Raw genomic sequence first — 144,179 nt, 5'->3', positions numbered from 1 at the left:
GGGTTGCCTAGGGCTGGGGTGATTGGAAGAATGGGAAGGGACCGCTGGTGGGTACAGGATTTCTTCTGGGGGGTGATGAAAATGTTCTAAAGTAAGATTATGGTGATAGCTGCCCAACTCTATAAACACACTAAGAGCCAGTGAACTATATATTTTAAATCGGTAACATTTCAAACGGATAAACACATCTCACGGGATGCTACATCTCACTAAGGCTATTTAAAACGTACATTCACACCATATACTGCATGACGTTTTCAGCACTAGCCAGACAGCACCTGCTATTCTTCTTCGTCTCCTTTCATAAGGACCTTTGCCCCAGTTCTTCCCTTTCTCGGGAATGCCTTGATTCTGTTCAGTACAAACTGGTTCCTCTCATCTTTCAGAAGAGCTTAAACGCTCCTGTCTCTCAAACGTGCCAGGCTTGTTCCCATCTCAGGCATCTGCAACAGTGCTTCTTCCTTCTACTCTGAAAACTTTTCTCCCAGACCTCTGCAATGACTGCCTTCTTTGCAACCTTTTGGTCAATGCAAAAGAGAAGCCTTCTGCTTCTGTAGCTCAAGCAGCCCACAGTCACTACTTACCACTCATTGTTTTGTTTCTGGAATGTGTTTCTATTAGGTTTATTTCCATATTCGCATTTGTATCAGCTTATGGCTTTACTGTGTTACACACTAGAGCATACATTCCCTGAGGGCCACAACGCCGCCACACCAGGCCTATAATTAAGAGCGGTTGGCCAACCACCTTTTAGGCTGAATGGAACACAAGGTAAGATTGCCTGCTTCAGCCCCTGTAATAGGGTGGGAAAACAAAGAGAGCCTTACCCCCTCTCCAAAACCACCCTCATTCACCCTCACCCCCACCAGAAAAAGAACAGCAAGAATTTCCTCAACAACATTTTACATGGAAAACCTCTCCATAAAAGACTAATTTCAGGAAACTAGACTCCTCTTCATTTGAAGGGCCAGCACCGGCTTGATGAAAATTATGTTTCAGGAAAGCTAGTCTCAAGCAAGACCAATGAGACGAAAGGGAGAAAGGGAGGCTTGCGTTACCTCCCCGATCCACAAGCCTCAGGGAGAAATGACAGAGACCAGCTTGCCCTTCTAATGAAAGGAAAAGCAAAGCCGAGCTCAAACAATAGGTGTCAGGAAGCCAGGCGGCGTTGTACTCAGTTTTTCCTTTCAGTGAGGCGTTCTCCAGTTAGCGACCCCCTTGACAAAAGGATGATCACTCAGGAAACAAAGAGGTGAATGAAGCAGGGCTTACTGTGGAGTTCTCAAATGTAGAGCTGCCTTTGTGTAGCTAGTTGCAAAGCATCAAGCTCTTCAATATTTAAAAAAGAAAGAAGGACAGAAAGGGAGGGAGGAAGGGAAGGAAAGGAGAGGGAAAGGGACAGAGAGTGAGAGAGAGCAGACCAGAAAAAAAAGGAAAAGAAATAAAAGCAAGAGTATACTCCCATCTAATACTTTCAGATAAGAAAATCAAAAGAAAGAAAATGGCATCTATTTAGAACTGAAGAAACTTTGTGTAAAAGCACCATTTTTTTCTTTCAGCTTTTTATGTATTTTTTCCATCTGAATCTTTAATCCATTAAGAATTAATTTGGTATATGTTGTATGGGGAGATGCTATTTTTTCCCAGCTTGTCAATTCTCCCAGCACTAGTTTTGAACAATGTATCCTTTTCTGGATAATTTCACCTTTATCACAGGTTACAATTTTATAAACATAACAAGAAGAATTTACTGTATAGCACAGGAAACTATATTCAATATCTTATAATAACCTATAATGGAAAAGAATCTGAAGCTGTACACCTGAAACTAACACAATATTGTAAATCAACTATCGTCAAATTTTTTCAAAGCGCCCTTTTTTCATCTCCTGAACTATTTATTTCTCTTCTGCAAAAAAAAAAAAGAAAAGAAACAGCTAAAGTTAAGAAAACAAAGCCATTCAAATGATGCTCGATTCCTTTTTAACCTAAGACTGTTAGTGAACAGCACAGTCAGTAAGAAAAACGTCAGAAGCCCTTCGCAATTTACCTGTTACACCAGGAGAGACGTCACATCCAAGTACCTCACTGATACACAAGCCTCAGGCCAGATGTGCAAGAGACAGGAAGAGGGAGTTTGGATACAGCAAAACTGTATCCATGTCTCGGGCATGAACGTTTGCAGACTAGTCTTCCATCTGAATGACCACTAAATATTTAAGACCAGCATTCAGGAAATGTTCTCATGCTCAAACAAGAGGAGACCAGAGATTACAAAAGGATCCTTGCACCTAAGCTCCCACTTCCCCCTCCTCCACCCTTCCCCCACACGTCCCAAGACAGTCTGCCAAGAACAAATTTAGTATCAGCTTATCACAGGCTCTAGACAGCCCTGCAATTACATCCTGCCCTGGCAGGAAACTGAACCTGGCAATCAAGACTCCCTTTTGTCTCTGATTTCTACATCTTGCCTGTTTGGGGACGCGGCAGAGCATGTGGAATGACCACATGCAGAAGTGACAGTTTCCAAGACCTAGTTTGAGCGTGCAAGCTTGGGCAGCTGGCTGTTAGTAAGGATACAAAGCATCTAACAGTCCCTGGCACCCGGTAACCACTCAGTAGGGGTTAGTTCCCTTTATATAAGGTTTCTGAGATTTTGCGCCAGTAGATGGGTTTATAATACCCTAGAGGACAAATGCAAATGGCCAGGTGCCCACAGCACAGCAGTGGTTAAGAGCACAGGATTAGAATTCAAGATCTGCATTTCTGGGACTCCTCTGGTCAAATTCCTCTTCATGACCTGAAAACGCCTTAATACTCAGGTTTCACATAATGACTCTCTTCCAGCCCCTTGACACAAAGGGGAAACTGAAAATTTGTTGTCACACTGCGTTCCATGCATCCCCGACCACCATTTCTACATATTACAACATAGGGATCGAATGCTAATGTTTGTAAAAATTTCTAAGGGAAAATTTGGGCAAACGTTTCCTTAAGAACATGGTGGAAGACCTGGCCATTTGGTTGGCTTCAAGTGAGGACAAAGAGTTAAGACTAGACATCACTGCAGGTGATCACTTGTGTCGTGATCACTCGTGTCCCAGGGGAGGTAATAAAAGGGTCAGAGCATCTCCTTCCAAGAAAGTCACACGTGTCATTACACTTGTTCCATCCTCTGGCCTGGAGAGCCACACCAGCTCTGGAGCCAGGACCGCTCAGACGTAGAAAAACAAATCCCCCCATTGCCAGGAGCTGTGAACAATGGAGACCATTCACATGTTGCTGGCATAACTAGGTTAGAGCAGTGACAAATCTTTGTTTTCTTATTGCTGATTACACGTCTTTGAGTTTAAAAGAATTCAAGACCTACTCTAGAGAATAAACCTATCTCTAATTTGGGCAAGACTTTAAAACAATAGGTTCAAATTCCAGCTCTATAATATCCTAGCTGGGTGGCCTTGAGGGAGTTTTTTGGTTGTCCTTTGCCTCAGTTTCTCTATCTATAAAATGGGGATAAGAGCAGTTCCCACCTAATAGTACAGGATCAAGTGATACTGTACACACTGTATAAATGATGAGACACTGCATGCAAAGTGCCTGGCCCAGAGTGATGGCACCTTATGATGGATGGTGGCTACAGCATCTTAGGCACTCTCCCAAAGAAGGACCAGACAGTGAAAATACACTTAAATTACCTGATGTCCCAATAGTAATTTGGCCTCAAGGAAACTTGCCCAGCCTGCTCTGAGATTGAGCCCTATTGATCAGATTGATTAAAAACAATAAGAGAGACATTATCAAAACAACTGTTTAACAAAATATGGAAGGACTTCTATCAAGTTCTATAGCTGAATTCCAACTAGACGACAACATCTGTTTTAAAAAGAAAGGTTTTATCTCTTGTTACATAAAGTTACCTTATATTATTTTTCTACTTTGTTCACAAAAGAGAAAAGGGAGAAATATGCTGAAGAGAGAAAACAATCTTTAAAGTCTTTGAGTCAGTCAAACGCTATTTGGCAGAAATCAAACGTACTACAAGATAGCGAGCAAGCCAAACCATTGTTTCTGAACCAGGGTAAATAAAGCAGCTTGCTCTGAGTTTTGAATTAAGAATCAAAGGTTATCCACGTGGGAAATCCCTGTTTTAAAGATTTCACGCCTTGAGTTTCATTTTGCCACGAGTTGGAACACACGTACAATTACTGTATCAACTCCAAACCTCTTTATTTCCTAAGAGAAATATGATTTTTCAAAAACTAATTTTTCTTATCTCTGAAAAATAATCTATACATTTTCCCACTATTTTAAACAAGTTCTGATAATACAGTTTTAGGACTTGGATCTACAGTTCTCTAAATAATCGAAATATCTCTGGATCAAGCCAGACCATCAGAAGGCTATGAACCTGGGTTATTCTTGACTTCACAGAATCATATTTTATCTTTACACCCCTGGCTTTTATCAAAGGCTGATACATGAAACACCATGATGACAAAGACAAATGTACAAGCGTACACACTGCAGCACTGTTCACAGTAGGAAAAGGTTAGAAATATTCTAAATCAATAGGGTACTGGTTAAACGGATTAAGATACATCCATACAATAGAATACCATGCGGATATTAGACGAAATGACACAGCTTTATAAGTACTGATATGGAATGACTTCTAATATACATTGAGTATAAAGATAATGTGCAGAACAACATATATAGTGTGCTCAAAATTGAAATACACACGCACACACTTACACACGTATGCGCTTACACACATACAAACATGATTGCACACCTTGAAATCAATGCTTGTCTCTCAAGAGAGAATCTCAGAGACAGTGATTAAAAGCAGACAGACAGACCTTTTCACTGAATACCTTTGCGTACTCTGAGTTTACCACATGTGTCTTTTACCTACAAAAAAAAGTAAACCAAAAAAGAATGGCTGTTATGAAGTTCATTCTGGCGGTGTGTGTCACACACACCAGCTCTTTAAAACGCTAATCGGTGTCCCACAAAAAAAGATTTATGCTCTACCCACCTTGGGGTTTCACAATGCATATTCCGATAGTAGAGTCTCTGAGAAGGTCCTCAATCTACAGTGTGTGTGACTTAATATAACCCAACATTTCCCAAATTTCTTAATCGTAGGAACTCTCCCTCCCCCGTTTTTTTGAAGGGCATTTTCTCTGAACACCACACCTTGGCGAGTATAACACTGCAGCATTTATTTTTTAAAGGCTTTGGTCACCAAGGTATGCACCATCTCTGATAGGTAAGAATTTAGCAGTAGGGTTACCTTTGTTTACTCTTAGGAATGACTGTATTTCCTACGCTGTAACCTGAAGAAGTCTGTATTGAATTGGAATTTTTTTACACCTCGTCTGCCAGGAGGCACAGAGCAATGATGTCTCAACTTTCTCATCCTTGGGATGGGCATATCAGCACCCACTTTGTGGGTAGTCACGAGATTGAAATTGGGTATCTTATATAAAAACATCTCTCATAAGAGACACATAAGAGAGATCCAGCACTTACGAGCCCCTGCCAGACTTCTTCTCATCTAGGCAACAGTCTCATAAATGCACGTTGTTATTCTCAAGAGGCAGTGAAGTAGATCAAGGCAAACCCATTAGCATCACTGATGACAACACCGGAGAGCCTCAGGGGGTGTGGTGGACGGTCTTTGTACGAAGAGCAGAGTATTTTAATCGGCTCTGTTGCTTGTGACCAGAAAGGTCAGTGGAGGAAGAATATCTGGGGGTGAGGGCAAGGGCAAAATCAGCTGTCCTAATCACCATGATTCAACGAATATTTTTCAGGCTTTGGAAAGATTAAACGCAGTGGTAAAGGAGGAAGCTCTCTTACCTGCAGAGACCATTCTATTTGTAAACATTATCCAGGATTCACAATGACAAAGGCTTAAGCTTGGTGTATATCCACCAGCTGCCTTCTCTGCAGGATCCTTACATATAATAAAAAGAAAAGGGTGAGTAGATTTTGCCGAAGAGGCCACCCCAAGAGTTTAACAGCTATGTTGGATTAAAAACCACAGCATGTAGAAAACAAACTTTCACGTACTTCCAAATTTTTTTTTTTTTTTTTGCGGTACGCGGGCCTCTCACTATTGCGGCCTCTCCCGTTGCGGAGCACAGGCTCCGGACGCGCAGGCTCAGCGGCCATGGCTCACGGGCCCAGCCGCTCCGCGGCATGTGGGATCCTCCCGGACCGGGGCACGAACCTGTGTCCCCTGCATCGGCAGGTGGACTCTCAACCACTGCGCCACCAGGGAAGCCCCCAAATTTTTAAAGAAGGGGGAAAGTCAGTTTAGCAATAACATATTTTAAATAAATAAGATTATGAGCCTAATGATACTTAGCTGCCTATGGGCTGTGAAACCTTGGGTCTAAATTCCACTGACACAAGACATTATTTTTCTGGTTGTCAACCACTTCTAGGAGGTTGGTAGGGGATACATACACTTAAAAGGACAAAGTGAGACAATTTAAAGAGACGATCTACCACTTACAAGTCTCTGCCTATTTTCCTTAATGCCAGACGACAGGGAGGTTTGTAGTTGAAAATGATAAAGACTGATACAAGTAAATACAATATGTTCCCTTTAGGAATATCACTGTCCATCAGAGCCTCTGACACCCAACACAGGATAGAATTCCCAAGAATGGTTCTCTAGACTATTAGAAATTGTAAATACCTCCAGGTGTCACAGGAATACAAAAGTTTTGTAGTTCATACGATGAGGAAGAAGGAAGTCATTAATGTGCTCAAATGAGAGAGAAAGTCTGGATTAGAAGTGCTTGATAGTCAAAAGTCTGGAAATTATATGACCCAGAATTTTCAAGTCTAGGAATGCATTCAAAGGAAATAGTTAAGATTAATCTATGAGATTATTCGTCATGGAAACGACTCAAATGTTCATCACTGATGAAAAGATGAATAAAACGTGATACATCCACACCATGGGATGTTTGGCAACAAAAAGGAATAATGACCTGCTACAATGTGGGTGAACCTCAAAAAACATTATGTACAGTAAAAGAAACCAGTCTTCAAATACAACATACTGTATGATCCCATTTGTAGGAAATGTCCAGAATAGACAAATCTACAGAGACAGAACGTAGATTAATGGTTGCCTAGCCTGGGAGGGTTGAGGATGGCGGTGACTACCATGGGTGCAGGGTTTTTTTCTTTTTCTTTATAAAACATTTGTTATTTATTTATTTATTTTGTCTGCGTTGGGTCTTTGTTGCTGTGTGCGGGCTTTCTCTAGCTGCGGTGAACAGGGGCTACCCTTCGTTGTGGTGCAAGGGCTTCTCATTGCGGTGGCCTCTCTTGTTGTAGAGCACGGGCTCCAGGAGCATGGGCTTCAGTAGTTGCAGCACGTGAGCTCAGTAGTTGTGGCTCGCGGGCTTAGCTGCTCCGCAGCATGTGGGATCTTCCCGGATCAGGGATCAAACCCATGTCCCCAAATTGGCAGGCGGATTTTTAACTACTAAGCCACCAGGGAAGTCCCAGGTGCTGATTTATTTGTGTAGCAACAATCATGTTCTAAAATTAGATTCTGGTGATGGTCACACAACTCTGAATGCACTAAAAATCACTGAATTGCATACTTTAAGCGTGTGATTTGATGGTACATAAACTACATCCCAATAAGCCTGTTAAAAAAGACTTTTCATCACAGTGTCTTTTAAAACAGAAAAACCAAGTGATCAACAATAAGGTTGGGTGAATAAATTAATCAGAGCCTGTGTTATACTCTACAGCCACTAAGAATGGGTCCACCAGAGAACACACAATATGATTCCAATTATGCAAAATATGTATGTGTGTATACAGAAGCTTTAGGAAAAGGTCTAAAAATATGCCAACAAGTTCCTTTACAGCAATAATATATGATCCTGTAGGATTATGGATGATCTTTTTTCTCTTTGCTGATTTAAAGACAATGACCGTTACTTTTGTGACAATAATCACATGTAACATTTTACTGAGTCCTGAGGGCACGCCAGGCAGGGCCTGGGTTAAGTGGATGTAGTGCATTTAATCCTCCAACAGCCCTATAATGCAGGCGCTATTAACTGCTGTCATCCCACAGAAGAGGATGCTGAGGCTGGAAAAAGCGAATTTACTCAAGGTAGCCAGTCTGCGTGGCAGCAAATACTAAGTCTTAACTGGTGGTCTCCAAAGTGGGGAGTGTACTCCCCCAAGAAGGTGTGCAAGATGGGGTATGGAAATATATATTCTTATACACTTAAAATATATATATAAACTTCTATTTATATATTTTGATCTCACCCTTAAAACACTTGTGTTTAGGGTACGTTTCATACCGCAATGTAACCCATATTCTGCTGACTTCATGTCAGGCATTGTACTAAGGGCTTTGCAGGTAATCGTTTCTCACAACAAACCTAGGAAGAAACTGAGGTACAGATCCACGCTCTTACCCACTATACCTCACGGTGCTCACCATGTCCATATGGTAATATGCATAGACGAGATGCAATTTATAAATAAATATACAAATATTGGTTTGCCTGAACATACACAACACTGGACTTCCCTGGTGGCGCAGTGATTAAGAATTCGCCCGCCAATGCAGCGGACACGGGTTCGAGCCCTTGTCCAGGAAGATCCCACAGGCCACAGAGCAATTAAGCCCGTGCACCACAGCTACTAAGCCGGCACTCTAGAGCCCGTGAGCCACGACTACTGAGCCCGAGTGCCTAGAGCCCGTGCTCTGCAACAAGAGAAGCCACAGCAATGAGAAACCCGCACACCACAACGAAGAGTAGGCCCCGCTCACCGCAACTAGAGAAAGCCCGCGCGCAGCAATGAATAACCTAATGCAGCCAAAAATAAATAAATAAATACGCTTAAAAAAAAAAAATACACAGCACTACCTCCCAAATCATAATAAAAAATACAGAGCTACACTTGGAAAGCTTCTGCTGCGATACCTTCTCCCGAGACGTTGGCCTCCAGCTCATCCAGGGCCCTCTTCCAGTTCTCGCTACTCTGAGTGAAATTAAAAGAGCATCACTGTCTCCCCTTCCCCCTTCCTTGACTGCCAAACCAAATATCTTTCCTGTAATTTTCTGCAATGCCTCTCCCTGAAAGGCGAGCTGCCGTTTTTAGGAAACTGGACCAGACACCAACTTGGGGGCTTTAAATCAAGCCACCTCAAACCCGTACCTTCCCGTGTAGGAACACGCGTCTTTGAAGCTCTGACTCCCAGCCTTAGTCTTCATGAAACATGTACTGTGACCCCCTTCTATCCCCAAAATGCCATTGTCTTTTGGGGTGAGAAGTTTCCTCATTCACTCTGAGCCCCTCTCCCGCTCTGCAAGTCAACCCCTAACCAGCAATAAGGGTCCAGGCCAGGACCCCATGCACACTCCCTACTTCCATCCCATGGTGCCCCTAGGGAATACCTGGATGCACCCAAGGTCCACATACCATAGCATTCACACTCCATCTCCCGTCCCTGCAGTGGTTTCTGGGTGTCGTGGGGTTTGAAGATTATTATAAATGAGTAAAAAGAGAGGAGGAGGTGGGGTGTGTATGTGTATGTGTTTAAAGACAATGCCGATGCTATGATTTGGAGCGAAGAACAACATCCCTCTTGGGTCTCTGGTCCTTCATTTGCCCTTCCGCATCCGTCTTCCTTCCTGTCCGCCCTCCCCTCTCCCCAGCAGATGATACGACAGGGCGGGTGGAGAACCTTCCTCGCTCCCTCCCGCTTCTGGGTGACCTCTCTGGTAGCAGATGCTTCCTCCGGGTCTCCAGCTGCTGCTAGTGGCTCCTCCTCTATGGCACCGGGTCTCACCTGGCTCAGGTAACTACAGTTCTGTCCTTTCTCTTCTTTGGCCCTTGGAGTGGTAACAGTTTGCCCTGCTCTTAGCCTCTTGGTGACTCCCCTGCCCTTTCAGTGTCCCCTCAGCCCCGCCCACACCTCTGCAAATAGTTCCTTCACTCAGTCTCTTCATTTGAACCATCAGAGGTGAATCCTGTTTCCTGCCAGGATCCTGACTGATGGATACTCTCTCCTGTATGCCCACTCAGGAGACTTTCAAAAAGTAAGGATAAGCCACTCACTGTCAGAATTCAGATTTCCATCTGCAGTAAGAATTGATCTTAGGGACCCTCCACGCATCTTCAACCAAGAAATGATCATTGCCAAGTACAGCTGAAGTTATAAAATCTATATTCATAAATCCTGACGTGAATGCTGCCAGGAACACATGTGTAATTTCAACCACATGCCTGACCTTAGTCTCTTGTCTGAAGCCAACTCCGGAGCAGCCGGGGGACAGCTTGCCCCACCCTGCTCTCTGTCCAAACCACAGGGGTGACCCAGCTCCACCACACCATGGAGTTCTGGAACCCGCTCTGCCTACAGAAAGCAGGGAGCCAAAGAGGCCAGGTTGTCATACTCGAGCCTCTGGGGACCATAAGATGCCCCTGACCATGGTCCAGATTCCCTCCTGCAACCCCATCTGTCATCCCATGCTGGGATGTAAACAGTCTTCTTGAGTAAGTCATGACACCAGGTCCAGGAAGTAGGCTGCAGACAAAGGGCAGCGCTAGGCAACAAGAAGACCAGTCAGGTCGACATGGTCAGCCTTTGTCTTCTTTTAGATTGAAGGAACTGGACACCGAGGCATACATCCTCACTGACAGAGCCAATGCGCCACAGCTATTACTAACCTAGTCAGAAAGCTTGCAGCAGACATCTGGGGCGGGCAATCTGAATTCTAATGCAACCTATAAATATCAATCTCTCTCCGTGCTTCCTGTAGACAGAATAATAAGGTGACACTTCAAAAGGAAAAATTCCACACTAGAACAGGCAATTAGACCCTTGCCTTTCAAAAGAGATTGCTGGAGTGTTAAGGAGATCTGGGTTGAATCTTCGGTATTATAGTGATTCATGATTTAATTGCTTTGGTCAAAACCATAGAAGTTGCCCTTGTTTCTGTTTTGTATTTTTTTTTCTTTATCTCCTATCACTAGTCCACCAGCAAACCCTGCCACCTGATATCCAAAGGTATCATAGATTCACCCACTTCTCTGTATCTCTGTTCCTACAACGATGGTCCAAACTACCAGCTTTCTCCTCAGCTGACTTTCTTCTCACATTCTGCTGTACCCACTTTGTCCATTCACCCAGGAGCTAGAACGATCTTCTTAAATCCTACTCAGATCATGTGACTTTAATGTTTAAAACCCTCTAATGACTTCCCACTGCCCTTAGATAAAATCCAAGCTCTCTACTGTAGCCCTAAAGAGTCTCTAATATCTTGGCCCCCAAATAAACTTTTCTTTCCTGGGTTCACCATATTCCCACCATGTGGCTTTCTCTTTCCTGTTGTCAAATCTGCTAAGTTGTTTCCTGCGTCAGGACCTTTGCACCTGCTGTCTCCCCACGTAGAATGTTTTTTGCCCCCAGAATTCCTTCTCATCAATCCCGTCTCAGCTCAGATATCTTCCCTTCACAAAGGACTGCTTTGACAAAGGTCCCTTTTTAATGCACTTAATTACATTCTACCCCTTGCTCTGTTTTATTCTTCATGGTATTATATGAAATTATACTATTTGGGTTTTTTTTTTTTTTTGCTTATTTATCTTTCCAAATAGAGCATGAGCTCTATGAGGACAGGCAATTTATTAGATTACATTGCTTACTTGGAAATAGTCCTAGCATACGGTACTCAATAAATATTTGTTGAAGGAATAAGTCCTGATATAAATATAAGCTTTGAACAATGAGTACCCGTGAGTCCAAAAGCAAGTTGGTTAATATTTGCAGGTCTCAGTCTTCGCATTTATACGTAACATTAATCAATGCCCACTGTGTCTCCTTTTTTTAAAAAATTTATTTATTTTTGGCTGCGTTGGGTCTTCATTGCTGTGCACGGGCTTTCTCTAGTTGCGGCGAGCAGGGGCTACTCTTCATTGCGGTGCGCGGGCTTCTCATTACAGTGGCTTCTCTTGTTGTGGAGCACGGGCTCTTGGCACGTGGGCTTCAGTAGTTGTGGCACATGGGCTCAGTAGTTGTGGCTCACGGGCTCTGGAGCGCAGGCTCAGTAGTTGTTGTCCACGGGCTTAGCTGCTCCGTGGCATGTGGGATCCTTCCGGACCAGGGCTCGAACCCGTGTCCCCTGCACTGGCAGGTGGATTTTTAACCACTGCACCACCAGGGAAATCCCCACTGTGTCTACTTTTATAACTCTTATGAGAGTTACATATTATATATTCTACAGCTATTAGTTATATAACTTATATTACTATAAGTGTATGCTTTTATAACTACACCATGCAAGAGCACAGTCTGAGAAATAATAAACACTGAGCACCGCTGAAGTCACGAAAGTTTCTCTTCGCTAAGCTGCAAAGCTAATTCCTTGAAGAGCATGCTGTTACGCAATATCCCTCAGGCTCTTCAAACAGCTCTGACAAGAGCATCAAGCACTTGGGGTGGGGGGAAGTTGGAGACGATTATAGGACCACACAACAGGTAGACTTCACCGTTTAGCCTGGGACTGGAATATTCCAACTGTGTCCTCGAGCAGTACATTATAGTCTGGGTACTTGTGTTGACTTTGGCTATGGACCACCAACAAATACATTATACTTTAAATCTTCTTTAAACACTGGGCCCTCAGGGAATTGAGCTCAAGGGTCAGTGATGGGACATTTTATCAAGTCCCAATTATCTGTGCCATAACTTTGTTTATACTGGGGCAAATATTTCACTTTATTTTTCATGGTGCATTTATGAGGTCCTAGAGAGAGAAGCTTAAAACCCCGAAGTCAGGGCTTCCCTGGTGGCGCAGTGGTTGAGAATCCGCCTGCCGATGCAGGGGACACGGGTTCGTGCCCCGGTCCGGGAAGATGCCACATGTCAGGGAGCGGCTGGGCCCGTGAGCCATGGCCGCTGAGCCTGAGCGTCCGGAGCCTGTGCTCCACAACGGGAGAAGCCACAACGGTGAGAGGCCTGCGTACCGCAAAAAAAAAAAAAAAAAAAAAAAAAAAAAAAAAAAAAAAAAACCAGAAGTCATTCTTGACATCACTCCCCTCTTCTCTCTCATCCAATTCTTCACCAAGTTCAATTGAGTTTACCTCCTAAAGATTTCTGAAATTGGTCCACTTCTGTCTCCATTATCACCTCCTTGTTCTAAGCCAGCCACATTTCTTCCTGGGATCCCCGCAGTAGCCTTCTAACTGATTCTTTGTACCCACTATTGAATCTTCATTTCAACAATGAAGGCAGAATAATCTTTTTGAAAGACAAATCTGACCATATTGTCTCCCTGACACTTCCAGACAAAGGACATATCCTTCTAGTAAATATCCTCCTGGTTCTTGTAACTTTCCTTCCTTGTACTTAACCACACTGTAACTTCATAGTTATTTATGTTATGATTTAATCACCCCTGTTCCTTCTTAGACTCTAGGTTCCATGAAGGTCACAGATGATACCTGATTGTACTCATTACTGTGTTCCCAGGTGCCTAGCACAGTGCCTGGCACATTGTAGGTGCTCGGTAAATATTTGCTGAATGAATGAGAGAATAAATTTCTATATCTTTAGTCCCTAACACAATACCTGAACACAATACCTGAGAGAGGAATCTTTATTCAAAAAAGGAAGACTGGAACTATCCCCAATTCCCAGGTAATATTTCTAAGCCTAATGTTTCCTTTCCCTCTACTAGTTCACATTCTGAACCTTTCCATGTCCCCCAAACATACATGTGTGCGCGCACACACACACACACACACACACACACACACACACACAGCTATCAGTCCATATCAATCAAAAGACTTACTCTTCATTATTCAGAGATATTTGTCTTAAGAAGTATTCCTGTCATAAAAACCTCCTTATCCCCTTTTCCAAGGTTATAAAATAATTAGTTAAACCAATATAACCTTTGCCCTCTAACAAAAGAAATTTTCCAAAAGGTCCTTGTAAATGAAGAATGTACAAGAACCGCCATGAGATGCTGGTGTCCTTCTCAGATCTGGTTTGAGGACCAACTCTGCAAGCACTGTTACCTTTTCATTTACCTTCAAGTACAAAGAAATTCAGAGAATAAATGGCTCTCCTACTTCTCAGTATATTCCCTCAACTCTCATCCAACTTTCTCGGCAGCATTCTCCCCAGTTACTGTTTCCTCAAATGATATAGATGCAATTTTAAAAGTAATGTCTTGGGAGCCTCCCCAGAATGCCATCCATTAGAGAGTGGTGCTTAATATTGGTTAGGCTTACCTTGAATTTCACCCAAGGGGGTTTGTTACTGGAAGCATCAAAAAGAGTTTATTAGGGCACTGTCTTCTGTAATGGTAAAAATTGTAGTTACTATCTACTGAGTGTTTTACTATGTGCCTTGCACTGTGTTTAACTCTGTATTCACAAAAATCCTAGGAGGAAAGTATTATTTATTTTTTTTTTGCAATACGCGGGCCTCTCACTGTTGTGGCCTCTCCCGTTGCGGAGCACACGCTCTGGACGCGCAGGCTCAGCGGCCATGGCTCACGGGCCCAGCCGCTCCGCGGCATGTGGGATCTTCCCAGACCAGGGCACGAACCCGTGTCCCCTGCATCGGCAGGCTGACTCTCAACCACTGTGCCACCAGGGAAGCCTAGTATTATTATTATAAGGAGGACATTGAGAATCTAAGAAGTTCGGTAGCTTACTAGTTATTAAACCACAGAGATAAAACCCATGTTCTCAGTCACAACTGCATATAACAGGGCTACAAACACCAAAAAAATAAGAAGCAACCAGTCATCCCAAATTCATATTTGGTAACTTGCAGGATATAATCAAAGATTATAGGTGCTCTAGGTTTATACTCAATTATAAATTTTGCAAGCATTCCAAAGACAGCAATTATATTAGTCAACTGTTGCTGGGTTATGCTTCATTAACAACACCACCAAAATATCAATAGTTTACAACAAAATACATTTATTTCTTGTCACGTTACTTGTCATCTATGGATCAACTGAGGCTCTGCACCAAATATCTTCTCCATTCTGGGATTCATGGCCACTTGGCAGATTAAAAGAGAGAGAGAGAAAATGGCAGAACCATGTGATTGCCCTTAAAGCTTCTGCATGGATATGCATATTCATTTCTTCCCACATCCTATTGACCAAAGCAAGTCACACGACCAGACTTGACATTATGGTTTAGAGAAGTATTCTCCTTCCACACGCTAGGTAATGCCAGTCACATGCAAATGGATGGACATGGAAGCTCACAGGAGAGGAGCAAATAATCAGTAATAATAACGTAATCTACCATAACAAATAAAGACACAATCAACGTATTTCACCATGTCAGGCATAATCAACATATCTCACTTATGTTATGTGAAAGTAGATATAAGTGACAGAAAACTCAAGCCAATTGGCTTAAGCAAAAAGCATGACTTTACTAACATGGGTCAATGAAAAGTCTGTGAAACTCTAGGTATGACTTGATAACTTGGCCCAGACATTCAAATGATAGCATTAGAACTCAATCTCTCTCTCTTTCTATCTCCATCTCCATCTTTCATCTATGTTCTTCTTTATGCTGGCTTCATTCTTAAGTAAATTGGCTGCCCACACCTCTTGGCTTATAGCCTTATAGCTCCAAACCAGCAAAAAATAAAGCATGTTTCTTCTGACAGATGCTAAACAAGTCCCAAGATTAACCCTAATCTAGCCCATCTCTAATTGTATCAATATAGCCAAAGAGTTCAATGTCTTAATTATCCAGCCCTGGGTGACTCTAGAGGAAGACGTGGGTCCTCCTAGACACCATGCACTGAAAGAATTGATTCATTTTCTCTAAAATTTTTCTCTAAAATTCCTGAAAAAACACAACCCCTACAGAGTTTCAATATTAATCCATTTCAAGGATTAACATAAATAGTCAAACAGATTTAAGAGTCTGGCATTTTTACAATATTTACTAAAGCTACCATCTGTAACAATTTTTCTTCTCTTACTTTACAAATCTAACCTATCTGCTTTTCTTTTTTTTTAACTTATCTTCTTTACAAACAGTAACTAATAAGATGATGTGAAAGATTAACTTTATATTTACTGAATAAAACAGATGAAATCCTAAATAAAACAAATTTTAACTTGAAACACAACCTAACCTACTTATTAAGGTCAGACTCCAATATTTTTCATCCAGCATACAAACCAAATACTCAAAATCCATTCCCATGCCATAAAATCACTGAATACTGATTTGGATGATTTTAATTAGGGAAATCTGTGCTGTGAATTACCGATCAATTTTAAGTAAAACAATGGCCCACAATTTAATATTGCAACCTAGGTAGAAGGCAGTAAGATATATTGCATGTCTATTTTGTAAGCTAACTAATCACAATTCCTTCAGCACATTTCTCTTCTTGTATTACTTAAGGCAATGCTAGCTGCTATCACAAAGAGACCCCAACTTTCAGTGATTTAACACATTAGTGGATTGTTTTCCATTCAGATGACTCTCCAAGGTAGGTGCTCCAGGTCGACAGGCAAGTTTCCTTGATGCAGTGATTCAGGCACCAGGCCTCTTCCATCTCTCAGTCTTGTGGCTCTCCATCCTCTGGGGCAGGGTTTATAACTCTTGACACAGTTCAGACCAGATAATTCTTTGCTGTGGGGGGATGTTTTGTGCATTGTAAGATGTTTAGCAACATCCCTGGCCTCTGCTTATTAGATTCCAATAACTCCTCCACCTAAGGGTGACAACCAAAGATATCCTCAGATTTTGCCAAATGCCCATTAGGGGGCAAAAATACCCCCTGGTTTAGAACCACAGGTCTAATACCAGGCCTGGCATCAGTTTTGTTAAGATAACCAAGTGATTCCAATGTGTAAGGAGCATTGAGATCAAGGTCCTCATCGCTAACTATAACCAGGAGAAAGTACGGAGAAAACAAGAGCACCTCTTAAAAGCCTTGGCTTGGAAGGGCTTCCCTGATGGCGCAGTGGTTGAGAGTCTGCCTACCGATGCAGGGGACACGGGTTCGTGCCCTGGTCCGGGAAGATCCCACATGCCACAGAGTGGCTGGGCCCGTGAGCCATGGCCGCTGAGCCTGCGCATCCGGAGCCTGTGCTCCACAACAGGAGAGGCCACAGCAGTGAGAGGCCCACGTACCGCAAAAAAAAAAAAAAAAAAAAAAAAAAAGCCTTGGCTTGGAAGGATCACACATCACTTCACTTCAACCCCATGACATGAGTAAGAACTAGTCACATGTATGCCCTCTAACTCCTCCATCTCCCATGCAGGGGAGGAAGAATGCTAGGAAATACAGACCCTAGCTGGGCAGCCACTTCCTACCAACAATTCTATATGGAAGGGGAATATAAAATGTGGTGGACAGAGGCATCTCTGCCTCATTGCTCAAGTCTCCCTTTTTTTGCAGTACGCCGGCCTCTCACTGTTGGGTTCTCCTGTTCTAAAAATTAAACATCCTAGGTTCATATTCACTTAGGACAAAGGACTGGAAGCTCTTCTCCCTATAGCCAAAGGTACTGGTGTTAGCCCTTCAGTTACTGGCACTAATGTGCTCTTAGTTGGGGTGGAATTTATTGGAGAACTCAACACCAAACAACACTAATGCTGGTGTGGGCCTGATCTGGGCTCCAGCAATCATTCTGTCTGGACGTTGAGGCCAAGTCTACACTTTGCGATCATTTCTGGAATTTTAGAATTCTAAACCCGTACTGGATGCCCAGATGGTTTCTTGGTGCCTTATCTCCCGTTGGGCCTTTCTCTTACCATTCCTCTTCTTCCCACATGTGTGAACTCAACATTCAGCTCCTGTGGATTTAGTTCTAGCATCAGCTGGCTTACCCAAGGCGGGCTGCATACCTTTATCTGGGAACAGTGACCCCTTCTGGATTTCCTGTTTTTATCCATCATCAGACGTCACTGATGCCAGCAACTTGCTCTGATTAGTAGTCATGCCTAATTAGTATCCATAAAGCTTGACATTTTCTGTCTTACCGAACTGCCTGGCAGAGCTGAGGCCAGTGCCCAAGTTTCTCCCCATTCTGCGGACCACATTTATTTCGAGACTTTGCCCTTCACCCAGTGTAAGCTAGTTCGATGTGGTTAACCATCTGCGGCGGACCAGCATCACCAACAACTGCATCCAACGAATACTTACTGCATCACCACAATTGCACTAAGCGCTGGGCGTGCCAGAATTAAAAAGATATGTCACATGTTGATAAGATGTATCGTACTCTTTGCTTCATCCCCTCAACAGTTTTTATGAGGACCAATTATGTATCTGACCCTGGGTAGTGTTGGTAATCACAGAGATGAGCAAGAAAAATGCAGTCACTGCCTTCATAAAGTTGAGAGAAAGAGATTATAAACAAGTAAACAAATTAAAAACGGAAGCTAATTATACAGACTGTGATAAGTGCTAGAAAGGGGAATAAAAGGAGGGACCTACTTGGATACAGTGGTCAAACTTATGAGACCTTAATATATTTCCCTATCCTGTACTAATCTGTTCCAGAAACTAGAAAACTTCAAACAGCAGCCAGTTCTGGTTTAGACGCAGCTCTCAGTATGTTTTGTTTGGGCAGCATAATACTTAAAAAAAAAACACAAAATTCAGCTGGGGCATGGTTCCCCAGTTTGCCCCAGGCCTCACCTTCCCTTATTGCTTTACTCAGCCTTAATTATGCACTTAGGTAATCTGTATCATTGGCCCGTTCCAGCATTTTGAGTTTGTAACTCTTGACTCCATCTTTAAAATTCTTGAGGCAATAGGTTAAATTTCCACGCACTCCTCATCTCCTATAATTTGATAAATTCCCAGGTTTATCTGGCCAACACTCCTCTTCTTCTACCTGTTAAACTGGAAATGAAGCTGAAAACCATGTGTGTGAATGTGAGTTTGTGCTTTTGAGTGTGTATAAAAGGAAGCATGTTGTTGGCTGCTTGCAAGATACAAGAATTAAGTTTGCCAACACTTGAAGTAATAGCTCTTGCCTCGATAATGACTTCAGCCAGTCACTTAAGAATCCTAATGGAGCATCTGAGACTGAAGATACAGAAGTGGTCACTCAGAAACACCTCTCTCCGTGGCCGCTGAGCCTGCGCATCCGGAGCCTGTGCTCCGCAACGGGAGAGGCCACAACAGTGAGAGGCCGGCGTACCGCAAAAAAAAAAAAAAAAAAAAACACCTCTCATCTTTGAAACATTCGTCCATAAAACAGAATTAATGTCACATGTAGAAGATCAAGAGTACTAAAATGTATCTGAGAATATTGACCAGCCATGAAGTGATGAAGCCCTACTCTGAAAGGTTGTAAGAAACTTAGCAGACACACAAGACATTCCAGACACGCTAGAAGATTAGGTAGCCAAACATTTATCAAAAATCATGACAGTCTAAATGGAGCACTTGGTGTAATTACATTTGAACCCTCACTTTATGAAACCCTGAAATTATAAGTCAAGTAAATTAGGAGAGTGGTTCCTTGATAAAATAGTTTCTTTCAAGGTCACAGAAGGGCAGACCACATATTTATTCATATAGGAAAGTTTCTGGGTCCCTTCAAATATGTATATTTGTATTAGATTTATCTCATGCCTTAATCCAGAAGGATTTACAAATACCTATAATAACCCATAAAATACTGTCAGACGATGTAAAATAAAGTACTTCTTCCTTCTCAAATCAGAGAGAAACTGCCCAGGTTAGAATGTCAGTTTTCTCTTTAGCTAATATTTGTACCTCCAAGGTCTTTGTTTCCTTTTACATAAAAAGAGAAGAATAATTTTGCCTCCATCAAGGGTCGTTGGGATTAAATTATACAATCTTCATAAAGCATTTAGTACATAGTAAACTGATTATAATAATAAATATTTTTGTTATTAGAATGGAATTCCTAAACAACCAGATAGATGATAATATCCTAACTTAAAACGATAGTGGCAGAATCCACAGCCTAATGAAGAAGTCAGTCCAGCACAGCAAAGGAAACCATAAACAAAACAAAAAGACAACCTACAGAATGGGAGAAACTATTTGCAAATGATGCGACCGACAAGGGCTTAATTTCGAAAATATACAAACAGCTCATACAACTCGACAACAAATAAACAAACAATCCAATCAAAAAATGGGCAGAAGACCTAAAGAGACATTTCTCCAAAGAAGAAATATAGATGGCCTATTGGCCATCACATAAAAAGATGCTCAACATTTCTAATTATTAGAGAAATGCAAATCAAAACTACAATGAGGCACCACCTCACACCAGTCAGAATGGCCATCATTAAAAAGTCTACAAGTAACAAATGCTGGAGAGAGTGTGGAGAAAAGGGAGACCTCCTAAACTGTTGGTGGGAATGCAAGTTGGTGCAGCCACTATGGAAAACAGTATGGAGGTTCCTCAAGAAACTAAAAATAGAACTGCAGTATGACCCAGCAATCCCACTTATGGGCATATATCCAGACAAGACTATAATTCAAAAAGATACATGTACCCCTGTGTTCATGGCAGCACTATTTACAATAGCCAAGACATAGGGAAACAACCTAAATGTCCATCGACAGATGATGGATAAAGAAGATGTAGAACATATATACAGTGGAATACTACTCAGCCATAAAAAAGAACAAAATAATGCCATTTGCAGCAACATGGATGCAACTAGAGATTATCACAATAAGTGAAGTAAGTCAGAAAGACAGATCCCTATTTGTGCTATTCCCTACTGTATAGCACAGGGAACGATATTCAATATCCTGGGATAAACCATAATCGAAAAGAATATGAAAAAGAATATATATATCTGTACAATTTTGCTATACAGCAGTAATTAACACAACGTTGTAATTCAACTATACTTCATTAAAAAATAAATTTAAAAAAGAAATTAATTCAGTCCAGAATTCTTTACACAAAATGTTGAGCAGTTTCTTTCATGGGACAAAATTACAGATGTTTTATTTTCCCCCTTGATATTGAATTGTTTTAATAATACTTTTATTATCAGATAAAACAATAAGGCAATGTCCATTTGGAGGGAGGAAACTTAAATGAATTCAAGGCATAGCTGAAAGTACAAATCAAGGGTAGAACTGGATTCTACTTCCAAACACCTGATTTCATGCAGCCTCAGAGGAAACAAATCCAGCACCATGAGCACTCTTTTAAATTACAGATCTAAATTTACACATGGAGGGCTACCAAAAGGCAACAGGAAAGCAAATGGTGTTGATGACGGCAGCAGGCAGGCTCACACTTAGTAATGCCACTTGGGATCCTAAACTCTCACACATTACACTATAAGCAAAGAACTTTCCAGACCACCCACATTTACACTAGCAAGTCGACAAACTGAGTAAGACAAGAATTCTCATACAATCCTGTCACAGTGCCCAGATTTCAGGCCTGCCTTTTTCTGACACTTCCTCCTTTTGCCTAACTTCAAAGCAGTGAGCATGGAAGAATCATCTACATTTTTATAGTTGACCAATAAATCTGACCATTTATCTGACCCCTGCAGACCAATAAAGCATTTTATTTACATGTGGGGTCATTAATAAATACTTTATTAAACTCATAAAGATATCCCAGAACAAACACTGTCTTTCTAAGCACAATGAATAGATAATTGGGTTTAAGATTTTCTTGGAATTAGGTATTTCCAGCATTTCACCTGATCAACTGCCACAAGGACATTAATTTCATTAAATTTCATCTAATAGAGATTTTCAGGTTAATGCTTTCAGTTGTTTACAACCATTATTGCAGATTCTATTTATTTTGAACCTCCCCCCAGGGCACATTTTTCTTTAAACCAAGTTGAAAAAAATTTCTTAAATGAATAAAAATCTTTTTAAAATTTAAAAGAATTTTAAATTGATTTTTGGAAAGTTCAGGTTGCCTTTGTTTTAAAATGTGCTAGACACTGTGCTAGGCCCTAGGGATATCATGCAAAACACACACAGTCCTTTCCCTCGTGGAGCAGAGTGGTACAAAGAGGGAAGAGCATACGAATATAATGCCTATACAGTCACACACTCGTATAATCAGACACGGGGCTTAGAGAGCAGATGAGGTGGTTATTAAAATGCACCACTCACATCTCTGACTACAGGCAGCACAGCTCACTGACAGCCCAGCTGATGCTCTTCTTGATTCTTTGGGCTCCTTCCAGCCAAGAGCCGGGCCCAGCAGGGACCCATCCTGTGAGAGGCAGGACTCCTTCAATGGGCTACTTGCGCTTGAGGACGCCCCATCAACCTCAGCGAAATGTTCTCAGAGGTGCCCAGAGTCTAAGACTCTTCCTACCCACTCCTCCTTCCTTCCCCTCCCCGCTCTCCCAGGGGCCATACCCGCATCATGGTCTGAAGGCTCTCCCTGTCTACTCCTGCTTCTTGCACTCCTAACTTTTAAACTGAAAAATCATTTTCCCTAAAAAAATTCTTTGCACATCGAATCCCTTTTTGGTGTCTGTCTCTCAGAAGCGGTGAACTAATACAGCACGTAAGAGAGGAACACAACATACTCTGAGGGGTCAGGGAAGACTTTTGGGGGAGATGATAACTGAGCTGAGCTATGAGTACAAGTAGAAGGCAATGAAGCCAGAAGGAAGAGAAGAACATTCCAGATACATGTTAGCGTGGGCAAGGAGCCTCCGGTCACGAGAGAGTATATCCACTTGGAGAAAAAAGAAAAGGGAAGTAAGCTTTATGTACTCTGCCTAGAATAGAAAGCAGAGAGAGAGAGAGAGAGAGAAAGGGAGACGGAGGAAGGGAGAGGGAGAGACAGGGAGAGAGCACAAGAAGTGTAAGGTACAGAGATACGCAAGGACCAAATAAAAAGGAAAATAATAAAAATATCATTCCTGCTCACCATAGTGAGATACTATGTTGTTCTGGAGTTAAAAGGAAAGACCCTGTATAGGTTGGAGACCCGCTTAATTTTTCATAAGAATTTATTTACTAATTTAGTTTTAATGTCTTTTTTTTTGAACCTCTAAAAGACATGTAGATAATACAAGGGGTGTCAACGGGATGGAATCTAGACTACGTACTGAAGCACATTTTTCCTCACATATATACACATTGTTTCATATATTAGCCATACACGCTCACCTAAATGCTCCCTTCCCCGTCAAACTTACTGAAATAATAGTCTGTTACCACAATTTCCTCCCTTCTTATTTATCCAACCCACGGTATGCTTGTTTCAAACACCTATACTGTTACATCTATTTACAGCCTGATCATATCCATCCTCTACTCTTTGTCATTTTCTTGAATATGGCAGACAAGGTGTACATGTCTTAAAAACTCAAGAAACGCCTGAAGAAAATCAGGTAATATAGATGAAAGTCTAATTTCTAAGCTGGCTGCAGCTATCTTGTACAATAAGTGAAGGCACAGGCTTATTTCTTTTATATACCTATATGTTAGCTTTAATCTTCCACAGCTACAGACATCACAGAACTCCTTTCTAAACACTTTTATGCAGCCCAAGAATAAAATCGGACAGACTGCAAGAAAGAAAAGCTAATTTCCACTTGGTGACAGAGCACCTAAAGCCTCAATTCTAGTTTTAATGTCTTAATAAGGAAGGCCAACAAAGAAGAAAGCCGATACTTGGATCAATGTACCACTGTGGTATGGTTAAAGCATTAATATGGTTCATGCTAAGTTGCTATCACAAAGAGACTCCAAAATATAAGGATTTTATTGAGACAAGCATGTATTTCTCTTTCACATAATAGTCCAAATAGAAGCAGGTAGTCTAGGGCAGGTAGAGCATTCTGATCTGTAGGATCACATAGGGATCCATGATCATGGATTGACTCTGCCATCTTTCAACATGGCCGCTCCAGGTATTGCCATTTTCCTAGTTCTCCACCAGTGAGAACGTTCCCACCCAACAGTGCATAAGGGTTCTCTTTTCTCCATATCCTTGCCAACACTTGTTTTCTTTCATACTTTTAATAGCCATTCTAACTGGTATGAGGTGATATCTCATTGTGGCATTTACTTGCATTTCTCTGATGATTTAGTGACCTAGAACATCTTTTCTATGTACCTGATGGCCATTTGGATGTCTTATTTGGGAAAAATGTCTCTTCAGGTTCCTTTGCCCACTTTTAAATCAGATTGTTTGTTTTTGGCTATTGAGTTGTATGAGTTCCTTAAATATTTTGGATATCAACCCCGTATCAGATATATGATCGGCAAATATTTTCTCCCATTTCATAGGTTGCCTTTTAATTTTGTTGATCAGCTCTTCTGCTGTGCAGAAAGATTTTCAGTTAGATGTAGTCCCACTTGATTTATTTTTGTTTTTGTTGCTTTTGCTTTTAGTGTCATATCCAAAAAATTGTTGCCAAGAGCAAGGTCATAAAGTTTTTTTGCTGACATTTTCTTCTAGGAATTTTATGGTTTCAGGTCTTACATGTAAATCTTTAATCCATTTCAAGTTAATTTTGGTGAGTGGAAGACAGACCTGTTAGTATGTGCTTAATATATTTAGGTGTTCAATGTTGAGTGCATGTATATTTACAATTGTTATATTCCCTTAATGAAATGACCCCTTTATCATTGTATAACGATCTTCTTTGTCTCTTGTTACTATTCTTTGCTTCGAGTCTATTTTGTCTGATAGAAGTATAGCTACCCCCACTTTTTTTGGTTTCCACTTGCATGGAACATCCTTTTCCATCTCTTCATTTGAGCCTATGTGTCCTTGAAGCTGAAGTGAGTCTCCTGTAGGCAGCAGATAGTTGGGTCTTGTTTTTTATCCCATCGGCCACACTATGACTTCTGATTGAAGAATTTAATCCTTTGACATTGAGTAATTATTGATAGGTAAGGACTTACTAGTGCCGTCGTATTATTTGTTTTCACGTCCCTTGAAGTCTCGCACTGCTGTCTTCGCATTTGTAGTGGCAGTCAACTCCTTCCACCTTTACTAACGGACTTTGGAAGAGAAATACCTGTGATCAGTTCTGTTAGGGATTCTGAGGCTTTTCAGATTGTCTATGGATATGCCTATTCCATGCTTCTTATTCCTTCTTGTGATGGAATTCTTGAGCTTGTATGCCTTCTCTTGATCCTGCCACCCTCTGAGCCAGGTGCTGACAGCCTCTCTTTTGCTTTCCTGAGGGCAGAGTCAAAGCTCAAGTTTGCGGTTTCTCTCTCTGGCCTGCAGACTTGGCCTGGCTTTCTGTCTGTGCTCCCTAGCCATCTGCCAAAGCTCACTCTCTCTTGCTGCCATTGGGAGTACGCAAACAGTGCCAGACACACGGTAGGGGTGTGTGGGGGGGAGGTGCACAGAGTAGTGGGGGTGCCTGTGGGTCATTGGGGGGGATCAGCCGGTGAGGAATTACCAATGGTTTGTGGACAGACTACTTGATAGAGTCTTTAATGCAGTTAGTAGGATGTGTGCCTTTTTTTTTTTTTTTTAACATCATAACCAAGTCGAGTTTATTCCAAGACTGTAAGATTGATTAAATATTAGGATATCTATTAATTTATTACATAATAATTTAAAGGAGAAATCATACAATTATGTCAATAGATGCAGAAAAATCATTTAATAAAATTCAATACTCATTCACGTTCAAACTAAGAAATAGAAGGATCTGTATCCCTTTAATGCCATCCTAAAGTCCTACCCACTGCTCTCCCAGCCTCTTCCAGCCCCAGTCATGCAGCTCACGACTCAGTGCTCTAGGTGGGGTGAGAGAGAAACGGGCCTCCCTGTCAATGTCCAGCAGACCTGAGAAGCCAGGTGCTCATGCACACGCTCTCACTTTCCCCTGGAGTAGAAATCACAGGCCCAGAAGATCTCGCTTGGCACTGCACTGTGTCACCTTGGAGGAGGGGTGGTGTGAGTAAAGTGAAACTGTTCTTCTCACCCTCTCCAATGTGACCAAACTTGTACTTTTTTGCTCCAACAGTGTGCTGGGAATTCTCTGCTGGAAATCTGGAGTTCATTAAAGGCTCTCTCATTCGTGAGTGATTGTCTAATACCGTGTTTTTCAGGGGCTCCCACACTGCAGCTGAGAAGGGCTGGAGCCAGTTCACGGGCCACTGCAGGGTCCACAGCCAGGAGCGAGGTCTGTATGTCTGTCACCCAACATGCGAGTAGGCGAGACTCCTCCTGGGTCCCTGGCACAGGTGCTGGATCCCACAGCTCCCTCAAAGGCAGGTTTGTCTGTGGACAAATGCTGAATTGTTGTTGCTAAGGGCATTTTATGACAAGGGACCTCTTACTGAGTCATGTCGGTGATGTCACCACCTCAGGGGTATTTTATACCTTGGGTTATATCCAGTGTTACTTATTTTGTTACACAAACTGTTGCAGCTTTGGCCACTGGGAGTTCTTTCAGCTGGCTCCTCTGTCCCTTTTACATAGTCCCATCACCATGGTCAAGTATAATTTTCAAAATATTAAAACTATCATTCCCTTACAATTATAAAGAGAACATAAGCAATCAAAATACTGAATTCATTAATGAGGGAACCAGAGGATGATAAAGCTTGTTCAAAGGAGAATGCAAAAACCTGATGCACATACACATGTACACATACACACACACACACACCTGACTCTGACCCTACTGCCTTCATGTGTAAAGTATATACAGTACATATATATACACATAGATACTACACACATACGTACATACATATGCAAACATAGCGTTATATGTTTAAAGTAGAAAAAATGATGCTGAAATGATGGTTATATTCAATACAGAACTGGTTAGTGTCATACAGTGCATTAAACCATAATTTCGGGGGTCAACTTCTCTTACGAACAAAATCATCAGTATCTTTGTAGTAAGCAGAATAATGGTCCCCTAAAGATGTGTATGTCCTTATCCCTAGAATCTGTGAATATATTACTTCACACAGCAAAAGGGGCTTTACAGATGTAATTAAGTTAAGAATCGTGACATGGAGAGATTATCCTGGATAATCCAGATGGGCCCAATGCAAATATAAAGATTCTTATAAGAGAAAGAAGGCAATGCAGTGAGAGTCAGAGAGAGACTGGAAGATGCTACACTGCTGAATTTGAAGATGCAGAAAGGGACCAAGAGCCAAGGAATTCAGGTAGCTTCTAGAAGCTTAAAAACACAAAGGAACAGATTCTCCCCTAGAACCTCCACCAGGAATACAGCCTTCCAATATCTTGATTTTAGCCCCAAGAAACCCATTTAGGACTTCTGACCTCTGTAATTATAGAGCAAATCATAATTCAAAAAGACATATGCACCCCAATGTTCACTGGAGCACTATGTACAATAGCCAGGACATGGAAGCTACCTAAATATCCATTGACAGATGAATGGATAAAGAAGATGTGGTACATATATACAATGGAATATTACTCAGCCATAAAAAAGAACAAAATAATCAACAAAAACCACATTCACAGAAAGACAGACAAGATGAAAAGGCAGAGGGCTATGTACCAGATAAAGGAACAAGACAAAACCCCAGAAAAACACCTAAATGAAGGGAGATAGGCAACCTTCCAGAAAAAGAATTCAGAATAATGATAGTGATGATGATCCAGGACCTCAGAAAAAGAATGGGGGCAAAGATCGAGAAGATGCAAGAAATGTTTAACAAAGACCTAAAGAATTAAAGAACAAACAAACAGAGAGGACCGACACAATAACTGAAATGAAAACTACACTAGAAGGAATCAATAAAATAACTGAGGCAGAAAAACAGATAAGTGACCTGGAATATAGAATGGTGGAATTCACTGCTGTGGAACAGAGTAAAGAATAAAGAATGAAAAGAAACAAAGACAGCCTAAGAGACCTCTGGGACAACATTAAACGCAACAATATTCACATTATAGGGGTCCCAGAAGGAGAAGAGAGAGAGAAAGGACCCGAGAAAATATTTGAAGAGATTATAGTTGAAAACTTCCCTAACATGGGAAAGGAAAGAGCCACCCAAGTCCAGAAAGCACAGACAGTCCCATACAGGATAAACCCAAGGAGAAGCATGCCGAGACACATAGTAACCAAATTGGCAAAAATTAAAGACAAAGAAACATTACTGAAAGCAGCAAGGGAAAAATGACAAATAACATACAAGGGAACTCCCATAAGGTTAACAGCTGATTTCTCAGCAGAAACTCTACAAGCCAGAAGGGAGTGGCATGATATACTTAAAGTAATGAAAGGGAAGAACGTACAACCAAGATTACTCTACCCGGCAAGGATCTCATTCAGATTCGATGGAGAAATCAAAAGCTTTACAGACAAGCAAAAGCTAAGAGAACTCAGCACCACCAAACCAGCTCTTCAACAAATGCTAAAGGAGCTTCTCTAAGTGGGAAACACAAGAGAAGAAAAGGACCTACAAAAACAAACCCAAAACAATTAAGAAAATGGTCATAGGAACATACTTACGATAATTACCTTAAACGTGAATGGATTAAATGCTCCAACCAAAAGGCACAGGCTTGCTGAATGGATACAAAAACAAGAGCCATATATATGCTGTCTACAAGAGACCCACTTCAGACCTAGGGACACAAACAGACTGAAAGTGAGGGGATGGAAAAAGATATTCCATGCAAATGGAAATCAACAGAAAGCTGAAGCAGCAATACTCATATCAGATAAAATAGACTTTAAAATAAAGAATGCTACAAGAGACAAGGAAGGACACTACATAATGATCAAGGGATTAATCCAAGAAGAAGATATAACAATTATAAACATACATGCAGCCAACATAGGAGCACCTCAATACATAAGGCAACTGCTAACAGCTATAAAAGAGGAAATCAACAGTAACGCAATAATAGTGGGGGACTTTAACACCTCACCTACACCAAAGGACAGATCATCCAAAATGACAATAAATAAGAAAACAGAAGTTTTAAATGATACAATAGACCAGATAGATTTAATTGATCTTTATAGGACATTCCATCCAAAAACAGCAGATTACACTTTCTTCACAAGCGCGCACGGAATATTCTCCAGGATAGATCACATCTTGGGTCACAAATCAAGCCTCAGTAAATTTAAGAAAATTGAAATCATATCAAGCATCTTTTCTGACCACAGTGCTATGAGATTATAAATGAATTACACAGAAAAAAAACGTAAAAAACACAAACACATGGGGCTAAACAATACGTTACTAAATAACCAAGAGATCACTGAAGAAATCAAAGAGGAAATCAAAAAATACCTAGAGACAAATGACAATGAAAACATGACTATCCAAAACCTATGGGATGCAGCAAAAGCAGTTCTAAGAGAGAAGTTTATAGCTATACAAGCCTACCTCAAGAAACAAGAAAAATCTCAAATAAACAATCTAACCTTACACCTAAAGAAACTAGAGAAAGAAGAACAAACAAAACCCAAAGTTAGCAGAAAGAAAGGAATCATAAAGATCAGAGCAGAAATAAATGAAACAGAAACAAAGAAAACAATAGCAAAGATCAATAAAACTAAAAGCTAGTTCTTTGAGAAAATAAACAAAATTGATAAACCATTGGCCAGACTCATCAAGAAAAAGAGGGAGAGAACTCAAATCAATAAAATTAGAAATGAAAAAGGAGAAGTTACAACAGACACCGCAGAAATACAAAGCATCCTAAGAGACTACTACAAGCAACTCTATGCCAATAAAATAGACAACCTGGAAGAAACGGACAAATTCTTAGAAAGGTATAACCTTCCAAGACTGAACCAGGAAGAACTACAATATATGAACAGATCAATCACAAGTAATGAAATTGGAACTGTGATTAAACGTCTTCCAACAAACAAAAGTCCAGGACCAGATGGCTTCACAGGTGAATTCTATCAAACATTTAGAGAAGAGCTAACACGCATCCTTCTCAAACTCTTCCAAAAAATTGCGGAGGAAGGAGCACTCCCAAACTCTATGAGGCCACAAAAGACCCCAAATAGCCAAAGCAGTCTTGAAGGAAAAAAACGGAGCTGGAAGAATCAGACTCCCTGACTTCAGACTATACTACAGAGTTACAGTAATCAAGACGATACGGTACTGGCACAAAAACAGAAACATAGATCAATGGAACAAGATAGAAAGCCCAAAGATAAACCCACACACTTATGGTCAACTAATCTATGACAAAGGAGGCAATGATATACTATGGAGAAAAGACAGTCTCTTCAATAAGTGGTGCTGGGAAAACTGGATAGCTACATGTAAAAGAATGAAATTAGAACACTCCCTAACACCATACACAAAAATAAACTCAAAATGGATTAGAGACCTAAATGTAAGACCGCACACTATAAAACTCTTAGGGGAAAACATAGGAAGAACACTCTTTGACATAAATCACAGCAAGATCTTTTTTGATCCACCTCCTAGAGTAATGGAAATAAAAACAAAAATAAAGAAATGGGACCTAATGAAACTTCAAAGCTTTCGCACAGCAAAGGAAACCATAAACAAAACGAAAAGACAGCCCTCAGAATGGGAGAAAATATTTGCAAATGAATCAACAGACAAAGGATTAATCTCCAAAATATATAAATAGCTCATGCAGCTCAATGTTAAAAAAAACAAACAACCCAATCCAAAAATGTGCAGAAGGCCTAAATAGACATTTCTCCAAAGAAGACATACAGATGGCCAAGAAGCACATGAAAAGCTGCTCAACATCAGTAATTATTAGAGAAATGGAAATCAAAACTACAATGAGGTATCACCTCACACCAGTTAGAATGGGCATCATCAGAAAATCTACAAACAACAAATGCTGGAGAGGGTGTGGAGAAAAGGGAACCCTCTTGCACTGTTGGTGGGGATGTAAATTGATACAGCCACTATGGAGGACAGTATGGAGGTTCCTTAAAAAACTAAAAACAAAAAAAAATTAAAAAAAATAAACTAAAAATATAATTACCATATGATCCAGCAATCCCACTACTGGGCATATACCCAGAGAAAACCATAATTCAAAAAGACACATGCACCCCCAATGTTCAGTGCAGCACTATTTACAATAGCCAGGTCATGGAAGCAACCTAAATGCCCATCAACAGCTGAATGCATAAAGAAGATGTGGTACATATATACAATGGAATATTACTCAGCGATAAAAAGAAAGGAAATTGGGTCATTTGTTGAGACGTGGATGGATCTAGAGACTGTCATACAGAGTGAAGTAAGTCAGAAAGAGAAAAACAAATACCATATATTAACGCATATATGTGGAACCTAAAAAATGGTACAGATGAACCAGTTTGCAGGGCAGAAGTTGAGACACAGATGTAGAGAACAAATGTATGGACACCAATAGGGGAAAGCAGCCGGGGGGTGGTGAGCATGGTGGGATGAATTGGGCGACTGGGATTGAACCTGCTGTATAAAAAAATTAATAAAATTAAATTTAAAATTTTTTTAAAAAATAATGCCATTTGCAGCAACATGGATGGACCTAGAGATTGTCATACTGAGTGAAATGTCAGACAGAAAATGACAAATATCTTATGATATTGCTTATACGTGGAATCTAAAAAAATGGTAAAAATGAACTTACAAAACAGAAATAGCGTCACAGATGTAGAGAACAAATTTATGGTTACCAAGGGGGAAACTGGAAGATTGGGATTAACATATATACAGACTACTATATATAAAAATAGATAACTAATAAGAACCTACTGTACAGCACAGGGAACTCTACTCAGTACTCCGTAATGATACAGGAAAAGAATTTTAAAAAGAGTGGATATATGTATATGTATAACTGTTTCACTTTGTTGTACAGCAGAAATTAATACATCATAAATCAACTATACGCCAATAAAAATTAATTTTAAAAAATAAGTTTGTGTTGTGTTAAGGCACTAAATTTGTGGTCATTTGCTGACAGCAGCAATCAGAAACTAATACAATGTCTACTAGACAGAACTCATTTGGATATTACCAGTTTTCAACAAGTTAACATTTAATTTTACATAATCTGGGCTCTAATCACTAGTTAATCATGAATTAAGGTTACCTTCATCTGGAGAGTTGGATGACCCCTGCTGAACAGTGCTCTGGTGTCGTGTTGAAAAGACATACAGTGATCTTTTTGCTACATTTCCAAGTTTCAAATAACCTTTTTTAGCATCCATTTGCTCTGCCCATATTTTTTTCCAAAGCAATCACATACTTCCTTTCCTCTTCTCCCTAAAAATCTATTGACCAACCAAGTCTGCACATCAGCTGACATTGTTCCTGAAGCTAGAATCTGTATTTCTTGTCTTTTCAAGTAGCATACAATCCGTACAATAAACTCCCTTTGTTCCATTTTCCTCTGTGATGACTTACCCAGCCAGTATACCCTGTAACAGGTTGATTTTTTTCAGCCTAGCAACCTTGTGGAAAAAAAGCAACAAATCACACACATAAATTTTTAAAATGGACATCATAAAGGCAGAGTTGAATAGAGGGAAAAAATTCTAATGAAAATAGCATCAGGATCAGACATATGACCTGAATCCTTTCAAAGGGGAGGAAAACTACCTAACCACCAAATCTCATCCTAAGATAATGTCGTTTCAAACGCCTCATTGCATGAAGACTCCAAAACTACCAAAGACCTCAAGTAATGGAGCAATGTGCTCCTATATATTTGCAGTGACAATGGGCCTTCCAGAGCCTGCTGTAAAAGGAACTGGTCCTCCTGACTCCAACGTTCTGCTTTCAAATCCATCCTGCAGGCCCCACCTAGCCTTTTCTTCAGAAAACACTTTATCAGCTTCCTTTTGATTCCAGGGCAGGCTCTCAAACATTTCCATGACCCATCTGGCTCCACTCCAGTTGCCCATTTTAAAGAAACCTCAGTTGATCTAGTGCAATGGTTTTCATACTTAAGCTTTCACCAACAACACATAGACTGTGGGGTCCCAACCCTAGAGTTTCAGATTCTGCAGGTCAGGGGTTGGGCCCAAAGATTTGCATTTCTAGCAAGTTTCCGGTAAAGGCTGGTGCTCCTACTTGAGAGAGCACACTTTGAGAACCATCTCCTGACTCTGAGCTTGGACTGCTCCTTTCTGAAGCAAATTGAGAAGAATTAAGAAGCGGACCCTTGCGAAAGGGGACTTTTGGGGTGATGAGAATGTTCCATATCTTGATTGACACATGGTTACACTGATGCATACACTTGTCAAACTCATCAAACTATCCACTTTCCACTTAAAATGGGTGTATTTCATTGTATGTAAATGATGCCTTAATAAAATTGATTTAAAACTTTTAAAAAATAGTGGAATCATGGGCTCCTGTACATTCGCAGCGACATCAAACTGTCCACTTAAAATGGGTGTATTTCATTGTATGTAAATGATGCCTTAATAAAATTGATTTAAAACTTTTAAAAAATAGTGGAATCATGGGCTCCTGTACATTCACAGCGACATCAAACTGTCCACTTAAAATGGGTACATTTTACTGTATGTAAATGATGCCTTAATAAAACTGATTTAAAACTTTTAAAATTAGTGGAATCATATGCTCCTGTACATTTGCACTGACATCATCCAGTAACTATTTATCGCGCCCCTTCTTGGTGATAAGATTCTGCTAAGTTTTACGGATATATGAGTCCTTAAGATGGGGATCTTGTCCTCAGATTTTTGTCAGTCTGATGGTGGATACTAGGAAGTATGCTGCCAATTACAAGATTAGACAGTAAATGCTATAATAGGAGGAAGTCAAAGCCCCATGGAATGTTGCACTAGAAATGACAATTTCTATTCTTTTACTTAAAAAACCGCCTGGTCTATAATCGTTGCAGAGAACGTACCATGAGGTGCCGTCTACCCTTCCATGCCCTGGGCCACAGGTGGCTGGAGCAAGGATGACCCCTGGTCCAAGCTGGATCAATCCACGACTGGGGATGGGGATTCTGACGATAAGCCAGTTGGCTGTTGGAAGAGTCGAGTTTAGGATTGAGGAAGCCATGTGTAAGCAAAGGAGGGCAACTAAGGAGACTGGTGGGGAAACAAGAAATCAAACTTCTACAGATATAGGAGGATGCTTGACAAGGCTCTGGTTCCTCTCAGACCTGGCTGTATGTACTCTTTGCAAAGAGCAATGGGAGACTCTCCTGGAGCAGTGGTTCTTGAAAATGGATGTGCACCAGAACCATCCAGGCAGCTTGTTTATGTGCCAAGTCCTCAGACTTCCGGTTGAGCAGGTATAAGCAGGGTGCAGGGGTGTGTGCTTAGAATCAGCACCCTAGGGATCCGGAGGTAAGTAGTCTGCGGATTACATGCTGAGAAACACTACCCTACATTCATTTGTTTGGTTGGTTGTTTTTAACTTGAACTCTTTGAGTGGGGGTCTGGTTCTTAAAATCAAAAAGCTCTATGACAGTGTATATTATTACCAGGTTTAGAAAGTTAAGGAAAGCCATCAAAGTGAGATCAGGGTCTTCAGGGATAAATGAGAATCAGTCAGGCAAAGTGTGTATGTGTGTATGGCTGGGACGGACAAAGGAAGGCGTTGTACAAAGGACGTAAGTCAAAAGAGTGGCATATTTGGGGATCCAAAAGTCCCTCCATATGGCTTGTACTGTGTACAAGTACAGTACATATATATACACATATGTATATATACACATATACTGTGTATATGTGTGTGTGTGTGTGTGTGTGACAGAGAGACAGACAGACAGACAGAGACAGAGAGGGAACACACTGCCCAACAACCAAAATTCTCTGTTGAGAAAGAGTTACCTCTTATTTCTTCCCACATGCAACCTTCTATTCCTTCCCATGCCTCAGGGCTCTTGTTGGCTTCTTGGCTGCCATCTTCTATATATTTTCCTTACCCAGACCCTTTTTCTCTCTGGTTAGCTTCTCTGACATTTGTAGAATCAAAACCCAACATTTTAAAAGAGCATTTAATGCTAAAGCCTACAGGGAAAGAGCTTGCGGCTTTCCACCCTGAGGCTTGGTGTGAGAGCCTGGCAGAAGCACTCAGTGTGAGGCCTGAGTGAACCTGGAAATATGAGGCAGCTTACACCCACGAAGCAACCTTGCTCAAGGAGGGCAAGACCCGATGGAAAAATACTCTTTTCCTCCCACCAGGTAGAAAATTCTAAAGCGCATTTTGTATGGCATCTCAGAGAGTATCCCCAAGTGGGACTGAGGTGCAGCTGCCCGCTGGTGACGATGTGCCTGATGTCCTGGTGTGGACGAAGAATGTCACGTGCCGTCTCAGCAGACAAAGGATGTTGCAGCCATCAAGCCACAAGCCACTGAAGCTGCCCCCGACTGTGCACCCTGAGCAGATTCAGGATGGAGAAAAACAGGATCCTAGCCCTAGATAGTCAAGGTGCATGTCAATAAGCCCAGCCTCTTGCATCTTCCCATACAAAGAAAAGTACCAAAGTCATTAACCTGAGATGTTTGTTTTTTTCTTTAATTAACAGTAATCTTTTGATGTTCTGACTACCTGGTTTTTCTTGCAAAAACTCCTATATATTCTGGTCCCTCTCTTAGCTCTTTGGAATAGTCCCTCAGTGCTGTCTCAGAGGCTGTCTCCCAGGCTTTAAGCCCTCAGCAAATCCACCAACTCTCAACTTGTAGGTTGTGTGTTTTTTTCAGTCGACACTTGTTTAGAAAACCCCTGCCCCTTCTCCCTGAGATCTCCTTCAGGCACCCAAGTACTCAGCTCCAGCTGTACTTAAGGGAGAATAAACTACAGGCACCCAAGTACTCATCTCCAGTTGTACTTTAGGGAGAATAAACTACAGGCACCCAAGTACTCATCTCCAGTTGTACTTTAGGGAGAAGCTCAATAATAATGATGAAAGAGAAAAATGAAAGGCAGAAAAATATAGAAAGGCTTATCAATCTCTCCTGGCCTTCCTTGGAATGTAAATGGTGCTTGTTTAGGCTTCCAGCTCTCTCCCGTTTTCACATTGTTCTAGGTACTCCCAGGAGAACACCCTTAGTTCTGTCTGGAGTGAGTGTCTATTTCATCCTGGGGAATCAGCACTTCCATGCTGTTGTGAATCAGATCACGTCACCTCTCTGCTTTAACACTCCATTGGCTTCCCATTGTACTCAGAATAAAATACAAACGCTCAACCAACGTGGTGTACGAGGCCCTCCATGATTTAATCTCGCCTCACCACTCTCTCCCCTGCTCACTCTGCTCCAGCCATTTTCTATTCCTAAAACCTACCAGGCACGTTCCTACTCCCGGGCCTTTGCACTAGCCACACCCTCTGCTAGGAATGCTCACCCCCCAGGTGTTCACATAACGGCTTCCTTCTCAGCCTTCTGGCTCAGATGAAACACAGAGACAGGCTTCCCTTCATTGCTAATTCAAAGGTACACTTCTTCCCCAAGTTGCACTCCCTCAGTTTTTAAGGTCCCTCACACAATCACTGTAGGCACTCACTCAGTAAGTGTTTCCTGAATGAATGAATGATGAACCCTTCAGCAAGCTGTGAAGTCTGAACATGCTTAGTGGTACTTTAATTAATTCACTTATTAGCACACTAAAGGTTGCTTTCTCATCGTGTCATGATCCAGTGCAGGACAGCTAGGGGGAAGAAAGGAATTCTGTTTCCCGAAGTTGTCTGGGCATCGCAGGCTCCTTCCTTCCAGTGAGTCTGTCAACCCCAAGGACCTTCAAGTTGGGCACCAGATCTTCTGCATCCAGAAAGCAAATGAGGGCAGGGGAGGTCAGGAAAGTAGTGGAGGCAGTTTTGGGGTTTTTTTGCGGTACGGGGGCCTCTCACTGTTGCGGCCTCTCCTGTTGCGGAGCACAGGCTCCGGACGCGCAGGCTCAGCGGCCATGGCTCACGGGCCCAGCCACTCCGCGGCATGTGGGATCTTCCCGGACCAGGGCATGAACCCATGTCCCCTGCATCGGCAAGCGGACTCTCAACCACTGCTCCACCAGGGAAGCCCCTGGAGGCAGTTTTTATGGACCAGACACAGTAACAGCATATAACACTTCTACCCTCATTGTACTGGTCAGAAATCAGCCTCCTCCTCTCCTCCACCCTGATACTCCAGCTGGAGAGGCCGAGCAGTGTAATTTCTCTGTGTGCCACCCAGGAGGTAAAAGAAATGGGGTTTGGTGAAAACTGTCCATCAGCCTTCAGATGACATTGTTTGTAAATATGGGACTGGGTCAGTCTTCCCACGCAAGTACACATTTCCCGGCTGAAGCACCATGATGTCTACAGCTGCTGTGAAGATGCCAACTTGAGATGAAAACAGAAATAATTCCCTTCTCCCATCCCCATCTGTGGTCAACAACTCCACTCACAGAGCCTAACCAGAAGCCAGCTAATAATGGGCTGTGGCAAAGGTACAGCTTGTAGACATCTACCCTGCATCACAGTTCAGAGGAGAGCAGGATACCCCACTGGATATTTTTCTAAGGCCTTTTCCAAGGATCCTTCCTCTGAGGGAACGATCATCGGGAACCCATCCATGTATTCAGAAAAGCAAATATAAGAAGTGTTACAGTATTTGGAAAAAAAACTTTCTGACCATCCCGAAAGGCCATTAAACAAGTGAAAACAAGCAGAGAGCAGTTAAGCACCCAAATGTTCAGCCCTAAGTGCAGAGGACAGAACGGTGGTATCATATGCTTATTTAGCTGGGAAGCTAGACTCTAGGCGTTTGCAAGAAGGATAAAGAAATTAATCCAGTCCCACAGGAAGATAAGAGAAGTAGCTATGCAGTTCTTTAGCATGGGGCTTTTAGTCTTGAAGGCTTTTGAAGTACGTAATGTAAAATGAGACCAAGGCTCATTCATACACATAAAGCCAGAATGGTGGGAAGGAGCTTCGGGTGGCACTCAGATATTCGGGTAGGGGAGCCATTTCTGGCGGAAAGCAGTGCCCTCTATCTTCGACTGCCTTCCTGAACCAATGGCTTCTGCCTTCAAAGTCACAAAACAGTTGCTGATCCTCCAGCCATCATTTCTATGTTCTAGGCAGCAGGAGGGGGAGGAGGATGGAAAGGCAAAAGAGCAAGTCTCCCACCTGAGTCAGTTCCCACCTGGAGCTGAACATCCCACAGAACACTACTTAAACCTCACCGGCCAGCACTTGGTAACCCGGCCATATTTAATAGTGTGGGAGGCAGGGAAATGTAGTCTAATTTTATACCAAAGCACGCTACCACCTCAAATAAGACTGGGGTTCTTTACCCCAAGTGGAGGAAGTGGGTATCAGGTAGGCCACCAGCAGTTGGCGGGCACTAAAGATGTGGCTTCCCAGGTTAGTCAGGGGAAAGATTCAGTTCTCTCCTGACCAGCTTGCTTCCCCACCCTTACCTCCTCCCTCACCCTTTGTGAGAGATCAGAAGGCACCACCCCAGGAAGCCTGTCCACTTCATCATAAGACATATCCTTTATCCAAGTTAAGTAAATGCCACCCACAAGGGCTTGACGGAACATATGGTTTCTGCTGACCTGCTCATTTGCCATGGTCACCCAGCCCCTTCAGAAATTGGCAAAACTAAGTCCAGACCTGAGAGCCAGCAGGTATAAAGTTACCAGTACTGCTTGAGTTGGTCAGCAACCACTCAGCATTGTGAATAATTAACAGTGATATGAATAACATCAAGAACCATCTTTCATTGATTGTTGACTATGTGCCAAGCACTGGGCCAGGATTTTTACCCCGAGAGGCTCTCTGCCGAGAATTAAATCTGGTAATGCATGCCACAGTCGCAGAGGAGCTGTAGGCTAGTCTCTTACTCAACACCATCCCATTAGTACGTAGCAGAGCTAAGATTAAACCCAGGTCTTCTGGCTCCAACCCTCATGATCTCTCCAGTAACTCTCAGTTGGCGGAGGCTAAGTCAGGTGTCAAGACTTTAATATTAGTCACAACATAGGTTCTTGGTTAGAGCAGAGACCAAGCAAGAGTGGTATCAATTTGTTCTCTTTTGAGTCCAAGTCCAAGGAGAGAGTGGTCTGGCAGAGGGCAGGGGCTGGCAGCAGAGCTCTGCCCCACAAAGAAGTAGAAGGACCCAGACCCCTTCCACCTTGATGTTCTACCCTGTCCTGGCATTGGAGCAGGTCATCGAGAGGGCATGCTTGCTGGGTGACCCATGAGCTGGGCCCAGACAATCGGAGGCTCCTCAACACCCCTTCCATCCTTGGAATGAATACTCTACCCACCATTCCTGCACTCAGCCATTTCAAGGATGCAGGCTTGAAAGAATAATGTAAAAAAGGAAAGTAAGCAAAGATATCTTCACTCAAAGTCTTCAATCAAGAGTTAATAATAATTGGGGCTTCCCCGGTGGCTCAGTGGTTAAGAATCCGCCTGCCAATGCAGGGGACACAGGTTCGAGCCCTGGTCCGGGAAAATCCCACAGGCCGCAGAGCGACTAAGCCCATGCACCACAACTACGGAGCCTGTGCTCGAGAGCCCGCGAGCCACAACCACAGAGCCTGTGAGCCGCAACTACTGAAGCCCGCAGGTCTAGAGCCCGTGCTCCCCAACAAGAGAAGCCACCTCAGTGAGAAGCCTACATGCTGGGACAAAGAGCAGCCCCCACTTGATGCTACTAGAGGAAGCCCGCACGCAGCAACAAAGACTCAACACAGCCAAAAATAAATAAATTTACAAAAAAAAGAGTTAATAATTTTTTTGAGTCTGACAATGACCCATCAAGAAGTGAACTTTAAGAATGAAGTCTGTCACTATCTTAACCCATTGTTTTACACACACTGAAGAGCTGGGAATGACCTCCCTCTCACCCTCCCTCAGAGCCCAAGTATGACTCTCTTTCCAGACCTTTTTCCAGGGATGGGACAGCAGAGATCAGAAAGGAGGGCAGAGGCTATGTAGCCAGGGGCAAGGATGGTTGGAAGGGAAAAGGAGCAAGGATAAAATGGGGATGTGCATATGCAGGGAGAGAGTGGGTGGAGGAAAAAAATAATATTTATTTGCTATATAAACAAAGTCCCATTGCTGGTTTGGGATACATACAGATACATAGATATACAGATACATAGATATAGATATAGATATAGATACATGTGTGTAAAGATATATAGGTAGTATCACAAAATCTCCTGCACAAGATCACAAAGCAAAATTGGCCACATCCTTGTCGTATCTTCATTTACAAAAATCTGACGCGTCTTCCTGGGTTTTTCTTTTTAAAAGATAAAGAAAGAGAAGGAGGACCATGGAAACTATTAGAACTGCCACCTACCAGTCTGGAGTCATCTGCCTCTTTCTTCCGTCTCTCCTTGCCCTCCGCGTACAAAGGCCAGTTTCGGGTTTCACCTGGGGACCCCCCGAGGTTGTAAATAAACACCTGGAATACTGCCCTCACCCCCATTATTGACAAGGGCTCACCACTGCCTCCTTGTTCCAGCTCAAGGGAAGGAGGCAAGAACAAGAAGGTGTTTCCTTCCATCGGGAAAAACTCATAAGCTCGCGTAAATCACTTCCTCTCCCATTCATTTAGGCGGAGCTTGGTCACGTGGCCACACCAGACACAAGAGAAGCTGGGAAATGTAGTCCCTATCTTGGCAGCCATGTGCCCAGAGAAAACCCAAAAGATGGGGGTTATTACTTGAAAGAGAAAGGGAAATGGGCTTGGGGGATGAAAAGCAGTCTCTGCCACATTTCATGACTGCATCACATGAAGAGAGGAACAATCTGGTTTCTTTGGTTCAGATGGAAAGGTGGGCACTGCCCCACCAAGACCACACAAAATGGGGAACTTCCATAATGGGTGGGGAGGAAGGAAGAGAGACACTGGAAACTGTAACTGCTCTAGTACTCAATAGTTATATCCTGGAAGAAAAAGTGACCGTAAGATGTGGCAGGAAAACGAGCTATTATCTTATTTAGAAAAACAAAAAAGTTCTTGCTAATCATGTCAGCCCAGCTACATTTATCCCTCCTTGCTCTTAGCTCACAATCCCTTTTTGAACTCCCTTCCCCTGAGCACAAAGGGTGGGTAAACTTTGGGTTCTGGACACAGAGAGGAGGTTTCTCGGTCTTTGTGCCAAATCACCCAGTCTGGCTCCTCCCTCTGCACCCAGACTCCAAGGTGGCAAGTGTTTCGATGGACCTCAGGTGGAGGGACCCACTTCTGAAAGAGTCCGAAGTGGAGGGCTGGGCAGGCGTGGAATTTATTAGAAGTTCATGATTCATACACGCAGGCTGACCCCATGCAGGTCTTAATATGGGTTCCTGGGAACAATTCTAGGTCAAGCAATGATTCACAAGACTCATGCGAAGCCTTCAAAAATCCCTTTACTGTCAATTTACGTAATCATAGTAAACCCTCCATAAATGGTGGCCCTAAGCCTGCCGCTGTGCATACTGTCTCCATTTCTAATAACCACTGTAGTAGGTGCTGTACGTCCTGCTTCCACACCCCCTTCTCTTTACCATTTCAAGACACACTGGCCTTTTCCAACTGCCAGACCTGCATTTCTTTGCCAAGAGCTTTCCTGGACTCACAGTCCTCCTTTGCCAAGCACAGGATACCAGGGAAACACCTAGGAATAAATACATCACCTCCCAGAAGGAGCCCTCAATTAATGACTCTTGGGAGCTGGAGTATAAATACCCCAGCTACCTCACCCCTCAGATGGGATCATTCTAAGGCACATGCACTATGCTGGTTCCTGAGTTTCTCCAGTGGGATGGCGCACTACTGGCCCACTGTGGTAGTTAAACTGCTAACACACTTGTTTTTGGCGGCCTTCCACTCCTTATCTCATTTCCTGATTTCTCTACTGGTGTTTCCTGCACTTCCCAAATAAACTACTTGCAGTCTATCTTCGGATATGCTTCTGGATGAACCCAAATAAGACCACCAGCATGAGGAGTAAGTTATAATCCCCATGGGGGGAACAGGCTGGCACAGGCTCAGGAGGCAGCCTGAACCAGATGTGAATTTTGGCTTCATCCCTGAGCAGCTGAGTAATGCTGGGGAATTTATTTGACTGTTTGGTGCCTCAATTTCCTCATCTGTAAAACGGGGCAACCTTGCAGGACCGTAAACTCTCAAATGAAACAATTCCTCTAATGCCTACAATGACCCTAAAACATAGCAAACACTCAACAAAAGTAAGCTTTCCTTCCTTCTTATCTCCATTTTATAAGTGAGAAAACGGAGGCTCAGTAAGGTTTCCTGACCTGCACAAGGTAATCATGCAGTTAGGTGACAGATCCTGGATTCAAACACGTATCTCTCTGCCTCCAGATCTACTTAGAACTTTCCCACTAACCCTCACATATCAACTTCACCGTCAAAGTTACCTCATTTGATACATAAAATCATTTTAACCTTCAAATTCCCAGGTCTTCCTTTCACTTTGTGCTGTGCAGACAACACATCTGGATTCTGATTTACAGAGATTCCCAGATCTTGGTGCATTCACATTCTCTGCTGTTTATGTCCTCAGACTGGGGCATGACTCTGCCTCTCTCTCATTCAGCTGTGACACACTCGTCTAATTTGGGTGCAAAGATCTTCACAAGTTCATCTCTGATTAAAACACAATGTTACTAGGGGCTTCCCTGGTGGCGCAGTGGTTGAGAGTCCGCCTGCCTATGCAGGGGACACGGGTTCGTGCCCTGGTCCGGGAAGATCCCACATGCCGCGGAGCGGCTGGGACCGTGAGCCATGGCCGCTGAGCCTGCGCGTCCGGAGCCTGTGCTCCACAACAGGAGAGGCCACGACAGTGAGAGGCCCACGTACTGCAAAAAAAAAAAAAAAAGCACAGAATGTTACTAAAAATAGATGAACACCCAGGAGAGGAAAGATGAGAGAGAACCCAGGGCAGAGCAAATGCACATGTAAGTGGTTTCCCCTTGGACACAGGTGAGGTGACTTTTCCTGGTGCCCTTTCACACCCGAAGAGAGAACCCAGAGCTTCAAATGTGGGGAGCACGCCTGCTGAGCCCCTGCTTGACTGAGTAGAGGCTGTGAAAAGGAAGAGGTACAGAATGTTTCCAAATCCATTCCCTTAACTAACAGTGTTCTGTGACCCCACAGCCAGCCAAGTCCAAACGGCAAGCAGAGGTACAGACAAAAAGCAAAACCAAAGTCACGCTCTTAAACTCCAATTTTTAGTTAGAAATCTAGACACAGCTGTTTTATTTTAGCATACATTTAAGTTTGGGGTCATTTTTAAAATATAATTTTCTTTTGAAATATATATGTATTGGAGGGACATCATCTTTCAGAGGTTAGACTTTGAAAGGTCCTGTGTGTGACCTGCGTCTAAAATAGGGTGACCAACTCATCTCGGTTTGCCCAGGACCTTCCCAGTTTTAGTACAAAGAGTCCCTCATCCCAGGAAATTTCGCAGCCCTGGGCAAACGGGGATGGTTGGTCACCCAATTAGAAAACAAATTTGACTCTCAAATTGCCTCTTGTAAAATACAAATCTCCTCAGGCAGGTTAAAACAATTCACCAATCACAATCTAGAGATGTGGATTGCTTCTCACAAAATACCCCATCAAATAGTCCCATTTTAAGGATCCTCTATTGCAGGAATCACAAATTCAGATACCCACAGAGGCAAGGCTGAAACTAGGGGTAACCATGAGTCAAGTCCATCTCACTAGTCAAGGTCGTTATAGTTGTTGCTAGCAAAGACTTGCATGTCTTCCCAGCAGCATGTAACCTAAACAATAAGATGTTTGCCAGGGCTGTTTTCCAGGAACTTGGAGTCACCTGTGTCTGGTTTAAGCTGAGCCAGTTAAGACTGGATTAGGACCACATACCCTCCAATTAGGCATGTTCTAGTGTCCTTTTGGTGACCCTTTGATGCCAAAGGGCTAAAAACTGCACCTTCACATTATGCTAAGAGCCTCCATTTTTGAACCTGCAGAGGCCTGTAGCTTAGTTACACCTGCACAGAAGGACAATTACCGCACCTTTTTCCAATCACCTTCTCCCACACTCCCCGCACCTCACACTGCCCTGCCCTGCCACTTTATTCTTTTTTTTTTTTTTTTTTTTGCGGTACGCGGGCCTCTCACTGTTGTGGCCTCTCCCGTTGTGGAGCACAGGCTCCAAACGCGCAGGCTCAGCGGCCATGGCTCACGGTCCCAGCCGCTCCGCGGCACGTGGGATCTTCCCGAACCTGGGCACGAACCCGTGCCCCCTGCATCGGCAGACGGACTCTCAACCACTGCGCCACCAGGGAAGCCCTGCCACTTTATTCTTCATCCCATAAATACCCTGAGCCCCCTGCCTTCGGGGAGGCGGATCTGACATTTGTTCTCTTATCTTCCCGTTTGGCTGCCTTAGAATAAACTCTCTTTGCTGCAAGGTGTCTCAGAGTTTTGGCTTGCTGAGAATTAGGCAAAAAAATCTGGTTTGGTAACAAGACTTCAATAAGTAAAGATCACTTGCATAAAAGCTTTCTGTCTATTCTTTACTTACACAAGGAAATAAACTCCCCTTCTTCTAGAAATCCTCAGCCCATTCACTCCTTTACCTTCCCTCTTTTGAAGGACATGGGATGGACAACTGTTTCTCTACCCAAGAAAAACTGCCCAAGCCTGATGAAAAACAAGGGCAATTCTCATTTGGCCTCAGTGGCAGGGACTATGCTTTTCTTAGTCTGATTTCCTCTGGAAGCTGACCCTGGACAAGGGGTCAAATGTGGGGTGTTTATCTGAGGCTTATCTGAGAGTTCATCCCTGGGAACAGCAGTGGGAGACTAGGGGAAATGAAACAAGAAAGGAAAGGGCATCAAAACAAAGTTGTCGTATTAGATGTCGTATATGTATTTACCATGGAATATTATTCAGCCATAAAAAAAGAATGAAGTAATGCAGCAACACGGATGGACCTAGAGATTATCACACTAAGTGAAGTCAGACAGAAACACAAATATATGACTTAGCTGTGGAATCTTAAAAAATGATACAAATGAACTTATTTACAAAGCAGAAATAGACTAAAGGACACAGAAAACAAACTAATGGTTACCAAAGAAGAAAGGCAGGGAGGGATAAATTAGGAGTTTGGGATTAACAGATATACACTACTATATATAAAACAGATAGATAGAAAGGACCTACTATATAGCACAGGGAACTATAGTCAGTATCTTGTAATAACCCATACTGAAAAAGAATCTGAAAAAGAATATATACATATATATATATATGTATGTATAAAGATAATCTGGAAAAGAATATATATATATTTATAACTGAATCACTTTGCTATATACCTGAAACACTTAAATCAGCTCTACTTCAATTTTAAAGTTAATTAATTAAAAGGTCCTATTAAATCAACTATCACCATGAGTGACCAGGGTTTAATGCCGTGGGGAAACTCTAGGAAATGGTGCCGAATATTCATCTTAGTTATCCTACCAGATGGGCAAGGGAGCTGGAGTGTCCAGATGCTAAACCCTTCAACACTGGAGAGACGGGTCTTAATTCCCCAGCACTTCCAAACCATCACTTCCACAGTCAGAGAAAGTCCTCAGACAAATGAATGCAGGCAGAGGTGGTGGGAAGTCAAGCTGGCTTGACTGAGAGGGCAAGGCCAGGGCCAGGGTGCAGACTGGGCACATACACCCTCTGCTACGGCAGTCCATAATAGAGCCCACGGGCCGCCATGCCCCAGCGCCGGTCCACAGCTGTCAAGCAGGAATGCAACCAGTGTTGTTAGAGCTTCTGAATTTTTAACAAAAACCAGGAATCCTGAATTTTTGTGGAACCTCCTGATTCATAGCTGCTGATGATGATTTCAAATGTTTAAAAAACACTCTAGGAACTAATCAAATTCTCTGTAGGCAGAATGCAACCTGTGAGCAGCCAGCCTATATCCACTAATCAAGGTGAACCCCATTAGTTCATGGATGCAGAAACCAAGGCCCTAAAGGGAAGTGACTTGTAAGTCAAAGACTGTCTGTGGTGTGGAGCCCACTTCCCGTAACTCCCGGGCCACAGCCTTGTCTGACCCATTGAGCTGCCCTCACTAAGGCTTCACAAAGCCATCCTCTCCCGCCACACATCCATCCACCCGACAGGAACTATCACTGCCCTCCACTTCACTCAGAGCAAAGGAAGTCTCCGTTCTTTCCATCAACATGTTATGATATTTTAGCTCACTAGAAATTGGATTCATTGCGATTCTTAATTTCACAGAAAGTTATGTAGGGCTTCTCTTGTCCTGCGCATGGCTCTCAGTACCTTACAAACAATTCTCAAAGCAACCCTGAGAGGGAAGACTATTATTTTCCCAATCTTAAAGACAGAAAACTGAGAGGTTAAGATATTTGTTACACTAAGTTACAGTAGTTAGTGGTGAAGCCAGGAGACAAATCCAGGCATTGTCTCCAGAGTCCCTGGGCGAAGTCACTACTCTACATGGCCTCTGAACTCTCTACCTACTTTGGCTTTTAAAATACCCTGAGTGGTTCTTTCATCCATTATAACAGGAGTTGGCAAACGACAAGCCTGTGGGCCAACTCCTGCCCACAGCTTGTTTCTGTAAATAAAGTTTTATTGGAATACAGCTTCATGCATCATTTTATGTTTTATCTGTGGCTATTCTTGCCCTGCAAAGACAGATTTGGGCAGCTGCAACCCAGACCATATGGCCTGCAAAGCCTAATATATTTAGTACCTGGCCCTTCACAGAAAAAGTGTGCTGACCCCTGAGTTATAGACTTGCCAGACATTCCTCTGATTGCAGGTTTCTTGATTATGTCACTAAACCATAATGCAGCAAATCCTATAATCAATCTACCCAAAGCCTTAGCCCACATAGTAATGAATTCACAGGTTTGACTTCCCGAAACTGCGAATGTGCAGAAGATGCCTGGGAACCTCGCAATCAGCAGAAATATTCCCATAACCACACTCAAGGAAGAAGATACCAATAAATGCCCTGTAAAAGAGGCACACACCTCATCTTGGGCTCTTACCTGGGTGAAGGTTTTAAAAGCAGGAAGAGAGACAGAAATATGCAGAGAAGCGAAACAGAGGCAACTCTTGTATTACCTATCAACAGGCATCTCTCACTGAGAGATCCAGGTTCAAATCCCCACTCCACAACTCACTACTAGTTTCTTAAATCTCAATTTTCTCACCCATAAAATAGAAGGGATAATCCCATTTCTCAGGGGCGGGGGTGTTTGGCAGATTAGCCAAGACTATAATGCATATGACATTCTTAGCACCCTGCCTGGGATTTGCTAACTACTCAGAGGAACCCTATTATTGGGAATAATGGCACCTACAAAAGAATAGAAATATGAGATTATTTATACAGAGGCTCTCAGCCCCACACAAGTCAGCTGTCAAAGAGTAACAGGATGATGGCAAGGAATGAAAAGTGATGTTCCAGGCAAAAAAGTAAAGAAGCAGGTGCCATGTTTCCATCAGAAACAGTTCAAGCAGAAAAATAATGTAGGTGGGCAGAGGTAAGCTTTAGTCACCTGGAGAAATCACTTTAGTGAAACAAATTTCTTATTCCTTGACAATACTATACAAATGAAACTGTAGGAGAAATGGCGGAGGGGGGAGGAGGGAGGGGGGAGTTTGCATTGTATACTCTGAAAGAAGGCAAAGTTACAGTTTCCCCTCTTATTATAGAGTGAAAGAATCTATCCAATAGCATGAACACTTGCTGACAAACTGTCAATTTTTAAATACCCTTTATCATTTTCACAGCTTTTCTCTGAAATCTAAAAAGGACCAATGATAGTTTTCCAGTACACTTTTCCAAGTGAAATTAAGCTCAGTGCTAGAAAGTCCATCAAGAACCACTCAAGACTTGAACTGTTCAAAGCAGCTGAATCATTGCAAAAGTGCTTTCTTACTCTTAATTTGTTTGAATCAAACTTTTGACCTCTAGTAAACTGGACAGCCCATTCTTTAGGAAGTGAAAGTACAGCTAGACTGGGCACAGGGAGGTATATAAAATAACACGCTTCTTTTTTTCTCTTCAAAATACAAATTGAATTAATTTAACACAGTTGGAGCAAATTACCATGATATGTCCTCAATTTGAGTCTTACGGCCCCGCTGGGACTGGGCTCTCTGTTCCCAGTCTAAGGGCACATGGTTTTCATTACCTAATCAGGATCCTGCATTTCAAGTTGCATGTTTAAATGGATGCAATCAGTTCATTTGTGATTGCCTCAAATACCCTTAACTCTCCTGATTTATCAAAGAAGTCACACTATCTTAATGTTTTGAGATTTCTTTAAATACTGAAAGGTTACTTGATAGAACAAGTTACACCAAGGCTCATTTTTACTACACAGCAAGTAATTTTACTGAAATGTTCCACCAACACACTACTGATAAAGAAGCTCTTTTAAACGCATTTATTTATCTGAGACTTTTTAAAAATTATAGCTAATTTACAATATTATGTTAGTTTCAGGTGTACAACATAGTAATTCAATATTTTTATAGATTGTACTCCATTTAAAGTTATTATAAAATATTGACTAGGGAATTCCCTGACAGTCCAGCAGTTAGGACTCCATGCTTTCATTGCCTAAGGCCCAGGTTCAATCCCTAGTGGGGGAACTAAGAACGTGCAAGCCATGCGGGTGCCACCAAAAATAAAAATAAAAAACAGGACTTCCCTGGTGGCCCAGTGGTTAAGAATCCGCCTGCCAATGCAGGGGACATGGGTTCGGGCCCTGGTCCAGGAAGATCCCACATACCGCAGAGCAACTAAGCCCGTGCACCACAACTACTGAGCCTGCACTCTAGAGCCCGGGAGCCACAACTACTGAGCCCACGTTCCTAGAGCCTGTGCTCCTTAATAAAAGAAGCCACCGCAATAAGAAGCCCGCGCACGGCAACGAAGAGTAGCCCCTGCTCCACACAACTAGAGAAAGCCCGCACACAGCAATAAAGACCCGGCCGCAATCAATCAATCAATCAACCAATCAATTTTTAAAGTTTTAGGCATTTCTTTAAATAAATAAATAAAAACACAGTCCAAAAAAATATTGGCTATATTCCCTGGGCTGTACAATATATCCTTGTAGCTTATTTATTTTATACGTAGCAGTTTTTATCTCTTACTCCCCTATGCCTCTCTCGCCCCTCCCCCATCCTCTACACATTAGTAACCACTAGTGTGTTCTCTGAGCCCTTTCTTAAAAAAGTTAAAGTGAGAACAGTACAACGGCTGTGAATTAAGTGCAAATCTGTAATACGATTTGAAGGTCTGGGTGCACTTCTGGTGGTTCAGAGTGTAAAGATCACCCCCACTTGACAAATCCAGAGAGGTAATTAACACCGGCTAAGGTCAGTCTGCTGTCGAGTTGCGATCAGAGCTCAGCTTTTCTGACTCTCCACCCAGGGTCACCGCACCCCTTTCTCCCCAGCTCCTCCTTCATCCGGCAGAACCCTGCCGGAGTAGTACACTTGGATGAACCAGGGCCAGAGCTGGCTCTGTGATTCGTGCCTCCCATTCAGGTCACATATGGTCCCCCTGCTCTTTTTCAAGAACTGAATTGATGGGATGGGCTCAGTCAGGTGCAACAAGGGAAGCCGGAAAACAATCCTCAGGCCTCATCCGTTGTTGGGTTCCCTACCGCCGCTGTCGGCTATCATAAGCACCAGCTGGAACGTGGATGCTGGTATTCCAGAAAGACCTTTTGAATCAGGAAGGGCAGTGATGGGCCCTATGCTGTGGCAGAGGCATAATTATTTCCAATAACTGTCTCTCTAGGCTACTTGGTGATTTCCAAAGGAAAGCGCCTTCTCATTGCAACAAACCATTCAGTGTTTATTTGCAGGAGCGAGGCGGGGGTGAGGGGGCAGTTTTGAACTTATTTCTCATGGAAGGTCACAATGCTAAAAACTCCAGTCTGGTCATAGTTTATTCAGCACGGCAGAAAGGAATATAATCAACTTTGGCTGAGGGTTCAGGATCTGTTTTAGAGGGCAATATTCTTACCTGAAACAAGATAAGCCATTAGAATCTCCGCTGAGCTATTCTCTCTCTCGAGGGCTGAGCCTCTCACTCAGGCTGTGACTGTCGGGGATAACACAAAGCAGAGCCACTTGCAGTGTGATGTCCAAGAGCACAGACTCGGTTGACTCCGAATTCCAGGTCAATCACTAACCAGATGTGTGATTTTGAAAAGTGATGCAGCCTCTCCAAGCCTCCGTTTTCACCTCTATAAAGTGTGAGCTACGGTGGTACATGGTGGAAATGGAATGAAATACACGCTGTCTGGAAAGCACTTGGCAAGTAGCTGGCACTCATAGGGACTCAACAAATGAGGACTATTACGACTGGGCCATGGGGCTTGTTCTTTGAAAAGGGAGGTTATCCTAAGGGAGCGTTTCAGTGTACTGATCAGATTGTTCCTGAAATCTCCACCTTGCTGGCGAAGGCATTTTTTGGAGTCTTCCATGGCCTGCTCATCAAGCCTGTCTGGGAACTCTCCACTTGCTGCTACAAAGTGAAACCCTACCCGCTCCTGCTACCCCACTGCAGCAACTCTGGGGCAGATCACTGTCCCTGTACCTCTCTTTTGGTGTCGCACTTTCTCTGGATGGGGGAGTGTTTACCACCCACGTTCATTCACATCTTCTCTCCCCAACTAGCTTAAGCTCTTGGACAACAGGATTCCCTTACATTTCTTTGTGGGTTTTTTTGTTGTTTTTTTGTTTTGTAGTATAATTGATGTACAATATGTTACAGGTGTACAATATAGTGATCAACAATTTTTAAAAGTTATGCTCCATTTACAGTTACTATAAAATATTGGCTATATTCCCTATGTCGTGCAATATATCCTTGTAGCTTATTTATTTTACACCTAATAGTTTGTACCTCTTAATTCTCTCCCCTGTTTTGCCCTTTCATCCTTCTCTCTCCCCACTGGTAACCACTAATGTGTTCTCTATATCTGTGAGTCTGTTTCTTTTTAGTTATATTCACCAGTTTGTTTTATTTTTTTAGATTCTACATATAAGTTATACAGTATTTGTCTTTCTCTCTCTGACTTATTTCACTTAGCATAATACCCTCCAAGTCCATCCGTGTTGTTGGAAATAGCAAAATTTCACTTTTTATGACTGAGTAGTATTCCATTTTGTGTGTGTGTGTGTGTGTGTGTGTGTGTGTGTGTGGTCACATCTTTTTCCATTCATCTATTGATGGACATTTAGGTCACTTCCATATCTTGGCAATTGTAAATAATGCTGCTATGAACATTGGGATGCGTGCATCTTTTCACATTAGTGTTTTTGTTTTTTCAGATATATACCCAGGAGTAGAATTGCTGGGTCATATGGTAGTTTTATTTTTAGCTTTTTGAGAAACCTCCATACTGTTTTCCACAGTAGCTGCACCAATTTACATTCCCACCAACAGTGAAGGAGCGTTCCCTTTTCTCCACATCCTTGCCAACATTTGTCATTTGAAGAGTTTTTGATGATAGCCACTCTGACAGGTGTGAGGTGATATCTCATTGTACCTTACATTTCTTTGAATCCTCCATGGCACCCAGCACATGTCCAAGAATCTTCTAGATTCTCTGATTCCTTCCTAGGCAAACTGGTCCATAGACCAGCACCATCAGCATCACCTGGGAGCTTGCTAGAAATGCAGATTCTCAGGCTCTGCCCCAGATTTACTGAATCAGTATCTGATTCCCAACTGATTCCTGTACACAGAGTTGGACAGACATTGCTCTAGCCCACTATTTCCTGGACTTCAGTCATTCACATCTTCCCCTTCGTAGCTTTTGTCATTTTTCAATACTACCCACCTTATGTTTTACCTAATATATATTTTTAAGTGATTTTACATTGACACTGTGTCTTGCTAGCCTCATCTTAAGCAATAATATTGTCTGTTAATAGTTATTTGGCAAGGCCGAAAGAAATCTACTATTTAATAAAGTTTGAAGGTCTGAGGGAAAAAAATTGGGGACAGGGGTACACATTAAAATAAATAAATAATCACTAAAGTAAAATGATTCTCCATCTATCATCTAAAATTAACTCATATTCACCAGGGGTTCACCTCCGCCAGTAACACAGCACTAGACTTTTTGTAGCTGGATTAGAAGACATCTCCCCAACACCAGATCTAGCATTCCTGGTCCATGCCTGCTCCCACTCAGCGCAGTTGCTCTGAGAGATGGATGCATGTATCCTCAAAATATAGATGGTCGTGGGAGGCAGAAAACCTCGGTTCTGGCCCTACACCATCCCTAAATAACTTGCCAAGTCACATTCCATCTTTGGGGCTCATTTTTAAAGGTTAGTTGATCTCAAAGCTCCCTTCCAAGTCTAACAATATGACACAATAAATGAGAGCAGAGGCTCTGGGGTCAAAATGACTTGGGGTTGCAATTAAGCCTCTATTCCTTGCTAATTTCATTAAGTCTCAGTTTTCCTCATCTGTAAAATGGGAGTAATAACAACAAATGGCCTTAACACCCAGATCACAGGATTGGTAAGAATAAAGAAAACAATAGCTGAAAAATGCTTAGACTGAAATGCGGTACATAGTGTTCGATAAAAAATATAGCTATTTCTACTTCTTCCTAGCCTCCACAAAGATAGGAAAAAGTTAACATTTACGGAATATTTAATATGTCGCAGGTACTACATGAAACACTTATTTTATCCTCATAATCACCCAGTGAGGTAGGAAATCTTATTCTCCCCATTTTAGAGATGAGGAAACTGAGGCACAAAAAAGGTTAAGCCACTTGTTCAAAGTCACACATTTAGTAAGTGGTGCAGTTGGATTTGAGGGCAGGTCATCTGACATGAGAGCCAACGTTTATAACCACAACCTATCCTGCTCTTCTGTAAAAGACTGGTCAACACACAGACTTTGCCAATTTGACAAATATTACATAATCTTGGCAGTGTAATTCCCAGCACAGGTGAGCAGCTCTTATTATCATTAGTTCTACTATTATTTACTTAGTCTTTACATCGGAACAAGTTGCTACCAGGCATCAGGAGTTTCACCCTTCAATTATGGTAAGAACTTTATTTTTTTAACGCTTCAAAAATTTTAAAGTATAACATACATAAAAAGGTGAACAAAATATAAGTATACAGCTCCATAATTATCTCCAAGTGAAAAGCCATGTATCCATCACTGTGCTGCCCCAGAAACTCCTAAACACTTTCCCTCTCTCCCCTCCAAATGTAACCACTGTCCAGGGGTTTCTCAACCTCAGCACTATCTACATTTGGGGCTGGATAATTCTTTGTCGTGGGGACCGTCCTGTGCATGGTTAAGATGTTTACCAGCATCCCTGGTCTCCATACACTAGATTCCTTTAGCATCCTCCCGCAAGTGGCAACAACTAACAATTTCTCTTTACACTGACAAATGTGCCCAGAGGGGCAAAATCACCCCTGGTTGAGACCCACCACACTCATGATTTTTCGGCATTCACTTTTCTGCTTTCCTTTATAATATTTCTACCACTTGAGCACACATCCTTAGATACCATTTAATCTTGCCTGGTGAGAGGAGTTCTTTATAATTTAATCTATTAAAAAGACCCCCTAATCATGGCCCCCTAAAATAGCCTTTATAGGTGAAGTGACCATGTAATTTATTGTTCAAACTGGAGGTTCAGACATTAACCAGGACTGACTGGGGCAAGCCAGCATGATCACCTGACTTCCGGGGATCCCCTGCTGGGAGTAAATATTATCCTCACAGCCCCATACAATAGGGTCCCCTTCCCACTGGATAATTGTACCTAAAGTGACAGAGCACAATTAAAAGCAGCACATTCCCAGGGGCGAAGCAACACAGACACAGATAAATATCTCCAAGATGAAGAGCTGCAGAGCAGAGAACTCAATTCGCCTTGGCCCATAAGGAGGTGTACTCTTCAAATAATTTGCCTAAGACACTACTCTAAATAACTACTTTCACCACATTTGCACAACACATTGATTAAAATAATTGCCTTCCAAGATTTGCACATAGATGCAAAAAAGGGACTTAGGGTCTATAGTGGGTTTTAAATCAATATATCTGCCTTTTTCCCTCAGTGTCACTGGAAAGTACAAAATCCACCATTAATTTGACCTGCTCTGCGTTGTGATCTCCAAGTCCTGATATCGACGGTGGTAAAAGTGACAGCTAAGGCTTTCCTTACACACATAAGAAATCATATTGATAACCTATGTGTCTGAATATAATTCAGTTCGTCCTCCATCATTTGGGGCATCGAAGAGAACAGAAATCAGCCTACACTGAGTTAGGCGCTTGAAAATTGTGGTGAACTTTATTCAACTTCCCGGCATCCATTTGCCCCTTTTCCAGCAACTGTATTCATCTGGAGGTCCAGGCCTCTAGCGTCCATGGTCCATATGGCCTGGATAGGACTCCACCACTAGGGCCATGTGGTTTCCTCCAGCCAAGCCAATTGGGCTAATCAGAACTGGTGTTGAGACGTTTTGCTCAACAACTGGGGAAGGAGGGTTTATGCTTTTTCTGTTAGACTTGAACCTGGAATTGTGTAAACGGGCAACTGCTACAGTCATCTTGCCACCCAACAAGGAACCAAAAGGAAGGAAGAGAAAGGCAGAGCTTAAGGTGGAAAGAATCAGGGCTTCCCTGGTGGCATGGTGGTTGAGAGTCCGCCTGCCGATACAGGAGACACGGGTTTGTGCCCCGGTCCGGGAAGATCCCACATGCCGCGGAGCGGCTGGGCCCGTGAGCCATGGCCGCTGAGCCTGCGCGTCCGGAGCCTGTGCTTCGCAACGGGAGAGGCCACAGCAGTGAGAGGCCCGCGTACCGCAAAAAAAAAAAAAAAGATGAAAAGAATCAGATCCTGAAGTAACTGTTCAGCCCCGAGCAAGATGCTCTTGCAGTCAGTCTGACCTATGTACCTTTTAGAAAATCGAACCTGTATATATGGAATATATATATCCTAATTCCCTTTAAATTGGGTATTTGTCACTTATTATACAAACACACCCTGTGGCAGTGACTTTCAAACTTTTTGACAGCAACTCACAGTATGAATTACATTTAATCCTGCAACCCAGAGTTTGCTCACAGCCCCGGATACAGGACTGACCCAGAGTTTCATGAAACTACAGAACCTTTACTAACATATGATGATGCTACTTCCTGTCCTGTAATACTTTAAAAAAAATACTGGTGCGACCCACTAAATTTGATTTCATGACCTTCATTTTGAAAAACACTGTTTTATGAGATTAGGTTAAAAATTGATTTCACCAGGAAGAATGAGATTTTTTTTAATGACACGATAACTTTAATCAGGTTATTGAGGAACATAGGAGGTTTGGCCCCAAAATTAAGCATCTAGCAATAGAAAATTGCTATCTCACCAGTTCTCTCTGACCGCACAGGACACACATTTTACCAGGAAAAAAAAATCTTAATGACCTAAATATAAATAAATTACAAAAAAAAAAGATAAGTGCAGTTCTAAAACAAAACAAAAACCATGTCTAAAAAGAGAGAGAAGAGAGATAGCTAAGTAAGGAAATAGACACCCAAGTCTTGCTGATGAGCTGAGTTACGTGATTTATTTTTCTACAGGTTAAAGATAATAATTTCAGTGAACCTCAGCAATCACTGAATATGTAAAAATAGTGCCTTCATAATAAGATCAAATCTCTGGGGCAGATTTAGGGAGAGGGAGGGACAGAGGGAGGGATGGACGGAGGGAGGGAGAGAGAAGGAGTAAGTGGGGGAGGGAAGAAGAGAGGGACAGAGAGAGAGAGAAATCCCTTGCAGTATAATAAGCCTGATGCCTTCACTTACGTATGTAAAATAACTATGAAGAGTTCCTGAAATTTCAGACAATGACTGCAGGCTGGACAAGACAGGGTATTTTTAACTGTTTTCCATGTACCTTATTTGTATTGTCAGTTAGCCAAAACTTCCTTTTTGTCTGCTCAGAATCACTGCAGAGTCTTGATTAAATCTGTGGAATCAAACGGAGAGCACGGATTCTCAGGCTTGCTGGAAATAGAGGCCAGTCAAATAAACAGTCCTGAGAAAACTCTGCATTTCCACTCTGGAGTGGCTGTAAAGTTAACTCCTCCCTCCTTTTCCAGCATGTCAGGCTCAAACACATTTGTCTGCCTGTTTGAGAAGCCCATTAACTTTCCCGCGGCGAAAATGGAAATTCAAAACCATCATTCATTTCAAAACCAAGTGAAGTTTAAGACAATCACTTGCACACCCAGGAAAGGTGACTTCTGAGAACTCTCCAGGTGATCATGAAAATCAGACCTCACTATAATGGTATTTTAGGTAGATTTCTTCATTTTCCATCACCATAGTGTTCAAATGGATTCCACCTGCATTACTGAATTGAAGCAAATGAAGTGTTTAATTAATACCTGCAGATGTCATGAGGAAATGATAAACCTCTTCTGTTCAAGAAGTTCTGGGAATTGCGTGAATTCTTCTGACCCTCTTTTAGGAAGTGTAACAAGCACTGTTCAAAAGGTAGAGGTGAATGTGTGTGGTGTGGGCGAGTGCACGTACATTTACTCTTTATTTCCAATTTTTCAGATATACAAAAAAGAAGGAAGACTCACAGAATCATCAGTATACCCATCACCTAGTTTATGACATTTAGAGACCAAAATATACATTGAGTGCTCACCTTGGTTCAGGCACTCTTTTAAACATCATCCGATGTAATCTTATGAAAAACACAGGAGGTATTTATTGTTGTTATGATTGTAATTATTTTTGTTTCATCATCATCAATGCCACCACGGCACAGCCTTTTTAGAGACACTGTTACAGTTAAGACCCTGGCATCTGGAAACAGACCTCATGTAAACCAAAAATCACCAGTGTGACTTATGGCAGGTTACTTAACCTCGCTCTAGGGCTTAGTTTACCACTCTGTGGACTATTTACGATGCCCCAAAACTGACTATTGGGGTGCCTGTCCCATAGTAAGCTCTCTTAAGCGCCATTCGTAACAGTATGTGTGTGGGAGATCAAAGAGCAAGCAGCTTGGTGAGGTTAAGTAAGGCGAAGCTGCTTCTCTTCCCCTGCAGACGTTTGATATGGAAGCTCCACAGACCCATTCTCTTTAGGACAGGAAACAGCAAGCCAGGAATTGCGCTAAAATCTTGTACCCAACCTCCAACTGAGTTGACAAGTTTCTGGGGTATCCAGTAACCAGCTAACCTTGAAGGATCAACCACCTTTCTGGAAAGACTGCGGCTGTCAGCACTCCGGGGTCTTTTTCCCCACCAAGGGGCCACCTTCCAGACGCAGCCGTCTGGGTACCAGCAAGCAGACCAAGTCGGTTCGCAAAGTTCAGAGGAGTTGGCTCTGGTATGTTTACAAGTCCTAGCAGATCGCAGGAATGTTCAAGATAATTATTACCCCACCCAGGAGTGCCTAGCCCAACCCTCTCACATCTGGAAGGAAGCGGCCACACAAAGGAGAACGAGAGACCTCCTCCTGCTGCAGCTTTCTCAGGCCCGGGGAAGGTTTAGTACGAGCTCTCGCCCCTTTTGTGAACAAGACCAGGCACTGCTCAGCAGTATCGTTCGGAGCACAAGTCATTCAACGCAAAGGAAGAGTTCATCCCGTAGTCCAAATCGAATGGCATTTCCCAAAATACCATCTTTGTTTTTCCCTCACCAGATGAAAGTAAAAAGTGAAATACTCCAGAAAATAGATAGGGAGCGATCCACACGCATACAGCCACTTCAGCATAGGAGCGGCAAGGATCAGACACACCTATTTGAAAAGGGCAGCCAAACCAAACCCTTAGTATCCTCTGCAAACGCAAGGGATTTCCCCCCTCCACTCCTCTCGCCGCGTTTTGAAAGTACCTCTGGGAAGCCCGACCTGGGATTCATCAGCATTTCTCTTCACCTCCCACGAACGCGCGGCAACCAAAGCACATGGTCCCTGGCGGCGCGCCTGCAAGCCCCACCAGCGCCAACACCCCGAAACCGCCAAACTTCCTGTCTCCAAACCACCAAAGCGACCAAAGCGCCGCGCCAAGTGCCCAAGGGACTCCGGCGGAGGCGGCAGGCAGCAGCGGAGCGGTGGGGCGGAGTTTCCTGCCCGCGGGAGCGCCCGGGACCCGCACCTCCACTGGGGGCCTCCAAACGCGCGCCCTGCGCCCCAGGCGCGCTGCAAGCGCCGCTGTGGCTGCGTCCCACGGTCGCCCCTAGCTGTGCGCTCGGGGCACCCGGGGCAGTCGCCCACCTACCTGCTCTGCTGCTTCCAGCCTCGGGCGCTCGGGGGGGCTGTCGACTGCTACTTTATTGTCTCGGCTGCTCACCGCGCGGGACCTGAGGACCCGGCTCTGCGCCAGCCCCGCAACTCCGCTCTGCACAGAGCCTTCCCCGGCGTCTGCCTTCCTCCTTCTCCTCCTCTTCTCTGCCCAAGCTCCTGCTCTGCACGTGAGCCGCGCAGCCCGACTCCCGGGCTCGCAAGGCAGCCAGCTCCCGCCGCATCCCCCAGCCCGGGGCTGCTCGTCGCCCTCGCCGTCGCTCGCCGCGCGTCCTCGCTTTGATCCACACTTAAAGCAGCGCCCCGGGCCGCCTTCCTCGCGTCCTGCAGTCCTTCCGTACCGCCCGCCTCCTCTCGCTGTCAGCCCCAGCTCTGGGCTCCTCTCTCCCCAGCTGCCCCCGCCCGCCGCCTCTCCCGAGGCTGGGGCGGCCGCTGCCAATGAAACTCCTCTGATGCGCTGTTCCGGCCCAGTCATTGTATCGGGAGGGGAGGAAGGGGAGGGGGAGCGAGAGGAAGAGAGGGGGCGCCCTCGGCCCCCGCCGCGCCGCTGCGGGCTGGGCTTGCCTCCTCTACAGAGAAAAGGTACTGGTGCCAAAGGGCGCGGAGCGGCTGGCGCTCCCAAGAGTGGGGGAAAGGGAGGGGGTCACCAGCCCGCGCCTATCATCTCTCCCTCCGACTCAAAAGCGCTGGGAGGGACTTGATTACGCCTCCGTGGCTTCAAGCATCCCAAGACTCGAATGCCCTTAGAATAAAGGGAATGAATGAGACACCGGCGGCTGCGGGAAGCACAGAATCTAGCCAGGGATGGGACTGGGTCTGGCTAATGACTTAATTTGAGATTCCCGCAAACTGGCGTTTCTGCTCCTGAAAGAAAGAAATAGGAAGGGAGGGAGGGAAGGTATAGAGAAAGAAAAGAGACAGAGACAAAGACAGAGAAAGACACAGAGAGAGGCAGAGACAGATAGAGAAGAGGGAAGAAGAGAAAGCCTATCCAATGCCAGGCAGAACAGTTCTGTGATTCAGGAGTGTTTTGTTGTGCTTTCTTTACAGATAAAGAAAGGGAAGAGAGGGGTTAACTCAAAATCGCTACTAAGTGACAGGACAGAGCTTCCAACTTGATCTGATGCTGAGTGCACTATAGCAAAGGAGAGAAGGGGTGGAAAAAGGGAGGACCATTGGTGAAGGAGCCATTGAGGTTTTCCTATTATCTCCAAATGGGTTGGCAAGTAGAGACCCAGAGGTACACTGACAGGGCAGAGAGAAAATATTTCCCAGACAGCTTTAAATGTGTGTCCCATGACCACACCCACTACTCTATACAGTATGAATGAATTCATTTTTTTAAACTAAATCCGTTTTGAGAAATAATTATCTTGCGACTACACAATTATACAGCTCTGTATTTTGGTGAATGTTTAGTTGATTCATCTAATGTCAGTATTTGGAAGAGACTATAGTTTCTGTAACCCTGGTGTTGGCATTTCTCCTTCTCCTTCTCCTTCTCCTCCTCTTTCTTTTCTTCTTCTCCTTCTTCTCCTTCTCCTTCTGACTGATCACTAGCCTTCAGAAAAAGATGGGAACGCGGGGGAGAGAGGGCTGTCTTGATTTCCCAGGTCCTGGAGTAACTGCTACTGACATGAAACAGACAGCAAAATCAGTAAAAGCTCGAGATGGAGTGATGTATAATATTGTATTTGTGCAGTGTGAGGTTTAATTAACTTTTCTTCTGGTGTCAAATGGACTGCTTGCTTTTAATTAAATAGAAGATATTGAATGAATAGGTAACATTTATTGAGTGTCTATTACATGCCCCTCTGACCTGAGCTAAGGAAGAGCTTCATTTGCTATCATCTCATTTTGTTCTCCTGGGAGAAAGAGGTTGGCCAGGAAGCCTGGTGAGGCCAGCGTCTGTGTTTACCTAGTTCAGCCCCTGGCACATGGCAACAGATCATTCACTGTCAGCTGAGTGAAAGGGTCCCCATTTTACAGAGGAGGAACCTGAGGCTCAGGGAGATTAATTGATCTGCCCAAGAATATGCAACTAGAAAGTGGTCATGCCTATCTTTAAACTCAGGTCTGACGACACCCTAACCACCACACGATACTGTCTGTTCACCACGAACCCCAGGTAAGGGGGCAATGCAGAAAGTAATGCTTGCTGGGCCCGCATAACTGCACATAATTTCTTTGGAGAGGAAGCCAGTACATGTGAAACAGTCACTAAAGAACCACACAGAGAGTGGAGGGCAAAGCAGAGCCCCGCAGGGGAGATGAAGAGGGTAAGGCTGAGCGTCCAAAAAGTGCTCTGTATATGTTTGGGGAAAAAAACTGGACACAGAGTAGAACATGAAAAATGCAATATAAAATATGTCAGTAAGGTTGATCTGGGTCAGAGAAGTCCTGAAGAATTTTCTGGAAGATGTGGGACGTTTACAGGATTTTCTTGGTGCAGAGGGGCTCTGGCTTGACAATAGGAGTTCCAGGGCTGTTCTCTCTGGGTTCAAAGCCCAGCTTTCTAATTACTCAACCTAAAACAGGGATAATAATAATGCCGACTTTATAAAGTTGTTTTAAGGACTGAATTAGTTAATACATAGAAGGCATTTTTAATAGTGCCTAACCCACGGTAAATGTTTAATAAATATTAGCTCATATTGTTAAAGTGGAGGTGACTTTTCTTTCCAACTTTAATCTTCTGATAAATCAATATTTATAAAATACCAAAAACAGCTAAATAAAAGACACAGCAATAGAACAAGGAAAACTTTTTAAATGTATTCTTACCCTAATAAAGAATTATCAACTCTGGCTACATATTAGAGTGGAAGGGTTTTGTTTTTAATACTCAAGACAGTTATATACATTAGAATCTCTGAAAGTGGAGTTAGGGTCCATAGGTGAAATTAATTCATTCACAATTGAGAACTACTGTGAAGTTGGTATGCCTGCATAGCTTGACCAAACCTCAGACTCCTAGACCTCAGCTCCGGAAGGCTCATGGACCAGAAATGTGTATTTTTAAGAAGCTTTTCTGTTATTCTTATTGAATGAGAAACACTGCTTTATCCTTCCCCTACAACCTTAGTTGCCCATCCAACCTCACTGGCTCACAGATTTTTTTGCATCCTAATTTATTAAATTCTTGTTATGAATCCAACTCTCTGTGTGCATTTCTATTTAATTCAATGCACATTTATTAGACACCAATTTTGTACAAATCACTCATTGGGGTCTAAAGATGAGTAAAACCCTTCACGCAAGCAAGGAGTTTACAATCTGGAAGAAAAGATGCAAACATGAATAGCTGTAATAATAAGGCTACGATGTTTTGAGAGCTTACTCGGGACAAGTGCTTCCTTTACCTGTAGGCAAGGTGAAAAGTGATATTTATAGGAGAAATTCAAAGGGTGCCATTGGGTGAGGAAAACCAGAAATGGCTTCATGAAGGAGGCAGCACTTCCAAACTGCTTTCCTGAAAGAAATTGTTCCAGTTATGGGAGACCATGATCAGAAGCCTGAACAGAATATGGACAAAGCAGTAAAGCCCCAGAGACTCTAAGTGTGAAAAATCAACCGGAGAACTTCTCAGAAGTGACAAACTCAGGGTCCAAGCAAGTAACAGATCAGTGAACTAGACAGGTGTGTGGCAGTGGGGAATGGTGGGAACTGTGGCAAACTGGAGAATGCATTCTCCCCTTCTAAAGGATGCAGCCGCTGTCATTCCTGGCACACTGCTGCCATGTGGGAATGTTGATCTAATTGATCAGATGTTTTGATTTGTCAACCAATGCTGGAAATCTGGATTTGGGCATGAAATCTCCCAATGTTTAAAAAATCTTGACACCAACTAAAAATTTCAAAATATTCTGTACACAAAATGAAACCTATCTGCAGGCTAAATCCATTTATGGACAGCCCATTTACAATCTCTATTATGGGCTTGGCTGGAACAACCACACCCGGAGAAAAAACAACTAACAACTCCTGAACTTTTCGAATGACTAGTGAATATTTAATGCTACATTGGGCACTATGTAGAAGTACTGCAACAATCGAGATAAAACAAATAGGTCTTGACTTTCAAAAACTCAAAATTTAGTTGATGAGATGAGACAAATACATATGAACAAAATGACAGCAATAAGCAACAAGAGGAAACAATTCTGTCTTGAAATGGAGACTTTTCAGGTGAAAATGAGGGCCTCACCTATTGCCCTGTACATAATAGAATGTTGAAGGTTGAGCTTTTTGATGCAAGATGGTGCTAGAAATTCCCTGGACTCCCTCTTTCAAGCCCTTTATCTCTGTTCTGTGCAGTATAAAGGAGTGTGTTTTGGTATGTGTATCATGAGTTTCAGCCTCTGAATTAATAAGAACATGCTTCATAAATATTTTATTTCCAAATTAAAACAGGCTTACGTATGTATGTATGTATGTATTTGTTTGTGACAGAAGTAGATATATACTTATTGGGCAAGTTTTCGACAATACAAAAAATGCACTATCCCGGCAGTACTCAGTCCTCTTAACTTCAGCAGCTTGTGCTTTCCAAAGATTTCCTGCTGATAACCCAGATTTGGGAAAAGAACATATATACTGCTTGCATATTTTGTGGCTAAAAGCTTGTGAGTGGGCAAATGTTTATTAATTTATAATAAGAAAAACACGTGTTCATGTTTGTTAAGCACATTATATATGTGGTCTCCTTTAGATAGTAACCCTACGAGGTCAGCATCCAGTTCTCTCCATTCTACACACGAGGAAACTGAGGCCCAGAGAGGTGAAAGGATTTGCTGAAGATCCCAGGAGTCAGGAGCTAAGGTTTGATCCCACGTCTTTCTGACACTGAGAGTGGAGGTCTTGCCTACCACGATAGGAGATCCAGCCTTTTGTGATAATTTTATTATTAATGTAATGACTTTGGTAAATGGCACTCTTTTCTGGATTCTCCATAGGGAATTAAAAAATTAAATCTCAGAAATATTATCCATATCAACAACCATACTTGTACAGAAGTCTGTTGTTTAAGGACAATTGCCGTGCACTCACTAGACAACCAAGATCCCCATTAATGAGAATAACAGCCATCTCTTGATACATTCCAAGTTACTTTGCCCCTTTTTGAAAGGTACCGTGTGTCATGCATTTCTGTGTAAGTCCTGGACACACTCTGCCCCTGAAGGCACTTAACACACACATAAATAACAAAAGGATGATCTGTTACTTCACGCCTCTGTGGGGCGTGCTTGTTGTAATTGATGCCTCATCTTTCCATTTAACCTCAGGGCCTTTTCACATACACTGAGATGAAATGAAAGCCACTCCGTTCACTAACCTAAGGCTGCTGTGTTTTTACAGTCAAATGTAGCGCAAACATATGAAGTCACTCTGTCCAATCTTCGAAGACCTCACATGATGTAAATCAACATAAGCACTTTGTTTTAAATGTGCTGATTATGATGCCCTGAGACTAAAAAATAAGAAAACTTAAACGGTTATATTTAAACACAGGATAATATTAGGTTAAATCATAGGAAATGGTCTTGCTGTGGTTAAAGGTCAAGTATCAGCAATTTCATAGGGTTCAACCTAGTATGAAGCTGTTGCTGGTTATTAGTTGTGAATATGAACTTGTGTCATTAGGCTAACTCCACCTGCCCTCGCTTCCAGATTAGAGCAGTGATGTGCTCGAATAAGAACCTCACAATGATGCCTGCGTCACTGTCTTTTGAGGGTATATCACTAAGCCCTTTGATGTGTAAAAATGCTTTTAAATAATGTTTTCTAGGCATATCACTGGCTGAAATACCTTGGAGAGAGGCCAGCCCTGCAGTCCAGCTCCTTAGTGAACAGTGTGAGCACTGGGGTCCAGGGGAAGCTTAAATCAGATTGTTCACAGAATATCGTGTTTCCTGCCAGAGGGCAAGGACAGTCCTTGGGAAATAAAACAAGTGTTCTTTAGCAATTTTGCAGCCATGTTACCTAATCACAAAAATCCCGGTCTTGTCAGAGTAGATCATTTGGTAATGACTTTGGAAATAGTTCTTTTTCACTGGAGAGGTTGCGAACTGGCACGTGTTTTGGCCTGTATGGTGTTTCTAAGTTGCTGGTGGTCAAAACTTGGATATTTTAACATAAGCATCCGTATTCGTATGTGGAGGTACCTGAGTGTACTTGGAAGCAAGATTAAAAGTCTAGGCTGTACAATTTGATGTGGTTCCATTATTTCTAAAAAGGAATTTTAAAAACGTTATTCTGAACATGCTAATTTTGTAGAAACTGTCCACTCTTTAATAATTAGGCTTCCTTTTCATACTGCTAGAATTATGTCATCAAAGATTCATGATTTCCTTCAAAAATAAATAAAACAGGGAAATAAAATTTCCATTAGCTCAGCATGGTTTTCCTCCCCACTCCAGAAATGAATAGAAGGGCTCTTTCAGTTTGGTGGTGGCATTATTTAAGTTTTCCTTATGTCTGTGTCAGTTTGCTGATCCTGTTGTCTTGCTGCAACCCCCTTTTTTTCCTTAGCATCCAGAAATGGTAAGATATGAAGGAATTTAGAGAACTTTTGGTCCGTAGGTTACAAATCCAAAGCTTTGAGGGGCCAGGCAAGAACATAAATGAGTACAATGGGTCAAGTGTATGACAATAGGGAATAGTGGAGACTGTGGCAGATTGGAAAGTGTATACCCTGTTGACAAACACCCTCACTACTCAGTAAAAATCCATTGTTGAGAAATTGTGTTGCCAGATTTGCTTTCCAAGAGAAGCCAGAATTCTGGATTTTTATTAAAATCTCTCAATTACTAAACGTTGACTACTAGCTTGAAACCATTTTAAACACTTTGCCAAACAAAGACATATCTGCAGGCCTGATGTGACTCAAGGGCCTCCAGTTTGTGACTGTTGATCCATTCCACCCCCCTCATTTTGCAGATCAGGAAACTGAGGCTCAGAGAGTGAAGCTGACTTGCCCAAGAACACGTGGCTATTAACAGTGGAACAGGCAGTAGAATCTTGGCTGCTTCTAGCCTAGGTCTCTTCCATTACAAACATCTGCTTCTATTTTCTTGCTAAGATTTAAATGATGTTCCTAATTACGTGATTTCAAATGTACATTGTTAAAAAAAATTATGATGATGATATTCCCTGCCTTTGGAGCACATAATTAGCAATAAATGGTTTTTCAGTCACATGATCACATAATCTAATTGGTTCTAACATTTATGAGACCAGTATAAATCTACTTCCAGTCACGTACTAAGAAAACTTTCTGCCTCTCTGCTTTCCTACGTGTCCTCTCCTTTCATCTCTTTACTAAACCTGTCCAAATGTAGTGAAAAACTAAAATATGTAAGAGGATCCATGTTGACTTCTCTACCATGAATAAGAGCTAGGTGGGCAGGAAAAGAAAAATACACTTGTGAATCAGTGACTGTATAAACGAAGCCATGCATGCAAAGCATTTCTGGGGAGTTTGCTTGTTTTGCCAACGCAAACATAATACACAGTAAACCTGTAAGGAGCCCAGTAAAATTTGAAGAACTGGGGTAATTTTTCCAAGTGTTTCAGTAACTGCAAACCTCCATTATACACCTGAGAGGCTTTTTCCTCTTTTAGAAAATTTTTAAAAATACAGAATAGTTCAGAATATAATATAACAAACATCCCTGCAGCTACCCATCAGGATTGGACACTACCATTTTTTTGCCCACTGTCCTTTTTTTTTAATTAATTAATTTTATTTTATTTATTTTAGGCTGTGTTGGGTCTTCCAGGCTTTCTCTAGTTGCGCCGAGCAGGGGCTACTCTTCATTGCGGTGCACAGGCTTCTCATTGCGGTGGCTTCTCTTGTTGTGGAGCACGGGCTCTAGGCGCACAGGCTTCTGTAGTTGTGGCGCACGGGCTTAGGTGCTCCGTGGCATGTGGGATCTTCCCGGACCAGGGATTGAACCTGTGTCCCCTGCATTGGCAGGCAGATTCTTAACCACTGTGCAACCAGGGAAGTCCCTGTCCTCTGTTTTTAATCAGAAGAAATAAGCCTTTCCAGAAAAGTTGACGTTCCCCTTGCCTCCTCTTCCCAGTCTTATTCTGTCTCTAACTCCCCAGAAGCAACTACCATTCTGAATTTTGTATGAATCCTTCCAAATTTCCATTCAGATATATGTTTCTATGAACATTATGTAGTACTATTTTATCAGTGTGACCTGTGTTTTTAAATTTATGTACATGATATCACACCATGTGAAAGGTACCATAGCCTGTGTGTTTCATTTAATAAGAAGCTTTTTTTAAAAAAAAGGTGATCCAAGTTGATGGATATGGATCCAGTTCATTTTTTAGAACACTGTATGATATTCTACATTTTACTTGTTCATCTCATTTCATGGCTCTGTAGGCTAGTTCCAATATTTGAATCATTGTATTTTAAAATATTTAAAGTTGGAACCAATTTTCTTGGAAAAAAAGGCAACCAGTATTGAACCAGTAGTTTACTATACTATCCAGACAGCAATGAAGAGTAGAAAATATTCTACATGTTTTTCTAGATCCAGAACCCTTGACCTCTCTAGTATATCATTGGCCCTATTGTATGGAAAATGTGTTATGAGTGGTATTTTTAGGAAGAAAGCATCCAAAACTCTCGTGAGATTATCAAGGGTTATCTGCACTCCCAAAATTATCAAGAACCATTATTTTAAAATGTCTCCAACTTACTGTCGGAAGTATTCATTGGCCTACAGTTCTTCTGCTTCTCATTGCCACTTTTTGAAGGAATTTTTATCTCTCATTGTCGCTTACAATTAAATTAAATTCAACAATTAAGTATTGAGAATGCACTGAACGCCAGTAGCCTGGATAAGAGTAAGTCAGGAAAGTCCCAGCTCTCACTGATGTGGAAATCTAGTTAGGAAGACAACACCAAAGCCCAGGACAGAGCTTCTCAGATGTGGCACTACTGATGTTCTGGTCGGATGATTCTGTGCTGTGGGAATTTTCCTGTACATTGTAGGATGTTTAGCAGCATCCCTGGCCTCTACCCACTAGATGCCCAGTAGAGCAATCACCACAGGTTGTGATAACCAAAATGTCTCCAGACGTCGCCAAATGTCTCTTGGGGGGCAAAGTCTACCCAGATAAATAGCACTGGCTTAATGTGATGAGCAGTGCTGAAGGGCAGTATGGATTTAAGTTCTCAGGATGCTTCCTTGAATGAGCAATCTGTGCAAAATGGAGGCGTGAGCTCATGAAAAGCAAGAAACATTGACTGGAATTCTCAGAGAAGGGTGTTCTTGTCTTGGCAATGCTACAAATTATTTTATGATCTTGGGCAAGTCATTCGACTTTCCTAAGCCTCAGATCCTTTCTTTGTAAAATAGGGTGGTTGGATACCACTAACTCTAAAATTCAACAGCATCCTTGACATTTGAATCCTAGGGAAATTATCCAGATTGGGGTAGGGAACTAGCATTTGGAAGCTGCCACAATTTGGGGAAGAATAAACACAGAGAAAGTGCTCTGCTAAATATTACATGTCATCAAAGCAACCTTTTTATTAGAAAACATAGCCTCTGTATGCATTTGACAATTTACTTTGCGGTACGTGGGCCTCTCACTGTTGTGACTTCTCTCGCTGCGGAGTTCCGGACGTGCAGGCTCAGCGGCCATGACTCACAGACCTAGCTGGCTACGTGGCAGGTGGGATCTTCCCAGACTGGGGCACGAACCCTCGTCCACCTGCGTCAGCAGGCGGACTCTCAACCACTGCGCCACCAGGGAAGCCCCCACTTTACTTATTTTTAAATCATCTTGTCAATTGTCTTCCTCATTATAAAGCAATCTTGTAGACCCTATTAACAGAAATTGCAGGCTGTTTATCTCTCTCGTAAATTTCACCTTCGGGCTAGGGGGCCAGATTTCTAGCCAATGACATTTTAAGAGTTCTTTCTCTTAGCCACAGAATTGATACAATCAATGAAAGCTGCTTGCAGACCACTCAAACAATGGGATCTTGGATGAATTGTCCTGAATACAGTAATATCAGTTCCACTAACAATATATCTTTGATTTCTACTATGCCAGTGGTGATATGGGCACAAGTCTATTTGAATCTAAATGGACACCAGAAATAGGTATCATTAGAGCAACTTCTTAGCCATTAAACAGCTCTGGCTTTCAGTTTCTTAATCTTACCCTCAGAATTCAAAATGGATGTAAAGGAGATTTGGTACTGGGTATTCTCAAACCCTCCCCTATAGTAACTCTGTGCATGCTTCTATCCTTGCCTGGAATTAATTTCCCCCCAGGGTTTTGCTTGTCTGGCTCCTTCTCATTATTCAGGCACCAGTAAAAAGGTCACCTCCTCAGAGAGTATTTCCTTGCCCACTCTAGATAAAGTAGTCTTCTACACTCCATATTATTTGTTCACCTGTTTATTAACTGTCTTCTTTACTATAAGGGAATCTCCATAAGCATAGGAGTTATTTGACTTACTTGTTGCTGTATCACCAGCACCCAGAATAGAACTGGCACATAGCTGGCATTCACTAAGTACTTCTTTTTTAAAAAATCATGCTTTTGGTGTAATGTTTAAAATCTCTTTGCCCGACTCCAGGTCATGAAGATTTGACTCCATGTTTTCTTTATTTTTTTAATTTTTTTAAAATCGAAGCATAGCTGATTTGCAATGTTGTGCCCATCTCTGCTGTACAGCAAAGTGACTCAGTTATACACATATAGGCATTCCTTTTTTTACATCTTCTTTTCCATTATGGTTTATCACAGGATATTGAATATAGTTCCCTGTGCTCTACAGTAGGACCTTGTTTATCCAGCCTACATATACTAGTTTATCTCTGCTGATCTCAAACTCCCAGCCCTTCCCTCCCCTCCCCCCTCCCCCTTGGTAACCACAAGTCTCTATGTCTATGTGACTCCATATTTTATTTTAAGTGTTTTATGCTTTTCTACTTAACATTTAGATCCATGATACATTTTGAGTTAATTATTGTATTAAGTATGAGGTTTGGGTAAGATTCATTTTTTTAGCATATGGATATCTAATCGTTCCCATACCACTTATTGAGAAGGTAAACATTTGTCAATTGAATTGCCTTAGTCCTTTGTAAAAGCTACCTGGGTCATTTTTTAATATTTCTAAACTCTCCATTTGGTTCTATTGATCTATGTATATATCACTTAGTCAATACCACACTATCTTGATTACTATAGCTTTACAGCCAATGTTAAAATCAAGTAGTTCCTCCAACTTTGTTTTACTTTTTTGAGACTGAATACTTCTTGAATGAATGAAAGAATGAATGAGGAGTGAATTAAATGCTTTGCCCTCTTTCTTTGATTGTTAGCTCCTACTAATCCCTGAGATCTTAACCCAGACACCACAGCCTCAGGTAAATCTCTCCAGGGTGATCCAGGCTGTGTCACATCACCAATTTTATCCTAGGGATAATACCATGAATCTCTCTCCTCTTGGCAGCCTCTCGGTTCTCATTCAGGGGTGACTGTGCCCCCCAGAGGACATTTGTCAATGTCTGGAGACATTTGTGGTGGTCACAACTGAAGAGGAGGGGCATGGAGGTCCCTTAGTGTGTGGAAGCCAGGGACACTACTACACATCCTACTTCTATCCTTGCCTGGAATTAATTTCCAGTGCACAGGTCAGCCCCTGAACAAGGAATGACCCAGCCCAAAATGCCAATAGTACTGAGACTGAGAACCCCTGCTCTAAGCAGATTGCTAATTTTACATTTATTTGTGTAATTCTTTTTTTTTAATAAATTTTATTTATTTGGCTGCATTGGGTCTTTGCTGCTGTGCGCGGGCTTTCTCTAGTTGCAGCGAGCAGGGGCTAATCTTCATTGCGGTACGCTGGCTTCTCATTGCAGTGGCTTCTCCTGCTGTGGAGCTCGGGATCTAGGCGCGCAGGCTTCAGTAGTTGTGGCTCGCGGGCTCTAGAGCACAGGTTCAGTAGTTGTGGTGCATGGGCTTAGTTGCTCTGTGGCATGTGGGATCTTCCCAGACCAGGGCTCAAACCCATGTCCCCTGCATTGGCAGGCGGATTCTTAACCACTGTGCCACCAGGGAAGCCCTGTATAATTCTTTGCTTAATGTCTGTCTCTCCTACTAGACTATAAAACAATAACTAGAACTTGGGATTTAAAACCCATGAAACATTATCCAGCCACTTTACAATTAGGACCACCAGGCAGCTCACTTAGTTGTTGACTTTGCCAGTCTCTAGATGGAGTTGATAATGGTTTATATTAAAAACAAGCAAACATTAGTTCTACTTGGTAGGAACAAAGTAGAGTAGATATTTAACCATTCAACAATGCATAACAGAACCTGAGAAGCAAACCCCAAAATACAAAGAGCTGAACACTGGAGAGAGTATTCAAGTATTGATATATAAAATGGTCAACAACAGAAACACATGAAAGCATTTTGCTGTGGCCTTATAATAAGATGTGCCAGACCTATGGCTTTGGGTATTGATTGGGGGAATAAGTCAATTGACTTCAAAAGGACCTGAGGCATAATATATATAAAAACAGTATACTCTCCATTTCAGAGAGGGAAACCTAGGCATCACCTCCATTTGAGAAAACAATAGAGCTCATCAAAGTAGGAGAATGAACGCTCACATCCACCTACGATGAAGAAAAGACAGAGCAAAGTGTTAGGTGGTGGTCAAAAGATAGCCTTGTTAGAAATTGGAGATTTTTAATTTTTATTTGTTTATTTTTTTGGCTACACTGAGTCTTTGTTGCTGCATGCAGGCTTTCTCTAGTTGCGGGGAGCGGGGCCTACTATTCGGTGCGGTGCGCGGGCTTCTCATTGAGGTGGCTTCTCTTATTGTGGAGCACAGGCTCTAGTCACGCGGACTTCAGTAGTTGTGGCTCGCGGGCTGTAGAGCACGGGCTCAGTAGCTGTGGCACACGGGCTTAGTTGCACTGCGGCATGTGGGATCTTCCTGCACCAGGGCTTGAACCTGTGTCCCCTGCATTGGCAGGTGGATTCCCAACCACTGTGCCACCAGGGAAGCCCGAAATTGGAGATCTTTGATACCTGTAATGAAGAGCAAAGGCCTCATTCCTCCTCTTTAACTAATTTTTGATGAATGAGTCCAAAGAGGATAACTTAGTTTATTTCGTTATACCATTAAATAGATCAAAATAAAATATGAAAAGTTCATGTGTCCTTCAGATGGTTTTCTAAAATTTTTAATAAGAATCCAAGATATCCAAGGATGCACTGTTGGATTCTATAGTTTTCACTAACAGATCCTATCTAAGTTGATGGAGGCCTGAGGTAGCATAGACTGGCACACAATGTACTTTACTCAAATATATACATCCCCAAGAGACTGGAAATACACGCTTTGAATTGGATTTAAAACAAAAAAAGATTTAGTGTAATCCTCACTGCCTTTAAAGTTATCTGCAAAGCCCTCTTTACTGGTTTACTTTAGGGATTCAAAAGACTTAAAATTTCTGCCCTTCTCTACAACTGCAATGATTTGAAGTGAGAGACCATTAGGAAACAGATGGTAAAAGAACCTTTGTTTATTTCCTTCTTATTTTTGATTTTAATCTTTTCAAGTTTCCGAGGACTCAAAACAGATGTTTGTGACCTGCTTTTTCTTAAGGCAGTCAAGAGAAGCTGGCCCAAAAGTGTTAGGGAGAAATCTGTCTAATCAGTAGTTAGATTCGATCTACAAAGTTCCCAGATAGTCTTTTAATCATTCAGGACAAATCATGACACACATTTTAAAACAGTCTTCTTTACTATGTGAATCTCTTACTAAAGAAGAACACTGTGTAAAAGTGCTCTGTACTGGTCAGGAAGTAGATCTGAACTATTCACTTTGGTGCCAATTTATAGAGAGTGTTCTATTTATAATCTCCAGAATCCAGATGACATATTTTATCCTTTACAATTACACTGAAGGGGCCAGAAAGAAGAGTTTTCTGACACCCACTCTACCACCCCTGAACCTCAAATCTTTGACTTTAATTTCCCTGGAATATACCATCTATGATCAATGGTTCTCACCCCGATACAATTTTGCCCCCAGGGAACATTCAACAATGCCTAGAGATATTTTTGGTTATCACAACTGGCGGGTCGGTGTTGCAGGGTGTGCTTCCCACATCTAATGGGTAGAGGCCAAGGATGCTGCTAAATAGCCTACAATGCACAGGACAGTCCTCACAACAGAAAATTATCTGGCCCAAAATGCCAAGGTTGAGAAACCCTGATCTATTTTTCATCACTAGCGTTAATGGAATCAAATGTATACATATTTGACAGACCATTTTTAGTAGAGTATTTTTAAAACAAGATTAGCTTTTACTTTCTTATCTTTCATGCAGGTTAAAATATTAATGGGGAAATCAATGATTTTCTCAATTAAGACCTCCAACATAATGACTCCATTACCGACCTTTCAAAATAACTCCTCTATTTTGGTACCTGGGAAAACCACGTAATTATAGCTAGTGAAAGTTCCGCCGGAAGAGTCATCCAAGGAAATCCAGAGCTGGCACATTCTCTAGGACTTCAGAGGAAAGACTTGATTTTTTTGAACGCTTTTTTTTTTAAAAAATTGGGCTACACAGTTGTGGTAAGTTTTGACTCTAAAAATGCCAAAATAAGTAAGGGCTAGCTCAAATGGCATCATTAAGGGTCCAATATTTTTAGAACTGCCCTGTCCCTAAAGATGGGGGCCAAAGGGAATCAAGCATAAGCCAACCTACTTTTCGGGGTTACCTGATAATGATGCTCTGTCTATAGGAAGTGCTCCATACATGCTCACCTGCCAATTCTTCTTAGAATGTATTCTCCCAAAAGCAGACCCTGAGCCAAGAATTGGGTTCTCCCACTGATGAGGGAGTGGGGTAAGGATGGGGGACAGGAAGGGAACAAGGCCAGGTAAGGGAGAGATCTCAGGTCCAGTCCAAGGCTCAGGGCAGAAACTACCCCTCAGACCTTATCCCACCTGCAGGAAAAAGAGCTAGATTTTATATTGGGTTGGCCAAAAAGTTCGTTCAGGTTTTTCCATTAGGTGTTACAGAAAAACCCGAATGAACTTTTTGACCAACGCAGTATTTCAACACCAGTCAGCCCTTGGCTTCTCTGGATGAAGGGAGGAAACTCCCAGGCACTTTAACTTTCTATCCAGGGCAAGGGCTGCAGTTCCCAAAGGCAATCCTCTGAAGAAGGTCCCATGTGGGAAGAGTTCAGAGTCAAGCAACGGTGCTGGTAGTAACAGGAGTCTGAGGGGGTCAGTGACTGCCACTGCTTCATGGACTTGTTGTGTGACAGCTCACGCAGATTATGGAATCTGAAACCTTCTTTCATTCAATCTACCATCATTCAATGAATACTTTTTGACTTTCCACTGTGTGCCACGAACTGTGCTATGAGCTGAAGATAAATGGTATATATGAAGTGGGTGTATCAAACAAACAAAGCAACGTAGTGCTGAGTAGGGGGTGAGCTCATGATCCTAGAGGAGACAAGATTGAGTTTGAGACTTGAAAGGTAAGAAGGGGTTAACTCTGGTGAAAATGTGTAGAGTTCAAGGTTGGACAGCAGAGTCATGGAGATGCTCCTAGGCACAGGGACCCTGGTGGATGACATCCTGAATGACACGTTGGGAAAAGAAAATAGTGGAAGAATAGGAAGCAAAATAGAAACATATGTTTAAATTGCGAAACTTTAAGTCAATACTCATAGTCTTTTTTCTCCCTGAAGCCAGAAACATCACTGCGATATTTCCTAAGGACGCCATCTTTTGAGGAGGCATTCATACTTTCCCCAGCATGTGTACCAATGACGACCAGGAGGCTCGGGGGGCTGGGACAGGCTGGGGCACCGTGGGTTTCATTATCAGTGTGGAGTATTGCCAGGGGTGAGAAGTCTTAGGCAGAAATAAATTTTGTTTTGTTTTTTAGATAAAAAGTATTTTTAGGGACTTCCCTGGTGGTGCAATGGTTGGGAATCCTCCCGCCAATGCAGGGGACACGGGTTCGAGCCCTGATCCGGGAAGATCCCACATGCCATGGAGCAACTAAGCCCGTGCGCCACAACTACTGAGCCTGTGCTCTAGAGCCCGCGAGCCACAACTACTGAAGCCCGCGCACCTAGAGCCCGTGCTCCGCAAGAAGAGAAGCCACCGCAATAAGAAGCCCGTGCACTGCAACGAAGAGTAGTCCCCGCTCGCCACAACTAGAGAAAGCCTGCAAGCAGCAACGAAGACCCAAGGCAGCCAAAGATCGATAAATTTTTTTACAAAAAGTTTTAAAATTTTATCAAATCGATCTGTACAAAAGTTAGCGCTGCTTGGTCAGAAAGTCGCGAAACACAGCAGGTAATAGATTGCATAAACATGCCACTCTCAACCTAGCAGACGAATGGTGTTTGTGGGCATCCAGCACGTCTGCTGGGCTGGTATCAACCCTCAATCACTGGGTCCCAGGGGAGCGGCTGCAGTGGTTGTGGGCAGCGGAGGACACAGAGGGGTTGGGGACAGTGGCTTTTTACCAACTAGTATAAAAACTATTTTTAAAACTATTTTTTTATTTTAAAAGCTAGTAGTGCCCCATGGGTGTGTATCAGCTGACCATACTGATGAGTGTGTGGAGAGAGAGTGAGAGGAGAGAGATATACAGTATTAAAAAGTCTTAAATCACATAGTCATTTCTGTTCTTTGGTTTGGGTCGAAACATAGGTACAAGGAACATATTATTTTTCTCTTTAAGAAAAGTCATACTATGGAAATGTAACAATAGTGTACATAGCATGAGTGTAACAAAGAGAAGGAAAGGGAGGGCTAGGGATGGAGGAAACTGGAGAAGTGTACCTGATCCAGTGGAGCCATTGCCATTCAGCTGAAGATAGTCGGGAACCATGTGAGCATGCAGACCCAGTACTGCCAACACTTCTGATTTTTCAAGGGAGGCCAGAAACTACAAAATTTAAGAGATATCTCCTGATTTTTAAATGCTGGCAGCCAATTAAAAAAATTTTTTGACACTGTGTGAACCAAACAAAATATGTGTGTGGGTTGGATGTGGCCTGTGAGCCACCATTGTGCATGGCTCTGGTTCTCCAAGGAACCCAAGTCCATGACGGTCTCACTGCCTTTCGTCTTCTTTCTCACCACACCTTCCTTCAATTCCTAGAATTCCGAGGGGTTAATGGACTAGAATAGCCACTTCCCTGTAGTTGAGACAATTCATCGTTTTTTACAATGGTGGTCATAGCTAACAACAAGTGCCAGGGGACATTTTAGGTGTGTTATTTGGATGGTGGAGATGAGTAGGTCTGCTCACCTTGACATTCTTGAGAGGGAAATGGCCAGGGGTGGGAGAGATTTCACAGCTGAGCTTAAGACAAGGACAGTCAACCATGATTACTTCACAAAACTGGAAAATCTGTCCTTTGAAGTTCTTGGGAAGGGTAACAAAGTGACTCAAGTAACCTATAAATGGCCATGTAGCTTCCTACCTACGTTGATTCATCAGCCTTCTCTGTGAGATACTAGCTTCCTCTATGAGCCGTCGCTGCTCTACGTGTGGTGACCACAACTGGCTTCAAAGTCAGCATTCAAAGAAGCAAGAGCTATGAAACAGGGCTTCCCTGGTGGCGCAGTGGTTAAGAATCTGCCTATCAAGGCAGGGGACATAGGTTCGAGCCCTGGTCCAGGAAGATCCCACAGACGGCAGAACAACTAAGTCCGTGCGCCACAACTACTGAGCCTGCGCTTTACAGCCTGCGAGTCACAACTACTGAGGCCACGTGCCACAATTACTGAAGCTCGTGCGCCTAGAGCCCGTGCTCTGCAATAAGAGAAACCACTGCAATGAGAAGCCCGCGCACCGCAGCGAAGAGTAGCCCCTGTTCACCGCAACTACAGAAAGCCCGCACGCAGCAACAAAGACCCAACGTAGCCAAAAATAAATAAATTTATTTAAAAAAAAAGAGCTACGAAACAGTGGAATCACACCACACATGTGCTCAACTTATTCAAATTCAATGATGTGGCCCAAAGAAAAACATCCTTTAATTTACTCCTTCTCCCTTCTACCCTTCAAAGTAGGCTCTGGCCTCTGCTACTTCGGGAAGAGAGAAGTCACAGCAAAAATGCAAAGAAACAAAAAGTTAATTCTTGGCTTTTGATCTTCCTGGAGTGTGAGCTCTATTGATTTAAGGACAATTAATGGATCTTCAAGGGAAATATTAATATATATGACTTTTTTGCTTACTTCCTGACTTTCAAAACTTATCTTTTCATAAGATGAAACTTCCTAGCAATTATCATCATAATCATAGCAATAGTAATAATAGTTGTCATGTATTGAGTGCCTTCTATGTGCCAGCTTAACACATTACATTATAATACTCATGTAAATTACCTATTTAATCTTCCCAGCAACTCTATAGTGCCAGGGACTATAATTATTCCTATTTTACAGATGAGGAAATGGAGGTCCATATGCATATATAGCAATCAGCCCTATGTCACATGGCTGTAAGTGAAACAGAACTGAAAATCAAACTCATCCATCTGACTTAAAGGCATACATTCTTTGGAGGAAATATTAATAGTTATTCCCTTATCCGTGATGGTAAAGATTCATTCTTTGTTAAATAATAATCATGATAACAAGCTTTTACTAAGAGTAATATTCCTGGCAGTGAACTAAGCAGTAAAGTACAGTCTTGCTACTTTGGAGTCTTAGGGCTGGTTGAAAACACAGAGATAAGTAATTAAAGTACAAGAAGAGAGCTATAATAGAAGTCTCCCCAGAATAATAACTTTTTGTGTTTCTTTTCCATGTGTAATGTCATCAGTCCCAGTTAGCCCAGTTGGAAACTCCTAGGTTACTCCTCAAATCTCTGGGTAAAGGATCTTCATTGGCAGGTTATACCTCTGAGCAAGCCAGGTAGCATCTACTCACCCTTCTTAATTAGTTTTCCTGAGCTTGTTAATAATGGCGGAGTCTGCAACTTTTCATATCTAATTGTTCTGACATCATCTGCAGAGATTTCCTCCTGGGGCATGATTTCCTAATGTCCTCATTGTTCACTTTATACTTTTGTTACTGAGAAGCCTGCCAAGCATGAGGCAATAGTAAGACGGCTAAGAGGATACAATACAGTGGATCTCCTTTCCCACTGGAGTCTGGCTAATAGTCCATCACAATGGAACAGGCCTGGAAGGAATGTACCATCAAAACCACTACAAAAGTATGAAGCCAGGTAGAGGAACCCTCTCATACACTTCAGGGCTTTGGGGCATAGATTTTTTAAGCTAAGAAGATAAAGATTGACTTTTGGCTGCAAAGCAAGAGTGTGTTACTGACCAAAGATAAATTTAAGCAGAGATGATTATTTTTTCTGACATACTGGCTTGGAGTACTTTTTTTTCCCGTTGAATTTTACAAATATGCTGAGTGTTGCAAAGAAGAACAGCAATGTTGCTAATATTCTTTACAGAACATGGTTTCCTGGGAAATGATATCTCCGGAGGGATTGCTAGAGAGTTTCTGATCTGTTGTAAGATTGCCTTCATAAAGATCTGGGAGCACAGTAATGAAACACAGAAAGTAGGTGTGTCTCTGAACATCTCACGACACTCAGTACTCCGAAGAATCATCCTGTTAAATCGCCATGTACGCTATTGACATTGGTCGTAATACCCATAATTTATTGTGCATATACACTGTCTCAGGCATTGAACAATAAGATTTGTATCTATTATCTCTAATTCCAAAGTGAGGAAAAAGTTGGAACTCAATCTGTATTGTGGGTCTTTTTAAAATATGCATTTTCATTAAGATTAATATCATACCCAAAGAGGTGAAAACTGGTTTTGGGGTGGGGGAAACAACTCCTATATTTTTGCTGTTCTGTTTTGTTTTTCTAGCTTTATCCACATATGATTGACATATAACATTGTATTAGTTTGAGGTGTACAACATGATTATTTATATAAGTATATATTGTAAAATGATTACTACAATAAGGCTAGTTAGCACACCCATCACCTCACATAGTTACCATTTTTCTGTGTGTTCTGAGAATTTTTAAGATCCATTTTCTTAGCAACTTTCAAGTATGCAATATATTAACTATAACGACTATGCTGTGCATTAGGTCCCCAGAACTTATTCATATTATAACTGAATATTTTTACCGTTTTCCCCAATCCTACTGCCCTGGTAATCACCAATCTACTCTGTTTCTATCAGTTTGGTATTTTTAATATTCCACTTATAAGTGAAATTATGCAGTATTTGTCTTTTTCTGACTGACTTATTTCTCTTAGCATAATGTCCTCCAGGTCCATCCATGTTGTTGAAAATGGCAGGACTTCATTCTTTTTTGTGGCTGAATAATATTCCATTTCCCACATATATATCACATTTTCTTTATTCATCCATCAGTGGACAAGTTGTTTCCATGTCTTGGCTATTATAAATAAATAATGCTGCAATGAATGTAGGGGGTGCAGATATCTCTTCAAGGTAGTTATTTCCTTTCCTTCAGCTATGTACTGAGGTGTGGGATTGCTGGGTTGTATGGTAGTTCCATTTTTAATTTTTTGAGGAACCTCCATACTGTTTTCCATAGTGGTTGTACCAATTCATATTCCCACCAACAGTGTGCAAGTATTCTCCTTTCTCCACATCCTGGCCAACATTTGTTATCACTTGTCTTTTTGATAATAGTCATTGTAAAAGTGTGAGGTGGGATCTCATTGTGGTTTGGATTTGCATTTCCATGATGGTTAGTGATGTTGGGCACCTTTTAATGTGCCTGTTGGCTGGTTGCATGTCTTCTTTGGAAAAATGTCTATTCAGGTCCTTTGCCCATTTTTAAATTGCATTGTTCATTTTTTCCTACTGAGTTATATGAGTTGTATATTTTGGATACTAACCCCTTATCAGATATAAGATCTAAAAATATTTTCTCCCATTCTACAGGTTGCCTTTTCATTTTGTTGATTATTTCTTTTGCTGTGCAGAAAGGAGCTTCTTAGTGTGATGTAGTCCCACTTATTTATTTTTGCTCTTGTTGCTTGTACCTTTGGTGTCATATCCAAACAATCACTGCCAAGCCCAATGTCAAGGAGATTTTCCCCTATGTTCTCTTCTAGGAGTTTTACAATTTCAGCTCTTACAGTAACTTCTTTAACTCATTTCAAGGTAATTTTTGTGAGTGGTGTAACATAGGGGACCCGTTTTATTCTTTTGCATGTGGATATCCAACATCATTTATTAAAGAGATTGTCTTTCCTCTACTGAGTATTCTTGGCTCCCTTGTCAAATATTAGTTGACCGAAAATGCATGGATTTATTTCTGACCTCTTGATTCTGTTCCATTGGTCTATGTGTCTGTTTTTATGTCAGTACCATACAGTTTTCATTACTGTAGCTTTGCAGCTATAGGTATTGCAGATTTGAAATCAGAAAGTGTAATAACTCCAGCTTTGTTCTTTCTCAGTATTGCTTTGGCTATTTGGGGTCTTTTGTGATTCCATACAAATTTTAGGTTTGATTTTGCTATTTCTGTGAAAAAAAATTGCCAATGGGAAAATGCCATCTATACATGGCTTTGGATAGTATGGATATTTTAACAATATTAACTCCTCCAATCCATTAAGAAACTTGCTCTTTTTGTATATAAAGCATAGATATAATACAGGACATAAACAGATATGCAGTGTATCTGTGGTATTAAATTTTTTTGGGGTGGTGATTAGGAAAAAAGTGTCGAAAAAGGCTCATTTAGGGGGGCAACTATGAAAAAAAAGGTTGATAAACAGCACTTTAAGAGATAGCTAACTCCCAGTTTTGTTTTGTTTTGGGGGAGAGGTGAATTTTCTTGTCTTTACATTCTAATGTGACAAAGTTTTTGAGTTATTTTTGTCATTACCCAGGAATCATGACTCAAAATTTCCCATTTGTACCTTTCATATACTCTCATGTTTATGGCTCTTCATGTTTTGAAATTTTAGAAGAGCATTCCTTTCCTTGGATTCATAAGATTTTACCATGGATTGGGGGCATGTGATAACACATATGGGGTGACACACCCTCCTCCTTCTCTGTCTTGTAATCCATGTTCCTTGTTGCTGTGCTCCTGTATAATTCTCACAACAAACAAAGAAGAAAGATGTTATCATTCTCATTTTACAGATAAGGCAACTAATATTTCAAAAGGTTTAAGTCATTCTTTTCCCCATGGTCTCACAGCTGGTTTGTGGTGGATGGGATTAAAACTCAGTTCTGTAAGGGTCCAGCGCCTATGTATATTTGATCCATACCCCAGAATTCTCAAAGTGGTAGTCCATGGGCCAGATCCAACCTACTGACATGTTTGATTTGGTTAATTTAGTGCACTTAAAATATTTGAATTTGTTTTCAACATTTAAAAATTGGGAGTCTTTTACATGAATAAAGTCTGGATTTCCAACTTCTTTTTAAAAGATGAGAAAGAATGTATATACATATAAAAGAATGTAGATATGTGTATAACTGAGTCACTTTGCTGTACAGCAGAGGCTGGCACAACATTGCAAATCAGCTACACTTCAATAAAAAAAAAAGAAACATTACAGGCTGTGGCCTTATATTCTACATGGCAACATGACCAAAAGTAGGTGGTGGATACTTTTAAAAATATGGAATGCACACTCCAGTTTGCCTAAGTCCACAGCCTACCCTGTTATCTTACACCCAAGCTCCTTGATTCAAAGGCCCTGTAGACATTTGACTCTGTGAACCTCGATATGTTGTATGTCTAACTCCTTTGACTCCCAATGTTTTCTAACATCCTTGCATGGTTTTTCAGGACCTTTTTCACTAATACATGCAATAATTTTAAAGAGTGATTTATGAATTCGGTTTAATAGACTACATTATTTTTTTCTTATTTTTTAGATCTGTCTGGAAGACTAACTTACCTTCAATAAAAATGAAACCAATTTTCTTTTTCTTCTTCTAATAGCTATGTTGTATTTAATCTGAAAACCCTTTTAATTCATTGCTTATTTCCTTAGGGTCTCCATTTCTGAAACTCATATGCAGCTAAGCCATAAAATATTCAGTCTCTCCCAGCCTGTAGTTTTGAGCTACACTGCTAGGGCATATCAGCTGTACCTCACAGTAATTATCTGAGGACTTTTTTCGCTCCTGACCTTTTATGGGTTAAACTGGGCCATTGAGTCTATATAAAGCTCTTTCCTTTTTTAATTCTTTCCTTACAAGTATCTTTATTTTGACTTGTGGCACTTGGTAGATTAAGCGCTTGAAAAAGAAGTGGTCTTCATGCCAATTGTAAATGAAACTCAATAGCTCAAGAACCTGATCAGGGAACGCTCAGGGAATATAGTTGGTTGGGGCACTCCAGTCTGTCAACTGCTCCATCCCTATGAAGGCATGAGAAACTAAGAAGCAAATACGAAGCAAATGCAAAGCAAAGATGGCAACAGATAAGCAGAGGCGTTTCCAACCTGGAAGCAAATACCTGTGTTCTCACAGAGCAGTTTTATACCATTCCATTTGTTACTGTGGTAATGCACTTTTCACCAAAAACATCTGGCTTTCTAACAATGACCTCACTGAAGAAAACATAAACACTACCAGAAAACAAGTGCTATATTTTAATACATCCAACATAACTCTTCTGTGCGATTGCTTTATTTGTAATTCTAGTTTCGAAACAGAAATCTACTTTTAAAACAAAAATCAGAGTACAGAATTTAACATGTTTGCCCCCAATTTATTACAAATACATTGTAGGGTTATCACTTATTCATTTGTTTGTTCATTCATTTACACACTTATTCATTCATTTTACAAACATTTAATGAGTTTTTTAATCTTCTCCTGTGGAGCTTTTAAAAATACAGATGCCAGGGTCCCAGGCTCAGAGATTCTGATTCAGTTGGTATACAGTGGGACCCAGGCATTGGTATTTCTAAAAAGATCTCCAGGTATTTCTATTGGTTAAGAACCAGTTTTTAAAGAAAACCTTTTGTCATAGGGCTTTGTCCAACAGACATGGTCATGTGAAACATTATCGTGGAAGATTTTTCAGATTAAGGGTGGACATATCTTGGAGATAATAAAAATAATAATCTGCCTTAATAACTAATAATGATGACAGTTAAAATTTACTGGGCTTCCCTGGTGGTGCAGTAGTTGAGAGTCTGCCTGCCGATGCAGGGGACACGGGTTCGTGCCCCAGTCCAGGAAGATCCCACGTGCCGTGGAGCGGCTGGGCCCGTGAGCCATGGCCACTGAGCCTGCGCATCCGGAGCCTGTGCTCCGCAACAGGAGAGGCCACAGCAGTGAGAGGCCCGTGTACCGCCAAAAAAAAAAAAAAAAAAAAAAAAAAATTTACTGAGTGCCATAGGTACTAGACTAGGTAATTCATATCTGGGGATACTTTATTTAATCTTTACATTGGCCTTATAATTTAGATATTATTATCCTTATTTTGTGTTGAGGAAAAGATATTCAGAGAGCATGCCTAAGGTCACACCACTAGAAGTGGTTTAGCTGTTGGGATTTAAAGTCCATATGTCTGATTCCAAAGTTATATTCTTTCTACTCTGTGCACTCATTCAGAACTTTTGTTTTGACATACCTATATTCATAAGAATAACTGACTTTTTTTTCCACAGAGCATTTTCAGACACATGATCTTATTCGTTGGTGCTGATTGCAAGGAGAGCTTAAGTATGGCAGAGCAGAGGCATCAGGGCACCTAGAAGTAAAGTGAACCACTGAAAACTACTCAGCCAGGTCTGCCCAGAGTTACAAATGCGGGCTTCTCCCACTTTGCCGCTGTGCTTCCTTGTGTCTTTTTCATTTTCCAATTCTGTAGGTTTAGGTGATAATGACTGCTTTGACCCTCTGGGCAATAGAGCCAGTAACACTGCCCTCTGGCTCCAGCTGATTGCATTAAAGGTGGACATCTATACCCGGTTAGACTAGTCAAATTCGTTCTCTATTTCTCACTGCCCTAACCCCCTGGCCCCCCACTCTCCCTGCCCCCATCCCAGGTACTTAGAGGTGGTACTTGAAAAGACTGTCGGTTACCTGCAGATGTTGAACTGATCTATAGATATCAGTAAATGAAATCACATTAACATGGTTTCTTAGGGGCCAGGTAAATGAGAATGGAACAGATGTTTGTGGAGCAATAGGGATATTTTGTGAACCCTGAAAGAGAGAGAAGCGGAGGGAGTAGCTGTCTTGGCTCCTGGTGACTTTCTAGAGGTCATTTATTCTCTATTGTGATGCCTGACCTTAATTCCTGCCCTTGGATTTTGTGAGCGACCCTACACTTGATATAATAAACACCTTTCATTTGAGCAAGTTGACTGTTTTCCCTTCTGTAAACCAAATCACCCTTGACTAAATTAATGACCATATTTTGGAGCACATCTAACATTTATGATCTGGGGTACCTTAGAGTGAGTTCCTTCCATTCCTAAATATCCCTAGATTGGTCTATTAATCTGGACTATTTTGATTTCAAATAGCAGAAGCTGAAATCAAACCGGATTAAGGGGAAAAGGATAATTTCTTTGGCCGTTGTATGTGAAAGTTCCAGGTCTTGCTTGCAAGACAGGATCCCATGACCTAAATGATGTCATTAGGACAATTCCTCTCTACCTCTCTTGGTTCCATTTCCCCTCTGAAAGCTTCATTCTCAGGTAGCTACGGAGTGGCAAATGCAGTGACCAGAGGCTCCACGCATGCAGCCTATTGGTTTCGCAATCCCAGGGGAAAGAGGATGGCTCTTTCCAGCCAGTGTTAGGGAAACACCCAACTGTGATTCTCATTGGCTCAGACTGGATCCGGAGCCCATCTTGAACCAATCATTGTGGAGCAGGAGATGAGGGCACTGTGAGTCCAGGAGGTCTCCACCTATAGCTGTGAAGGGCATTTCTTTCTCCTGAACCACAAGGACTGAAAGAAGCATAGCTCCCCAGTGGGAAGGTTTGGGATTTATGCCTGGTGGGGATTCTGGGCAAACAAAAGAAAGACTGTTCATAAACTCACTTACTTTCTAATATTCCAACCTCTTTCTTTATCAGTACCTTGCTTTCTTAATAATTTTTCCAACCTTATTCATTATTGCATTCTTAATTTTGGTTGAATCCTTGTCCTTCTCCAGGAATTCACTCCTGGTAGCACATAGATAGGTTCATTGTTAGCCTTCTTGTTTATACCATCTGCTCCTTTTACTTTAAAGTAGTATTTTTATTTTAAATTATGCCTTTGGCAATTCATATTTCTTTGTGTGAGCTATTACATCTACTGAGACAAGAATTTTAACACTAATCCAAATATAATGATTCAAATCCTTGATCCATGTTGTTTTAATACGCTTTGTGGTGCTCTTTGAACATTTCTTACAGATGGCAACGAATACCCCATGACACTATAAACCTCAAGGTCAACAAGTAGCTTCAGGAATCTGGACAGAAATTATGGAGGAAAGGTTCATCCAACCTTTCCTCTAAGAAAATCCAATCTTCCCTCTGTGGAAAACTCTGTAACTTTACCAAAGCTCCTAATTGTCAAATCCAAAGGACATTTGTTCAGTCCGTAATGCTTTGGAAGTCTTTGCTGCTTTGGAAATACTTTTTGATCTTCCTTTCCTTCTTGAAATTATTTACCTCTTTGGCTTCCATGAAAACATATGCCTGATTCTCCTTCCACCTCTATGCCCACTCATTCTCTTCTCCTTTATGATTTTCCCATCCTTCTTCAGCACTTTGAATATTGTGGTCCCCAAGATTCCACCCATGACCCTCTGGCCCTCTCACTTCACTGACATATTTAATCCAGATGATCTCATCCAGTTGCATATTTCCCATCCCCACCTATTTACTGATGCCTCTTAAGACCAGAGCTCAGCCCTGACCTCTCTTCAGAGAACTTCAGCTTTCTTTATGCAACAGCTGGGGAACTTCTCCATGCCTGTGTCCCCAGGGTAACACATGCAAAAGTGAACTCAAGACCCTTCTTGGAAATACATTTCTCTCTTCTTTCTCTGTATCATTGCCTTAATAAAGACGTCCCATCTCTCACCTCAGCAGCTTCTAGCTACCTCCCTGACTCCTGTCCTGCTTCCCAAGCTCATTCCCAAGCCCATGTGTTCCTCTGTGGCTTCCTGTCACTTTCAGGGTATATTCTCATCCAAGAAACATTTTCCTAAAGGCCATATTAAATACATAATTTAGGCTTTGTGGGCCAGGGCAAAATTGAGGTTATTATGTAGGCAGTTATATAAATACTTGAAATATAGTTATTTAAGACAGTTAAAAACATCTTGTTTGTTTGTTTTTTTGCGGTACGCGGGCCTCTCATTGCTGTGGCCTCTCCCGTCGCGGAGCACAGGCTCCGGATGCGCAGGCTCAGCGGTCATGGCTCACGGGCCCAGCCACTCTGCGGCATGTGCGATCTTCCCAGACCGGGGCACGAACCCGTGTCCCCTGCATCGGCAGGCGGACCCCCAACCACTGCGCCACCAGGGAAGCCCATACATTTTTACCTCATGGTTTGTACAAAACCCAATGATGGGCCGATTTGGCCAACAGGCCCTAGCTTGCCATCCCTTGGTCTAATCTACTCCCCTCACAGAAGAAGACCTCACGGTCCTGCTTGATCCTCTGTTCCTCTCTATTCTCATTGCTCCCCAGGCTCTGGCTGTCAGTTCCCACCTCAGCAAAGCAGCATGGCTTGTAGGGTCATGCTCCATGCTGTTTCCTGCCTCCTGGCTTTGCTTATGCCTGTGCCCTCTGTGTAGCGTGTTTTCTCTCTCCTCAACACTGCTGCCAGACCAATCCCTTGTTGCTACCCAGTTCAAGGACCTTTGTCGCCTCTAGGAAGAGTCTTCGTACTCTCCCCCAGCTCTTGATTAACTTAGAGCTTCCCTTCTGAGCAGCCACAATTCCCTGTGCCTGTTCCCATCACCACTCTCATCTCGTGGCAGCACACTTTAGTTTTATGTCTGCATCAAGTACTAGACTATGAGTTTCTTGGTGAGCAGAACTGGATCTTATTCATCCTATATCCCCGATGTTTAGCACAGGGCTGGGCACAAGGCACACATTCAATAAAAGCCTATTGGCGCTTAATTCTGGCACTGTCTAGTCTTTAGTAGAGGAAGACTTTGTATCACAAGTAAGTTCTTTGAAACACCTGTATTACAGCCTAACCACCTACAGTGTCAATGGCCTATTTCTAGCTCAGGGAAATCTATTCAATTTCAATAGTTTGAAAGTCGTTTATGGATGGCTGGTTCCTCTGGGTGGTGCACGACCCTAATAACACCAAAAGCCAGGGATTCAGTAGCTATTTAGTTGAGAGTGCTTTGCTCTGCCAGTGACCACAGGCTATATCTCCAACCCAGCTGGCTGTTTTTCAGATTCCTGCCATTTGTCACAAGGAACTGTAGACTCCAGACATAGAAATCCATCACCCATGGCTAGGGAAAACTGTTCAAAGCCCACGTCTCTGACTAGAAAATGGAACATGCTCATTTTAGGAAACGAACAGTGCATAGAAAGAATATGTACTATACAGAATAGTATGGGAAAGGAATAAACATAGGGAAATAGAGAAAATGGTTCAGACGTATTTCTGCCAGCAGGAGTCGACCACTGTTAAAATGTGGGCACTGATCTTCTTCTATAATTTTCATCGTTGCTGTGATTCTGTTTATGCCAGTTACTTTCCGGATTTTTTTTTTTTTTTGGTCTGTTTAACATTATATCTAGAGCACTCTCCCAGGCCCCTAAAACTTTGTGAATATTCTTTTTAATTACTGCTTAATGTCCCTTCATACAACTATACTATGATAAAAATAACTGCTCATTTGTTGGAGATATCCATGGCCTCTAAAATAAAAGAATGTAACATAAAACTCTTCCAGTGTTCTAGCCCTCCAATTCAGGTTCAAAGGTTTTTCCAAGAAGTGTGGTTCAAGGCCATGCTGGTTCGGAGAGAAATGAAGCTACAGAGATGGAGACGACTTTCCTTTTCAGCATGACAGCGTCTGGTGTGTGTTGCTTCTTCCTCTCATTGCAGAGGGTAAGTCCCTCAGGTTCAATGGCATTTCTTATGTTCTCTTCTCCCTGCAATCTGCCACCCTCTCCCCTTCCCCATCATAAACACTTATATTCAGTGTACAAAAAGGTGAAAACAAACATGTATGCAACATATTTTATTTATCCCACTCATTCTATGGGAACAGAAATACCGCCATTAAATCCAACTCATTCATACGTAGATTTGGTCCTAGTTTATCTATGAATGAAAATCAGATATGCTTCCCATGGTCTTTTCTGTGAAGAATTTTCCAAGAGGGAAGAGCATGAATGAGAAATAAAGACTCAGATAAGAAAAAAGGTTTGCATGGGCTGGGGCGCTTGTGAGCAAAAATACAGGATCAGAGCATTCATATTCTATTTGCAAATCATAAGCATGGAAAGAATGAAAACTAGCAGCCCTTATATATTACTTGCAGACATAGTGTTCACATTTGTTTGTCTTGGCCATCAGGTTTTTCAGAGTGGGAATGTGACCATATGCTTCCCTTTCTAGGAACACAACCATCCCTAGTCAATATGCTAGCTCGGGAGCATAAGATGGCTTTACAGCATATTTAATTCCATCCTTCACTTTGAAATGAAAATTGATGTCAGTTCCCCCCACCCCTTCAAGCTGTTTTCCAAATGCTCAACTCCTCTGTCTTTCATCAAACTTCTCCCTAACTCATTTGTCAATGTCCTTTTACCTTCACAAATATTTTCTACTAAACTTAAGATTCAAATGAACTCCTTTCTGTCTTACCTGCTGACCCCCCATAGTAATACTTTCATAGTTATTAGGAACCTAGGAATAGAAGGCCTCCGAAGAATTCCCAAGGAATACAGTGTGAAGCCCATGGTCCAAGGGAGGCTCCATGAAAAGACAGAGAGATACGTCCCACTTACCTTCTATCAGCATCTCTCCAGGAAGGGAGAATATGAGTTATTCATCTTAACGGGACCTTTTGGCATTTCGAGTTCAACAGCCTTACTTTCCATGATTTCTAATGTAATTACCTTGTACAGTGGCCAGCAAGAGGATGAAGCAGGAGCGAAGCATTCAAGAATCAAGCCAGGACAAACCTGAGTCAACAGTCCTGATTTATTGAGCATTTACTATATGCTACTCACTGGCTGAATTCTTCACATACATTATCTCACTTGGATCTTCATAAAATTCCTTAGAGTTAAAGCTATTAGAATTATCTTCCTTTAGATGAGAAGGCTGAAGTTGAGAGGCTAAAATGCTTGCCCATGCTCACCTAGGTAGTAAGTGGCACACCCAGGATTCAAATCCAGATTTCATTTGATCTCAGTGCTTTTAACTACCAAGCAACACGCCTTTCTCGTAAAGCATCCACAGAAGAGGCTGAGCTGAGAAGTGGCAACCAGGTTGAAGGATACAAGGTAGGAACTTGAGACAAAAGGAAACTTCAGAGATTACATGGGGTGAGTGGAAAGTGGTTTCCTCACCTTGGGTGGGTGGAAGGTTCAGAAACATACACGAGACAGAATCCTGCTGGCAGAAGGTCAGTCCCCACCCCTTCAGCCTTAACTTGGCTCCCCTCTTGCTGAGTACTTGCTCTTCCTAGACTCTATCCTTTGTCATCTCTGCCCAGATTCGCTCCACAGCCTCTTATCACGTTCTCTCTCCCACTCTAACTCCAAATGTGTTGAACTTTGGGTTCCTCCGATGTGCCATGTGTTCTCCCCTCTCCAGAGCTTTACCGCTGCTGTTCCCTCTGATTAGAACCCTCTTTGTCTCTCCTTCCTTAGCCCAATTAACTTCATCTGGGAGGCTATATTGCATCCTGGTGACAAGTGTGTACTCTAGAACCAAGTTACTTAGATTCAGCCTCTAAGTCTACTTCTTATTGTGTTTGTGACCTTGGCCAAGGGATTTAACTTCTCTGTTTCTGTAGCTAAAGGGTTGTTGTGAGGATTAATGAGTTCAAACATGGAAAGTGGTTAGTGCAGTGCCTGGCACAGAGTAAGAGCTTACTATCAATACATGTTAGCTGTAGTTTCTTTGAGGGATACTCAAACTTTAGTTTTCTCTCCTCTGGGCCAAAGCTAAGAGCCCTGTCTGGGGCGCTCTGACTTCCTACTTCCTTCCCTGTACTGTAACGATCTGATCTTCGTGCATCTCTTCTGATGGACTGTAAGCTCCTTGATGCTAGGAACCACGTTTGTCCTGTTTTTGACAGTACCTCTAGCACTTAGTTAAGTGCTTAGAACATAGTAGGACTCGATAAATACATTAGGAATTGCAGCTTCGTCTGACTCCTCAAGTTCTGATATTTGATTGTTGGTTCCTGACTTGAGCTCGGATTCCAAGATCATTTCATCTAATCATGTATCATGCTCCAAGAAATACATCCACCATTTTTGTTTGGGAGAAGCTGCCTCGGGACCCTTGAATGCTAATTTGTAAGTCTGGTCATCTGGTTTAGCATTATTATGACCAGGATCCTCTCCAACAACACGATTTAAAATCACCTGTTCTAAAAATAGGCAAAGGAAATCAGCATACATTGTTTTTACTTAAAACTTCGTATTACGGAGAATTTCAATCATATTTCAAAGTAGACTATATCCTGAACGCTTGTGCACCCATCACCCAGCTTCAACAATGACCGACTCATGCCCAATTTTGTTTTCTCTATATCTTCATCTACTTTTTCCCTTCTATTAGTTTGAAGCAAACTGTATTTATTGTATCATTTATTTATCTGATAATTGATGAAACTGCAGTTTGGAAAGGTTAAGTAATTTCAAGCGAAGTTAAGGTGTTCAATCATTTTCATCCATCTATTCATTCAAACTAACATATGTTTATTGAGTATCTACTGTCTGGCAGGCACTGGCAGGTGATAAGTGCTGAATAGGACATAGAGAGTTCCAACTTTCACAGAGCTTACCTTGTGGGGGGTAGAGAGAAGAAGGAACCAGACAAAAAAGAATTGACCAAATACATGAAGGAGAAAACTTTAGATAATTAGTAAGTATGAGAGGACAACAAAAAAGAGGAATAGAGATTTGGGATGAAGCTGGAAAAGGAAAATCCCTCTAAGGAGGTGATATCTGAGTTGAACCCTGAATAAAGAGAAGTCAGCCATGGGAAGATCTTAGAGCAGGGAATTTTGGAACAAGGAAACAACAAGTACAGAGATTCCAAGGTGGGAATAAGCTAGAATATTTGAGAAAAAAGGAGAACCAAGGGGTTGGAATGGAATGTTAAAAGATAGTTTTCAAAAAAGTGTAAAATTGTTCAGCTATAAAATAAACACTTGGTAAGGATTTTATTTAATTTATTAATACATGATGGAATGTGGCAAAGTTAATGGTTCAAAGAAGAAGTCACGATAGCACGAATTTTTATGGAATAAAGAAATATTGAAATAAACGTATATAGACAGGCAAAACTCGCTTCTCTCACAGGTGAGAGGGGAGTCAATTGAATTTCCAAATAGAACAGATTTGCATGTCTAGAGACAAAGATTATTTTTGCATTGCCAAATTACAGAGTTGTGAAATAATTTCCATAGAATCAAAATCAGAGAGCCTGGAGGGGTATCATCTAGAGTCTGGATAATGTAGAGTTTTCCATGGGTGCACAGATTTTTGTCCTATGGTCTGATAGAGCGGGATAATAGTAGAAGAGAAGATAGTCAGGACCAACATCCTGCATGGTCTCCAGACCACCTGGTTACTTTAGGTTTTATTTTAAGGGAAACAAGAAACTTTGAGAGAGTCTTAAAGCCAGGGAGAGGCCTATGCTCTGTTTACGCATTTGTTAAGGACCACTTTGGCTGCTGGGTGAAGAATGAACTGCTATGGGGTGTGGAAACAACTAAATGGCCACAATGCAGTGTTAAAAAATAACTTTCCAAGAAAAGGAACATCATGACTCTCATACAGATATAAAATTAACACCTGTTAAAGATTTTATTTAATCAATGAGGGAACCCAGCAATTTACCCAATGAGAGACGGCGGTGGCTTGGTCTAGGAGGTGGCAGTGAAGACAGAGAGAAGTGAATGGATTCAGGGTGAGTTGGAACTAGAAGAACTGGCTCTTGTTTGTACATGGAGTCCTGTGGCTAAGTGATACTCAAAGAGAAAAGGGCCTTGAATGCCCAGGGCTTGGAAAGGAGAGTAAGGAAGAGAGGACCTTAGCCTTGGGCAGAAGGTCAGGTGAATCAGCAAGGAAGAGTAGAGCTGGAGGCTGGAGGCACAAGTTTTTCAATAGGAGTGAAACAGAAGCTCAACACTGAGCCCTGAAACTGTTCCCTGTACCGCGTGGGATTGTGGTTGATATCTTTGTCCACACTGAAGTGCTAGCCTGGAAAGTCCCTACACTTAGCCAAAATCGTGGTGAATCCAGATCTGCAGGGGATATGGGACAAGAAGGTACCCACCAAAAGAGAAAAGGAGCTAAGGTTACAATCCTCAAGGGTTCATCTGTAGAGTGGAAATCCACCCCTCCCCCTTTCCTCATCACTACATGCTCTGTGATCCAGGAATCTACTCAATACAAGTGGCAGCAGGAGGCCAGTTACTGGAGTCTTGTGTGGGGGGGTGCTGCCTGAGGAGACTTACTCCATGACAATTACCATGTCCTTGTTTGACAGATGTGAAAATCAAGTCCTGAAAAGACTAAAAGATCTGCCTAATGTCCCAAAGGTGTGGTGCTGTCACTGGAAACCGGAGCCTATGGACACTCCACAGCGCTGTCCTCCACCATACCACACAGCCCTCTCTTTCTGGTGCTGATTAATTCAGAACAACACCAGGCTCACTTCTCTGATTCAGTGCTGTCCGAAAGCACTTTCTGCAATAAAGGAAGTGTTGAGTAACTACAATGTCCAGTGCATTAGCCGCCTACCACACGTGGCAATGGACCACGTGAACTGTGTTCATGAGATGGAGGAACTGAATTTTTAATTACACTTAATTTAAACTAAATTTAAGTAGCCACATGTGGCCATTGGCTGCTGTCTTGGAGCACACAGCTCTGTATCACAGCAAGCTGTACTTTTCTGAATAGAGCCTTGTTGTGGATATTTGTCAACTGCTTTTTGCCACTCCTCATGTTTGAACACTTTTCCTGCGTTTGAGGAATGTTCTACTTTATGAGTTTGCATCTCCCCAAAGTAGAAGCCAGACACACACTTTCTCAGCCTCCCTTGTATCTAAACACAGGCACGTGATGTAGGCTCTGCCAACTGGATGCCGATACCTGATAGCCTCTATTCTGGTGTGATGGTGGTAGATACTTCCAGCTACTAGAAGCAGGAATGATAGAGGGTCCAGTCAAAGGATTCAGATCAGGGTCAAACACAGGCAGTGCAAATTACAAAGCCCCTTTCCGGGGCCATCAGCCGTGTTGTCTCCACTGAAGAGGACATGCAAACTAGTCTGGTCGTTGTTCCTGGCTGAGTAGACCCAGCTTTATTACTGGGCCATCCAGAGATGCAGTGAGCTACCTAACATTCTTCACTGAACTACATCTCTGCTTAAACTAAGTAGAGAGAGATCTAATATTTACAACTGAGAAATCTAACTGCTAATAACAAAAAAACCTGCCCAAGAATTTTCAGCCAAAAGGGAAGGTGTATGTATCAGTCAGGTAGGCTAGGTTGAGTTGCGGTAACAAGCAATCTGAAATCTCAGTGACTTACACCATTGAAGTCAATTTCTCACTCATGCTAGACATCATGGCTGTTGTGGATTGGCAGCACGTTCCATGTTGGCTTCCACTCCCAGATTCAGGCTTTTGGCACAGCCCCTCTCTGAAACATGGCTGGTGCCATGGGAGAGACAAAAGACAACACTGTAAATCATGAACTGACTCTTAATGCATCTTCTTGGAAGTGATAGTTCTACCTGTTAGATAGATGGTTCTTCTTCACCAGCAAGTCATTTGTCCACTCTTGAATTGAACAGGGCTGGGCTATATAAACCTCCCAAGGAAGGTACTGCTATATGGGCTATGTTGAAGGGTAATATATTCTACAAAACCTACAAAGAGCTAACATTTATTGCATGCTTCTTTTATACCAGCCAATAGGTTAAGCCTGTTATAAACATTATCTTAAGTTTTACAATGATCCAGCTTTGCTATTTCCCCCATTTTACAGGTGAGAAAACAGAAGCAAGGGAGGCAGGATTTGAGGATAGTTCTCTTTGACTCCAAACCCCATGCACGCTTCCTTCTAAATCACTGCCCTGCTTTTGATGTAAGAGGAATATTTCTGAGAGAGGTGGGGAAAATAAACTAGATTTCAGAAAAAATAAACTTTTCTTCAAATCTGCAGTTTAATATTCTTGCTACTAAAAAGCTTCATCTTTTTAAGATTCTTTGAAAAATTATGAAATCGAAATCAATTTTCTCTATAATTCCTTTGCTGTAAAATGTTTTAGGACTCTAACTGTCATGACTGAATTTTTGCAATAATGAAATTCTTCAGCTAATTTAAAAAAATGTATTCTTCTCCAATTTATTTTGAAATTTGTGGTGTAATGTAACAAATAAAAGCTAACCCTCCCCTTTCCTAACAGCAATTGCTTCTCCTAGAGGAGACACCAAAATAACTGGTTGTGTTACCCTGCAGGTATTATTTGATACATTCATAAACATACGTACACGCTATATAAAGTCTTTAATAATTTGATTTTACACAGATGGGATTATATTATGGCTATTACTCTGTTTCTTGTTTGTTCTTTTATCATATTCTGGGTATCTTTCCATGGTGGTATATATAGAACTACTTCACTGTTTTTAGCAATCCACTTTATTTTGCAAAGCCGAGTTTAAATTGTGATTATAACACGTCATACTTTCCTCTTCTCCCTGCCAACCAAACTCTTGTGTAGAGACTCATAAAAAGAATGCTGGGTCTGAGTTTCTTTAAAATGAGCATTGGTCTATTTCCCCTCCCGGTATAAATCTAGTGGAAGTCATTTTCCTCTTGCATATATTTTATTGCCTGAAGCGCTTCTTTTCCTCCTGCCTGGAGCTAGTCTTCATTGTGAAGGGAGCTTTTTTGCTACCAATTGTTCTGTTAAAAAAAAAAAAAAGTGAGGTCCCAGATGGACAGACCAGTAATGTCTTCCAATAAACTTTTTCAAAATGACCATCGAGGTGATTCCTTCTGTCCATGAGTATTCTATGAGGAACAGACCCTGCCTCCCAGTTTTGCGCTTGTAGGAGGCTGTAATGAACTAATCTGTACCACGCTCTCCTCAATAGAGCTTTAATTATTTATATGGTCTTGAAGGCAGCTAACGTGCTTGATACACTGCGCAGCGCAATGCACAAATCACCAGAGCGAGGGAAATTACAAGTCAAAGGAAAATGAATGGTCAGCTCACAGAGCCCACCAGGTCCTCCACAATGCCACTTGATTACAAGCTGAATAATTTCACTGGGCAGTGACACTGAAGCTTTTAGCTCGTATGTGCAAGGGGCTTTTAAAAATCATGTACATCCTTAACATTTAATTGTAAAGGTCCCCATGGGGGGTGGCCTCTGAGTGTTTGACTAAACCAAAATGTTCTGGCTCAAGAAGGAAGAGAGACACGGGGGAGGGGCAGCAAACCAAGCTCCTGGAAAGCTCCTGGGATTGTGTCTTCAGAGACCAAAGCGGCTGAGGCTTTCTGTCACGGTTCCAGAATGAATAACTCACACAACTAATTAAGAGTAGTCTCGAATAATTAACATCTGTGCAACCAGACAGTTTTGCCTCGGGACCATTAAGAAGCAAATCCAAAAGTGAATGGTACACAATGAGCAACGGATGCCTCGGGGAGAAATACATCCTCCTTTGTCCCCCACAACAGACGGTTATGGAAGGCATTTCAGAAAGCTCTTCTGAAGGTCCCAGCAGACCCTGCAATGGTCACCAGCAGCAGCGGCTTTACACTGTTCCAACTTCTCCGTGTCACTCCTGGGCTCTCACTCCCGCTCCCTGGGGTCACTTCCCACATAAACTACTTCTGCGCGTGCGCACGCGGACACACGCACACGCGCACGCGCACGCGCACATGCACAGAGTAATGGCGTGGTTTGGGGGCGCAGACGATGCTTGAGAGGAGGTAAGAGAGAGGCAGCGGCGTCAAGAACAGAAAAGGTCTCTGTAATCGATATCTTGAAAGTTGAACTTAAGTTGGGAATATATCAAAATTGAATGAATTCAGGCTAAGAGAGCCACTGTGATCTATAAATCCTATACTACTCAGGCTAGATTAATTAGAATGATTTACGATTCAACACATAAATAATTTTCTTTCCTGTTTTCTTTCCTTTTTTTCAAAATTAACCATCTTTTCTGTATATGTGGAAATAAACATATAAAATATGGCCATCATCAAAAAATCTAGAAAACAATAAAATAAATATATAAATATATGTAACATACGAAAATAAAATTGTTATATTTGTATGCATAATCGTACATAACAGCTTAAATCTGAAAAGATACACAGAATGCTGCTAACAGTGGTTTCCTCGGAGGTCCAGGCCAGCAAGTGGGTCCCCTACAGACAGGAGAGTCTCATTTCTCATTACAAACCCTGTTATATCTTTTGAGATTTGTACCACGTGCATATATTACCTAAGCAAAAAATTTAACGTAAAAAACATGCTTTTTGTGACATCAGTGCAGAACTATATAGTGATAGAAGTTGGTTAAACATTCCTCCTCACCAGGCACCGTCCCCTGCCCCACAGAAGTAAATTCTGCCAATGTTTTGGTGTGGTTTCGACGTTTGGTGCCAATGTGTCGATCGGTGGTTCTCAACCTGGCTGTGTATTTGAACTAAAATCTCAATAAACATTCGCAGACCATTTTATTGGTCATCTAGGTTGCCTTTTTTTTTTTTTTTTTCGGTACGCGGGCCTCTCACTGTTGTGGCCTCTCCCGTTGCGGAGCGCAGGCTCCGGACGTGCAGTCTCAGCGGCCATGGCTCACGGGCCCAGCCGCTCCACGGCATGTGGGATCTTCCCGGACCGGGGCACAAACCCATATCCCCTGCATCGGCAATCAGACTCTCTACCACTCAGCCACCAGGGAAACCCTAGGTTGCCTTTTTTTACTTCTTTTGGTTACGGTGTTAATAGATTTTACATTTGACTCTTGATGAGTGAGTATCCCTGGTTTTAAATCTTGCCCTTCCCATAATAATGCTCAACAGGTATATATTGTGCTGGCCGAAAAGTTCGTTCGGGTTTTTCCATAAGATGTTATGGGAAAACCTGAAGGAACTTTTTGGCCAACCCAGTATTTCTCTCTTCTATAGATATAGATATAGATTGGTTCTAGTACTCCCACGGATACCAAAATCCATGGATGCAAAAGTCCCTTATACAAAATGGCATAATATTTGCATATAACCTACCCATAACCTCCCATATACTTTTAAAATTTTATTTATTTATTTTATTTGGTTGTGCTGGGTCTCTTTGGTTGCTCCGGGTCTTAGTTGCAGCAGGTCGGGCTCCTTAGTTGTGGCATGTGAACTGTTCGTTGCGGCATGCATGTGAGATCTAGTTCCCTGCCCAGGGATCGAACCCAGGCCCCCTGCATTGGGAGCACGGAGTCTTAACCACTGAGTGACCAGGGAAATCCCATATCCTCCCATATACTTTAAATCATCTCTAGATTACTTATAATACCTAACACAACGTAAATGCTATGTAAATAGTTGCTGGTGTGTGACAAATTTAAGCTTTACTTTTTGAAACTTTCTGGAAACTTTTTTCCCAATATTTTTGATCCAAGTTTGGTTGAATCTGCAGATGCAGAACCTATGATATGGTGGACCAACTGTATATATATTTTTCATTTGTTTAGTTGTAAGTTTCTTCTAAATCAGTGGTGTAAATCACAAAGCTTTCTTTAACCCATTTTTAGTAGCTATCTTGGTCAAGGCTATTTTGGTAGTAAATAATTGAAATATGCTTCAAACTAATATAAACCAAAGAAAGGTATTTTATATGAAAATAGTGACACGTTTCATGGATGTTAAAGTTAGCTGCTGAGGTGAACACGAAACCCTCAATAGCCTAACAGAGTAAAGGTTTGTTTCTTACCAAGAAACAAGCCAAATGGGGCTTCGCTGGATGGCCTTCCACAAACTGATTCAAGAATGTGGGCTCTGGGATTTCCCTGGCGGTCCAGTGGTGAAGACTTCGCCTTCCAATGCAGAGGGTGTGGGTTTGATCCCTGGTCAGGGAGCTAAGATCCCACATGCCTCAGGGCTGAAAAACCAAAACATAAAACAGAAACAATATTGAACAAATTCAATAAAGACTTTAAAAAAAAGTCCGACATAAATCACAGCAAGATCCTTTCTGACCCACCTCCTAGAGTAATGGAAATAAAAACAAAAATAAACAAATGGGACCTAATGAAACTTCAAAGCTTTTGCACAGCAAAGGAAACCATAAACAAGACCAAAAGACAACCCTCAGAATGGGAGAAAATATTTGCAAATGAAGCAACTGACAAAGGATTAATCTCCAAAATTTACAAGCAGCTCATGCAGCTCAATAACAAAAAAACAAACAACCCAATCCAAAAATGGGCAGAAGATCTAAATAGACATTTCTCCAAAGAAGATATACAGAATGCCAACAAACACATGAAAGAATGCTCAGCATCATTAATCATTAGAGAAATGCAAATCAAAACTACAATGAGATATCATCTCACACCAGTCAGAATGGCCATCATCAAAAAATCTAGAAACAATAAATGCTGGAGAGGGTGTGGAGAAAAGGGAACACTCTTGCACTGCTGGTGGGAATGTGAATTGGTTCAGCCACTATGGAGAACAGTATGGAGGTTCCTTAAAAAACTACAAATAGAATTACCATATGACCCAGCAATCCCACTACTGGGCATACACCCTGAGAAAACCAAAATTCAAAAAGAGTCATGTACCAAAATGTTCATTGCAGCTCTATTTACAATAGCCTGGAGATGGAAACAACCTAAGCGCCCATCATCGGATGAATGGATAAAGAAGATGTGGCACATATATACAATGGAATATTACTCAGCCTTAAAAAGAAACGAAATTGAACTATTTGTAATGAGATGGATAGACCTAGAGTCTGTCATACAGAGTGAAGTAAGTCAGAAAGAAAAAGACAAATACCATATGCTAACACATATATATGGAATTTAAGGGAAAAAAATGTCATGAAGAACCTAGGGGTAAGATAGGAATAAAGACGCAGACCTACTGGAGAATGGACTTGAGGATATGGGGAGGGGGAAGGGTGAGCTTTGACAGGGCGAGAGAGAGTCATGGACATATACACACTAACAAACGTAGTAAGGTAGATAGCTAGTGGGAAGCAGCCGCAAGGCACAGGGATATTAGCTTGGTGCTTTGTGACAGCCTGGAGGGGTGGGATAGGGAGAGTGGGAGGGAGGGAGATGCAAGAGGGAAGACATATGGGAACATATGTATATGTATAACTGATTCACTTTGTTATAAAGCAGAAACTAACACACCACTGTAAAGCAATTATACCCCAATAAAAATGTTAAAAAAAAAAAAGTCCACATCAAAAAATAAACAAATAAATAAATTTCTAAAAAAAAAAAAATGAATGTGGGCTCCTTCTAGTTAACGGCTCTACTGGGTCCTGAATCCTCAGCTGGATCCTGTTAGTGGGCCAGTCAATGAGCAAAGAAAGAGAGAGACTGGAAAGGCCCAGGGGAGAATTGGGAAACCATGTCTGGAAGTGGTGTACATCCCTTTTGTCCATATTCCATTGGCTGAGACTCAGTCCCATGGTAAGACTCAAGTGCAGGGGAGTCTGGGAAAAGTAGCCTGACTGTGTGACCAGGAATAAGAGGAGAACGTAGATACTGGTGAGCACTAACAGCCCCTGCCATAAGCAGAAAATGTAGTTGGACTAAACAAAAAACTGGGTGGTTTTTATGGACTCTGGCACCTATGCTCGCTCTCTCTCTCTCTCTCTCTCTCTCTCTCTCTCTCTCTCTGGGGCTACATCATCAGTCTTTGCTTCTCCCTGCCCGACTATATAGTTCTTCTCTCCCCTCCCTTTTTCTCTCTCTCCCTGTATCTCTCTGTCTCTCTCTCCCCCTCTCCTTCTCTCCCCTCTTTCCAGGTGGACTTGAGAGAACGTCTCTTGTTTTGTCTGCCAGACAGACAAGTGCCTGCTCTCCAAATAAATAAAATATCTAATTCTAGTCATAAGCACTACCAAATATGATTTCATTTTGCAATGAGACTCTGTGATGGAGGTACTGAGTTAGTTGGCTTCTCTGAGGTAGTAACACGTCAGGTGAGATTTGAGGAATGAGGAGGGAGAATGGGTGGCCGGCAGGAGAATGGTAGAGAGCCCCAGGCAGAGGAAACCGCATTCTTTACCCAAGTGGTCAAAGAGAGGCAAATGGTGCTGCCGAAGCTAGTCTAGAGCAAGTAGGAACTTTTAGACCATGTTAAAAATTTTGGATTTTCTGAAACTCATATAATATTGTACATCAACTATACTTCAGTTTTTAAAATTGAATATTTTTCCCTCACAACATGGAAAGTCATTCCCTGCTCTTTAAGTGTTTGTTCTTTAAAATCGGGACCCCTTTAACTCTTAGGGATTTTCTTTAAAAATTAGCAAGAGTGGCATATCTGATGGGGCAGAGTGGTTTTGACCACATGCTGAACATAGCCGTAGGGGGTGGAAACCCGCTCATGACCAAGCTCTGCGTTAATGCACACTAACCACACAGCCCCCTCTTCTTCCGATTAGCTAATCCACGACGGCAGGAATGTGAAACAAAGTCGTTAAGAGTTAAAGTCCTGGAAATGGTTTCTTATAATGTATAATTGCCTGAAAATTGATAAATGCAACAATTATCAGGCCAAAATGGAGCTGAAACATGCCTGTTCCATTTATGCTAAGCTTTTGTTTATAGTGTGTTTTATAAAGCTACTCACTGGTTGAAACATTAGTGACATTGATTCTCTCTGTAGAGTAATCACCACAACACATATTTCCTTGTTCTGGATGGAAAGTCAGTGGGCAGAAATGTGCTGTTAATGATGTGTTAGTATGGCATTTCCTGTATTACAAAACATAGCCTGAAACATTAAAATATCCTCTTATCAAGCGCAAAGTGAAATTAAACAAAGCTGTTCTACTAAATGAGTATAAATTTCTTAATGCTTATAGTGATATTACAAACGTATTAAGGGGACTGACTATATAAATACTGACAAACGATACCATTTTAAAAGTATTCAGTGAGAAAAAGAAACTATCAATATTTTTACAGACTAAGGACTGAATTAAATATAAATATCTTACAAAATAAAAAGAGATTTAAATTATCGTGAAAATTATACTGTTCTTAGTTCTCAAAACAATCATTTTTCTTATGCAATCCCAGCTCTAGTATTTACTAGGTATATGATCTTAGGCAATTTATTTAATCTTTCTGAGCCCCAGTTTTCTCATCTGTAAAATGAGTGTATTAATTAGAGTACAGTCTGTAAATTTGCATTGAAGAATGAGATATTCTATCTTTGAGGATTTAGATACTCTAGCAGAATTCCTAGCACTTAAGAAAAGTCAGCACTCCATAAAAGATAGTTCTTATCTATAAAAGAATTTTATAACAACTCTTTGAAATCAAAGCTTCCATGTTCTCCCAATAAAAGACAGTTTTGAGAAACTAGTAGATGTTTGGAGGTAGATACACACAGAAAAAACTAACCTCATTGTCACTACGTTTGAAGAATTTATAGTACTTTTGTGGGGCGCATCACTAAAGAGGTTAAATATGCTTCCAAGAAAAATGTGATTAAATGATAAATTGACCTAAATTTCCTGCAACTTAAGACCTCTTTTAGAGAAAAGTGTTCTCTCAGACTTGCAGGGTTGCCTTGAATTATTTTTACCATAATGCTCTTTAAATATGTACAAACATAAAAGCATGTTATAAACTCCTTATTACTCTTAGGCAACTATAAAACAAAAGCAAATAAGCAAACTAAAGGCAAACTACAGGATCAATAAAATCCAAATAACAGCATTTACTGTATGCAATAATATTTGCTAAAACCAAATGTGTTTTAGAAGTTTTGGTTCAGGAAGGTAGGGAGGGAGCAGGTGTTGGGCAAGGCATTCCGGTAAAGGTAGAGTTTGAGATAGCAAAGAAGGTAAAGAGGAATAGTATTTGCAAGGTCTCTTTACAGAGTAAGTCAGTTGCCTGGGAACCTGAAGAGATGGTTTACTAGAAAATTCTATGAAAGGAAGGAAAAAAAATTAGGTGAGAAGTGAAGGTTATAAAGTTAAATTTTTCTTTCAAGCTGGGGGATATCTGTGCTTGTTTGATGACATAAAGAAGGAACCAAGTGAAAGGGAGACACTGATGATGTGGAGAAACAAACGGGAGACAATTGCAGAAAAGCCAGGAGGGAAAGATGTGCCAGTAGCTCTGCAGTACTGCTCTCATCCAGCACATTGTTCCAGTAACAGACAACCACCCTCCTCCTGCTCCACTGTGATTGGTCTGTGGAGGGGCCTGTGAACCGACTTTAGCCAATCAGCTTATTTCTTCTGAGATTTTGGACTCATGAGCAGAGACTCAGAGGGTTGAGTCTGCTATCATTTTATGACACCATTCCAGAGGAAAGAACCAGAGCCTCTACTGCCAAGGTCCTTACGAAGTCTTGTTTTAATTTTCTTGGATAAATCAGTCTTTGCCTAAACTACCCAGAAACACATTAATTTAAATGCAACCAAAAGAACATTAACTGTTATATCAGTGGGGACTCTAATTATTGAGGTAGAGACTCACTCTTCTTTCTTTGGGACCTAAGGGAAGCATAATGGATAGGTGTTAATCACAGGTTGACAGGTTCAAGCTTCTTAACAAAGAAAGTGTAAGGCAGTAGAATGTGATTATAAAAAGAGCTTAACATTCAAAGACATTTTTTATCTCCTTAGCTTGTGGTACATAATCTTTGTAGAGAGAGACCCAGCATTGGAAGAAGTTTTGACGAAACCAATTGCAGGTCTTTGGGATCTAGGTTTAGAGTTTGAGTCCAATTTTCACAAGGGAAAGGGAAGCTATTCTGCATAACCAAGGGAAGAAAGAAATTGTATCTGGAGTGTGCTGGGGGATGAGTAGAGAGAATCTTAAGGAGAGTGGTAACAGAACAAAGCACTATTTAGAGGAAAGGTGAAGGCAGAAGACCTCCCCACAGCTGTGCAATCAAATTGGGAATCTGCTGAGATTAGAAATGCGTAGTGAATGGGGATTCATCATGTTTTGTTTTGTTTTTTTCCTGAATGGTGTGTGATTTAAAAAAAAAAATATATATATATATCTCCTCTCCACAATCTTTCCAAAGAAAGCTTCCATAAATGTTCTGTCACTCTTTTGTGCTTTGGGGACAGTAGACATTTGTGCAGGGGCAACAGGGAGTTTTCTTATATTTTCCTCCTGTTTTTGTGGTAAATCATTTTCAGAGGCTAGTTCTTCTGAATCTTCAGGGTAATGATTCCTTTCCCTTTTCTGCCATTTCTTTTTTTTTTTTTTTTTGCGGTACGCGGGCCTCTCATTGTTGTGGCCTCTCCCGTTGCAGAGCACAGGCTCCGGACACGCAGGCTCAGCAGCCATGGCTCATGGGCCCAGTCGCTCCATGGCATGTGGGATCTTCCCGGACCGGGGCACGAACCCGTGTCCCCTGCATCGGCAGGCGGACTCTCAACCACTGCGCCACCAGGGAAGCCCTCTGCCATTTCTTTTTCATAGATTCCTACTGGGTCTTTTTTTTTCCACTTATTCATTTAGAGGAATGACAGAGTCCACTGATCTCTTGTTTGTTTATAGAGGATTGCCAATGAATCCATACTTTGTCCTCTTGGTTGTATATATTATTAACTTATGAGAGTCTTAAAAGAGGCTCTTTATTTTGGGGAAAGCTGCCTCCAAAAAGGACTAAGATATAACCTTGGAAAATTAACTCATGTTTACAACCCTCATCTCCATTCTCAACGTCTTTGCATGGATTCATCAAGCACATCTCTGTTGGCCTGATATAATCTTATCCTGTTACCACTACCTAGTGTTTGATGAATAAATAAAAAATGGCAATTCCCAGCTAGTAGCAGGGACATTTCCTATGACTTCTATTGTCATTTTTCTCAACTTCCTGTCCATTTGATTTCTGGGAGCTGTGGTCTCTTAGTAGATGTAAAAGAGAGAGATCTTACTTGAGAAGGAAGGGATCAAGGATGAAAGGAAAGAAAACAACACCAATATGACTGCTTAAAAAAAAGAAAAAGCACACCTGTAGGGTAGGGGGCACATAGTTTACTAGTAAGTCTAATCTGGTATTTCGGAGATGTCAGACAGATAAAGATCTACTTCCTAGTAGCAGTCATTATATTAAGTGGAAATGTATACAATGTATTGGTCTAGATTGATCATCAGACCTACTTTGGATTATTGCTCTGATTTTCACCTCGCTCCAAATCTTTTTTTTTTTTTCGGTACGCAGGCCTCTCACTGTTGTGGCCTCTCCCGCTGCGGAGCACAGGCTCCGAACGCGCAGGCTCAGCGGCCATGGCTCACAGGCCCAGCCACTCCACGGCATGTGGGATCTTCCCGAACCAGGGCACGAACCCATGTCCCCTGCATTGGCAGGCGGACTCTCAACCACTGCGCCACCAGGGAAGCCCGCTCCCAATCTTCACATGTATTTTAATGTGAGAGTGTGAATCAGGGTCTGCTAATCAGATGCTGCTCTAAATCTGAAGCCACAAGGGAAAACTTTAACTGAGCATTTACCCAAATGATGATGAATGACAAGTCAGTAGAGTCTGAAATAAGGAAATCTTACTGTATGAGAGCAGAAAAATCATCTTTTCTAATTAAACAAGGGTCTCATCTCGGCTTTTCCTTTTGTTGGAGAAAAAAAATAAAATTTTGTCTATTATGGATCCAGTAGTACTTTTAAAGTGAAAGAGACTTCATTTTTGTTTTGTATTTTATTACACTGCAGCTCTTCTATAAATTAGAAATGATCATGACACTATGAGAATTTATTGACATCATAAATGAGATTACTTTATAGTAGTGTTACTCATTTCTCTTCTATAAATGCTTGTCTTCCACATTTCTGGTTCCCTAGAGGAGACAAAGGATGACTCTAGCACCTCATATTTTAATAAATTTATTAAATTTATTAGTACATATTTTAAGAAAAATGGTCAACATTTCTTTCTTCTCCCCATAAAATCAAATGATAAACTTGTTGACTATTTTTTTTTTTTTTTTTTTTTTTTTTGCGGTACGCGGGCCTCTCACTGTCGTGGCCTCTCCCGTTGCGGAGCACAGGCTCTGGACGCGCAGGCTCATCAGCCATGGCTCACGGGCCCAACCGCTCCGCGGCATGTGGGATCTTCCCGGACCTTCCCGGACCCTCCCGGACCGGGGCACGAACTCGTGTCCCCTGCATCGGCAGGCGGGCTCTCAACCACTGCGCCACCAGGGAAGCCCTGTTGACTATTCTTAATCACAGACTCTCTTTTTATATTGTTGAATGTTGCATTTCACAGAGTAGAATCCATTTTGTTTGAGTGTATCGTGATTTTAATGAAAACACCATTTCTAAATGCTTATTTTAGAGTCGGGAGCAAACAAATAGTGCTTGTATAGGCAAAACAGGCTTTTTTCTGGTTTTGTATGAAAGATACCTGGATCGCACATGTTATTAACATAAACACTTCTTAAAGGAGGCTTTTTTCATGGAACAAGCCATCTCAAAAAAGTATTCAGTGCCATTGTTAAAATAGCAGCCTTTGCACTCGTCAAGGGGAATAAAGAGGCATCAGGCTGCTATCTTTCAAATGATGCAGCATCAATTTCACGTAGACCGCCATGGAACATTCTTCATATGCTTGCTATGTAAAAATGTGAATTCTTAATTCAATAACTTTTCTCCAGGTTCCTCCCACCCTCGCTTTGTCTTCATTTCTCCGATTCTTTGTAGGAAATTAGGGGGCTCATTATTCATGGATCGGAAAGAATTCAATGAACCATGGAGAAAAGGTAATTTATGAAGGCAAGTCACTCTCTCATCTTCATTGTGCATAAATAATAATAATTTATTGTCATGATACAATGACTTGTTTTCTATTTATAGTTTTGGCCCTGAGAAAAATTAAATGCAACATAATTTCCATGTAAAAAGATCAATTTATTAGCCGCCTGCCTATCCAACGGGAGCATCTTTTGGAAGCAACTGAGTATGCCAGTGAATTGCATTGTTTCTTTTGGAAATGATACAAGCTCAAAGTTATGGCATCCACTTATGCTCTTTGACAAAGAAAATGATTTCAAGAGTGAACACTAAATTATCTCAGAGCAGAGTCCTTTTTGGTTACTGTGTATTGGTTTGACTCTGTAACGTTCCTAAAAAGGTATTCATATATTTTTTCCCAAAGGGTGTGTATCTAAATTATGGGATGCATGTACTGATAACTTCCTACTAGGAATGTTACTGATGACATGGGTTTTAGTTCAAGTTTGATAAAGCAATTTGCTTCTTGATACTATTAGAAGCTATAGCATCCATTTAGTCTGGTCAACAATTTTGTTCAAATCTTCTTTTGTCAACTTAGCTAAAGAATATATTTTTTAATTGATATAAAAAATGCTCACAGCAATATGTGTACAGCTTGTTGATTGTTTATATATGTCTACTCCCGTGTAATCACTATCCAGATCAAGATTTAGACCATTTCCAGCCACCCAGTTGTAACCAATATTTTTATCTCTTTCACCCTTAGTTTTTCCTGGTTGTGAACTCCTTAGAAATAGAATCCATAGCATGGACTCTTACGTCTACCTTGCCAAAGGAGCCAATATAAGATTGATTTCTTTTCAGTCAATTATTCTTTGGTGGAATTGGGCTAAATTGCTAATTTCTCTAATGTTTTTAGAGACCCAAGAGCAGTCTTATTTTTGAAAACAATAACATACCTTTTCCTCATTAGGTTTTGGGTGGACTTTTGTCCTCTTTGGAGAAAGGAGGATTCATTCACTCATTTACTGATTCATTCCCATATATGTATTAAGCATCTACCACGTGCCAGGGGCTGCACTTATGTAGTTGGGAGAATGAAGAATAAAATGGACATGGTGACCACCCTCAGGAGTTCACAGTTTAGTGGGGGAGAGAGACAAAAACGAAGTACATGTACAAACGTCGGTAAATGCTATGAAGGAGAAGTAAAGGAGATGATGAAAGAATAACAGCGGAGTCAGCCTTCTGAAGGGTTGGACAGGGTGGGCCTCTGAGGAAGTGATATGTAAGCTGAAACCCGGAGGCTGAGAAGAAGCCAGCCAGATGGTGGGTCAGGGGAAGAACAATCTAAACCAAAGGAACAGCATATGTAAAGGCCTGAGGTGGCAGAGCAGAGTGCACAGAAAAACCAAGAGAAGGCCAAGGTGCTCACAGTGAATTGAGGGAGGGGGTGAGAGAGTGTGAGCTGAGATGGGAGAGCGGGTAAAGGCAATACGCTAGAAGATTCTCTGCAGTTTGCACCTGTAAACTTGACATTGATTTCAATTCTGAGCATCTTGTGATCTGGAGATCCCACTGGATTTTTGGTTACAGGGAGTAAGCATATTAAGGGTGTCTTGAGGCCATCAGAGGAGGGTGGACCCTGAGGAACAGAGAAGGTCCTGAGTTGAGGTAGAGATGCTATACTGAGTATTTTTTAATCATTATTTTGAGTTTATAAGGGAAGAACTGAAGGAAGTGATTTCATATCCAAGTCAGGGGGATCACGGTGGGATGGAATTCAGGAGTTCTGATACCAAACTCTAGGATATCAATTGAGGTCCAAGTATCTTTTATTTTGAAGTAGTGATCAGAGGAGTATTTTATTACTGACATGGTTTAGGATTGTCAGAGCGTATTTCTAATAAAAAGTAGACAGACTTTTCATTGATTTTACTATTGTTTTTTTATTTTTTTACTTTTTTTTTTTTTACTATTGTTTTAAAATCCTCTACAGAAAATCCACCCCTTTATTGCCTATACCCAGGCTTAATGCACCCACTTTGATACACCTCTGTTTGAAAACATTGATTTGGGGAAATTTTTATTTCAGCCATGAAGGCAGTTTAAATTTAGAGCCTGAGAAGAAGCTCAGAAGGGGCCCTCAATTCTCTAAAATTCACAAAATCTAGAATTTCCAAGAAAAATGTATAATTAAATACAAAGAAAAATTATAAATTCTCACTAAAATCTAATGGAACACTCATTCCATTTGTCATCAGATGGTAATAAGGTGATATCTGATTTATGTAAAATAGTGATAAAAATGATTTGTGCTAGATAAAAGGTATCACTGTAAATGCTTTGAGCATTTTGAATCCTACTTGGAGCTTGGAGCACTGATTCTCAAACTTTTTAATCTCAAGACCTCTTTATACTCTAACGTTGAGATCCCCAAAGAGCCTGCAGTAGAAAATTCTAGAAAACACTAGAACACAGAAGCACATATTCTATTTGCCACCAGGGAAATGACATCATCACAAGTCATGAAGCCCCTGGAAAACCCCACTGTGTTCTCATAAGATAATCGTTGTAGAAAAGACAAATAGTATCTTAGTATTATAATAAAAGTAGTTTTGACTTTATAAATCCCTAGAAAGAGTCTTGGGCATCCCCTTCTGAAGTTCTCAGACCACACTTTGAGAAATGTTGGCATAGAGGTTAATAATATGGGCTTTAGACAACTTAAGTTCACCTCCTAGTTGTACCATCACTGGGATTCTCTCTCTGAGAGTTGCTATCTTCAGCTGTAAAATGGGTACCATAATACTTACCTCGCAAGCATATGGTGAGGGAAATATGGTAAATTATAGACAATATACTGGCTAGGAATCTTGGGTCACAAACAACAGGAAACTCAATCCAACTTAGCTTAAGAAAAACAGGCATATTTAATCGCTCACTTAGCTTAAAAAGTCTGGAGGAGTTTTGGCTCCAGCTACTGTTTGGTCCAGAGTTCATGGGATCATGAGGGATGTAACTCTGTGTCTCAGCCCTCCTTTGTGTTGGCTTTGTCCCCAAAATGACTCACCTCATCATGAAACAATGGCTGCAGAAGTTCCAGGCCACACAGCCTGGTACCACACTCTCTACTTAAAGGTAAGTTTTCTCTTCTGGTGATTTCTGTGGAAGAGGGAGACAGCTTCTTTCTTCAGTACCTAGAATTGGTGTGTTTTATTTACATGCCCGTTCCCAAATCAATCACTGTAGTCGGAAGAAAGAAATACATTTATTTGAAAGTGATGGGAGCCCATGCCCAGAAGGGTAAAGTCAATCCTACCTAAACGTCATGGCTACAAATATGGAGCGTTGATTCCTCAGTGGAAAACTAGATGCTTTCAGTGGTAGAAGAGAGAGAGAGAGATGCTGGGAGAAAACAAATGGCCAAATAGTAAGTAAAGTTGAGGATACAGTAGCTATTCAGAAATATTGATATCTTTGTCTATCTAATTCAAGAAGTCCTTTCATGGTCCTCACTTCTGGGATCACCACACTGCTGAACAGCATGAAACATCTCTGACCATGTAATTGTGCGTGGTGACAGTCACAGAAGAGGAGGTACTTGACTCAGTCAAACCAACAGGAAAGCCTGATTCCCACAGACTATCAATCTCAATAAACATCATTTTAGGCTTTGAGGCATTTTTCAGTCTAATAGTGCTGAAAGGGCCAAAGAGAATGTCTCTAAAGGGAAACGAAAACTGCACTAAAGAAGAACAGATAGCCTGTCGGGGGGTGGGGGGGGAAGGGGGAGTGTGAGTTCAGGTGTTTTCGTATGCCAGGCTGAGATTCTGGCAATCCGATGCTGAAGATGAAAATGCAAGAATTCAACTTCCCATAAATAAGCTGTGGCTCCAGGGAAAACCTGGATGCCTGAATCAAAGGAGGCCATATTTTCTAATCAGCATTGTTCTTACATCAAAATTCCTAGCTGAGTTGTTTTTTTATAAAATGATGTTCATCTTGGTGCAAAGGTTCGAACACTTACAAGGCACACATTGGTAAATGGCACTATTTGGAGCACGTTGATTGATTCAGTATGTGAAAGGATAGGATTTTGACATGTCACAAGCACCTGAACATCAGCACAAGCTGTGATAACATTAGAGAGATCAGAGTTAATATGATATCTCTAAATATCACTATTTATCAGCAAGTAGAAAGAGGAGCATAAGGCCTTTTACCTGCTGCGTTTTTTGTCAAGTTTTTATTTTAGGACTTTTTGGTAGCAACCCCCAATATTTTCTTCTTGCCAGTAGTTTTATTCCTAGTCTAGGCCATTCTGTTTCACTTCTTCATAAAAGATGTTAGGGCCTAAAGAAAGAAAGTGTATTAGACCTGAGAGACTCAAAACCTGGCTCAATTGAAACTCCACTTTCTCTCTGTCTAATGTCTTCTATCCTCCTTTACAATGTATCTGCAAATAACTGTGAAAATGAGAAATCTAAAAAAGAATTAATCCAGCTATCCATTGATTAGGTCAGCAAATTTATGACTTTTTTTCTGCACAAATTTTGTAAGTATTGCATCCTCGTTGTAGAAACTTGGAAAATATAGCAAAATGTAGTTTCAGTAAAAACTATCCATAATCCCACAAAACAGAGACAAACAATGCTCTTGCTAACTATAGTTTTGTTCGTGTTTTGTTCACTTAACAAAGCTTGTGAGCATTTTTTCCAAGGCAATAAAAACTCTTCAAAAAATTATTGAGTATTTAACTTATTGGCTGTTAAAGAGAATGATTTACAGATTTTTCCTGTTTCCTGTATAAACTGTATTTCAGGGTAAACCAATAGCCATGATCAACATGTGAAGGTTGTTGCCTATAAAAGAATTCTAGTTAAAAACGTGGAAAGAACGACAGAATTTTTTTTGAATTACCATTTTGTATTCCCTGGTTAAATAATTGATTCATTCAAAGACCATTAGGAGATGAACCAACTGATGAAACTTTAGACAGATCAGGCTTTTGCCACCTGAACTTGCCGATTACCCTTAGCCTATTAAGAATGGAACAACCAGACATCATGTGCAAATATGTGAGGCAATATGAAGAACACAGTAATGCCCATAAAATATTCTTGCTTTAAAAAAACAAGTCCACAACCACTAGAGTGGCTAAAAATTAAAAGACTGACAATACAAAGTATTGCTGAAGGCAAAGAGCAACTTCAGCTCTCATCCCTTGGTAGTGAAAATGTAAATTAGTCAAATATTTTGGAAAATAGTTTGGTAGTTTCTTATAAAGTGTATTATATACTTATTGTCCAATCTAGCAATTTCATTCTTAGGTATTTACCTAAAAGAAATAAAACATGTGTCCATACTATGTTTAAGAATATTCATAACAGCCTTGTTTCTAATAGCCCCAAACTAGAAACAATCCAAATTTCTATCAACAAATCGATGAATAAACAATTTGTGGCACGTTCATACAATGGAAGTTTACTTGGCAGTTAAAAAGAAAGGAGTACTGTTGTATATCATAACATGGATAAATCTCAAAAACATTAAACGTTAAAAAATGAAAGAAGCCAGATATAAAAGCGAATATACTATATGATTCCATTAAGAGAAATTCTAGAATTTCCAGAAAATTTGCAACAATCTGCACAGCCATCAGCAACGTTTGAAAGTCCCCATTGCAGTGTGCCCACATGATTCATTGAGGCTTACTAGTTTCTGAAATCTATTAATTAGATAGGTAACAGTGGCATCTTCATTTTAAAATTTCCCAGTAAAATTCGGTCTTTTTCATTTTCATGGGTTTTTGTTTGTTTGTTTTGGCCACTGATTTTTCTTCTTGGAAATTATTGCACACCTATTTTTTTTCTCTTTCTTAATTACTACCATGCTGTTTTACTTATTGACCTGCAACAGTTCTTCATATATTCAGGATATAAACACTATAATATCTGTGGCAAGTATTTTTTTCTCAGTTTGTTCACCTTTTCATTTTATTCGTTTTGAGTTACAGAGCCTTTTTCTGTTATAATAGTCAAATTTATTGATATTTTTTATTTATTCCATGCTTTTATTTCTACAGGCAAAAATACAAAAATAATTTTTAAATTTAATTTTTATATAAACATTTATATTCATTTGGATTTATTTTGGTATTAGTGTCAAATATAACCTTCTTCATCCCTTTTTGTATAGATGATTATACAACACCTTTTGGATAATCTGTTCTCCATTTATTATATGGCCATCATGTTTTAAGAACTTATAGATAGGGCTTCCCTGGTGGCACAGTGGTTAAGAATCCGCCTACCAATGCAGGGAACACGGGTTCCAGCCCTGGTCCGGGAAGATCCCACATGCCACGGTGCAACTAAGCCCGTGTGCCACAGCTACTGAGCCTGCACTCTAGAGCCCTCGAGCCACAACTACTGAAGCCTGCGCACCTAGAGCCCGTGCTCTGCAACAAGAGAAGCCACGGCAATGAGAAGCCCATGCACCGCAATGAAGAGTAGCCCCCGCTCGCCACAACTGGAGAAAGCCAGCATGCAGCAATGAAGACCCAACGCAGCCAAAAATAAATTTTAAAATAAATAAATTTTAAAAAAGAACTTATAGATAGTAGGGTTTATTATGGACTACTTAGTACATTCAGCTGTGTGTCTATTATTATGTGAGTACCATAATACTTGTTGCTATATATTCTAATATTTAATATGGCTTATATTTTTATTCACTATTTTTGAGAAGTTCCTCAGCTTTTATCATCCATTTCACTCTCAAAACGTTTATTGACTATATTCTGTTTGCCAGGTACTGTACCAAGAAATGGAGATAAAAATCTGAAAAACTAGACAGGCTTTGCATTTTTATGTTGAAATGTTTAAGTGCAATAACAGCAATAAATAAAGTAACTGACACTTAGTCCTTCCCCCGGGCCAGGCACTATTTAAGTGTTTTACACCTAGTGACACATTTAATCCTCAAAACAATCATGAGGTAGGTAGTATTCCATTCTCCTTTATTTATGATGGAAATTGGGCGCAGGGAGTATCTTGCCCAAGGGCTCATAGTAAGTAGCAGAGCGTAGATTCAAAACTGGGCAGTTTCAGAAATTGGAATGTGCTTACATTGCTGGTAAAAATGTAACATGATGCAACCACTGTGGAAAACATTTGACACTTTCTCAAAAAGTTAAACACAGAATGACCATATGGCCCAGCAACCCCACTCCTAGTTGTATCCCCAAATGTACTGAAAATAGGTATTCTAAAATAACAAATACTTGTACATGAAGCTTCATGGCAGCACTAGTCACAACAGCCAGAAGGTGGGAACCACCCACATTTCCATCAACTGATGAATGCAAAAACAAATGTAGTATATCCATACAATGGAATAGTCTTCAGCCATAAAAGGAATGAAGACCTGACCAGGGTCCTCCTGCCCCTGCCCAGTGTCGTTTGAGCCAAGAGAACAAGACCGAGATGAAGTTCCTTCGGTTCAGAAGCAAAGGAAAGCTTTATTCCTTCATCAAAGAATGGAGAGGTCGTAGCTCCCACTCTAAGGCACACTTCGTCCTGGAAGGGCTGTGGGCGGGGCTGCTTCAGGGGATAAGTGGGGTGAGGGTAGGGGCGGGGATCTCGCGAGTCGGACGGAGTTCTCGCGAGTCTGGCGGAGTTCTCGCGAGTCTGGCGGAGGTGCAGCTGTGCTGCTCACGGTGCGTCAGATCCGAATGGCGGGCCCAGCGTCTCTGCCCTCAGCCTCCCGCTGCCATCTTGAGTTGTAGTGTCGTGCGCAGAGCTCCTGCACATGGCCCGTCTGTACACAGCCCTCTGAGCTGAGGTGTTGGGCACAGCCATTTTGCCCTAGGAACTGTGGTCTGAAGGGCTCGGGGCAAGACCTCTGCACGAGGCACCCTGTGAGCAAATGAAACTAGACGGAGCACGAAGGAAAAGAAGAAAAAGGTTAGACTTTACCTTATTACCCAGAGTCTGTTTTTATTCCCTGAAAATTGTTAATGAGCTTTGCCGGTGACAATATTGATAGAATTTTACTTCTATGAAGTATCTAGGATAGATAAACGCATAGAAAGCAGTTTAGTGCAGCCGCTGAAGGGAGTGACTGCTTAACTGATACAGGGTTCCTTTTGGGGGTTGAAAATATTTTGTAGCTAGATAGAGATGATGATATTTACAATTGCAAAGCATTGTAAATGTACTGAATGCCACTGAATGGTACACTTTAAAATGGGTAGTTTAATGTTATGTCGGTTTTATCTGAATAAAAAGGGAACAGTTTCTGTTTTAGAGTTCTCTCGCTTTTAACCACCTGCTGCGATGCTAAAACGTAGAGTAGTAAACCCAAGCCTAGCTGATCCTGAGGGTCAGGGAAAGCTTTACAGAGGAGCTGCTGCTTGAGTTGGGTTTGGAAGAATGAGTAGGGGGTTCACCAGACAGGTAGAATGGTTTGTGAAAATTCAAAGGCAGGAAACGGAGGAAGTGAAGGTAATTTGGTGACGACGGCATATAGGGCTTTCGTGGGAAAGAGGGAAGTGTCAGAGATGAAATTGAAGAATGATATTAAACCAACACATATCGTGCAACCCAACTGAACATTTTCAAAGGTCACAGATTGGAAATCTCAAGGGCTGTTTGAGGGTAGCAACATAAACTCGTGTTGGCTTGGGACACATTATTACAGTGGTATCCGAACATAGCTGCTGAACCCCAGCATATAATGATGAGCTGCTTATGCATCTCTAGTGATGGTCTTTGAACCAACTCTAAACAACCTCAAACACGTTTTCTACAACGGTATTCACTTACTGTTCATGCCTCTGCACACTTACCATTTAATTTTTACTTACCTGTAGCAGACATCGTCAGTGCCCTGCACGTATCCCTTTGACACTGACCATTTTTGGGCCCATCAGCCTGACTTCCAAATGCCCATGCCTGAGTCTCCTTGCCTGTGGTCTTTCTTGGCTGCAAGAGCTCACACTTTCCATATGCACAGCAGGCCAGAAATTCTGGGAATTACACCCCTCAGAAGCAGCCTTTAACAGATGGCTTTTGGGAGTTGGTGGATACATACCCCAACACCGTCTCCCATTGCATAAATTAAATCTGAGGTACATTTTCAACCCTGTCTCCCAGAGTCCCAGGCAGAATTAAGTGCCAGCTGCGTGCAGTGGTAATTTGCTTGATAATTCACCCTCCTTTTTAAAAAAATTTTATTTTACTGAAGTATAGTTGATTTACAGTTTGTGTTCATTTCTGCTGTACAGTAAAGTGATCCAGTTATACATATATATGCATTCTTTTTCATATTCTTTTCCATCATGGTTTAATCACAGGATATGGAATATAGTTCCCTGTGCTGTACAGTAGGACCTTATTGTTTATCCATTCTATGCATAATAGTTTGCATCTGCTAATCCCAAACTCCCAATCCATTGTTCCCCCAGCATCCTCCCCCTTGGCAACCACAAGTCTGTTCTCTATGTCTGTGAGTCTGTTTCTGTTTCATAGATAAGTCCAGTTGTGTCATATTTTAAATTCCACATATAAGTGATATCACATGGCATTTGTTTTTCTTTGTCTGACTTACTTCACTTAGTATGATAATCTCCATCCATTCACGTTGCTGCAAATGGCATTATTTCATTGTTTTTATGTAGTATTCCATTGTATATATAGACCACATCTTCTTTAGCCATTCATCCGTCAGTGGACATTTAGGTTGTTTCCATGTCTTGGTTATTGTGAATTGTGGAGTGGATAAGGCACCCTTCTTTATTCACTTCCTTCTCTTCTTGTCTTACTTCTCCACTCCTCTACTTGCCTTCAGATCCTTTTCTTAGGATTTTGTCTGCATAGGGAAAACCCCAAACTAACAAATTTCAGTGCACTCAGTTCCTCCGTATATCACTGAGAGTCTTGTCAGAAAATGAGAATCTATCCTAGGTATTTCAAACACAGGGATTTAATACTGCCCCAAGAGAAAAGTGGCAGTACTCAGATATCAGAAGCTGCTTTTCCTCTGGCTTGAAACCAGTAGTCTACATTGGACCACAGGCAAATAACACTTAGAGAGCTCTTTATTGACCTTAAGACAAGGTAACAACCTCCTATTACCTGCTTTCATAGCTCTCCATTGCTTTAGTTTAACTTTCATTTCTGTGAATATTTGATTCATATCCATCTTTCCGACTAAATTACAAATCCAAGAGAGTAGAAACAACATCTGTGTTCTACTAGGCCCCAGAGCCTAGCACAATATCTGGCACAGAATAAGAGCTCACTAAAGATCTGGTAGAAGGAATGACTGGATCAGTGTTGTGCTGAAGCCAGCTTATACCAGCTCATGAAAACCAATGGTGCAGTTTTCTTCTGAGCCTTCTAACATATTCAGTGATGTCAGGTTGGCAGTTTAAGACTGACCATTGTGGCAGTATTTACACCATAGAAATGGCAAACACTGAAGATAATGGTTGTTCTATTTGAAGAACTAGTTTTTAAACATTTATCAGCATACCACTAGCTGAATCCCATGTAACAACACAACATACACAGCACATCCATTTCCATAGCTCAGTTATCATGATTTTCACTGAGGGTCTTAGCACCAGGCTGCGTGACTGGCTCGTGCAAATTCAAGGATGTCTGCTGTAGATTTTTACTCTTCCATTATTAACAAGTAGAAAGAAGAACAGAAATAGCAAGTTGGGTCAGCAACATGGTCATCACTTCCAGCATTCATGGACACTTGCAGTTCTGGCCTCACAGCCTGCTCAGCGTCACACAGGACTCAGGCTGTATTTCAAATTTCTGCAAGCGCAGGAGCATGCTGATAGGACTCCAGTCTTTCTCTAGATTCAGTATTTAATGTGGATTTATTTTTGTGCGTAGGAAGTAAATGCTTTCCACAGGAGGCTCAGGTTCTGCCCTCTAGCCTCATCTGAGCACTAAGGAATACTGCAGAGAAAATAGTAACTTCACGTCCAAGAAGATTGAAATTACTTTTAAGAAAGAGGGAGGTTTGTGAGCATTAGAACATCTCCCAAGACTGCTCTTTGAACCAGTCATTGCAGTTAAGTTGTAAAAGAATATTTTAGAATGTGAGGAAATGGTTTAATATATTTTAACTTTAAAAGCAGGTCTCTTTTTTCATTTTCGACCGATAGAAAAACTGGGAAGATACATACAAAAATTTTCTTCTGCAATCTCTCTGTGTGATACCATTACAGGTTTTTTTCCTTATTATTTTTCTGTATTATCCAGTATCTGTATTAGATTTATAATCAGGAAGAGTATAGTATGAACTAAAATGCAGCAGACATTTTTTTCCCCTTAATATCCTTTTCCACTCCATGTAAAACTAGAAGGGTAGTCACTAGTGTGGTCTGTTCTACCTCTGCCTTTAGAGGTGAGCACACATTCAAGTCTGGGCCAGTCATAGAACCACTTCCTCCTTAACTTAGTGATTCACCCAGAGGTAGGCATGTGAACCCTGGAAAACACCCAATACAAGTCCTTCCATGTGGCTTGACAAGTGATTGCTGGAAGAGAGAAAGTAGGTCTCTCCCTTTTGAATTGTGAGCCATAGGGATATAGATTTGGTCTGTGAGACGTTTTCTTTCCCTAATTGTGGAAGTAATCTTTCTGGGAATGAAGCCAAAATACCACAAGAAGAGAAATGAGACCCGAACAGAAGCAGTGTCTGGCAACATTTTTAATCTTCTGGATCCACCTGTTCCTGAGGCCAAACCCACCACTGGACTTAGAGTTAGTTACATGACCCAGTGAACTCACTTGTGTCTTAAGCGACATTGAACCAGGATTCTCTCATCGGTAACTGGAATTATTTTTACTAAAAACAAAACAGAAAGACTGTGTGTTATGGCCAAAGATTAAACTGGGTGAACTCAAGTTATTTCACACAATCTGCAGCAAAATATGGTCACTTTAATTGAAGCTTAATTTTCACATCAGTGTATAGAAGCAATCCTTTATCACCAAATCTTGAATCCGGTGCAACAAATCTGTTATTGAGTATCAGTTTGCTCTGGTTACTAAATGCTGGGATATACACAGATAAATATGAAGGTTTCCACCTTTGTGGAACTTTTAATTAAATGGGATGGTGGGACAAGAAGAAGGATGAGGATGAGGGGAGCCGTATTTATAGATGTTAACAATTTACCTTGTTGTGGATTGTACAACAGAACATTTTCAAATAGTATTTTGGTGCCAGTTGAGACATCACTTTGAGAGCAATTATTAAAAGTTTGAAGAAAAAGGAATTGAAAATTTTAAGCATAGATGTGATGAGTTCTTTAAAAGTCAAAAGTTGTTTGTTACAGATTTTTAAACTAGAAATGAAAGAGCTATTGAAGCATCTTACAGGGTAAGTATTTCATTGGTCAGAGAAGTACAAACAACAGCTGGTAAATGAATAAATCCTCTGCAGTTGACATTGCTGAATGCCAGCTGCCTGAAAAGTCAGTAAAAAGAATAGCAGCAGTGCCATTTTCCAATGATACAGTAACTCACTGATTACCAAATTTAGCTGCAAACATAAAGATTGCATTAATATCTCATCTTCAAAATTGCATTAAATCTTGTAAATGGATGAATCTAAAGATAAGCTGGGCTTACTTTTGTGTGTTATCAGCGTCGACTCATCATTACATAATATCTATTTGATGAATGCTCAGCAATAAATACAAAAATTTGCTAAAATATTCAAACTTTAAGTAAGTTTTTGGATTACATGGTTTAGTCCTGGAACAATAGTTTCGACGTTTGCATATCTAGTGCAGAAGCTCAAGGCAGTGGCCGCAGACCTCTAGCAATCATTACATTCTTTGCTACCATGCAATCAGAGAAATAAATAGCAATAATTTAAAAATAAAAATAATAAATGTCAGTTTCACCTAAGAGTGTCCTTGATGAAGTACTATGGTTGTCTTGAGGAAAAGCACTCGTGCAGTTGTGTGAGTTACAAGCTGAACTAGCTTCTTTCTTCATGGAACAGGATCGCTGATTGAAAAACTACTGACAGACAAACTATGATTATCCAGACTTGGATATTTGGCAGACAATTTTTTGAAAATGAACATAGTTAGACTGTCACTCCAAGGAAAACAACAGTGTTTGTTGCCAATGATAAAATTCAAGGTTTCAAGTGAAAATGAGAATTTTGGAAAAAATTTATAAGCACCACTGTGAGCTTGATACCATAAGTTTTTCTCTTGAGATTGGTAGTAATATTTACACGTGTGGTTTTTGGTATTTTAATGAAATGTGCAGTATTGGGGAGATCTACGCAACTCAGTGAACCAGTGTGTTCCATGACTGATCCATGGTATTATGAAATCACACATGGTTAAAAGAGCCATTCAAAGTTCAAGTTAGACCACTGGATTGTAAGGAAACAGAATGCTTAGTTTAATGAAACAAAAAAGTTCATTGATGTAGTTTCACATTCCACACTGAAACTAATCTCTGAGAAACTACTTCTTGTCATCTCATGGTGATAGCAGAGTGAGAGCAAGTTCAGTAGCCCAAGACCATTTTAAGGTTTTTCTTGCGTGATGCCTGCTAAAATCCCATTAGAAAAACAAATTGTACAGTAGACTTTATCATATCTCATGAAATGCCCCACTCACAGGGAGCTGCGATAAGGGCGCTTAAGAATCCAGCACCACTTGGAAGCAGGCTAAGGTAGGAAACTGGTCAAAGCAGAGTCCACAGTTCTTCTAACCTTATGTTCGTACAAGAAACAGCAAAATTAAAAGATCCGTCTTGGAATAGAACTGTAGTGCCACTGGTAGAATTACATTTTGTGTAGGACATCTAAATTCGCCAATTGGTTTTATTACGTACACTTAGATAATCTCTAATTTATCTATCCCAAAAGGAAATTCTAAATTAAGGAGGATCAATAGGTTCATCTTTTATGCCAAATCCAGTCAACTGGTGGTAGCTACCTGGATTCACCAACTTGTGAAGGATCTGAAACCAGACAGGAATCGGTGATGGCAGAGTCTGCGATGCCTGAGTACAGAAGGGAGGCATGGTGTGTGTGTGCCATTCTTAACTTGCTTGTTTTTGCCTTCAATGTCGAACTAAAAAAGCAGTTGTCTTTTATATATGAGATACATATAAGAAACATCATTGAAAGAGGTGTATTTTACAAATCACTTAGAGGCAACTACACAAATATGATGTAATAATTTAAACAGAAATAAGCAGCACTTATTGAGCTAACTTTGAAACACAAACCAAATAGTCACAAATGTTTCATTCATTCAAGAAACATTTATTATGAGCCTACCTTGGTCATGCATTTATACCAGGTCCTAGGGAAACCAAGAATTATAAAATTTTCACCATGTCCCCAGACACCATAGAGTCCAAACTCAAAATGCTTAAAACTCTCTATTTTTTGTAAAAGGGATATCCCTGGTCTTAGGTAAGTTTTCAAGGGCATGTTATATGTTATTACCGCTAAGCAATGAAGGTGACCCAGTGGAATTAATGTTAGGGAATTATCTGAACCAAAAGCAACCTTTTAACATTCACAATAGCTTTCTATTCCAAGACTTTGCGTACTCATGGCACAGGCTCTGAAGGAAATTGTATGCACACATTCAGTTACCTTTATAGGTACAAATTATCCATTGCTGCTTCCTCTAATGAGAATATGACATGTTTACTTGCCTGAAATGAGACCCATTATCCTCTGTAGCAGATGTGTAACTGGATGGGTTAACATCAGCTCTTGAGTTCTGACAGCTTTTATCCCTCTGTTTTGACATGTCTCCCAGCTTCGAGTCACAAACAGAAGGAATCCCCGTGGTAGTCTTCACGCTGCTTGTGCAATAACATGTGGTGGGTGATTTCTACACTGTTATTAATATTTTGGATCCTCACTCGTTGATTTGGCAAAGAAAAAATAGTAGCCCATATTTGACAGTTGCAGTGCTGACTGGCCAAGCTAATTGTGTTGGAAGGAAGTTCCTGTTCCCCAGAGTCTGTCCTGGTGACTTAGGTCATGATGTAGTTTTTACCTCACCAGTCATGGTTGTACCACAGCATGTGTTATCTCACTTTTGCAAAGGTCTTGAAGAAACTCACTGTGAAAGAGTGAACAAACATAATAAAAATCCTTCTAGAATGTTCTCAACTGAGCCCGCTGTGTTTATCTACGTAGTTCTGTTCAGCAATCAGAGGGACAGGAATATAAATAAGCTGTAGGAAAGATAACCATCCATTGCAATAACAAATCATCTTGACTCTTGAGTTGCATTTTCTGTTATAATTTCCCCAATGGTTTTTTTGTCTGGGAGGCTGTCTGCTTGGAGGCAAGAGCATGGGCTTCGTGGTCAAACAGACATGGGTTCAAGTTCTAGTTCCCAATTTACTGACTGTGTGCTCTTAGGCAGGATTTTTAACCTGTATAAGCTGAGTTTCTCATCTATAAAATTATGCTAGAGATACTTACTTCATGGGGCTGTTTTAAAGGTTAAGTTACATACTAAATATAATGTGATTGGCACCAAGCTGGTGTTCAATAGATGTTTTTCTCCTTTCTCTTGGATCTGTATCACTTTATAGAACTTTCATGTTAAGGGGAATTTTTGTGGACTCACCAACTTTTTATAATTTTTTCAATGCCTTTAATAACTAAAGGCTTTTTAAAAATAAAAGCACAGGGGTAAAACATTGAAGTGAAATGTTTACGTGCTTTGCTTTATCATTTTTAACATTATAACCATGACAATTATTTCTCCTCTCTCTCACCATTCTCTGCTCTTTTAAGTAGACAGACACTCAAGCCACAGCTGTTTATCTTCTACTTTGCTGCCAGTGGGGTGATGGGCTTTGTACAGGGCAGTCGAGACTGAAAGGAACCTGTCACTCCTTTCATCCAGCTTAGGAGGCCCCTCTGTCTTTTGACCACTAACTCCAACTGCTGCTTTCAAGTCTTTGCTGGGCAGAGCAGTGGTGGTTTTAGGATCCGCAGAGGACATGAAGGCCATTTATTCTTTTCTTCGTGTTGTTTTGTAGAGCCCTGGTGATTTTTCATTCTGGCAAAATGCTGCATGGTTAGGATAAGCCACGTGGTGCTTCTCCAGCGCGGCCAGCCTCTTTGGTGCACAAACCACCAGCTGTCGGCTCTGGCTGCTGCTCGTCTCTCAGAAGGGCCAAGAGAGTCATTTCAGACAGAGAGGCTAGAAATGTCCGTGAAGAATGGAGATGGAGAGTCCTAGTTCCAAGTAGTCTAAGCAACAGAACCTTCCTTCTCTGTGCTCCCCAAATAGGGATGATCCGTAGTATCTCAGTGCTCAGAGGGGATTGACTGAGGCTGGATGTGGCCAACGGCTCTGCTGGGGACTGAGGTAGGGGAGAGTGGGGGCAGGGGATGGCGGGAGATGCTTTCTAAAGTGTCAGGAGCCAATGGGAACTTGAAGGTGGCTCAGGTGTATCCAATGGTAATTTTTCTCAGTCTCCCTCAGTGCTGTATGGCGGTGGGCGGGGAGAGAAAATTTTCCTGATACCTCTGTACAAATAGGAAACAACCTAAAAACCCTTTATATTTTCCAACCATTTATTCATGTTTCAGCAAAAAGAATTAAGTTGTACAATTTTAATTTTTTTGTACAATTTAATTGTTCATATTTTGGCAAAAAGTATTCCTGAGGAGAAATTCCCTGCAAGTGGCCTCTGTTTCTGTGTTTTTCCCCAGTGAATTGCAAAGTAGGGTATTTATAGCTTCTCACTATTTTCATAAGTATAGTTTTTTTTTTTTTTTTTTTTTTTTGCGGTACGTGGGCCTCTCACTGTTGTGGCCTCTCCCATTGCGGAGCACAGGCTCCGGACGCGCAGGCTCAGCGGCCGTGGCTCACGGGCCCAGCCGCTCCGCGGCATGTGGGATCCTCCCAGACCGGGGCACGAACCCGCGTCCCCTGCATCGGCAGGCGGACTCTCAACCACTGTGCCACCAGGGAAGCCCTAGTTTTGTTTTTTAAGTGCTGCATTAGGCTTTCAGAAAACTTGTATTATTATTGCTGTAGGCAAACAGCCTGGGCAGTGGAAAGAGTGCAGACTTTAAAGCCAGAAATATCGTGGTTCAAATCCTGGCTCAGCTACTCTCTTTGTTATGTCACTAAACCTCTCAGAGACTAGTTTTTGGAGATTTTATTTCTTCATCTATAAAATGGTAACAACAGTACTCCAGTGACTTACATTGTTTGTATATCCTGGATCCTTTCCTTTGGGTAGCTATCTTGTCCACCGATTTTTCATAAGATTCAGAAAGAGTTAACTCCACGACAGGTTGGAAAATGACCTAATCTTGGCCAGAGACTTCATCTTCTTGACCATTGGCATTAGTTCAGGAATAGTCATATGATCCACGGCAGGCCAATGGGAGTCCACCAAGGGACTTTTCTGCCAAATCCATTTAGGAAAATGCCCTCTCTTCCTCTGGGGTTGCAAGTAGGAGGACCAATTCATCTGTATTTGCCCGGGGCTTACTCAGTTATAGCAGTGAATATCCCACATCCCAGGAAACCTCTTAATCCTAGACACACCAGGATGGCTGGTCATCTAAATCACAAGCTGTAAGAGGGATTTAAACCTGGCATTGCTACAAGAGGTTTCATGGAAAAGTTGTCTCCACAGTGGATCCAATGCACAGGGGGAAAGAGCTGAGAAATGGAGGGAGACAGAGCATCAAAGATCACATTTGGGTCCCCATAGCTAACCTTACCATAACTCAGATGTGTTAAGTAACTTTGACTGGTTTATTTCCCAGATAAATAGACTTTTCCTTGAAATTTAATATGGGCACTCTGTCATTTGCAGTCAAGAATCTTTATTGTCATAGCAGTGGATTGTTGTCAAGATTTAACCTAATTAATGCAAAGCACCTAGCACAGTGAGAGAGAGAGGCTCCAGTATTATAATCATAACTCTGGCTAATGGCAAAAGTAGCCCTGACTTATTAACCCTCCTTATATCTATGCCCTTTACCATGCAATTCTAGTGACCTCCCACTCTGACTTCTCATTTCTTTGGCCAATGGATGTTAGCAGACATGATGCTTGGGAGACTGAACTTGCTCTGGCTCTCTCTCTCTTTCATCATAAGAACATGACTAAGCTATTCTGTTGGTAGGTGAAACCCAGGGAGCAGAGCTGATCAGCCGATAGTCATCTGAACCCCACAGACTCATGAACTAAATTAATTAGCCTTAGAGTTTGGGGATAATTTATGTAGAACTGTTGTGGCCATAGATAATCAACAAAAGGGCTAACACTTACAGAATGCTTACTCTGTGCTGGCTACTGTTCTAGGAGCTTTTCATGTATTGTATCATTAAATCTCCACAACAACTTCCTGGCATAGTAGTAATTCTACTTTACAGATGAAAAAACTGAAGTCAAGAAACTTGCTTGTGTGCATAAGAGCCAGGACTCAAATAGAGGGAGTCTGACTCCAGAGCACATTTTATCACCGTGCCTTAATCTTGGTCTTTATGACTCTGCTCATCATATGCGTGCTATAAATCAGTAATTCAGACTGCAGGCCGTGATTCACTGGTGGGTCATGAAATCAACTGATTGGGTCATAACCAGCACTAAAAACAGAATTGAATAGAAAGTATCAGGTATTGTTTCATGAAACGTAAGTTTGTTTTATACGTATTCACATTAATGTTTGTACATCCTGAGCTGCCTTGTAAAATGTACTTCTCACTGTGAATCATAGTCAAAAAGCTTGAAAGCCACTGCAATAAATGTTAGTCATTCCTATTGTTATTTCTAAATGCTATTAATTAGCTAAATATTGTTTGTGCCAAGTTTGTTTTTATTCCTCTCCCTGCCCACTCACCACTGGTTCTTAAAGAACCGTTTCCTGACCTCCCTAGAACAGAGGTGGTGGTGTTCTCATAGCTTCTATAGAGCTGTCATATTTCAGATGGCACCATCTGAGCCTGCTTTTTCTCCTCTAAGGGGACAGGAAATCTGTCACTGTGTGAACCCAGGAGATTCCTTTATACTAAATGAATATTCTCCAACAGACCCAGTCAAATCCACAACCAGGCAGGGTAACTCCACACCAAAAAGACAGTGTATTGGCTGGGGAGATGGACTTTTAAATTGAATTGAAGTTTTTAGGTATTTTTCTCATTAAGCCTCTGGTGGCTTAAATGTGTTAATCAGTCTGGGAGCTCTGTAACTAAAATTTATATCAAGTCATGTATACTCTGAGGAGTCATTAAAATCAATGCTGTAATTGATAGGTAGTGAAGAGCCATTTTGGGCACATAATTTTGTCCATTTATTCTCTGCTAAATAGTGCCAACCAAGTGGAAAAGATAGGAAGAGATGTGAAAGGTAAAAATTATGACATAAATAATTCTCCTCAATCTTGGTATCTCCTATTCCATGTACCCAAAAGGCTATAGCCAGCACTTTCTGTCTTCACTGATACAGAATCCTCTTGTGTAGATGGGCCTGTTTGACAACTATACTTTGAAGTTCCATTTAGACCAGTGTAATGAGTATATGATAGAAAATGTAGACTACTGTCAGGATTATGTCTGCATATTGCATCTTCATATGCAAAGCAGTCAGGGAGCTAAATTAAAGGAAATTGACTTTGCTTTCTATGAGACGGTGTTTTGACGTTTACTCTGACAGTTACGTAATGAAATACCAGTGTTTGGTGATGATCAGGGTGGCACCCTGCACAGTAGGCCCGTCAGTTTTGATTGCCTAAGAGAATTATTCTGCCTGCTCTTCTCTGTGGTGATGGGATTGTCTTCCATTCCATACATCCTCTAGAGTTTTCTCAACTTTAACAAGAGGATGCTAAAAGGACCCCAGACTCCAGTTAGCTTTCCCCTGAGTCATTCAGGTCTGAGTTCACCCAGACCAGCAGTTAAGATCCCATTCAGTATTCTCTGTATGCTTTCTAGTACATGCAATCACATCTTCTGCAGGGGTTAAAAAAATTTGTGTAAAGTCAAAATCCCCTTGAAAAAAAACCCCTTAAGTTAACCATAAGGTACAGTGTTATTCTGTCCATCATTAAGACCAACAGGCAGTTTTTCTTCCAGCCCTGGAACAGATGGCTGGTTCTGTGGTCGACACCAGATGAAGCAGTTGGCTTGCACTGAGGAGCCATGTTGTTTGAGAAGTACATCATTTTATATGCCAGAATCACACCTCCGGACAAGATGATTCTCACTCGTGAGGAACTCGAGGGATGGGGAACCAACTGAAGGACACGGATTAGTGTCTCCCACCTTCAACTGGTCATGGAGGGCATGTCCATTTAGTGAATTACTCAGTTTTTAAACTGTTTTCTCTCTCTGTCTTTCTTTAGTCCAGTGGAGCTGTGAGACTTCACTGGCAGAGCAATTTTGGCAGCCTACTTAAAGGGAATTAGAAGCCTGAAAATGGCACTACACAAATTATGGACGGTTACACCACTGTCGCCGCTACAGCAAACCTCATCTTACAGCGTCTAGAACGCTACTTGCCTTATTTCTTTGTGCTATATTGCAATTTGGGTAGAACTGTCATCAGGTCTAAGTACGCTCCCTTATATACTGAAGAAACACGTTTATCACTCCATCTTGATTCATCCCAGGCTTCACTTTAAGTGACATGCAGTGGTGTACAGGTAAATTGACTCTTTGAAGGAAAAATAAAAGCCTTATTTGTAGCTTTGCTGATTGCCACGGTGTAAATACTCCCACCAGGGCTGATTTTAAGTGACCAGCATGAAGTCACTGACTATGAACTTGGAAAGAGAGGAGCATAAGCCACTCTCTTTCTTCTGGTCTGGCAGTAGATTGTACCTCCTTCTACATGGCGTCCTGTGACCCACTGGGCTCAGCATTCAATTGCCGTAACCACACTCAATATCATTCTAGACATTGGGCACACGATTTCACAGCACATCTATGAAATCTTTTCAGCACATGAGTGTGTATGACACATTGGCTGAGAGGGCTATAGGTAGTTGCCAGAGAATATAACCAATTGTTCTTCCAGACATTCTAAAGTTGTAGTTTGGATCAAGCCAGAAGAGCAGACACCTGTTTACCTGCTGTCGCTAACAGCCCTTCCCTTCCCTATGAAGCCATCGGTGTATATCATGGGAGAGCCCTTAGAAACAGCCTCACGGAACATGACTGTATGTACGTGATGGGTGTTGTTTTGGTGCTTGCTGCTGACGTTAGGTAGTATCCTTCTTATGGTGATCCCTTTGAAAAATTTTCATCAGTTCTCAGTCCCAGGAATGGTTGTTCTTAGCAATTTACTTTTTTTTTTTTTTTTTTTTGTGTGGTACGCGGCCCTCTCACTGTTGTGGCCTCTCCCATTGCGGAGCACAGGCTCCGGACACGCAGGCTCAGTGCCCATGGCTCATGGGCCCAGCCGCTCTGCGGCATGTGGGATCTTCCCTGACCGGGGCATGAACCCGTGTCCCCTGCATCGGCCGGCGGACTCTCAACCACTGCACACCAGGGAAGCCCAGCAATTTACTTTTAATGTTACAGATCCCGATTTGTGTAATCAGTCATGCCCCTCTCTTATTTTATTGGCAGCCAGGAAATGTGGTCTCAAATTTTCACTCTGCTCATAACATGTATGTCAGTTTATTAAGACATCCCTTTTCTTAGCTTCATTTCTGTTTTCTTTTTCATGCATGCATTCATTCAACAAATATTCAAGTATTAACATGTCAAATACTATGCTAGAGGTTTGAGATCCTCTTAGAAAAGCATTCTATCCTCTGAAACTTTTGGACTAGAGGAGTCAGGCATTAAATAAATCGTCATGCAAATAAATATATAGTTCTAAATGGTGCTAAGTAGTACAAATTTTAAAATGCAGGATACTTAGATTGGGCTGTCACATTGTGCCACTGTCCTTGGCTCTTTTACTTTCATCTCAATTTCTAAGTATCCTCATTTTGTATTTTATATATTCTTAAAAATGAACAGCTTTCAGGGTTTTTTGTAAAACAAATGAATGGATGACTAGATAATAAGTTTTTCCCCTTCGACTATAACAGCAGTTGCCATTTAAGTGCAAAGTGTGCTCTTGGCAGCTCAGCATGCATTAAATGAACTATAACAAAAATAAATTATAACAACAACCATGTAGTAGACGTTGTTTGAAACGCATCATGTATTTTAGTAGTTGGTGTGCTGTGTGGCGCTGACTCTCCCTCTAGGGGTTACTGTCTGACAGCTCTCAATAGTCAGCCCTCACCAGAAATTTCCCTTGGTTGGAGGAATTGCCCTTGCTAAAGGTCAAGCCCCTTTTCAGGGACAGTCTGGGTCCAAAGACTGGTGGATGCAAGAGGATAAAGTTGTGACACTCCACCACAACTTGGGACACTTAAAGGGCCATCTGAGTCCAGAGCTGAGGTCTTAACTATAATTGCATTTTGATTTTTGATTTAAATTGCAGTTGCAGCTTGATTTCTCCTTTGCCCATTCTGTTGCACTCACCCCCTGAACACAGCTGATCCCGAGAGCACTCCCTAATAAGCTTCCTACCTCTATCTTTTCAGAATCTGTCTCCCTAGACACCTAACCTGCAATGCATAATTTGTGCTTCTAGGCCATCCAGTGCCCAATGACCTATACTTGAGGTACTTGGAATTCTCAAAACATTCAGGAGTTGGTTGTTTTACCTTTGGGAAGAACCACAGCCAAGAATTACAGAACTGCCTATATTTAGTCTGTTCACACACTTGCCTTTTGAATGCTTTCCATCCTCCCCACTTCAAATCAAATCAATCATCCATTGTGTTCCCATCCTAGCATCTGATCTAAGAAGTGATACTAGTGGTGGCTGCTAATCACTCAGTTGGGTAGACAGTTGGTATCTGGTTGCACCTTAAATGATCTTACTGCTCTGCCTGTTTTGACAATCCAAAAAATACCTGCTGAAGGGACTCCCAATTTCACTCTGAGGAACTGTTTTTGATGGTCTACATTGTTAGACTAGTTGGACTAGTTTTTATAAAGAAAGTAATTGAATGTGCTAGATTCTTACTGGGTGGCTGGCCCTGTGCTCAGGCTAGGTGGGTCTTACCTCACTGGACCCTCACAATGACAAATGAGGAAACTGAAGCCTAAAGAGGTTTTGCTATTGTCCAAGGTCACAAGGCTGAGAAGTGGCAGACCTAGGATTTAAAGCAGGTCTGTCTTTTCCAGAGCTTGTGCCCTCTACCACCATGCCACTGTTCTCAAGTTTTAGGTGTTGTATTAGTTGGTTATCATTTGCAGAGTAACAAACTACCACCAATTTAGCAGCTTGAAACAATACATGTTTATTATCTCACAGTTTCTGGGTCAGGAATCCCTCTGAGTTTCAGCAGTCTAAAATCTCAGCATGAGCTGGGGCTTCATTCTGATCTGGAGGCTCCGCTGGGGAAAGAGTTTCTTCCACGCTTCCTTAGGTTGTTTAGCAGAATTCATCTTCTTGCATGCGTAGGATTGAAATAATTGGTTTTCTTAGGGGCTGTCAGTCCGGGACCCCTCTCAGTATCTAGAGAATGCCATCATTCTTGCCAGAAAGCCTCTCATGATGGAGAGTTCCCCCTCCTTCTAACATGTGGTATATAATGTAACATCATCATGGGAGCAACATACCATCAGCTTTACCCTATTCTACTGGTTAGAAGCAAGTCACTGGTCCTGCCAGCACCCAAAAGGAGGAGATTACACAAAGCTGTGGACACCCCAACGCAGGAAATCATTGGGGGACACCTGTCTGTCCATACAGGTGTACATGAAACATACTTATGATGATGATTTGAAATTCAGATTTCTGAACCTCAGCCCCAAAGAGTCTGAATCATAAATTCAGAGGCCCAAGAACCAGCATTCTAATTAAGTCCCCATGGTTGACTGTGGCTCCGGTAGGCAGGAGCCCACATCTAGAGAAACAAGTCTGTAAACTTGCCTCGAATTGTACATGCAGTAGATTACCCATTTCTTTTGCCGCCTTTTTAGGAACATTTCAAATCAGCTGATTACCGTTTATTGAAAATCATCCTATAAAGTCTTTCTCCTTTGTCTTTCTTGAGAAATAAATCTTGCTTTCAAGTTTTACCAGTGGTAGTAGAGAGCAATCTACTCAATTCATTATTCTGTTGGTAATCTCTCTGGGCTCAGTTTGCCTGAGGCCTGTGTTCCAAATATTTGGTAGTAGTCTCTACTCTAGGAAAGAGTTTAAAGGGGACAACTCTTTCTGGGCTGGTGCTCTGAAACTGAGAGTCTCAGTGAGAGTGCCCAACCAACCCTGTTTGCCTGGAACTGAGAGGTTGCCTGGAAGGTGGGACTTTTAGCACTAAAACTCACAAAATTCCAGGTAAACAGAGACTTAGGTCACCCTACCTTCATTGCTAGCACAAGGAGAGTCTCAGGAGCAAACAAGTCCAAGTTTGTTTGGGACTGAAGGAGATCTGGAGTGTAAGACTTTCAGTGCTAAAACCAGGATAATCCTTGGTCACAGTGGTAGCCTGAAAAATGGTGCTCCCACCCAAAATATCTAGATTCTAATCCCTGGAACCTGTAAATTTACCTTATTTAGAAAAAGGATATTTGCCAAAGTGATTAAATTAAGGATCTAGAGGCGAGAATATTATCCTGGAATTTCCAGGTGGGCTCTAGCAAGTGTCCTTACAAGACTGAGGCAGGGGAGATAACACACACAGAAGAATCAATGTTACCGTTGTGATAGAGATTAGACTGATGAGGCCACAAGTCAAGGAATGCCAGCAGCCACCAGAAGCTGGAAGAGGCAAGGAATGGACTCTCCCTTAGAGCCTCCAGAAGGAGCATGACCTTGTTTAAACCGTGCTTTCTTCTCAGTGGTATTGATCTTGGACTTCTGGCTTCCAGAACTGTGAGAGAATAAATTTCTGTTATTTTAAGCCACCAAGTTTGTAGTAATTTGATACAGCAGCCACAGGAAACTAATGCAGTCACCCTACCAAGTTTCCCTCACTCCCTGACTCCCTAGGTGTCAGTTGGGGTCTTTGGTTGCAAGCAACAGTAAAACTCTGGCCAACTTAAGCAAAACTAATAACTTGTTAAGCAAACAGGTAAGAAAAATAGAAAGATACAGGGTGATTTTGAATGAAAGCTGAAGAATTGGTCTTGGGGAAGGAACCAGAGCAGAAACTAATGGGCATTCTCTGTGGGAAGTGGCCAAGATGATGAAAAAAATCAGCTGCTTTCAGTCTGGAATCAAATCCCAGAATAAAACAGCATAGCTGATGAGCCTAGCTGAGGTAAAAGAAGGGTGAGACACCTTGATTGACAGTCCCTCCATGACTGTATCCAATGGTGGAAAAACTGTTCGTTGGAGCCAAAAATCAGAGGTTGTAACTGGAAAAAGAGGCAGGAAAAAACAGCAGATATTCACTATACTTGGTTCTGAAGTGTCGTTCCCACAGTCATCAGCGTCAGTACCACCTGGGAATTTATTGGAAATGCAGATTCATGGGTCCCATCCCAGAGCTACAGAATCAGAAACTCTAGGGGTGGGACCCAGAAATCTGTGTGTTAACTAGCCCTTCAGGTGATTTTGATATGAGTTAAAGTTTGAGAACGATTTATTGAATGCAAGGCTGGCTTGTCTCAACCTAATACTCTATTTAGTTTAAGGTAAATCTTCAGTATCTCTTGTCTGTGTGATTTCAGTAGTGTTCTAATTGGTTTGTCCCCTCTGCTTTTAACTCCCACAAATTCATTTTCCATTCAGGGTGCAGAATAAACTATATAAAATACATATTTGACCATGTTATCCCTTTGGTTAAAATTCTTTAGTGGTTTCCCTTTATTTCCAATATTGGCAGTTCAACAGGAAAAGTGAGGAACTTTTTATGATACAAACTTCCAAGCTTCATCCCAAACCTACCAAACCAAAATGAACAGAGGCAGAACCTAGGAATCTTAAGATTGTTATGCCGCCAATCCAGGACTGGTATTTGTCTCTTGATCTCCCAGTGCTGCATTTTCTGTGAAATCTTCAGTACTGTCAATTTATTTATGTTCTCGTTGTTTTTATTTCATTGCTGTATTTTTCACCTGCAGGATTTCTAGCTTTTCAAATCCTTTTATTGTTCCATTTCCCATTCCTCTGTTTTTGTTTCATACTTTCTTGTTCTTTTTTCTGGATGTTACTTTCTTAGGAAATCCTCAACAATTATTTTAACATTGGTTACAGATTTCTTTTTTTAAATGAATTTTTATTGGAGTATAGTTGATTTTACAATGTTGTGTTAGTTTCTGCTGTACAGCAAAGTAAATCAATTATACGTATACATACCCACTCTTTTTTACATTCTGTTCGCATATAGGTCATTACAGAGTATTGAGTAGAGTTCCCTGTGCTATATGGTAGGTTCTTACTAGTTATCTATTTTATATATAGTAATGTGTATATGTCAATCCCAATTCTCCCAGTTTATCCCTCCCGCCCCACCCCTTCCCCCCACTTCAGTAACCATAAGTTTGTTTTCTATGTCTGTGACTCTATTTCTGTTTTGTGAGTAGGTTCATTTGTACCATTTTTTTTAGATTCCACATATAAATGATATATATTTGTCTTTTTCTCTCTGACTTACTTCACTCAGTATGACAATCTTTAGGTCCACCCATGTTGCTATGGTTACAGATTTCTTCATCATTTTCATTTGTAATGGAGTGAAGTCTTCTTGCAATTGTTGTTTGGTTGGGTGTCTCAGTATTCCCTTTCCTCCTGTGTTTTGGAATTTTGGTCTTCAAGGCATATCTTAAGAGGAGATTTTGTGTGTATGATATCTCTCTCTCTTCTTCGCATGGGTAGTTGCCCCTATGTCCTAACAGCCCCAGTCCTTCTAGCGCAGACCATGCTTATGTTGTCTTCTCAGGCCTCTTGTCCCTCAAAGACCCACCTCCTGGTGAGTATCACACATTGTCTCCAGCTTTGTCCCAGGTCCTGACTCTAAGGCTGAGTCCAATTCCTCCCACCTCGTGTGTTCTCACCTTCCTATAAGCTAAAGACTGAGACCAGCCATCTTTTTCGTCACGTACTTATTCTTTACACTTTTGCAACATGCTACAAAGCGAGTTGGTGTTACCTTTTTCCTTGTTTCATGAGAGTCCAGATTTAGTAGGGCCAGGATATTGCAGTTAATTAAATGTTGCCAATGGAATAAAGTCCAAATAGAAGTTTAGTTTTGTAAAAATAGCAGGTTAGTAGTGAAGAGCAGCCCAGAGACTCTTCTGGGTCTTTCTGAGTAGGACTGAACTCCACGATTTCTCTATATAGCCAGACTTGCCATAATTGGCAGAAGCAATAGGATTTTTAAGTGTGTTTGGCAAAGTTCCCCAAAAGACAAGCACTTAAATCTTCCCAGAATTCGTGCATGTGGGTGAAATCGTAGCCAAATCTAAAAATGTCAGACATCAGCTTTTTACACCAAAAGGAGTTCTAAGTGTGGAATGTCTTCATTCTTCTATCTCTCCTTTAAACTGAGCCCCTAATAACTATTCTACCATCAGGACAAATATTATTCATTCACAATAGAATTAAAGATAGGGATTGTTTCACTATTTATTTACACCTGTACTTTTTAGTTAAGAATTTGTGACATTTACCAACAAAGGGTGCTTTAGTGAAAATTTAGAGAATAGAAGAAAAGATTACAGGAGCTACAAGGAAACAATCTCACAAATGCATAATGGGGGATCTTCAGCAAAACAACTCAGTCTTTCAAAAAGTCAATGTCATTAAAAACATTGTTGGAAGAAAGTGGCCTAGAATAAAAAGACATAACAACCAAAGACAAAGTATGAAACTTGATTTGTGTTTGAAAAATATAGTCATTTGGGGGATAATTCAGGAGATTTTAATATAAACTGAGTATGAGATGATACTAGGAAATTATTGATCATCACCTTAGGTTTGATAATGGTATTTTCTTTGTGTAGGAGGATGTCCTTATTCTTAGAAGATGCCAACTGGAGTATTTGTGAGTGATAGAATTTACCTTGAATTTAGAGAATAGATTCTGCCTAGAATTTACCTTGAAACAGTCTAGAGAGAGAGAGGAAAGGGAGGACGGGAGGGAAATGAAGAGAATAAAGTTGAAAAGTGTTAAATCTTTGTGATTAGCAAATGAGTGTTCATTGTGTTTTTTTCACCTTTGGTGAATGTGTGAAAATTAATAATAAATTTAGGGAAAAAAGAGCAGGGACTTGGGAGTTAAGCCTGCCTCCTAGCTCTGCCACTAGCTAGCTTGATAAGTTATTACAGTTCTCTGAACTTTGGTTTTTCCATCTGTAAGAAGAGGTTAATAACAGTCCTTACTCCATAGAATTGTTATAAAAAGAGGATGTGATGACGCATGTAAAACGTGTACTTTGCATATGCATTTAACCCTTACCTATTATTGTAAAAGTAATTACAAAGATAATTATTACCATTACCTATTACTAGATAATTAATACTTCTTATAGGTATTATTACTTTTTTTTTTCTTTTTTAACATCTTTATTGGGGTATAATTGCTATACAATGGTGTGTTAGTTTCTGCTTTATAACAAAGTGAATCAGTTATACATATACATATGTTCCCATATGTCTTCCCTCTTGTGTCTCCCTTCCTCCCACCCTCCCTATCCCACCCCTCCAAGCTGTCACAAAGCACGGAGCCAAAATGCCTGTGCCATGCGGCTGCTTCCCACTAGCTATCTACCTTCCTATGTTTGTTAGTGTGTATATGTCCATGACTCTCTTGCCCTGTCAAAGCTCACCCTTCCCCCTCCCCATATCCTCAAGTCCGTTCTCCAGTAGGTCTGCGTCTTTATTCCTGTCTTACCCCTAGGTTCTTCATGACATTTTTTTTTCTTAAATTCCATATATATGTGTTAACATACGGTATTTGTCTTTCTCTTCCTGACTTACTTCACTCTGTATGACAGACTCTAGGTCTATCCACCTCATTACAAATAGCTCAATTTCGTTTCTTTTTATGGCTGAGTAATATTCCATTGTATATATGTGCCACATCTTCTTTATCCATTCATCCGTTGATGGGCACTTAGGTTGTTTCCATCTCCGGGCTATTGTAAATAGAGCTGCAATGAACATTTTGGTACATGACTCTTTTTGAATTTTGGTTTTCTCAGGGTATATGCCCAGTAGTGGGATTGCTGGGTCATATGGTAATTCTATTTGTAGTTTTTTAAGGAACCTCCATACTGTTCTCCATAGTGGCTGAACCAATTCACATTCCCACCAGAGTGTTCCCTTTTCTCCACACCCTCTCCAGCATTTATTGTTTCTAGATTTTTTGATAATGGCCATTCTGACTGGTGTGAGATGATATCTCATTGTAGTGTTGATTTGCATTTCTCTAATGATTAATGATGTTGAGCATTCTTTCATGTGTTTGTTGGCAGTCTGTATATCTTCTTTGGAGAAATGTCTATTTAGGTCTTCTGCCCATTTTTGGATTGAGTTGTTTGTTTTTTTTGTTATTGAGCTGCAGAGCTTCTTGTAAATTTTGGAGATTAATCCTTTGTCAGTTGCTTCATTTGCAAATATTTTATCCCATTCTGAGGGTTGTCTTTTGGTCTTGTTTATGGTTTCCTTTGCTGTGCAAAAGCTTTGAAGTTTCATTAGGTCCCATTTGTTTATTTTTGTTTTTATTTCCATTACTCTAGGAGGTGGGTCAGAAAGAATCTTGCTGTGATTTATGTCATAGAGTGTTCTGCCTATGTTTTCCTCTAAGAGTTTGATAGTTTCTGGCCTTACATTTAGGTCTTTAATCCATTTTGAGCTTATTTTTGTGTATGGTGTTAGGGAGTGATCTAATCTCATGCTTTTACATGTACCTGTCCAGTTTTCCCAGCACCACTTATTGAAGAGGCTGTCCTTTCTCCACTATACATTCCTGCCACCTTTATCAAAGATAAGGTGTCCATATGTGCGTGGGTTTATCTCTGGGCTTTCTATCCTGTTCCATTGATCTATCTTTCTGTTTTTGTGCCAGTACCATACTGTCTTGATTACTGTAGCTTTGTAGTATAGTCTGAAGTCAGGGAGCCTGATTCCTCCAGCTCCTTTTTTCGTTCTCAAGATTGCTTTGGCTATTCGGGGTCTTTTGTGTTTCCATACAAATGGTGAAATTTTTTGTTCTAGTTCTGTGAAAAATGCCAGTGGTAGTTTGATAGGGGTTGCACTGAATCTATAGATTGCTTTGGGTAGTAGAGTCATTTTCACAATGTTGATTCTTCCCACCCAAGAACATGGTATATCTCTCCATCTATTTGTATCATCTTTAATTTCTTTCATCAGTGTCTTATAATTTTCTGCATACAGGTCTTTTGTCTCCTTAGGTAGGTTTATTCCTAGATATTTTATTCTTTTTGTTGCAGTGGTGAATGGGATGGTTTCCTTAATTTCTCTTTCTGATCTTTCATTGTTAGTGTATAGGAATGCCAGAGATTTCTGTGCATTAATTTTGTATCCTGCTACTTTACCAAATTCATTGTTTAGCTCTAGTAGTTTTCTGGTAGCATCTTTAGGATTCTCTATGTATAGTATCATGTCATCTGCAAAGAGTGACAGCTTTATTTCTTCTTTTCCGATTTGGATTCCTTTTGTTTCCTTTTCTTCTCTGATTGCTGTGGCTAAAACTTCCAAAACTATGTTGAATAAGAGTGGTGAGAGTGGGCAACCTTGTCTTGTTCCTGATCTTAGTGGAAATGCTTTCAGTTTTTCACCATTGAGGATGATGTTGGCTGTGGGTTTGTCATATATGGCCTTTATTATGTTGAGGAAAGTTCCCTCTATGCCTACTTTCTGCAGGGTTTTTATCATAAATGGGTGTTGAATTTTGTCAAAAGCTTTCTCTGCATCTATTGAGATGATCATACGGTTTTTCTCCTTCAATTTGTTAATATGATTTATCACATTGATAGATTTGCGTATATTGAAGAATCCTTGCATTCCTGGAATAAACCCCGCTTGATCATGGTGTATGATCCTTTTAATGTGCCGTTGGATTCTGTTTGCTAGTATTTTGTTGAAGATTTTTGCATCTATCTTCATCAGTGACATTGGTCTGTAGTTTTCTTTCTTTGTGACATCCATGCCTGGTTTTGGTATCAAGGTGATGGTGGCCTTGTAGAAGGAATTTGGGAGTGTTCCTCCCTCTGCTATATTTTGGAAGAGTTTGAGAAGGATAGGTTTAGCTCTTCTCTAAATGTTTGATAGAATTCGCCTGTGAAGCCATCTGGTCCTGGGCTTTTGTTTGTTGGAAGATTTTTAATCACAGTTTCAATTTCAGTGCTTGTTATTGGTCTGTTCATATTTTCTATTTCTTCCTGATTCAGTCTTGGCAGGTTGTGCATTTCTAAGAATTTGTCCATTTCTTCCAGATTGTCCATTTTATTGGCATAGAGTTGCTTGTAGTAATCTCTCATGATCTTTTTTATTTCTGCAGTGTCAGTTGTTACTTCTCCTTTTTCATTTCTAATTCTATTGATTTGAGTCTTCTCCCTTTTTTTCTTGATGAGTCTGGCTAGTGGTTTTTCTATTTTGTTTATCTTCTCAAAGAACCAGCTTTTAGTTTTATTGATCTTTGCTACTGTTTCCTTCATTTCTTTTTCATTTATTTCTGATCTGATTTTTATGATTTCTTTCCTTCTGCTAGCTTTGGGGTTTTTTTGTTCTTCTTTCTCTAATTGCTTGAGGTGCAAGGTTAGGTTGTTTATTCGAGATGTTTCCTGCTTCTTAAGGTGGGCTTGTATTGCTATAAACTTCCCCCTTAGAACTGCTTTTGCTGCATCCCATAGGTTTTGGGTCGTCGTGTCTCCATTGTCATTTGTTTCTAGGTATTTTTTAATTTCCTCTTTGATTTCTTCAGTGATCACTTCATTATTTAGTAGTGTATTGTTTAGCCTCCATGTGTTTGTATTTTTTACGGATCTTTTCCTGTAATTGATATCTAGTCTCATGGCATTGTGGTCAGAAAAGATACTTGATGCAATTTCAATTTTCTTAAATTTACCAAGGCTTGATTTGTGACCCAAGATATGATCTATCCTGGAGAATGTTCCATGTGCACTTGAGAAGAAAGTGTACTTTTTATTATCAGTTTTTAAGATGCAATTTTGGCTTTTCAAGGTATTTTTATAAATATTTTCTTTGAAGTTCACAGTAAGTCTGGGATATAAGCAAAACTGGAAAAATATCACATTTTCTACCTAACAGTACCTAAAATTTTCTACATATTATACTTATTATACTAGAATAATTGGAAATAAATGTGCCCTAGAATGAGATGAAAACTATTACTGTGTTACTTTTCAAAAATAAACACCCAGGGACTTCCCTGGAGGTCCAGTGGTTAAGACTCTGTGCTTCCAATGTAAGGGGCACCAGTTGGATCCCTGGTCGCAGAACTAAGATCCCACTTGCCTTCGGCATGGCCAAATAAATAAATAAATAAACACCTAATCTTTAAAATAAAGCTGTGGGAAATGCTCTTATAATCTGATATGTTTTTTAAATAAAGATATTTTGAACAATAAAATATTTTAGTATTAATTCTTGTGACCAAGTCATTTAATTTGAGACAATTTTCCACTGTGTTTTCTTCAAAATAGCATAAGTTAGGTGGTGACTATGGTTTATCATGGGTTAAATAATTCCATTGTATTCTGTTTGTAATAAGACTTGAACATCAGGTATAGCATATACTTATAAATACAATAGAAGGTCCTATTGATTTTTCAGCATCTTTCTGAAATACGCATTAAAAAGCTGGCTGGGGAAACAGGAACGTTTGAGAGTCCACCACTTGCTGAAGTCTTGTTAAGGCCGTCTGTGGTGGTAGTAATAATAATGATAATAATAATAGCAGCTCTAATTAATGGGAGGCTTACTATGTGCCAAGCATTGTCTGGGCTATATTTCTCATGATACTTTGGGCAGGTTTTCTGAGCTTAATTTTTCTTTCTGATAAAACTGAGCTATTAATAACCACCCACCTGCCCCCCTCCTATGCAAGGGCCAAATGAGATAAGTGAACATACTTTAAAAATTGTAAAGTGCTTTACGAATGCAGTGTCATTAGTTTCTCTTGAAATATCCACCTGGGAGCAAGCAGAGGGAAGGATGTTTTCATTCCTCCCTATAAGCCTTTGCTGGGGCACCCTGTGAACTCAGAAGTGCTGTAAACCTCTATTTGGAAGACAAAATGCATTTTTCTGGTGAAATTGAAAGGGACAGGTTGCTTATTGCTTCCCAACCTCCCAGAATTTGAATTTTCTTCCCCTTTATTCTTTTCTCTGTGTGCTCATCATTTGCAATTTTATAGAAGCCCATTGTGCTTCTCCTAAGAGAGTGTCAAGAGAGAAGAATATTTACCATGAAGGGCTGTGCCAGAGTGAAAATTTGTAAACAATAAAAATGCTATATTTGTATTTCAAAATAGTGTCACTGATTTTTTTTCCACTGTCAAAATTTACTGGCTTGTTACATGATACTAAACCACTGAATTACTCTCTTAAGTAAACACAAAATTTGGAGATTAAAATTTTTCAGCTCTTCAGCTTTTGGAACATTTCAGATGCCATTGATATTCTTCTCATGCCTGGACACCAAAGGGTGAATGTAATTTAAATGCAATGATAGTGCGTGTCAAATAAAAAATGTTCTTCACCCACGTGTCCTTAGTACATTTGTGCTGTGTGTCACCCCAGAGTGGAGAATCATTGAGAATTTCGCTTTTTATACAGTGATACTGAGTTAATAAAGCGAGAGAGACTTTGAAGTAATATTTGATTCATTTTAAAATTTAAGGCATCCATAAGGCCGTGGGGTGTGGTGCTTTTTTTCCTTTGCTTATAATAAGGCAATAATGCTTGTCTGTATACTTGCAGAGCCACATTTCTGAGGAGATCTGTGGAGATTTTATTTCCATCCTAGATGTCACAGTGAATAGTCTGAGAATAACTGACTGGTTCTTCCTAGAAACAAAGATGACAGTGCTAATACATAAGACACCTCACAGTAGCAAACTGGAATTTTTTTTTTTTTTTTTTTTTTTTTAGGTTTTAAGTGTCATCAATCAGCAGGGGTAGTTTCTTCCTAGAGTGCAATGAGATCCATCAGTTGTACTGTCCTGGGATCCCAGTATGACTCTGTGCACGTGCTAGAAACAGTATTTCAGAGTCAGGCTATTGAATTAATCCAAACTGCAAACTGTTATTCTCTCAGAGGAGACATGAGCCGGAGAGGAGTGGCATAGAGGAATGAGTGTACTCCTCAGGCCTGTTGGCATTTATGCCCTCTGACCTTGTTTACCTTGGAAAATTGTACTAAAATGTTTTACAGCTCTGTTAACTCTCTGCTGTTTACCAAAAACCAGGACGAAGTGGAAGCTCTCCTGCATTATCTTTGGGAAGACCAGTTATGTAGATATTAAGACCGAAATCATGAATCCAAATGTAAAATGTGTATATTCTTTGTGCAACTGCACTTCTAGGAGTTTACACTAAGGAGGTAATCAGATGAGTGTATACAAAGGATTATGTCAAAGTGGTTTACCAAATTTTTTATGATATTTTAAAAAAGGAAAATAGCTTAATGTCCGTCAACTAGGAGGCTGGTTAAATAAATTGTGGTTAACTGAACTATACAGATATTAAAAACAATGGTATAGGGGCTTCCCTGGTGGCACAGTGGTTAGGAATCCACCTGCCAATGCAGGGGACACAGGTTAGAGCCTGGGTCTGGGAAGATCCTACATGCCGTGGAGCAACTAAGTCCTCGCGCCACAACTACTGAGCCTGCGTGCCACAGTACTGAAGCCCACATGCCTAGAGCACATGCTCCACAGCAAGAGAAGCCAGTGCAATGAGAAGACCACACACCTCAATGAAGAGTAGCCCCCGCTTGCCGCAACTAGAGAAAGCCCACATGCAGCAACGAAGACACAATGCAGCAAAAATAAATTAATTAAAAATAAAGGGTCTTCCCTGGTGGCGCAGTGGTTGAGAGTCCGCCTGCCGATGCAGGGGACCCGGGTTCGTGCCCCAGTCCAGGAAGATCCCACATGCCGCGGAGCGGCTGGGCCCGTGAGCCATGGCCTCGGAGCCTGTGCTCCTCAATGGGAGAGGCCACAACAGTGAGAGGCCCATGTACCGCAAAAAAAATAAATAAAAAATTTAAAAAACCGGTATAGATTTACATTTGATTTAATTAACATTAATTAGCCTCAACATTAAATTAATAAATTAATATTATTGCATGAGAACCGTATTACAGAACTGAAGAATTCCATGTCAGTACAGTGTGTGGCTGGGTGTGGGTAACTGTACGATTGACAGGCTAATCATCGGAATGTTATCAACAGTCCCCTCTAGGTTACAGAGATGTGATTTTTATTTTATGTTTCATCATTGTGTTAGACATTTTATAAAGCTCATGTATCATTTTTACCACTGAAAATCATTTTTATTCAGATAACTTATGCTTTCTACAGAGCCCACACTATTTCTTAATTACTTGCTGACATAAGAGCATGAGTTCCTCCACTTGGTAAAGGATTTATTGATTTGTGAAGGAGAGAAACCTATGAAACGTGAGAGTGTGTGTCTGCCAAAAACACCCCGGGACTTGGGAGCCATGAGACACTTAAGCGTAAGCCACAACTTGGTCTTTACCAGGTCAAAAACATGTCTGGGGGAGGAGTGAAGATGGCAGTGTGGGAAGATGTGGAGTTAGCCTCTCCCCACGACTAGGGCACCAGCCGGTCGCTGGTGGGGCACTCCGACCCCCAAGGAGGTGGGAGGAATCCCAGAGTGAACCAGTAAGACGCAGGGGGACCGAGGTGGGAGGAGAAGTGGAGGCCAGACAAGATCAGCGCTCCTGAGGCCCGGGAGTCAGGAGAGGCAGGTGGGAGGGGCCCTTCAGGAGGAGCCGGAGAGGAGCAGAGGGTGATTGCCCCACCCACTAGGGCATGGGGAGCCTGCTGAGCTCCCACGCCAGTCCCCTGCCCTCAGAGACCCCCCTTTACCCCCCCACCAGCCACATTGGTCCTGGAGGTATAGGATGGAGGCCGGGGAAGGTGGGAGGGGCTCTCCCAGACCCCAGACTGGAGGAGCAGGAGAGGAGGGCATTTGACCCACCCATTCAAGCCCAGGAAGCCTGCTGGGCTTCTAGGTGAGTCCCTGGCCCTCTGAGACCAGGGGTGGGGGGCATGCCTGGGCCCCATCTCTTCCTTCAGCCTAAGCCCCACCCCCCACAGCCCCCAGGGCTTTTTCCAGCCCTGTGGGTCCTGAGCATTGGCCTCACCTACCACCCAAGCCTCACCATTGCTTAGACCCTGCTCTCTACAGCCAAGGCCTTTCTGCCCCGCCATTTTTTTTTTCCCTTTTCCTGCCTCTTTTTCAGTATTGTGGTACTGATGTAGCTTCTGGTTGCTGATTTATCTACATGTTTATTTTTACATTCTTTCTAACATATCTGTTAGTTTCCTAGTCTAATTTTATTTTTTACTTTTTTATTGTTCTCTTTTTTTTGTTTTGTTTTTGTTTCTGGCAACCCCACGCAGCTTGTGGGATCTTGATTCGTGAGTCTGGGGTTGGGCGGAAGCTTCTGCTGTGGGAGGTCTGAATCCGAACCACTGGACCAGCAGAGAACCTCAGACCACAGGGAATATTCATTGGAGTGAGGTCTCACAGAGTTCCTCATCTCAGCACCAAGACCCAGATCTACCCAATAGCCTACAAACTACAATGTTGGAAGCCTCAGGCCAAACAACCAGTAAGACAGGAACACAATCCCACTCACAAAAAAAAAAAAAAAAAAAAAAGACAGCAAAAGAATATGTCACAGATGAAGGAGCAAGGTAAAAACCTACAAGACCAAATAAATGAAGAGGAAATAGGCAATCTACCTGAAAAAGAATTCACAGTCATGATAGCAAAGATGATCCAGAATCTCAGAAATAGAATGGAAGCACAGATCGAGAAAATACAAGAAATGTTTAACAAATATCTAGAATTACTAAAGAACAAACAGAGATGAACAACAATAACGGAAATGAAAAATAAACTAGAAGGAATCAATAACAGGATAACTGAGGTAGAAGACAAATAAGTGAGCTGGAAGGCAAAATGGTGGAAATAACTGCTGAGGAGCAGAATAAAGAATGAAAAGAATTGAAGACAATCTCAGAGACCTCTGGGGCAACACTAAATGCACCAACATTCGAACTGTATGGATCTCAGAAGAACAAGAGAAAAGGAAAGGGTCTGAGAAAATATTTGAAGAGATTATAGTGGAAAACTTCCCTAACATGGGAAAGGAAATAGTCACCCAAGTCCAGGAAGCACAGAGAGACCCATACAGGATAAACCCTAGGAAAATCACAGCAAGACACATATTAATCAAACTAACAAAAATTGAATTCAAAGAAAAAATATTAAAAGCAGCAAGGGAACAACAAAAAATAACATACAAAGGAATCCCCATAAGGTTATCAGCTGATTTTTCAGTGGAAACTCTGCAGGCCAGAAGAGAGTGGAAGGATATACTTAAAGTGATGAAAGAGAAAAACCTACAACCAAGATTACTCTACCAAGCAAGGATCTTATTCAGATTTGATGCAGAAGTCAAAAGCTTTTCAGACAAGCAAAAGCTAAGAGAATTCAGTACCACAAAACCAGCTTTACAGCAAATGCTAAAGAAACTTCTCTAAGGGGGAAACACAAGAGAAGAAAAAGATCCACAAAAACAAACCCAAAACAATGAAGAAAATAGCAATAGGAACATACATATTGATAATAACCTTGAATGTAAGTGGATTAAATGCCCCAACCAAAAGACACAGACTGAATGGATACAAAAACAAGACCTATAAATATGCTGTCTACAAGAGACCCACTTCAGACCTAGGGACACATACAAACTGAAAGTGAAGGGATGGAAAAGATATTCCATGCAAATGGAAATCAAAAGAAAGCTGGAGTAGCAATACTCACATCAGATAAAATAGACTTTAAAATAAAGACTGTTAAAAGATATAAGGAGGGACACTACATAATGATAAAAGAATCAATCCAGGAAGAAGATATAACAATTATAAATGTTTATGCACCCAACATAGGAGCACCTCAATACATAAGGCAAATGCTAACAACCATGAGAAATCAACAGTAACACAATAATAGTAGGGGACTTTAACAGCCCACTTACACCAATGGACAGATCATCCAAACAGAAAATAAATAGGGAAATACAAGCTTTAAATGACACAATAGACCAGATAGATCTAATTGTTATTTATAGAACATTCCACCCAAAAGTGGCAGAATACACTTTCTTCTCAAGTGCACATGGAACATCCTCCAGGATAGATCACATCTTGGGTCACAAATCAAGCCTTGGAAAATTTAAGAAAGTTGAAATCATATCAAGCATCTTTTCTGAACACAGCACTGTGAGGCTGGAAATCAATTGCAGGAAAAAAACTGTAAAAAACACAAATACATGGTGGCTAAACAGTGCGCTACTAAATAACCAAGA

Source organism: Phocoena phocoena, chromosome 10 (assembly GCF_963924675.1).
Source record: "Phocoena phocoena chromosome 10, mPhoPho1.1, whole genome shotgun sequence".
In the NCBI taxonomy this organism is placed as follows: Eukaryota; Metazoa; Chordata; class Mammalia; order Artiodactyla; family Phocoenidae; genus Phocoena; species Phocoena phocoena.
The sequence above is the reverse complement of the archived record's forward strand: the minus strand, read 5'-3'. Positions refer to the sequence as shown.